At 35.0% G+C, this 144,179-nt stretch overlaps 1 protein-coding gene across 4 annotated transcripts; it reads left to right on the top strand.

Moving 5' to 3' along the window:
- The first annotated feature begins 8,480 nt into the window (after positions 1 to 8,480).
- Pcdh17 (protocadherin 17) lies at positions 8,481 to 100,499 on the top strand. Of its 4 annotated transcripts, none has more exons than XM_036199025.1 (5): positions 8,481 to 11,825; positions 41,666 to 41,724; positions 41,858 to 42,030; positions 81,301 to 81,384; positions 95,799 to 100,499. In XM_036199025.1, exons 1-5 carry the CDS (start codon positions 9,261 to 9,263, stop codon positions 96,479 to 96,481), a joined length of 3,564 nt encoding a protein of 1,187 aa, XP_036054918.1. In that variant the 5' UTR covers positions 8,481 to 9,260; the 3' UTR covers positions 96,482 to 100,499. The 4 variants fall into 4 exon arrangements, with proteins under 4 accessions (XP_036054918.1, XP_036054920.1, XP_036054922.1 ...); XM_036199027.1 differs by having other exon boundaries at positions 41,861 to 42,030; XM_036199029.1 differs by having other exon boundaries at positions 8,481 to 11,615.
- Positions 100,500 to 144,179: the final 43,680 nt, after the last annotated feature.

Raw genomic sequence — 144,179 nt, forward strand, 5'->3', positions numbered from 1 at the left:
AGCCAATATGCTTGTTTTAAAGTTAGTTTTATAATTTCCCAAAACTGTAGTAATATTTGCATATAATGAGTATATTAAATTGCATATTATGAGTGTGAGTATATGTAATAAGTATATGTGATTCTTACAGTATATGTGAAGACATTTATATAATGTAAATTACAGATCTCCACCAAATTTATTAGGGAAGGGTTCTGCAGCAGTCTGTGGATTCCTGGGGTCTTTGTCACAAAATTGTTCCATTACCACTGCCCTTATTGATATGCTTTCAAAAGATTGTTAATTCGTATTTGTACAAATGTCAGAGCTGTAATAAATGTTATTTTCATTATATCTTTCATTTTTTATGGCCTTCTCTGATTCCTGTACCTCTAGGAGAGGGAAAATAGATCACCCAGACTTGTTTAAATATAGTCAATATATTTCTAAATTTAATCTGTATTGCTTTGAGAAGAATTGCCAATATACCTTTCTTCAATATGTTTACACTTAAACATATACATCTTTTGATTAATACTGTATTTACAATTGTCATATATCAAGCTTTTAAACACCATTTTGTATGTCAAATAAAGGTATCTCACTCATTTTTCAATCAAAGTGGACGTAAACCCTTTAGTGCTTAATTAAAATTGAAGGTCATTCTGTTTCTATCAGTATAGGTGATTTGTAGATGGTTCATGGCCTTTTCCCTGGATACTATCCACTTTTCTCATTCAGAAAGGTATGGACAATCTTGAAGTTTCTGAGTTCAGAAGCTCCAAAAAAAAAAAAAAAATCAATTCAACCTCAGTGATTTTTAATGATGTTTTATTGCATTGATTTCTTTTATTTGACACAATTTCAAAATATCCCTCAGAAAAACTGAGGGAGTAATTTTCTGATGATGGCCTTGTTTTTGAACAGGGAGAAGGCTAAACAGAGGTGCTTTATGTAAAGCAAAAAAAAAAAAAAAAAATGTACTATGTCCAGAGTTACTGACAATAGCTGCTTGACAGCACTTGGTTTGCAACTGAAATATTTCTAGCCTTTTTAAGATGAAAAAATAATATGCATAGCTCACTAAAAGAGAATTTACATAAGGATGCCGTAATTACCCAAGTAGGACCTTGTCACAGAAACTTGGAAGGTTAATGATTATAAAGATAATTAAAATGCAGAGGATTTGTAGAACACTTATTTGTTTTCCTAAGAGCTCAGCTACTTCTAGCATATTCCTCTCATTGATCTCTGTATGATAGCTATATAACAAGCAGGTTAAATATCTTATAATAATGGAGAGAAATGTGTGAGCCGTTAGCACCATTACTGATCATAAGCATCTGGTGCCGGCCTCACCTGAAAGGCAGGACCTCCTGTGACACAGCGTTTTGAAACATCTTTTCAGGTCACCACTGTAAAATTGACTCTGAGGAAAGAGTGCCACCTACTGAATTGAATTTCCCGGGTACCCTCCAAGGGCTGATTTCCCAGCCTCAGTCAGCACTGTCCTAACACGTTTAACTCTAAAAAAAAAATGAAATTGCTGCACAATGCATGAAATCATAATATTATCTTTTCTCCCAGTGTCAACCAATTTAATGATCTAGCAGTCACATATATAAATAAACTATTTCACTCAAAAGCTCTGCATTTTAAAACATAATATGCCAATATTAAACATCTAATTTTCCTATGCAGCTAATTTCCCAAATACCCGAATGTCTCTCAAAGTGAACACAAGGGGGAGCTAGTATGTAACTTCTTATGGGGCAGGAGTATGGAGATTATGGAATTAATGTAACTTGTTCTTTTTGGCTGGCAAGACAGAAAGGGACATACATATGCTATTTGAAATTTGTTAAGATGAAGGTAATGTTATTTTTACGTTAATGTTAAATGTTAACATACACAATTTAACCTAATCCTCATCTTTATATGCATTAAAATGTTTAATATGGAGTAACGTTTTAGGGTTGCTCCACATCAGATGCATTAATTTATATTAATATATATTTTAAGTGTGGCTTAGTTTATCTACTTACACATACTTATATACACTCACACTCACCTGTACACACACACACACACACACACGAAGAAAAAAGACATTTCATATTAAATAACATTTAATCATAAATTTTAAGTAGAGAACTCTCACCTTTAAATTTTAAATTAGCCTCTGCAATTCAGAATATTTGTTCTAAGACATGTTAGAGTTCCTCACTTGATCATTGATTATAAATTTATCAATATTGTCTTCTGAGTTATAAATCTAATTTTATGGAAAATATACAGATGTCAGTTGTAAGTTTATTTCATTAATTGTATGAATTGTGAGTTAATTCCTCACAGGTTCAGCTGTTGGCTTTACTCTGTAGCTCCATTGTTAACATATTGCAGTAAGGAAGCTACATATATCTGAATATGCTTTCATACCATAAGATATAATAACAGAAATGGTATTTAGAAGAAATTTTAAATATAGGATTTTTACTTACCCATTTTTCTTAATTGCAGCATTTCATAACTTTTAACAAAAAGGAGGCAAAAATCTTACATTTAATTTACAATGCTTTTTTGATATAATTTTTTTACATTTTTAGAATTCATTTTACACAAGAGATTTCTATTTTTTATCTTAAAAGTTTCATTATTTATTTATTATTACTAGTGTGGAGGGTATTTGTGTGCCTCTACCCAAATGTGGAGGTCAGAAGACAACATGCAGGAGTTGTTTCTAGATTTCTACCATGTGGAGAGAGAATTCTTCTAAAATATAAAGCATTTCAACTAAAGTGTAAAATTTATAGCTAATTTGCATTGCTCATTCTAATTCATAGTCATCACCAAGGAGAAAGATTTTGAGGAGTGTCACTTCATCATTAGTTAAAAGGCAATGCTTTGATTAAAAGTCAGCAAAGAGTCAATAATAGTATAAGATGGGAGCCATACATATCTTTAAAATATCAGAGGCACTAGTTAAAAACACAATATTTCATTCTTTTGAGAATTTATATTTGATTGGGATTTGGTTTTCTAATACCATCTGCTATTAAATTTAATTTGTAATGTTTCATACATTAAAAAAAAAATAAACTGTGGAATCAGATAGTGAAATGATAGAGACAGAATCATAAGAAGGATTTTTTTTTTCATGAAAATAGTGGTTCATGGAAAGCAGTAGCTTTGTCTTTTCTTCTTAAGAGCTATATACTATCAAATTGAAAGTTATAGCAAAACAGATTGAGTTACAGGAAACTGCTACAATAGTAGTTCTGACTACAGGAATAAACTCTTGAAACTACGTCTTTAACACATAATTATGCATTTTTAAGCAATGTCTCTGAGCCAAAATTAAATAAATTGTACAAAACTCCATAAAGTCCTATTTTAAGATTTCCCTTTAACACTGTGAAGTCAATTATTTGAGTGGCATGGCAGCATTGCTATTCCTTGTTCGTCTATAAAATTAACATGCAGTACTTCTACTTGAAGTCAGTCCAACACATCAATCAATTTGCCTTAACACTTAACTTACCTACACAATTTTTATTAATTAATCAAATGTTAAGTCCTTTGCATGTTCTCACATAGATTCTAAATAAACATACAAGATCTTTAGATGGTCAGAATATGTTCGTTTAAAGAGGGAAGGATAAGACGTTGGCTTAGGATTCAATCTGGTTTGAAATTACAAATAGTGATTATGAACCGAGCTGTTCTTGAGAAATCTGAGATTGCTTTGCTATGCAGACATCGTTATAGTGTTCTAAATGCTTTAGCATGGTGGCATACATGACAGGCACAGCCTTCCATTGGTTAATATATTTACATCATCTCTTTTTTTCCTAATGGAGCTCAATATTTCAAGAACAGTTCATCATAGATCCTTAAGTAAGTGTATTAACAAAATATACATGAGGGGAGAAAAAGATAGGCTTTGAAAACCGTTAAAGGTTTTTTTGGTTTTTTTTTACATTGAATGTGATTATCAATCACCAAAGATGGAAAACAATCCAAACTGGAACTGAGATATCAGTCAGTCCCATTTCTGATTTAAAAATAAAGTATAGATAATAAAGATAAAATTAGTTACTTAGGATAACAGTCAGTATTCAGTAACCATGTTCAACTCTAGAGGTACATGAAAAATAATAGGCTTCCTGTGTTTCTTCAGTTCTTGGCAGATTTCCCTAAGGCATTCACCATATGCATATAATTCTTCCAGCAAACACTAGGGGGCAATGTGGCATAATTACCCCTGGGGGGGGGGCGATGCTCAGCAAACACATGCTTCTGAAGATATATTATTCTTCTCATAAAGCCCTTTCTTAGGCATTGTGTTTCTAGTCTTCCCTCAGCTGCATAGATTTACGTTGAATTAAGTCTAATCAATACACTATAATAACCTTCCTTGGAATTTTTTATTGTTTTGTTCTTGAATTACGACAGAATTCAAAGATATCTCATTACTATGCAATTAAAAATAACTTTAGAATGATCATTTTGAAAAGGTAATTCACAACGTTCCTGGGACATAGCTAAGAGTTACAGCTCTTGTTTAGCTTTGCAAGGCCCTGGTGTTTATCCTTAGAACTGGCCCAGGATGAGGCAAAAAATAAAGATTGATAGATGAATGTCTAAATGTGTGATCACTACTCTTTAAGCCAGTTCCTGCTTTTAAACATTTGAAGCCTTAACTTCCAAAGTACATGTTTTCAACCAACATCATTATTAACTCCGGAGACATAAAGCTCGGGCTGTACAACACTATGTGGTTAAAAGACCACTTAGCAAAACAGCCTAGATTTTGGAAAAGCTGATCCCTCTGTTCAGTAAAAACATAGATATAACAAACCATCTATTTAGAAAAGACAAGACAGGAGCATTTTAGAATTTGAAGGTCTCACTAAAAAAGAGCTTCTCTGAATTTTTGAGCTGTTGGTCTCCCAAGGGAGTGGTAAATTTGGAAAGAGACCAGACTGCAAAATCAGACTATAGGTTATCTCCTTGAAGCTCTGGGAAATTAATAGCTCCTCTACCTGAATCTTTAAGCAATTATCCTCAAAACAATCTCCAGAACTTTCTTGTAATTGGTCTGGATTTGATTTTCTTTGAAATCCTGAATGATTCATGTTACAGATTTGTACGTTAGTCATTCACAATTTATAAATGGCAACTTAACTTCAGTATTTATGAATTACAATCAATACTCTAGCAATCAAAACACTCACCTTCTCTACTTCAATGCATCACTTTCCTTTTTCCAGACTGCTAGAGCACACGCAAACCGGTCTTGACTGGTGGACGTTTGTGATAGTAGTTTAGGCAAAAGCAAGAAAGCAAGTTTTGAGACTGTTCAGTCGTAGAAGATGAGGAATTTAGAGCCAGGGTAGTGTGTGTGTGTGTGTGTGTGTGTGTGTGTGTGTGTGTGTGTGTGTGTGTAACAGGCATCTTTGAATCATTGATCTCCTACTGATGTAAATTCTTGACTAACAGTTCAGCTTTCATACACAAAAGATTTTATAAATATTATCAATGACTATTTGGTTTGGAAAAATATCATATTGCTATTTGGAAGTTTAGTAAGATGAACAGAGGTGAACCAGACAACAAAGCAATTGGGTGTCGAGGGGTGTTGGAGTGCATTCAGTGTGGGCTGTGATAGAAGATGGCTGAAGGGTAGAACCCTAATACCGTTCAGCAGATTTCAGTTTCATGAAGCTGCAAAACATGTCTTAAGAGAGGCTTTTTTCCTCCGAGGAGCCACTGCCTCTCCTCTGGCGTCTGCTTTTCTTCTGAAACACTTTCATAATCAAGTGACTTTCCTTGCATGGGTGCCTGGGGACAGCGGGGATTTCTCTGAGGATGAGGAAAGTTACATATTGATTACTGTTGCTCCCGGCGTGTTTGTTCCCCAGCCAGCTTGCACACTACTCTGCTTTCCAACGCTGGACTTCACAGGCACTCACTGAAACAAACAACGCACTGGGCGAAAACGCGTACACACACACACACACACACACACACACACACACACACACACACACACACACACTCCGCACCTCCTTCAGATGAGTGCACGAGGAGTCAGAAAATCTGCAACTCCCTTGGCCTGTGTGTGTGTCTCTGTGTGTGTGTGTGTGTGTGTGTGTGGTGTGTCAAGCTGACGACGTGTGTTCGAACGCGTGTGAACAGAAATGCATCAGGAAGACCGCAGCTTCCTCACTCTGCAAAGTAGGCGGTGTTTCTCAAGCCTGGCTGTGTATCCGGTCCCCAAATACAATCGAGTCACTGTCAAACTTTTTTTTTTCCTCTCTCTCTCTCTCTCTCTCTCTTTCTAGAGAAAGATAGCCGAGCTGCCTCGCCCTGGAGCTGAGGCCCGGGACGCTGGGTGGCTCGGGGCTGGGTGCCGCCGCCGCCGCCGCAGCCGCGGGGACTCAGCGCGGGCTCTGCTGGCCGCCGAGCTCTCGCCACCGACTCAGCTCGTCAATGACTCTCAAGCGCTGGGGCTGCTGGCCCCGCCCCCGCCCGCCGATTCCCCACCTCCCATTGGGCGTGGGCCGAGGAGGCAGGGCCTGGCTCCGCACGCCGATTGGCTGGCAGAGAATCAGTATCAATGTTTAAGCGGCGGCGTGAGGTGAATAGAGTCAGTCAGCAAGAGACGCTGGGGAGAGAATCCGGACTGCCAGCCCGGCGGCTGCCGCAGCGGCGGAAGGCAGCCCGGAGACGCTACTCCAACTGTTGAATTGAATTTTCCACCTTCCATTCCCTCCGCGCCGTGGCTGGCGGAGATGGATTTATTCGGTTTGAAATCTGCACGGCTTTCTCAGGCTTTGGGGTGATTCTGACAGGCACCAGACTGAAAGAGACCACCCGTGACAGAAAAAAAAAATAATAATTAGGAGGAATTCTTAAAAAAAAAAAAAAAGAAAAAAGAGAAAAAAAAACCCTCCACAACAGACTGCACAATTAGCTATGCACACCGATGCTGGACTTTGCGAATAGAGACCACTGGCAGGAAAAATCTTGAACTATGATCTTGGGCTAAGCTGTGAATCGTTACTGGAAACGTGCTTTCAAAACCCCCCTTAAGACTGCGAGATTTGGGGGCATCTCACGCCTAACCAAGTGGAAAGGTTTTTTTTTTTTTTTTTTTTTTTTTTAAAAATCAAAATTAATACTCGTAAGCAAAGCAGACGCCTTGTTTTGCAGAGCCTCGGACTCCGGCCGATAGAGGTAGAGTAAAAGTGCTGTTGGGTTCAGCTTTGCCTTCCTCCCCCCCCCCGCTCTCTTTTTCTCGTTTTCCGCCCCCACCCCCCCCCCACCCCTCAAGAATCCAGCTTTTTTTTTTTTTTTTTGATTATTTTTCCTATTGAGTGAGTCAGAGAAAGCGTGAGGAAGAAGCCGCAACTAATGTCTGTGAAGGGAGGCCCGTGAGGGGAGAGTGAATACGATTCGTTCCGCTGCTTCTGACTCATCCGGCAGATCAGAACACCTGCATTTTCTCAATGTGTCATTCCCCGATACCGAGGCGCCCGGAGATGCAGAAATAATGTGTGGATCCACCGGCGCCTAGCCTCCCCTCGGTGGTGGAGGCGGTTTCCCCGGGTGGGCGCCCTGGCAGAACCCCGGTGGCCGCGGCTCCTCACCCCCTGCCCTCCCCAACTCGACCGGAGACCGTGAGAGAGCCAGCCAGGCTGCAGAATGCAACACGCCAAACCTTGACGCGTTCCGTCCACCCCGACTCCTCCTGTTTAAAACAACAGTAATAATAACAGTAAAGACAACAAGGCGGTGAAAGCCTGCGCCTTATTTTCTTCAAATATTCCCCGCTCTTGTTCCTCGCCAAAGGCTGTCCTTTTTAGATGAAAAGGACTGGGAGGCTGGGCCACTGGAAGGAGATGCTGAATAGAAAGAAAAGAGCCACTTGACAGCCCCAGCCCTGTGAATGCAGAGACTGTTTCCCTTCTAGCGAGAGACAGGGAGAGTGTGTGTGTGTGCTGGGACTGAGAGGGCTGCCTCCCCCTCCTTTCTCGTCGGCCCTCCCCCTTCAGATCTGCACGTCTAACCATGAGTTGCCTGTTGATTTCCTTTCGCCTGGCAAGAGAAGCAAACTGGAATTAAACTGCGTGGAGTGAAGGAAGTCGTTGCTTGCAGGAAGAGGATGGGATGGTAGTGGCGGCTCCCGGCTTGGCGTACATACACCAGCCTGGTCGACAAACCGAGGCAGAGATAGATCTCTATATTTTCTCCTCCCAATAGGCTCTCAGTGCAAATGCTGATCAGGCTGTGGCTTTTTTGATTTTGGTGGGGGGAGAGCCTTCTCCGAGGAAGAGAGGGAGGAGCTTGGTAAGGGGAGGAAACTACAAATCGGGACACTAGGGTTTTTTTTTTTTTTTTTTTTCCTTTCTTTCTCCCCCCCCCCCCCCTACTGCATTTCCTCCCCTCCCTTTGGCTGCTCGGAAAGGAGAGAGAGAAAGGGGGGGAAAGGAAAAGCAAAGAAAAAGACTTGGCTCGGAGATGCAGTCCGCCGCCGCCGCCGCGGCTGCCTAAACCAGCAATGCGAGATTAGATCTTCAAATGCAGCAATACACCGCCTGAAAGCCGACCATCCTACACAACGAGCAGACATTGATTTCTCCGTGCTCCAGGGAAGCCTCAGATATACACATGTGTCTGTGACTCTTTGCTTCGTCCCTTCTCATTCCCATCCATTTCATCACCAAATACGAGTAACTAAGGATTCCACTTTCCGATCTGCCTGGAGACACACCTCCCAAAGCCCTCCCCCCACCCGAATCGAAGAGTATTCCGTAGGCTGCCGGAGGGAGTGGATTTTTGCAGCGCCTAGCGGGAGCGAGGAAAACCCACCAGTTCTTCAGCTCATTACCATCCCTCCCAGACTGTATTTCTTTCTTATCGCCAGCCTCATCACGCAAGTTTGAGCCTTCTGAAGTCCGGGCGGAAGAGACAAAGCCTGGGGCTCGCCCTCAGCCGCAGGGAGCCGCCGCCTTGCTCCGAGCTGCTGCAGCTTAGCTGAGCTGAGCCTCTGCCTGTCATCCAGTGCGAATGCTGTAGATCAACAGGTTCGGGCAACTTGAGCGGAATAAGGAGAGACTGCCTGGTGCCGCAGCCCGGGTGCGGAGGGAAGGAAGGACTCACAGACTTGTGGCTCGCTCTGAGCTCTGACGCTCCGCCCCGGTTCCAGACTGGCGCGCACCCACCAGCTCGCACCTCCAGTCCGCCTGCTCCTGCTCTCACCCCACCGGTCTGGGATGTACCTTTCCATCTGTTGCTGCTTTCTTCTGTGGGCCCCTGCCCTGACACTCAAAAACCTCAACTACTCAGTGCCAGAGGAGCAAGGGGCCGGCACGGTGATAGGCAACATAGGCAAGGATGCCCGACTGCAAGCCGGGCTTCCGCCGGCTGAGCGCGGTGGCGGCGGCGGGCGAAGCAAGTTGGGCAGCTACCGGGTGCTGGAGAACTCCGCACCGCACCTGCTGGACGTGGACGCCGACAGCGGGCTCCTCTACACTAAGCAGCGCATCGACCGGGAGTCCTTGTGCCGCCACAACGCCAAGTGCCAGCTGTCCCTAGAGGTGTTCGCTAACGACAAGGAGATCTGCATGATCAAGGTAGAGATCCAGGACATCAACGACAATGCTCCCTCTTTCCCCTCGGACCAGATCGAGATGGACATCTCAGAGAACGCGGCACCCGGCACCCGCTTCCCTCTTACTAGCGCACACGACCCTGACGCGGGCGAGAACGGGCTCCGCACCTATCTGCTCACCCGCGATGATCATGGCCTCTTTGCACTGGACGTCAAGTCCCGCGGCGACGGCACCAAGTTCCCTGAGCTGGTCATTCAAAAAGCACTGGACCGCGAGCTGCAGAACCACCACACTCTGGTGCTGACTGCCCTGGATGGCGGTGAGCCTCCCCGCTCTGCCACTGTGCAGATCAATGTGAAGGTGATCGATTCCAATGACAACAGTCCAGTCTTCGAGGCTCCGTCATACTTAGTGGAACTGCCCGAGAACGCACCCCTGGGCACCGTGGTCATTGATCTGAACGCTACCGACGCTGATGAAGGTCCCAACGGGGAAGTACTCTATTCCTTCAGTAGCTATGTACCCGACCGCGTGCGGGAGCTCTTCTCCATAGATCCCAAAACCGGCCTGATCCGTGTTAAGGGCAACTTGGACTATGAGGAGAATGGCATGTTGGAGATCGACGTGCAGGCCAGAGACCTAGGACCTAACCCAATTCCAGCCCACTGCAAGGTCACAGTCAAGCTTATCGACCGCAACGACAACGCGCCGTCCATTGGTTTCGTCTCCGTGCGCCAGGGGGCGCTGAGCGAAGCCGCCCCACCTGGCACAGTCATCGCCCTGGTTCGGGTCACCGACCGAGACTCAGGCAAGAATGGGCAGCTGCAGTGTAGGGTACTGGGTGGAGGAGGGACTGGCGGTGGAGGTGGCCTAGGGGGACCCGGTTCAGTCCCTTTCAAGCTTGAAGAGAACTATGACAACTTCTACACCGTGGTTACTGACCGTCCGCTGGACCGCGAGACACAGGACGAGTACAACGTGACAATCGTGGCCCGGGACGGGGGCTCCCCTCCACTCAACTCCACTAAGTCGTTCGCTGTCAAGATTCTGGATGAGAATGACAACCCGCCTCGGTTCACCAAAGGGCTGTACGTTCTCCAAGTACATGAGAACAACATTCCAGGAGAATACCTCGGTTCTGTGCTCGCCCAAGATCCCGACCTGGGCCAAAATGGGACAGTGTCCTATTCCATTCTTCCCTCGCACATTGGCGACGTGTCTATCTACACCTATGTGTCCGTGAACCCCACTAACGGGGCCATATATGCCCTGCGCTCCTTTAACTATGAACAAACGAAGGCTTTTGAATTCAAGGTGCTGGCTAAGGACTCGGGGGCGCCAGCGCACTTGGAGAGCAACGCCACGGTGAGGGTGACGGTGTTAGACGTGAATGACAACGCTCCAGTGATTGTGCTCCCCACTCTACAGAACGACACAGCTGAGTTGCAGGTTCCACGAAATGCAGGCCTGGGCTACCTGGTAAGCACCGTGCGCGCCCTGGACAGCGACTTTGGAGAGAGCGGGCGCCTCACCTACGAGATTGTGGATGGCAATGACGACCACCTGTTTGAGATCGATCCATCCAGCGGCGAGATCCGCACGCTGCACCCCTTCTGGGAGGATGTGACCCCCGTGGTGGAGCTAGTAGTGAAGGTGACTGATCATGGCAAGCCCACCCTGTCCGCGGTGGCCAAACTCATCATTCGTTCAGTGAGCGGCTCTCTGCCTGAGGGGGTACCGCGAGTGAATGGGGAGCAGCACCACTGGGACATGTCGCTGCCTCTCATAGTGACTCTGAGCACGATTTCGATCATCCTCCTAGCGGCCATGATTACCATAGCCGTCAAGTGCAAACGGGAAAACAAGGAGATTCGCACTTACAACTGCCGCATCGCCGAGTATAGCCACCCACAGCTAGGCGGGGGGAAGGGCAAGAAGAAGAAAATCAACAAAAACGATATCATGCTGGTGCAGAGCGAAGTGGAGGAGAGGAACGCCATGAACGTCATGAACGTGGTGAGCAGTCCCTCCCTGGCCACCTCCCCCATGTACTTCGACTACCAAACCCGCCTGCCCCTCAGCTCGCCCCGGTCAGAGGTGATGTATCTTAAGCCAGCCTCCAACAACCTGACTGTCCCGCAGGGGCACGCAGGCTGCCACACCAGCTTCACCGGACAAGGGACTAATTCGAGCGAGACCCCTGCCACTCGGATGTCCATAATTCAGGTAGGAGACTTTTAGGGTAAAAGGGACTTCACTTGAAAGTTGCTGGCAGTGCAAGACCTTTGGATAGCTGAAAGCCACATGGCCAGCAGCAATGTGCGTGGGGTGGGTAGTAGTTACTTAAAAATGGTCCACATCTTTGTCCCTGTGTGAACACCATTTCCTATTTAGAATCCCTCCTGTGTAAGTAGTTTAAAATGCATGCCTTACCTCTATTGCATTTTTTAAAGTTTATTTTTACAGATTTTTAAAAGGATAGCAGCAGTCAATATTTAAACTTTATTTTATCTGTAGGACTAGATTTCTTTCCATAGCAAGATCCATACAGTAGAACAACAACAACAACAACAAAGTAATTCTCTTTAATGAGTTGTATTCCACTAAAATCTTTTATGTTGATATAAAATTTATATCCCAAATAAGAGCTAACTTCTTGAGTATGGAATAGTCACCAAGTCAGTACAGTAAATCTATGTGAACAAAGTTTCACTCCCTGGGAAATCAGTTTTCTGCTTTGAAAGTGCTTCAGGGACATGAGCCCCATTTATTCATGAACTAAACTTCCAGCTGAAGTGTTGGAAATGTGGATCATATTCTTCAGTGCTTTGTAAAGGTTAGGCATAGTGATCAGGAAAAATCTTTGAAAATAATTTCTTTAGTCCAGGGGTTTCCCTGTGGGTTTCCTGTAGTAACCAGGGAACAAACAGTCTACTCCAAAGAGTCATAAGATCATTTTATGCCACTGATGATAGGGGAGGGAGTTGCACTGAATTCCACCTTATTTATTTTTTGAACCATGTATATTTTCAGGATATATATCAACATATATTGTTAACATAAAGTGAAAATAAAATCACTGCCAAAAGCATATGCGTTCTTAAAGAAAGATGACTATGCTGTAATGGTCTAAGTAACCATCTGATTTCCTTTATTCACTACTGACTTGTATCACCAAAATATTAATCCTTGGTTATTGTAATATTCATAAACATGTGTTGTTACAAATTACTCCAAATAAGCAATGCTTGAGGTTTGCAATTCAGCATAACCCAAAGAAACACTTGAGGTGGAAGTTTCATTTGAAGTAAATGAAAAGTCACCTGTCCATATTATTATGTTTTGAAAAGCTCGAGATAGTGAAGTGACCATTGTCCATATAGTGTTAAAGCTTCATAGCCCTGCTAATATAGACCATTAATACCCTAATACTTAACAGAAAATATTTCCTGTGACAGCGTAGTGAACCAGACTCATCAACTCTGATGCTGTTGACAACTGAAGTATTCTAATTCCACCTGTATAGTACATGAGTAATCATGTCATCATGGATTTAAAGTTAATGTAAAACATGAAATTTTCAACTATAAAAACTTGACTTCTAAGAATGTCTTCCTCTAATTGTGTGAAATTGATATTTATGATCACTAATATCTCTACAAAGGTAATTATGATAAAATGCTTATTTATAGATGTGCTGTAGTCATTTTGAAGTTGGAAATATTTTGTATAGCTTCCTATATTTATGCCAATGGCAAGATTGTCATTAAGGGCTAATATTAATCATCTACTTTAAACGCTAAGAGTTGAATTCTCAACTAGTTTCCAGCATTGAAAAAAATCATAAAATCAAGTTGGTACAGTAAAATTCTCAACAAGTCTGGCTTCCTAGTCAGACTAGTGAAGAGCACTCTTGAATAGAAATATCAAAAGCTTTGGAGGGATAAGGTGCTTGTACTCTGTTAACAATATTGCCTTTGAAGCTGGTCATTGGTTATGGAGGATAGTGGTGGCTCCTCCCTAACAGTAAAACTCATGCCAAGGAAATCACAAATACTATCCAACCCCTCACATAACTTAAGCAGAAAATAAAAGACTGTCTTGATGTTCTTTTGCTTCTAAAATCTTAATTTATTCCACCAAAATACAAAATGGACTTTAGTTTTGAGTTTGCAATTTTTCCCCAAAATGTCTCAATTTCCTATGCTATTTCTGTCTTAAAAAAAAAAAAAAAAAAAAAAAAACTTAACCTAAACTGCTAACAGTTATTTTCCCCATCATGTTTTTGCAATACTTTAAAGGATGAGTTATAATATCCTGATAATCTCCTTGGAAATGTACCTTATTGATATTTACTATGAAAACCATAATAAATTATCAAGTTGCTCTCCCTACCCCTTTTCTTTACCTCAATGATAGTGCTACACATTGTGATCAAGTGGAGTGATAAAAGTCTGCAGGAATTCCATAATCTTGCATCAAGCTCATTTGTTAGTGTGTGTGTGTAATTTACCCTGAAAAGTAAATATGCTACTAACTTCATGTCTCTTCCTAAAGGTAGACGCTTATTTCACAAAATCAAGTTGGATCAACAGCTAGTAGTTGTGTTTCATCCTTCTTTTCCAGTACCATGCTTTGAAACTGCTTAGTATGCATTTACAAACGGGCTAAACAAACTTTTATAACTGTGCTGCAATATCCTTGTACAATAAGGTGATATGAAATACAGAAACATTGGGACTGGAAGCTTCATATTCCAGCTAGAGTAAAAACTGGTTTCAGTCTGAAAGTATTTTTATCGCTGGACCTAAAGTCCATGCTCTCAGTTTTTGTTACATGACAGGTGTATGTGTATGTATATTTATTAACAAAGGCTTGTGAAAAGAGATTTTATTTTTATTAAATTTTGTGAATTTGTATAAACAAAATCAGGATATAAAGTATTTAGACTATAGATATGTGACTGAAATATCCATAACAGCACAGGAATCATTGTACTACACTAAAGTTTGTGTAAAATTGTATTTATTTTAATGTATAGAAGTTGTGTTTAATAATAGGAACACATTTTTAGTAGGTAAGGTAGACTACTGTATAAATATAACATCATTTCCATGGCAGATATTTTCATGTGTATTATTTTGTGTGGTGATGTAAAACATAACATTAATATAGAAATATTTAAAATTCTGAAGTATAACTGTTCATCTTGGCTTACTAGGGACAAGCCCATACTTCTAATTCCAGCTGTAGGGAGGTATGAAGTTAGGAGACCAGTCAGAATTTCTATGTCATTCTTGGTAACAGAGTTTGAGGACAGCTTGAGAAACATGAGCCCCCTCCTCAAGAAAACAAAACAAAAAAGTTAGTTAAGTCTGGAAGACTTCTCAACAGGTGTTCCGTGAAGTCCTCATTGAGAAGAAGGGGAAAGGCAGGGACACCTTTCTGATGACAGGATTTCCTGATTTTTGTCTTGCTTCATTTTGTTTTAAATATCTGTGTTCTCCCCTAGTTCCTACTGCAGTCAGTTTTAATATATTCCTACAGAAGAAAGTACATCAACCCAGCAAAAAGCTTTCCTAAGATTAAATTTTAGAAATACTTAGTTTTACAGATCAACCTAAAAAAAAAAAAAAATCATGTCCATTCACTTCAGAGTCCTTATGAAAAAACAATAAAATTCTTTTGAAATATGTACATGGTGCTTACAACAGAATTACAGCAAATATAAATTCAACACAATATATTGAATATAAATGAGGATATTGTAAGTGCCTTGAGCCAACTCAAATATGTAAAATTGAGATTGAATTGCAAAGGAGTAAGCTACCATGTGTAAAGAGTTAACTGTATTTTAGAAAAGATGAAAGTTGAAGTGTCTTTGATAATGATATCATCCAGAGTCTGTCTTTATTCCCACTAACACAGGAGAGTCTTGACTATACAATCCTGTTCACATGAATTCCCAAGACCACACATGATCTTAAATAGCTTGTATTCCTTTAAATTAATGATTCCAGCAACAGATGCACACTATAAATGTTTTTGTGTCACTTCAAATTTTTAAGATATTTTGCTACAATTTTTGTGGTAAGAAGCTAGCACTTGCTTAATCCCACGCACTCATCACTCTTCATAAAGTATATAATCCTTACTTATGAGGATTATGTTGGATTGATCAGGAAAAGGATGGCACTGTCATACTGAATGTCTCCTCAGATATTTGCACTTTTCTTCCCCCCCCCTCAAAGATTGTTCATAACATAGGAGGATTAATTTCTACTTTAGTTTAATGAGTATATACTATCAAACATTTTTGTTTCATTATGCATTGAAAATGCATGAAGTATTAAACCATCTAAAATTTAACCAAGCATTAGGTGTTTGAAATTTCTTTGTAGGAGGGTTTAAATTTTTTGTAAAGTTCTAAACTTATTACTAGTGTTCTTATCAAAAAGCTAATATTATTCTTAGCTATATGTGATTCTGTGGATATTTGACCTCTAATGTAAACTTGTATGCATTTCTCTATTTCATGATAAAGGAAAAAAAAAGTTACTACAAACTAGAAGCCACAGAATTTTATTTTTAATATCAGGTGACATAAATCTCTTCATGAATTAAGAAGTTTGTTACCTGCATGCCTCCAGATTTCAGCAAATTTTCCAAAATGATGGACAGGTGATCCTTGATCATCTTCACATTGAGATGAAAATTTTGTAGATTTTGATTGATTGTAGAACCAATTCAATTATTTTATTTTATTTTACTTGTATGGGTGAGTTGAGTTATTTTAATACATAGTATTACACATACATTTATATCAAGGATTTTAAAATTATATTTTAGCACCTTTTCTTATGTAAAATTATATGTGATCAGAGAAAAAATGCCCTAAAATTCTTATCTCAACTTTTCAAATTTAGTTAGAAAATAATTTATATTCCTTAAAACAAAAAATAACCACTGATTGTATTGTTCACTCACAAAAAGTTCTGTCTATTAAGTCGATGTTGCAATAGATGATATGTATTATTAACATACTTACAGTGCCTAGAAAAAATTTTAAATGTGAATTTAAAATAATTAGTCCTAAACAACCCCAACTATCATCTCAGTTAAAGAATTATGCATATTATAAGAGGGGAACATTCAGCTTTTGGGAGAGAAGGTTTAGTGTTGATTTTAAGTGCAGTTTCCTACTATATCATGAGACAGCACTATTGTCATGTCTGACATCTAAAATTCCTCATGGTGAGTACTATTTATGTGCAACAGAAAGGCACATAGAAACACAGTGTTTATGAGTTAAAATATCCTAAGATATTAAAGTTAATAAAAGTTTACTTGTATTTAGTAAGGTTGGATTTGCCTATGCTTATTAAAATATGAAGAAATAAACTTTTGGGGAAAGTAGTTATGTGTATACCTATGTATTTATTACCTATGTATCTGAATATTTTCAGTACCAAATATGTATGTACATATACAAGCCCAAATATCTTATTTTTATATTTTTTAATTCAAATGAGTTCACTCTATAAAGAACAACTCATACCTATATTTTCCTTTGAAAATATGTTCTATGTGAGAATTTAGAGCTCATAGGGGTTAAGGAAAGTAAACACAAAAGTCAGGCAAGTGTTTGTTACTTTGGGGACTGGTGGGGTGGCTAGAAATGTTAACAACATATGGTGTAAGGATGATGATGAAAGACCAAGAGGAAGAAGTCCCTACAGCTGGGCTCAGGCCAGTGAGGAAATGAAACTTAACTCCCTGATGCAGGGAAATCTTGCAATACACTCAATAGTGGCTACATTCTTACAAATGCACCTTCTAATTACGATATTAGTCATTGCTCTAGAATGTATTCCCCTAGGTAATATGTCTGTTTAATAAATCCCACAGGGCATTACCTTAAAGTCGTATTTTAGTAAAGCATTAGTGGAGTGATTTCTTTGGATTAAATTCCTTCAACCAATGATGTATAATTGGTGGAGAATAGCACACAGTTCATTTTTTTTTTTCTTATCATTTTGGAGATAGCGTGACTTCTGCCACCCATTTACAAGACACTTTCGAAGTTCATCAGACCTACACTAATCTATTGTCAACCTACTTTAGTAAAGGAGACTTTGACATGAATTCCCCTCAATGGCAGCATACTGTATTTTACAGCAAGTCATAGCTTTCACCGCTAGCTTTGACAGTGATGTATTGCTATCCTTTGGTCTCTGGAAATAAATCATCTATAATAAAGAAGTCCTTAATGGCATCAACATTCTCCCTGTGACTAAGCAGAAATATGCTCTTGCTTCCTTGCTACTGCAGAGGAATCAGTTCAGTGTTTTAAAGGTGTAGCATAAAAGAAAACCTCACAGCAAGATCTAAATGCAAGTTGTGGCTTTATGGGAGGCATATTTCACTTAACATGCCCTCTATTCCAATAGACTATGAAACTGTTTTCAGGCAGTGTTTGAGAGAATCTGTTGATATACATGTGACACAGTATTGTTTGTCTGTTCTGGTCATAGTGACATTCTGATTACTGGTATTTGTAGGCTTTGATGTGGATCTGTTCCAGGCAGTTTTATTGTAGTGAAATGGTTCTTATGGTTCATTGAGCATCTAACATAACTATGCCGAATATGATTGGCACGTTTGCATATATTTATTCAAAAAATAAGGCTGTTAAACAGCATAATTATGGAAAAATGAATCATGACAATAAAAGACTATTTAAGTTAACAAGCTTTGTGATCAAAGAATAAATACAGGTTGGAGAAATGAAAGTTTATATGTAACTAATCTACATAAATAGGCTTTGGTATGATTAGAGGAATGGAATATATTAAAATACTTTAATGATATTAGGAAATGCATTTTACTTGGGCATTTTAAAATATTTCATGACCAATGTTATCCTATTTTCTTTATATTTAAATTCTATGAAATAGTCTCATCAACCATATTAATGTTATGTAAAATTTGTATGATAATTTTAAAGATCCTGCTTTGTTAAAAAGAAAAACTCTGCCTAAGCAATATTTAATACTTTTTGAACTTGCAATGTCTTTATTGATTTTTAATTACTGAAACACATTAAAGGGACCATTTAAAGGACAATTTCTTGTTTAATTCCTTTATTAGCTAAAAGCAGTCTTTTGTAGAGTTTAAATGCCAAAGCTTTTAAAATTAATTTCAAGTTTCAAAGGTATACATTTAAAATTGTTTGTAGATATTTACTGCTCTTTGCAAACATTAGTTTTATGCTTATAAACTATGCTAATAAAAATGTAGGTGCTAGTTATATTTTTGAACAGTCCCAGCGTTGTTTCAATGGCATACACATTTTAAGGCAACAGAACTTGATAAGTGACTCATGTCCTCTACATAATTATGATGCTTTATACATAGATTTTTCATCTTTATTTCCATTTAACAACTTAAAACATAGTTAATATATAAGACCTAAATATATGTACTTACATTAGTTTTGAGTGAACTCTTAATAATCATATGGATATACACAATTTTAATATCTTCCAGTGAAATTCAACCCAAAATTCAAGTTTGATTCTACCCTAAATTTAATTTTTGTGTATTTGTACAAGATGGAAAAATATGATTATATTATTGCTTAAAAGAATTCAGGGATCAGAAAAAGCTTTCTTATTCTTATTATCAAAATCTAGACTATGTCTTTAACAAATTATTAAATGTATCCTTCCATTGTAAACATTTTTATCCATTTTGAAATCTTGACACTAGATTTTTCTCCCTTAATATATAACACTGTTTTTCAAACCATAGTTCTCAATATAGATACCATTACTAGAGTTGTTTACAAACACCTTATTGTTTCACACTACATTAAAATTATTAGATGACTGAATATTCAATGCTATTTTTTGCATCAGTAGATAAATTGGGTACAGAATTAAGCTACTTTTCACACAAAAAAACAATTAATTTAAACACATATACAAAGTGGCACTGTGTGCTTCTTACCAGTGCCTTTATTTCAATAGATGACATAACAATAAGAAATAAGATTATTTGAGAAGTCAGTTGCCTATAACAACTGTTTCACTTGCCTGATTTGGAACAGAAGGGAATTGGCTTTTATTAAAAGGAATTATATTCTAACCCAAGCCTGGAAATTCCTTAATGATACATATTTTCATAATTATTAGTCACACAAATATGCTGACAACTTTAAAATGAATTCTGTAATTAAATTGTGAAAAATAAGATAATACTTCATCTAAAATTTGGTGATCCCTTTCTTGGGACACACTGGCCTTGATTTCTAGCAAATTTGGCAGTCTTTCATATACTCTAGGAAAGTTCGTGCAAAATAAACTCATTTCACCAAGAAAAAACAGAAAAAGTAGACTTCAGTTTATTATCATTTTTATTTTGCCTAAATGAAGGATCACAGAAAAAAATTACCACATGCTTTCATGGTAAATTATTTGGTTGTTTGCTTTGTTTTATTTTCATTTGAATCTTTACATGGTCCTACATTGTCATAACAACCTCCCCCATTTTTGTCTCAGATTGTAATCTCATCTCATTACTTCCAAACTCTGTCATTTAAGAAGTATACTGGGCATGGGATATGTGAAGCGCCTCTGCAATCTCAGAAAACAGTTAAATTAGTCTATGGAATTAACTTATATTTAGAATATTGTGTAGAACTGTTGAGAGCAGATAGGTATGAAAATAGAAGACAGTTCAGTATCACTTCATAGACTGAAGTAAACACCTCTAACCTTGCACTTTTAATGATGGCGCATCATGGTTCGTAATTATTAGCTGTGTGTAGGTCCTGACCTTTGGAGGAAAACTGTTATTTATCCCTATATGATAACAAGTTTGAAAAGAAGTCATGATCCTTTTAAAGAAACCAACATTTAGCACAATTTTTAAGAGTTATTACCAGAAGCCTGTTCTGAGATGTCTTCCTGATATCAGATGTGCCTGATACCAAATGCCTGACTTGTGAAAAATGAAGAAAAGATGGGGAATACATTTAAGACTTTATTTCTGATTTTGAGCAATAGACTTTCCATTTTTTTTTTAAATAATCAAGACAATTACACAGTAATTTGGGTTAGAATGCATGCCCAGTTCCCCATCTCCAAACCCAATTTGTTACCACCTGTGGCTATTTCTATTAAAAAAAAGAAACATAATTACTATGAGTCTCAGCAGTCTTAGAGTAAATTTTTGCAATTACAATACCTCCCTTGGGCAGATGTGTGAAAATGGTAGATTAATTCCTGTTAGGATTTTTCTGTTCCTTGTACGTTCTTAGGTTTGGTGTCTACTTATTAGAGTGAGTGTTTGCTCTGGGTAAAGGTCATGCCAGTGTTTCTGTAGTAAATCTCCAGAAATAAAGATCCACAAATCATCCATTAAACTTTGCCCCAGGCAAAAAGCTGACATGTAACAACTCCGGGATGGAGTGGATAATATTTTCCATTACTGTCCTCTGTGGCCTAAGTTAAGTTTGAAGTAAAACCCTAAGAATATCCTGCTGTCCCAAGAAACAGAGTGAAAGTGTGTCTAAGTGAGTAGAGGCTGTGGTAGTAATTTTGTTTTATGCTTGCTCCCAAGGCTACCTGAAGCCTAAGAGTTTAAAAGATGATAATAAAGGTATTAGGACTCAAATATTAATTATTTCTTTCCCTTCATCCATCTCTTTCCTGTAGAAATGTGGTGCTGCATAAACCCTGTTCTTGATAAACAGCTAATTGATCTATCTACACACGGCTTAGGGAATTCTTTTAAATTTCAACAGTCTTAAATATCTGGATCAGTGTTTCAACAGTGTAATAATAATATTCAACTAATTTATCTTGTCTAGGTAGAAGAATATTTGAAGATATGTACCATATTTATATTTATAATACTGTATCTGATAGATACCTGTACGATATCTAATATACATTTAAAAATATGCATTCTTTGTAGTGAAATCAAAAGTTTTACTTAAGAAGTTTCCAATGAGCAGTAATTATATATATGTTGAAGCTTGAACAGTGTCTGATATTATATATATATACATATATATATGTGTATATATATGTATATATATACATAAAGACAAATAATATATAGGGATAGATATGAAAATAATGGTCTCTTGATGAATAATTTGAAAGCAATATATTTGGACAATTTTTATTTATATTGGTACCTTTTAAATAAGAGCAGTAAGAATTTCTATGTTTATGCAAATATATTGCAAGCTCACAGAAAAAATATATTAGTATTCAAAATTGTGCAGTTTTTATTAGCATCAAGCTTTCTCAGTATTTCTTCATTCTATATATAGTATACATGCATACACATGCATATGTATATGATATCCAAAGAGACAATAGTGTTGATTGCCACTTACTTAAATATTTCTTATTCTTTTCTATGGTTTACACAGCATTACAATTATACCAGTGTTATATAAATTTACTAAAGCTATATTATCCAGCTATAATAAATTAATCATCTGAAATAATCATTTTGTTTATATTTTGAGGTGCTTACACACAAATACTTTCCTAAATAATTTTTAAATGAGATGTAATAATAGTAAAATAGTTTTTAAGTTATTTGAAAATGTTTACTTTTATGCTATTTTAAAACTTAATTGTTATCCGAGTTCTATTTGCAAAGTTTATATCAAGTGATAAGGGGGCTTGAAAGAATAAAAGCTGCAAGAAAATTGAATTTTTAAATCATATTAAAAGTTCATTCAGAAATGAGGATATATTATAGTGATAGAATTAATCAGCATTCAAGATCTTTGGTGTAACCTCTAAGAATGAAAAAAAAAATTGTCATGTGTTCCTACTTAACCAGCGTATGTAGGATAGAAAGTAAAAGAAAATAATAGAAAGGAACATATAATTATAATTTTAATATTTATTATTTATTTTGAATTTTTAAAAAAATGGCAGACACTTCTTGAAATGTTAAAGTAATAGTTTGAAATATTGCATGAGGTGAACATGCAGATGATGAACTCTCATTGTTGACATTTATATCCACACTCATCTAAACAATATGATTCAAGTCTATCTATTAATTCATACTTTAACATTGGCCTTTTGGAAGAAAGGCACATTGACAATCATCCTACTGAATGCATACAATGCAGATGGGTGACTTCCAGGATGGCTGTTTTCTTTGTTGTTCCAAGAATATTGAAGCAGGTGGTCTACCAAACACTACTGACCAGAAACTGGGGTTTGTCATAATCTCTTCATGTTTTATCCATTTCTCTCCTATATGTCTTTTCCTTAAGACATTTTACATATATATGCAAGGTTTTTCTTTAAAGAATATTGCCAAAGCATATTCCATATCTACAAATTCTTTGTTGTTGTTTTTTATTTGTTTGTTTGTTTGTTTTTTGAGACAGGGTTTCTCTGTGTAGCTTTGCACATTTCCTGGAACTCGCTTGATAGCCAGGCTGGCCTAGAACTCACAGGGATCCGCCTGGCTCTGCCTCCCAAGTGCTCGGATTAAAGGCATGTGCCACCAATGCCTAGCTAAATGATTTAGGGAGTACTGAAAATTTTGCAAAAACACAGTTTTCAATTGTTTGTAAATTTTTTCACAAGATACAGATTTTTAAAATTGTCATCTGCTTAACAACTCCGAAATGTTCTTTAAATATTAAAAAAAAAATGAAACTGTCATTTAAAACACCTATGTGGATCATGCCTGTGATCTTACTATTTGGACAGTAGAGGCAAGAACAGCCAAAAGTGGGGTGGGCCAGGCTGAGCTACATAGTCAGACCCTGTCTCAGGCAGCCAATGTCTATAAACCTGCCTCAGTGGTACAGCACATTCCTACCCATGTCCAAAACCTTGAGGCCAATTCCTAACACCATGAAAAAAAAAGTACATAATAGTGAGGTATATGTAAGGAAGTATTACTTTTGCCTTATACCAAACTAACATTAATCTTTCTTCTCATCTTTGCCATGTTGACCTTCTTCCTATGACTTTCTAGTGGAAAGTATGTGTTTAATGTATGTATTAAATAAACTTCCCTTGTATATTTAAATCTATGAGAATGTTTTCTATTTGAAATTCAGGTGTATGTGGTGACAAAACATGATGGTGTTTATCACCCAAGCAACTGAATTATGTTTGTACCTAGGATTGTTGTAGTTGACTTTTCAGTATAGATTCATCTGTAGTGATTGAATAAAGTAGTTTCATGTATTTCATTTTGAAAATACACTTAAGTAGACAAGAATATTTGGAGTATTTATTAAAGTAAATCATTTTTTCATTTTTTTGACATCTAGAAATGGGTATACATTTTTAAAATAAAAATAATTTATTTTATAGAAGAGCAATAAAAGAAACTTCACAATGTGAGTCCCTCTTTTTAGCTTTCAGGCAGGAATGCATACTAACTGATACAGTGAAGACACCCTCATGCAACCTGCCATATCTAAAAAATTAGGAACTTACACTAAATTTTGCTTTTTCGTAAACTTTTCTGTTTACAGATAGGTCTGAGGTTCACACCAGCATATTCATTCATGGTAAAACAAAAGGAAATTCACTTTGAATTTAGTCAAACATACCTTACTTTTTAACTTGAAATTTTCCCATTGAGCTTCAGTATGTATAAATTTGGTATTTATATGAAATATTCATGATTTTAACATAGAAATTAAATTTTCAGGGAAGTGCTGGTTATTTAAGAATGCTATAGTCTGGGTTTGGAATTGCAGGATACATTATGACATACAGAAAGGGTAAAAGAAGGAAAGGACTGCTGGTCAATGTCCCCTGGAAATAATACTAATTTGAGAAGTGAAGTATCATTTCACTTGGTTAATTGCAATAACCCATCATCTTGTTAGGACATTAGGGTACACTCAGCGTGGTGCATGAAAGCCTTGAAAATCCAATCTTTAGCTTTCATTGCACCCATCTGCTCCCAGGAAATGTCATTAGAAATTTGAGCCCATGACCTTTAGCTTCTATTTTGGACTACAGATTCAAAACTGGTGTTTTCACACTGAACATTTTAAGACATTTTGGTGAGTGTTCTACCCTGCACATTTCTAACCTAATCATCCTTTTAAAAATTGCTAAACTAAAACCAAGCTAAATGGCCTGGTGTGTATTTGACAAAAAAAAAATCAACAAATTTGTTCATTCTTGGGTGTTATTGAAAGCAGCTGATGTTCTACATCGTTACAGTCTCTATTAACTAGGGGGACTGCTCAAATTGTGACTGCTATTTTACGACAGACCTCTACTTCTGATCAATTATTCTCTGGCTCCATGGCATCCTTAACATCTTATGCCTATAACATCTAACTACACTAAAATTGCCTGCTAAAGCCTTTGAAAAAAAAATCAGTATATCTATTTACTATTTCAGATGTTATCACAAATTTTTAAATTTTACTTGCCCTTGGCATTTTTTGTCAACCTAAGTATGATAATACAGAAACTTTCTAGATTACTTTTGTGTAGTCACTTAGAAGAGAGGAGTGGGATAAAATTATGTGCCTATCATAAGAAGTGAATTATGCAATTTGATGAAGATTTCTTGTCAACATTCATGTACTGCTTTGCTCAGTGAAATCCATGTAACTTGGAAAAGACTCATGATTAGACAGGTGTTTTTTTTTTCCAGCCCATGAGATCAAATTTCTGAAATATTTATATAGTGGCAAGCCAGATGTACAGAGTTTAACCTTATAATCCCATTTCACAGCTTTTCTAAATACTTAGAAACTTGTTAAGTTAGAGGCTGATTGTTTTGGCAGCCTATCCCCAATAATAGGATTCAGATATCCCTTATTTACAAGCCTGTGCTGTTAATATAATCCAGTATATTAAATCACAAGGAAACTAAACAGGAGATTCTATGCAAGGGCTAATTGACAGGGAAGCTTTTCTAAAGCTTTTTAATTTGTTTTTTATTGACTGCATAATATCAAGAAATCACATATCACAAGTGAAAGATATAACTGTTATGGATGCCATGCTACTGCCATTTGAGTGTGAAGTAGTTACTGTTCCGATCTCTTGTACTCCTATCATAATCTTGATATAAGCCACATAAGACCAGGCATCTGCTCTTTAAAATATTTCTTTCAACATACTCTCAATTGCAAAGCTTACTGTCATTTGATGTGTGGAAGTATTTTAAATGCACTCATCTGGGCTTTTTAAATGAATAGAGGCAATGCAGGGTAATGTAATAATGTGTCATGATTTTCATTATGCTTATTTATTGGTTCTGCAATAATGGAAAACAAGCTTATTGTTATGCTTTTAGCTTGAGCTATTATGCACTATGGTCTTCATGCTCCATGTTTGTGTTTCTGCAATTCTGTATCCTCAAAGAAATGTGCATCAGGATTCTTACACTTACTTAGATTAGGGAACACACTTCATTTTTTTTTATTTTCTATATTAAATATATATCATTTATAAACTGATTATACTTGAAACAACACATGCACTTGCAAAGATAGGCAAACCTTATTTTTCATCCTGTATATGACAACTCTAAGTTCTCTATTTTAAAGAAAAGTCGGGAGAAAGTAGGCTATTGAGAAACTATCTCCTGCTGTCTTATTTCTTTTTGGGAAAATTATGTAAATTGTATTATAGCTTTTTCAAAATAAAAGTCTGTGTACCACTAAGAAATTGACAAACTAAAATATGGAACATTAGTTTTTAAACCCATAGAGAATTTCAAGAAGTGAGGATGAGACATCCATTTATTAGACTTTAGGCTCCAGCTTTTGTAAGACAATACTTCTGCTCCACTAGAACTTTTGCTTTTAGATGTATGTGGCTCAGACTCAGGGACCAGCAGTCCTATGCGCCCGGATTTCAGCTACTCTGTCACTGCACCAGGATCTGTAAAAACCCTCAAGGATGAATGTTCTACATCTGAGACTAAGTCCTCCTTTCCTGCCTGGGCTTGACTGAGTTTTTAAAAGTTTGTCTAGCCAGAGAAACTTCTTTAGGGAACACTTACCTATCCCAAAGCCCTGATATGCCAACACCATGATTTCATAGTGAAGTAATTGTCTATTGTTGATAGCTTTCAGTGTCTCCAAGTTTCTTTGAACAAAACTAACTATACACCTCCCCCCAAATTTATGAGAAAATCTTTCTGTAAGAATTCTACTTAAAACAGCTTACCAATGTTGTTTCTGGGATGTAATGAGGTCTCATTACCTAAGTGATGACTAGAAGTATAAAAGGTTTTGTTTATATTTTTAATTATCTATAATTTGCTAATCTTTCCTAGCCATTGCTAACCTTTCATTATATAAATCTACAATTTCTTTTCAATTTCAAAAATCCACAGGAGTCAAATCTAAACAGACTTAAGATCATCTGTATTTTTTTTATTGATTCTTCTTATTGTGAGTTGACATTTCTCCTGCTGAGAGATTACTATGTTCACTATTGAGATGTTGTACCAGTCCTTGATGGGATGAAAAAATATATAACCATACCTCCAAACATTTAAAATGTGAAAGAGTTTTCGGGCTTAGATACCGCATAGTAAAAGGATTTAGGGAAGGGATTAATTTCTACCTTTATATATACTCACACATATGCACATGCAGTTTAGTTTTTTAATGTATGCTCTGAACATATACTGAACTGTGTTTCTCCTATAATTATATGAACATTGCACAGACTTTTTTTCAATGCTGATAATGCAGTTTTATGTTGTCTCTAAATGGGGAATTCTGGGTCCACCAATGGATATGATTCATTTCATCAGTTACTCTCCATAGACAGATTGTTTACAAATGAAGTTCTATTCCCACAATTCCTCCATTAAGAAAAAATGCAGCTTTTAAGTCCAGGCACAGGTGCTTCTTTGTTTATTATTTATTTTTGTTTTCTTATAGAATTTAACATTTTCTATTCTTATGGTGCATATAGCAACTAAATATGATCATTCATATTTATGAAGCACAAGTTCAATAGTAACTAGGTGTTAAAGAAACATTAACACATACAACTATGATTATTCTCAAAAATGATAAAACATTTTGCATCATCTAAACCTCCAGAAAGAATTATGTAGACATAATTAATAAAAAACTGATATTCGAGTTGACCTAAATCCTAGCAACCATATAACAGAAAATCAATCATTAATACCATATAAGAATTTTATTTCAGAACACTTATGACTATTGAATTAATTTTACTGAAATGATGTGTTGTACTGCAAATTGTCATTTTACATTCTCTAAGCTATGTTTTGTCCTCTTTGTTTTGTTTTATAAGTAGGCATTTTATGAAAGTAAATTTTTTTCACAATACATTGCTAAATTTGGGTTCCTGATATCTTAAATTTCTTAAGCTAACAAATTAAATTTTGAAGGGAAAGATGTAAGTTCCCTTAATAAACTGTGCTCTTTCTTTTAAACAGGGTGGCCTTGAGGGAATAGAAGGTTCACAACATGTTAAAACAGACATTTTTGCAAACGAATTATAAAGCAGTTAACATTAAAATATCAGTATAGGGGCTAGAAAATTGCTCAGCGGGTAAAGTGCTTGCTGCCCCCAGTACCCGGGTAGAATGCCATGTGTGACACTAAATGGAAACCTGTAATCCCAGTACTATTCAGACAGACACAGGGGAGTTGATGATGACTGCTGGCCACCTAAATCTAGCTGAATCGGGGATCTCCAGGTTCAATGAATGAACTTCTCTGGAAATATAATGTGGAGAGTTATTGAGGAAGACACTTAGCTTAGCATGCTGGCTTTAACACACAGACATACACACACCGCACAAATACACATACAAACATTCACTCAAAAATCAAATTTAAAAATAAATATAAATACTTATTATTTCATTTAAAGTCATCCATATTCCTTTTCTTATTCAAAAATTGAAGTTCAAAAGTTTTACCCACATGTATACAGGAAGTTCATCTGATGTAAAATTCAGAGTTCTTATGCTTTTTAGTATATTATATTGGAGAGCATAGTTGATCAGAATACCATACAGTGTAGATAACTGGTGCTATGAATTACTTCTCCTTAGTTCCTGAATCTGTGATCAATTTGGAGAAAAAATTCTTTACATCATATACACACCGTACATTGAACATTTCCAGAACTGCTGTAGAACATAGGGTCATGACTTCTTTCTCTAGCTTGCCCTGTATAGTAGAAATATTTCCAAATTGGAGACTCCAGAAACAGACTATGCTTCTCATATTTAACAACAGAATTGCAGATGGTTCTTTCATTCTTAACCAAACCGACTCATAGATTTGCATGTTTTTATTTCTGCATCTTCAAAGCATAACCGTTGTAGGGGCAAACCATTTGAATCTGTATAGCCTGGCATTGGAAAAGAAGAGATGCCTGATTAATAATTATTCCTTGGCTAACAATCATAAATCCATAAAATACAAATAACAATGATAAATATAAAAGACTGGAACAGAATAGTAAGTGTAATACACATAGAAGATGAGTCATGTGTGACCTGAGTAGATATTTTGAATCAAAAGAAGTTTGATTCACAGTACTTACTTTCTGTCAGATCCACAGATAGTATTTTCCCTTCAAAAAATAATGATAGTGTCCCTATTGTTGCTCTAGGTGAGGGTGATTGGAAATATTGGACTTGGAGAGGGTTGTTGTACGGTAGTATTATCACCGTGTCAGGGGGGAAGGAAGCACAGCATCAAAAGAACACAGCATGGATGTGAGACAGCACGTTCTTTGAAGTAACAGAGCCAAGAATACTGTCACTGGGGGAAAAAACCACAAAAACCCAGTTCCGTACTCTTCCCTTAAGAGCTCTCTAGAGGAATTTGTAATATACTTCAGGAAGCCTTGTGTGTCTAAGTGCATTTCATTTTCAGGTGCTCCCATGGTGGTACTGTTTGTATGGTTTTAAGTACTTTGGAATTGAACATAAACATACTAAAAATCACCCAGCACTTGGTTCCACTTTAAAAATAGGAGCAGTTTATTCAGTCAGCTGCTATTCAAATGTACACACTATGAGCAACATCTATGTCTTAGAGAAAAAAAGTGATTTATTTTTGTTTTTCTAGGCTATAACCTAATTAAAACAGTGCAAATATCAATATATCTTACCATTTTTTAAGTACAGAAATAAATGGTAAATGCTTGAATCATGTAATTAAAAATTGAGATATATCTAAGATAAATTTTTTTTCCTAAAGGCTAGATGATCAACACTTTGGGTATGTGATTAAAGCAATCTCTCATAATAACTCTGTTCTATTGCTGAAGCGTAAAGGTGGCCATGGACTGCTTGGGATTCCATGGACATGACAGGATTTGGATAGAATTTTGCTTTTAAAAATGCTAAGAGCCATGGCTGTTGTGAGGCATTAATGACTCAGCAATATTGAGGTTTTTATTTGTTTGTTCATTTTAAGTTATGTGTGTGTAAATAAATGTATGCCATATGAATTCTAAGCAGTTTTCAACAAAGTGAAACTAGCAGCTTCAAATGTCAAACTAGAGTTCAAGCAATCTGAGCTACTGTTTTATTAAGTAACTGTCATCATATCAGGGGAGTGCTTCCCCTAGAGGAAGAAATTTCTTGGAATTAAAATGACCAGGCAAAGTAAAACTTACAGTCACTTAGGTCTGGATATTTAAGTGACACTGAGAGAAAGAAAAGACAGGACTATTCACTTTTCCCTCAACAATATTAATATTTGTAAAGAACCTTGTTTGATCTTAATTTCACATGTGACCCCCTAACTCAAGGAGACTATTCTTTTTGAATCATACATACAGAATTTTATACTTCCTACTATATTTTATAGAAAAATGATATCCTATTAATTCAATAATATCTTGTGACTACTTAACAATGTATTCAAATCTGGAAATACTCCTTGTTTTGTCTGACTGCTTTCTGAACAAAAGTCCACCATTGTTTGAATATCTTATCCTTAGTTTCCACAATCGGGTCTTAAATTACTCTTGTTTTAAAACAGGAATTTGACCTAATGCATTAACTTTTTGGAAATTCAAAATTCTACTTTACTGTGGAACTTGTGTGTGCTTGACAGAAAAATTACCTTTGACGCCCGTAAGTGTAGCAAAAGTTTTCCTGGGTCCTAGACTGCTGTTGGTCAGGACAAATCTCTCTCCCTTGCCAGTCCCGAAGCCACTTGGACCCAAGTAAACATACAGAGGCTTATATTATTTACAAACTGTAAGGCCATTTGCTTAAACTTATTACTGACTAGCTCTTACACTTAAATTAACCCATAATTCTTCTTTATGTTTAGCCATGTGGCTTGGTACCTTTTCCCAGTTCTGCCTTCACATCTTGCTTCTCATGGCAGCTGGCAGTGGCTCCTGACTCAGCCCTCCTGTTCCCAGAATTCTCATCTCTGGTTGTCCTGCCTATACTTCCTGCCTGGTTACTGGCCAATCAGCATTTTATTCATTAACCAATCGGAGCAACAATTCACAGCATACAGAAAGACATCCCCAGCACATAAGGAAGTTTGAAGACTTTAGATTACTCCTAAGTATTTACTAGCCATGGTAAAATGCATTGGCTGATGGGTTGGCTAATTTGTTTATACTTACCAATAATTAATTCCCTATGTCTATGGAAAGTTAGAAGAAGGAACATAAACAGAAATCCATGTACCAATTTTACATTGGATTCCTGCAGTTTTAAAATTATTTTATTTAAGTAAGAATTGGAATTCACCTGTAGTAGTGATAAAATGAATTAATGATACAAAATCACAAGAACCACAGAATTCATCCTTTTATTTTTTGTTCTCAATTACAAAATGCACCCATATCAAAACAATAACTGATCTTATATTTTGACAAATTATTTAATATTTTGAGTCATAAGATTACTGAACCATATTTAATAAAAAATCATTACATTCTTAATGCTTTTAACCTCAGTATCTTGCAAAATAGGCAGATGAAATCAGCTCTTCTTTTTTATTACGTTTTTGCTTGGGATTTTTGTATAATTATTGGTTAAAAATAATGTATTAAATTTCCTTTGTATTTCTAAGGTTAATGCTTAGACTTTCCTGTGGTAACAATTTATTTCAGTATAATTTTGGTAGGTAATCATATGGTTAAGCCTAATGCATGCATTTGAGTTTTGATAATAAACGGTCAATATGATCCTTTTAAGTTACTAGTCAGAGAAAAACAATCCAGTTATTAAAATTATATATATATATATATATATATATATATATATATATATATATATATATATGTGTGTGTGTGTTGTGTGTGTTTGTGTGTGTGTGTGTGTGTGTGTATTCAACATATTAAAATCATTTAACATGAAAGTGCACAGTCACTTTTTCAGGATGAAAATAGTACTATTTTGTGTAGTATATAACAGGAATTTTTAAAAGACCTTTAAGTCAAGTTACATTAATTTCTCATTAACTTATTTCTAAAAATATTGAGATGGCGCATTATTTCCCATCCTTATCTGAGAGAGACAGCCTAGAATTGGAGAGTCATGGCAAGCCTCTGCCAAGTGTCACTGCTTGGAAATGAATTGGGTAGATGACAGGCGACTCCGTGGCAGTCCCTTAGCAGCAGTTTCTCCGTTTAAAATGAATGTGGACAATAACTGCAGTGTGTCTACTCTGGCAATTGAGATGAATGAATAATAAACACCCAATAATACTGTTTCATAGATGCTAACATAAGACAGAGCACTCCTAATCCACCACCGCCAAATGTACAAAAATACTCCAGAAACAGACACTCAAACTTAGTGCCACAGGCTTTCAAAGCACCACCTCGATTCCTAAGTGAATTAGACTAAAAACTAGTTTGAATCTATAATTTAGTTCATAAAAATGTTTCTTGCCAAATTCCTTAAAAGAAATGAATTCTGATTCTAAGGGAATGTTCATCTATCAAAAGGTTCAGCATTCATAGTGGTGATAAATAAAATACTGTTACTGATTGAGCTCCTTCACTTTTCTCTTCCTGTCTCTACAAGCCTTGATGCCACTGGAAGAAGCCATTTTAGAGTTGCAATCGCTTCCTGCTGGTCACAAGTAATGTAGGAGTTCTTAGTCCTGCAGGCTCAGTTGTAGAGAAACCACTTTAGGCGTCACTTCTAGAGGAAACACTCCTTCAGTCCTCTTTTGAGAGATGGAAAGAAAGCAGACAGGGAAGAAACCAGTCTCCAGAGACAAGGAGTCTGCCTGAGAAATAACACCAGGCAGAAAGGAAAGAACTCTGAACTTCCCCTGCCACCTGCACTGCAGAGGCAATGCAAGGCTTGAGCAAGGCTTGAGCAAGGCTTGAGAGTGCATTGAATGGAGGTGGGAGGGTGCTAGAAGAAAATCAACCAAATATGATTTCATTTCTTCTGTAAGATGTCCAGTAACAGCAAGTGCTATACCACTGCCAACGAAGAAGCACATCTAGCATTTAGTGCTGTATCAGTGTCCCTGGGTTTCAGTACTCAGCCAGCAAGCATATAAAGGGAATGAGCTGCATTCTCTGCATTGTATCTGTCTTTAGATAACAAAATAGCATTCATCTTACCTTTTCATTATCTCAACTTTACTCCTGTCTAGGATGATTTTCTTAGAAGTTTGTAAATTGCATAATTAAATTCTGGCACCTAAATTACTAAAGTTATCAGTGTCATTTATAGAACAGTTTGCATTTGCAGAGGATTTTAACATAGCACTGTATCTCCTTAAAATGTCTAAGTCATACTCATTGAGTGGTAGATGCAAAATTCTTTCACAAGGCATAACCGTTCCCATTTTCCTACTTTAAAGGACACAGACTTTTGCTTAGCATGGTGAGAATATCCTGTGTTTTATTATCCCTTTAGTAAGAAATCACAAATGGCTACCATACCATTCTTGTATAAAATGTATTATTCTGAAAACCACTGATAAATGCAGTTATTGCCATGCTTCATGCACTTTAGACATTCCAAAGCCATAGATGCTGTCAGATAACTTTATAAGTAGTGACTTAAAATGCTGTTGCCGACTTCAGCAATGTAGAAAGAGCCACACCATATATTCTGTGGAAGGAAAAGCTATCAGAAGGAAAGTCTGTATGAAAAGGCTGAAAATGAATTATTTTCCTCTTAACACTCCCTGGTGTTTAGTCTGCTGCAAAAAGAATGCTTGTTAGCAGTGTGGAAAGCAGTGCCTTTGAATTAAAGGAAGCATTCAACTTGTTTTGTTTTGAAACCCCTGGCATCAATGTGTACAATCAACCTCGTGTCCCCAATTCAAAGGGATTTTTCAAACTTTTTCTCCCTTGTGTCTGAATCCTGAGCATCTAGATTTAACTGTACCTCCAGCGAAATTGAGCGGTGTGCAGAGAGCCAGTGGCTTTTAGCAAACGTGTGTGTGTGTGTGTGTGTGTGTGTGTGTGTGTGTGTTACCTCAACCCCCAATTAGTTGATTTCTTTATCATGTTTACAAATAGTGAAAGACCTACTTTCATTTTCACTCACTATTTCATTTTCTTTATACCGAGGGCAAAATGGACAGTCAACTCGTGTGTATGTAACAGAAGACAGTAGGGACGTCAATCTTCCCCAAGCAATCAATAAATAAACCCTAATTGCATTCAATTTGTAGAAGGAGTCCCTGTAGATACAAACATGGTAATTCTTAAATTTATACAGAAACATACTTGAACTAGATGAGAAAAATCAGTTTCAAAAAAGAAGTCTTAAGATGGAGTCACACAGGTATATTGAAGCTATACTAACCAGGACACTGCAGCATTATCCCAAGAAGGAAAACTAAGATCAATGGAGCAAAAGACAGTGCTCAAAAGTCAGCCTGCACAAATATGGCAAATTGATTTTTGACAAAAGTGACGAGTCAATTCAATAGTACATCAGTGGAAATGAACTATGATCAACATTTCACAGTTTTACAAAGAGAGAGAGAGAGAGAGAGAGGGAATCACAGATCTAAATGTAAACCATTAAACTATAAAGTCCAGAAAAAAATAAAACAGCCAAAAATCTTTAATATTTTTAAGCAGAACTTTCAAACACAACCAAAATCCGAGATTCAGAGGAGATAGAACTTTGTCAAATTAGAATTGATAGTTTTGCTAATGACACTTGATGAGATTTAAAGACAGGTCACTGATTTGGGGAATAATTTTTAGTACAATGAACTCTCAAAATTAAATGACAAGATAATAAAAAATATTTGAACAATCCATTCATCATATTGTATTAGTGTCCTACATGCACATGAAAAGGTACACACATTAATAGCAATGAGAGGCTTCAACTTAAGTTCAATTTAAGCATTACTACATACCCCTTTATTAAACAAAATGGCTAACAGCAATTAAATATATTTTACACTCTTTTGAGAACATAAAAATATGTAGCTATTCTACAGGAAAATGGTAATTTCTTATGAAGTAAAACATTTTTTAATTTCTAAAATTTTTATTTGCAGATTCCCTTAAAAGATTAATGTTATAGTCACAAATACTTGCATGTGGATATTTATATAAAGCTTTTTTTCCCAAACTGGAGTCAAGCTAGATATCATTAGGTAAATAAACAGCTAGATGCATGTAAAATGAAATAATTTATATTTTTATTAGACTTATTTGTGTGTGTGTGCGTGTGTGTGTGTGTGTGTGTGTGCACATACATGGCCAAGTTTGTCTTTGTGTGGTGGGAAGCGGACAACTTGTCAGTCCTTTCTCTCCTTACCCAATTTTGTCCTAGAAACTCATGTTTTAGACAGCATTTTTTAGCTACTGAGCCATCGTGCTATCTTGAAACACTGTTTTTTGATGATAAATAAACTACTAATGCAATAAATTAGATTTAACTAAAAAAATAACTACTTCCCCCAAATTGCAAACTATTTGATTCCATGTGTAAGATGTTACAATTACATATAGTATATAATTATAATGGAGATGAGGTCATTAGTTGTCAGGTGGTAAAGAGAAGTGGCCAGAGATAACAAGAGAAAACTAGCATGATGCACAACTTGCTTGCTGTACTGCTTCTTGCTTGGAACTACAGATGCTTAGGAATTCATAGAACTATATGCCCACACAAATATTCATATTACAGTATACTAAGTAAAAAGCAAGTGATAATAGCTGAAGCATATCTAACATGATCATCTGAATCTATTGTCCGCTGAGGCCATTTCTCTCTCCATAGTGAATGATTATACAATTGCACATTATTTGAGTAAACATTCTCAGTGCAGAGTAATTCTGCTTTTGACTTTTAAAAAGATGCTGAGTCAAATGCTAAAATCTGTGAAGAGAGCCCATCTTCATTTGGACAGAAGACAAGTATGAGACATAAAGATCAACCTAATAACATCCACAAATCAAACAGCTCTAAGATACTCACCTTAAGGCCCAGTAAAGGGACAGCACCCATCATGGAAAATAGATAGGACTGAAACATGGAACACTAGGAGCCATCTTATGAAGGGACACATTGTCCAAGTGAATTATGCCTTGTAAAGTTGTATCTACTTTTGGAAATAATTTAGTAGCATATGCTTGTAAACATTTAAAGGACATTTAATGTAGATGTCTGAGGTATATTGTTTATGCAGAATATTGTCAAAATAATTTTGCAGCTTTGACAGTGGTATCAGGTTAATGCTCTCTAGAGTATATGACTGCATGTTTTCTACAAGAACATTTGTGCAGATTTCTTAGGTGAATAAGATTTCTTAGTTAAGTGATAAAAAATTATATATTTATAAAAATATAAATCCTATTTATAACATAGAAATGGAAGAAATAATAAAATGAAAATGGGATAAAATTATAAACTATTCTTGTATTCTGTAAAATATTTGTAGGATTAAAAAATAAAAAGCCTGCTGTTTGATTGGAATTTGTAATTAATATTTTAAAAATGGTAGAATACTGGTCTTGAGAAATGCCCCTTCAAAAAGAAGAGGAAAGAATCATGTGAGCTTTGGGAAGCTGGGTTCTATAGAATGCTTATCACTATCATCCACACCACTTAAGTAAATATTGCTGGGATGAAACCTGTGATTATTATAATCACACTTTGGTTACATTGCCCATGCTTCATTAGCCAGAATGATCGTATACTAACTACAGTGAGTTAGCCTTTCCTATGAAGAGGATGATTTGGACAGCCCAGGCAGCTCAGACATTTCTGAGGACCATCTGAGGGGACTTGATTGCCATGGATTGAAACTGTTAGTATTTTCTTGATGTCCCCAGACATTCCTTTCTTCTTTACCAGAAGGAAGGCCTGTGAACGTCAGTACATTCCTCAGATCAAAGGACAAGGTCCTGTCACTAGTGCACATTTAGCTCACATCATAGGTTGTATAAAAAATATCTAGCCTTAAATCACCTATAAATAACAATACCTGAAATTAGAGAAAGAATTTCACGGCTATAATGTAATTGGAAAATAAAGCTCATATTGAGCCCAAAATCAAATAATAAAAACTGTGCTAGAGGTGATATGATTTCTGGTATTTAGTAAGGATAATATAAAAATGTAAAGATTAAATGCCGGGCAATGGTGGCGCAAGCCTGTAATCCCAGCACTCGGGAGGGAGAGGGAGGTGGATCTCTGTGAGTTCAAGGCCAGCCTGGTCTACAGAGCTAGTCCAGGACAGGCTCCAAAGCTACAGAGAAACCATGTCTCGAAAAACAAAAAACAAACAAACAAACAAAAAAGTAAAGATTAAAAACTGTAAAGGCATAATAAAATTAAGTCCCAACTTAAATTTTGGAATTTATCTTCTGTTACTTGCCTTAATTTCAACTCTGAAGGAGAAAAAGAGATATAAGAAGAATCCATGGGGAAAATTATAAAATAGATTTTTTTTATTAAAAAATACACTAGTTGTTATCTTGAAAGATGTCTCAGTAGTTAAGTGAAAGTTAAGTGAATTATCGCTCTTGCAGAGGACCCATATTTGGTTCCCAACTCCTACATAATGGCTCATAACCATTTCACATAACTCCAGTGCTCTCCTCTGATTTGCAACAAGCATGTATGTGGCAAAACACTCATATACATAAAATAAAATAAATAAATAAGGAGGGTTCCTATTGCGGAAGTATGCTCATTTGTCCATTTAGATCTCAAATACATATTATCACTTTTTTAGTGTTCCCCATATATGTGCCAAACAAGTATTTTAAATATGTATTTCATTAATAACTATCACAGGGTGCTACAACAAGTACATTATTTAAAATTTTTGGTTGTGAACAATCCATCAAGAAATAGGATGAGTTTTTGTGATATTCTTGAATAAAGATATGTAGCACAATTCATTTACTAATTTAGGGAGTATGGTTTGTCTAATGATTTACTACTCTCTTTCATAGCATATAAATATAATATTACCTGAGGATGTTTTATCCATTTCCAATTTGTATGTCCTTTGTTAATCTCACCTTACAGAATTTGGTAGGACTTTCAGTTCAGTGATTACCAGGAGATGTAATTTTCTCTTTGCCTGTGAGAAAAGCTTTCAAGCTCTAGCTATTTTATATGTGTGTGTCTATAAAATATATAATATATTCATATATTCTATCCACACTAAGAATACAACATATATTTGTTATTTTATTACAATATATTGATAGTTGTATACATTTATATTAATTATGGCATAATTGTGTATTTGTTAATCCATATATTAATAAGATTAGTATTAATTTACTAATTAATATATTAATTAATATATTGTCATGATTTCTAAATTAATGTGCTTGAGGAATTTGTTTCACACTGACTGAGAATTTTTACAATTGATGTTGTTTGTTCGATGCTTTCAGAATTTCCATTTATTCTATTTTAGTAATATAAAATCTTTTCTCCTTGCTTTTATCATCTACTTTATGTTCACATCTAACTAAGGTGTATGAATATGACATAGCACATTTTCTTTCATAAAGAAAGTGTTACTCATTTCAGCCAACATGATTAAATCTTACTGTATACTTTTTAAGAATCGCCAAGTTACTTGTTTTAATTTAGGATTTGTGCTTCATAATTCAACAAGGATAAGCATATCTCAGAAGGTGGTATAACTTAGGAATAGCTTATTATTTATTGTTGCTGATACAAATACTTATGTGAACATGATTTCTTAATGCCATGTACTTTGATGAGTACTAGTGGAGAAATGAAGACAAATCATCAAGAAAGAATTTTATATTCTGCAAAACCTAATCAACTAAAGTGTTTGGTGCTTTGGAGTATTGATCTGTTCGTTTATCCCAAAAGGAAAGAATTTCCAAATGTTTATTGTCATAAAAAATAAGATAACCATACCAAGACAAAAATAGCAAGCCACATGTTGCTTTATCTTAGTTCAGAATTGTTTTGTTATGAGAAAATATGGACTAAGTCTCCAGAGAGCTAAAGAGTTGTAAAGGTCTGAGCTCATGTTTGTTCTCTTAGAAGATTTAAAACTTGAAGAGTCATCCCTGTACAAACCAGAACACAACTTTTAAAGTACAGTTCTGTGCATTAGCTGGAAGAGATTCTGTATCTAAATTTAAACTTCTGACTTTCTTTTACTTTTTTTCTTTTACAGGAAAATAGTGTTATTTAATAGTCAGATAATGTTAAAAGAATTTTCAGACACCCCTGAGTATAGATAATGAGAAGTTTACAGTCTATATTAAATTTGTGTGTTTTGTAGAGTGAATTAGTTGTATGTTTGTAAAAAGCCAATGGCTACTCTGCTAATTACACAAAAACTAATATAGTCTCTTGCTTCCAAGTTACCTTAATTAATAAGTAGACATTACTCCTAAACATTTGACACTTTGTTACTGATAAAATCGTAAGCTCTTATGTTTGCAGTTTTGAAAGCTCTGGGATGATAAGCCATGCATTCTCTTTCTGATGTTTCCTTCACTCCCTCTCTCCTTTGCGTCCTCCATAGATAGTTTTGTTTTTCTTCTCCTCTTCTCTGTAGTTTCCTTTAGCTTGTCCTTTCTGCTCTTTCCTTTTTTCTTGTTCTTTTGCTCACCAAATCACCATTTCTCTCCCTTCCTTCCATCCCTCTACCTTCCTCTAAACAATTGTAGGTAGCAGTACTGATGTTTTGTGTTCACATGTATTAATACATGCATTTATGGGCACACATTATAATCTTTTATTCAAAAGGAGAATGTACTTTACTAACATGCATGAATTTTCAGAAACTGTCCTTAGGGTGAGAGGAAAAAGTTTCCCCCATCTTTATCCTATGTATCACCAAATATAAATCATACTTAAGAAGTTTCACCTAATTAAAACCATTGGAGTCACAATATTATTTATAGTATAGTATACACCAATATTTTCTAACTAACTTCCAATTTCACTTTACTCTGTTACTTTGTTCTTAACATACTGAATTATACTCTGTTACTCTGAAGCCATATGAGATAATTATGTTTGGATTTTTTTCCTGGCAGTAATAATGAACTGGATACAGATTTTCACCATCTTAATTGACTAATTATATTTTATAAAATTTGTAGTATTCCCAAGTTTGTAGATACTATTAGAATTAGTCAAATACATTTGTAAACATTGTGCCATCTATTTAGTTTAGCCATATTCATTTAGACAAAGTTTTCCTTGAAGTTGTTAGTTTGTCATTATGGGAATAAAAAGAAGATGCCCCACTGAATCCAGATTCAGGTACATGATGACGAAAACAACAAGCCTCCAACTGTTCGTTAAATAGAGTTACAGTGAAACATAAATCCACAGAGTTCACCTAATTTTTCATGTAGCTTGAGAAAGGTCACCATGTCTACAAAATAAGATGATTACAGATTAAGAAATTTGTGAGTGTATTTTTATAATCTCAGACTTATAGGCACACAAATTTGTATAATATTTTCCTCAACACATTAGCACTTACCAAAGAAAATAAATTCAATTATTACATAGAAAGCAAAACAAAAACAAAAATAAACAAAAACTACCCTTCCCCTCATTTATAAAGAAAGCCCACATCTCACTGTACTAAGCCTTACCTTGCCCCTCTGGTTTCATGGGTTGCATGCTTCGCATGTCTGATACTTGTGTGCTGGATGGTCTTGTACTAACCCAGAGTTGCTCCAGCACATAATTGTGTGATATGAAGGAATGCAGAAAACAGGAGAAACATTGTCACCAAGTCAGCTGCACGAAGAAGTATCGTGTGTGAATGTACAGTATAGGGGAATCTATGAAAGATCCAGTCTATTTCCCCCAAAAGACTCTGTTCCAAGATACAAGGAGAATTCAGTTCTTGTTGGCAGACATCCATGCCAGTTTGAAAGCAGTAAAAACGACAAGACAGGCTTTTCAATGTCTTTACTCTTAATACTTAAATAACTTTAATTTTTTTAAATTTCGCTCTGTCTTAAAGACCCAGCAAATGATATCCATTTCCAATGGATTGTTTGCATAGAGTTTTTGTAGTTGGGATGTAGTTCAGAATGAAATAAAAATGAATTCAACCATTCATAACATGTTTGTATTTGTTTCTAGTAAACTTTTGAGGAAAGGCCATCTATCTTTTAATGGAGTAGATGACTTTACATATTACATCAGGAAGGGCATAGAATCCCAGCAGATGATGCAATTATGTATAAAAATGAGAGTTATTAAATAATGCACACTTTTAATATAGAGAAATTAGGTCATTTTCCCACTCCTCCCACAAATATTCAATCTTAATATCTACATAATAAAACAACATAGATAGTGTTATCCATCCTGGTACTAATGGATAATGCCAGTTATGACAGGTTCTTTGTTTACTTTAGCAGGTAATTTGTGGACCGGAATCATTTAATTGTTCTGAGAACATAATTACATGTCAGCAATTTCCAATTTAATTAAAATGTACAAATGTGAAGATTAAGGGAATTTTTGAATTATTAATCATTTTTCCACTAGGAAATCTTGTTGCTCTGCAGGAGATTTGTCCAGTGTACAACTATACGTATTTTTTTCCTTCTCGTTCACAGACAGACAATTTTCCCGCAGAGCCCAATTACATGGGCAGCAGGCAGCAGTTTGTTCAAAGGTAAGGCCTATTAAATAACTTTCTCGGCTTCCCCATTTGCATTTGTGGCAAAATTGCTTTGCAAGAGACTACACTCCAGGTTTAAACTGGTTGAGACCACACTTTCTCCTCTCTTTCTTTATATGTATTTCAGTAGCTCCACGTTTAAGGACCCAGAACGAGCCAGCCTGAGAGACAGTGGGCACGGGGACAGTGATCAGGCTGACAGTGACCAAGACACTAACAAAGGCTCCTGCTGTGACATGTCTGTTAGGGAGGCACTCAAGATGAAAACTACGTCAACTAAAAGTCAACCACTTGAACAAGGTGAGTGATGTCTTCCAGTGCTTACCAAGTGTAAAGCTTAAGTCATCTGCATCAGCTTATCAGGACTAGCAATGCTGTTTGTCACAGTGAACTAGCCTGTTGATAACATATCAGAGAAAGTGTGAAGCCCAGAGTAATTCTCAACAACAAAGCTTTTTCTTATCACAACCACAATGGATAGTGCCTTTGGAGGTTCTTAAAATGGGAACTTGACTCTACACACTAGGTTCTGATTTTATGGATGTTTCCTAACCGGGCCTAATTTGGGTTTGACTTAAGAAGGAAAATTTGGCATGTACTAGCTTAATATTTAGAAACACTGTGCTATCATTTATATTATTCAAATTGGAAAGCAATTTTAGAGGAAAAAACTTGATGCAGATTATATATTTCTTATCCATGTTGGCTTAATTTTAGCTTTGATTATAGTTTCAAACTAGATTTTTAAGGACTGCAATAATAGCTGAGAGATTCAGCTGCTCTGGGTTTACATCTATATGTTCTCATAGATATCAATTAATATAAACTTGTTTATACTGGCATAGATGAAAAAGAAATATAAGGTATTATGTATGGATTACCCTTATAAAAGATTATCTTAGGTATATTTGGTATATCTTCGTATTATTTTGATGGTTTAGTTATTTCTGTTACTATGAGACATTTATTTGTTAATGATTCCTTCAGTCAACTAAGATGCTATCCTATGTAAGACAATGAAGAGATTTTAATGTTGTTTTATATACCATGAAAATAATTGTCACATAAATCAAATTTTTACAAATGAAGATACCCTAATTAGATTACATGGATATTAGTCTTCAAGATATTAACAGTATTTATGTTTAAGACATACTATTGTAGATTCCTTCTACTGAGAGACAATATTAAACTAAGGGTATGTAGCTTCTAGGTCTATTGGTGATGATTCTTCCAAGATAAGTTTTTGTCTGCATTGCAGTATTATTTTAGGGATTTTCAAATCATAATGAAACTTCAGTATAAACATATACTTGCCTGCATGTCAAAATGTCAATGCCTACGTAGACAAAATAAATGTATATTCAGCATGGAACAATAAATATTTGTTCACTCCAAAAGTTTTATTAGATTTAAGGATGATCTCACATAAATATCTGTTTAAATAATAAGGTTTAGATGAATGGCTATTTCTATATATTTAGCATCCTTGGTGGTGAAACAACTCTGTTTTAAAACTTATTCTTAACAGAAACAAATGGAATACTTCCTTAGTATGCATAATTCCTTTAGCTTCGAATGACTACTTGAAGAGACTTAAATGGCCATGGTGGAGTGTGGCTTTATAATTTATATAAACATTTTAGGCACATTTTATTATTTGATCTCATTATATGAATACACAGTACAAAACTGGCCCATTTGGGTGTGTGATAAATAAGGAGAACAAGAGATAACACTGGAATATAGTTTATACTGCAATATACAGTAAATGAAGTTTGTATATGTTGTGACATCTTTGTAGGATATTTTTAAATAATAAGCATAACAAAAAACAATTAACCACTGCAAACATGAACTCTGATTCTTTTATATATAGTAAATAATTACAGTAATGTATTTGGGATATTTTCTCCTGTAGATAAAGAAATGTCTAGCTAATTATGCCTCAAAATACAAATTATAGTAACATACTATGTCTTCAAGTTCAATATTAAAAGATAATGTCTTAGGAAAGTATCATTCTTAAAAGAAGGTCCAAATAATCATATATTTCAATTAATATTACTTATGAAATAATTGCTAATACAAGAATGAGGTTGTCAATAGTAATGTCTCTTGCAAAGTAAATCATTTGCAAACATTGCTGTGAAATACACTGGAAGGTTCTTATAAAATTGAAAGACTTAGGAGATTTATGATTTATGAAAGAGACCTTCTATTTTTAAAAATAATAAGCTTAGATGTAATATTTTCTAAATTTGTGGATTTATTCAGTTCTTTTATCCATTACTTTAGTAAACATCTATTTTAATATGTAAGTAAGGAATGATGAATGTTTAGAAACTTCATAATAAATGGCCCTAAATGCTGCTTTAAAATAATCATATGTAACTAGTTTAGTTGAGATCTCTTTCCTTTTCTCTTCTCTCTCAGCTCAATCTACCTTACCTGTTTGTCTTTCTTTCTTATGTATATGTATGTTTGTTTTTCTTCCTGGCTATCTAGATTCAGAGAACAGTATTAGAGTTTATTAGGTTCTTACTACTATGTATAAACAATGGAAAATTTGTTACATTAACCAATTTAACCTGAAATATCTAAAAAATATTCTTTTATCTGACATGAGAAAGTAAAGGTTATTAGAATTTATTAACTTGTTTAAGAAGCCAAAGTTTAATAGTAGGAACATATATGAACAAAGCATGTGCATTTTCTATAAAACTGTCTCTAAATGGGAGGATTTGTTTCTGTAGCCATTTTGATTCATGTTGGTTGCTTTAATGAGATATCAGGACACCATTAATGAGTTAAGTTAATACCTGAGTTGATGTTGGCTGAGCTAGGGAAGGAAACCAAAGTCCCTGGTATACACTGATGGAGTATGAAATACTCACTTTACTTATCCATTTCATCTTATCCATTTATTTTCTTATCATTTACAAATAGATAAGTGTTATTGCTCTCACATTTAATGATGTATGTACTTTTAATGCATGCCAGTCTGAAGGCAGTCCCTGAAGGAGCACAGCATAGGATATCAAAAAATATGCTTTCAGAGCCTACCATTTCATCTGTATTTCACACAATTCACATGATGAACAGTTTACTCAGAAGAATTTGGAAATGTTGAGCAAGTATATTGCTGTTTTCTTGATCAATACATTCTGCTAATTTGTTTGAAAAGCATCATGCCAGGTGTGCCACAAATACTTGAGTGGACATGTATAGGAGACAACTTCCTTTACTGATGATGACAGCCATGTCCAAATAGTGATCTCATGTGGAGTTCAAATATTAAATCCTTTTTTTGTTTGTTTTTGTTTTTTGTTTTTGAGTTGAGGATCGAACCCAGGGCCTTGCGCTTGCTAGGCAAGCACTCACTCTACCACTGAGCTAAATCCCCAACTCAAAAACAAAAACAAAAACAAAAACAAAACAAATATTAAATCCTAACAGTTTCTAAAGAAAACCAGAATAGAAATTAAATAAAAAGAACTCATTTGCCTATTATCTTACAAAATTTATGACAATACTTTATGTGATTTGAGTTAAAAAAACAATACTATAACATATTTTATATTTTTGTGACATTTCCTGTGGATTATTTTCCTGTTTAAAAGATATCTCTTTACAAAAATAATGTTTTATTTCTTAATTATGATATTTCAAACTTGTAAATGAAAAGCAATTCCAAAACCGGTCTTCATACTGTCAATGATAAAAATGATTTTCTTTCTGAGGTGACTTAGACATCTTGAGATTTTGTTTTATTAATTTTAATACTAGGTTTTTTTGCCTCCATTTTGGTGGAGTTAATTTTTTCATCCATTTGTTCTGCTCCTGATAGTTCTGTATTTTTGCTGCCACCAGCTTAATAATACCAAATACAGAGCACTAGTCTGCATTGCCCATTATTTTAACAAAAAATACTTGAAAGGATTCAGCGGCTAATTGAAGGTATGATGTACTGTACTGTAGCTGACAATAGCTTTAAGGATTTTATGTTAATAAAACCTCCAGGAGAAGAAAGCTGTAAGGAATTTTCTTAAGTTCTTTTTAGTTTGACTGCATTTTGTACCCTCCTTCTGCATTTGTTAAGTATATTTTCCATGTGTTCTTTCAACATCTATCAAATAATAAAGGTACATAAGTGAGTGGACACATAAACAAATGATAGATAGATGAAAAATTAGATAGCCCTACAAAACAAGCAAGTACAAGTTTAATAGCACATCTACCTGGTAAGAAAAGTAAATATTTTTATAATTCTTAGTAAACCATTTTTTTATGAATAATGGCAAGAAATTGAGCAAAACACACAATTTTCCTTTCATTGATTAATAATTTAGAATAAAAATGACTTACATCAAGAGCCAATAAAATACATACAATACTGTTTTGTTTTTTATAAATGTGAACCACATATGGTTTTATTAATACTAAATCTCTTTCAAGAGCTTTTGAAGCAAATGTAGATTTATATTTCAGAATAGTTGTCACACTTTGACTTTTTTTTTTTTTTTTTTTTTTTTTGGAGCTGAGGATTGAACCCAGGGCCTTGAGCTTGCTAGGCTAGTGTTCTACCACTGAGCTAAATCCCCAACCCACACTTTGACTTCTTTAAGAAGTATTTTAACATTGGATTCCTATCCATTAGAAGTAATATAAATGACTTTAATGTTAACAATAATGTTTTCATCTCAAATAATTTCTAAACATTACCTAAAAGACAGTCATTTTGTTTAATTTCTAAATAGTAATTGGATGTCTTCATAAACACTTGCCAACCACTTGCCTGCCTGATGAAAGTTTTGAATTTTCCAATGACAAACAACAGTACTTGTGATCTTTTCATGTTTCACTGATGCCAAGTCCATAGAAGCTAGCAGAATAGAATTTTGTTTTGCAATTTTATTGGCATCCTGCATCAGAGGTGGTGGGTCCACATTACTGAATCTAAGGCATTGTTGGGAGGACTTTATTCATCTGTGCCAGGTTTCCAGTAACTCTTTGACTTCCTACATGCTGTTAGGTTAAAATTTGTTCTCATAGCTCATTTTAGAAGTCATTTCTATAGGTTTGTCCTAATATATGGGTATTCTGTCTTTTCTCTACTTATAGAGATCTTGTCTTCTTTAATTGCAGTCTATTAAGATAGACTTCACAATAGAATCCTTGATCAAACCCCAATTACTAAAAACTCACAGAAAACTGAGACTAGAAATGTCAAATGCCATCATTACTACAATTAATTCCATTGTCCAAGCTAAATTGTGTTAATAATTGACTTTCCTTTCTCTAAAGAATATTTTTAAAACTTCAGAAGCTAAAGTTGTTTTTTGTCTGTTTCAGTTAGTATTTGAATTTTTCATATGGGCTCTATAATCAAAGTACATATAGGCCATCTTCAGAATCTTGTCTTTTGTTTTATGATTTTCCATTCATGGAGACTGTTCCCCATCCTATCAAATCACTTACCCTAATTTCCCAGATATGAATGTATTTCCAATGCAGTTTTACTTATGCCTGAGAAGAAGACAATTGAGGAAGCCTTTAACAACTTGTCCTTTGCTGTAGAGGACCAGTGAGGGAAGCTATGGTGGAAATAAGAGATGGAGTTAAGGTTCTTGCTCACCTAGGTGAACACAGAATGCAAATTCAGACTTAGGTAGATTATTCACCCAGATGATTAGGAGTGCAAATGTATTTGACCTACTTTCAAAATTCTCTCTAACAAGGAACTTCAGTCAGGCCAACATTTCTTCATTCTCAAGTGTTCTGTGTTCTGGTTTCTGTAGTTCCAACTCGTAACAAAATCATTTCCTCTTCCTAAACCTTCCCATGAGTGCAGAAGCAGATCCTTTTCCACATAGCAAGAAGAAGTGACAGCCTAGTGCATCCTCTTAGAAGCAATTTGTCAATCTATGATGCCAGTTTTTACAACTGCTGCTGTAAACTCCTTAACAATAAAATTATCTTAGGAAGGAAATTGAAAATTATTTTCTTATAAGAAGAGTAAAAAGGGGCCATTGAATATATAATGCTAGGAAAAAGTAATGTACAAAGTTTCAAAGACATTACTTCCTCATAAGTGACATTTTAAAAATTGTATCATTTGCTAAGACTTGCAAGGACTTCCTACTCATCTAAGATTTTTCTGAAACCATTTCTATCCTCTAGCATGTCAGTATAAGTAGCCTCACACTTCTTGGTTGCCTTCTAAGGATTTCAGCATTCACTTGACCTTCTTTTGTGTAAGAAAAAAAACCCATTCAGTATACTGTGAACATTATGGTTTGGTTTTGCTTATAGACTACTACAGTTGTGCTGTGTGTAGTACAGTGAACGAAGTTTCAGTGGCCCCTTTCTTCAGTGAAGATATCTGCTTCTTCTATCCAGCAGCTGATATCACACAGACAGACTTTATTTTCTCATATTTTTTGCTTATTCCAAATACTCCTATGAATAGTAGAATAATTTATGATAGATTCAATGTCATTTTATGAATTCCTTCCTTTAATTCGTATAAAAATGACTTTCCTTAAAAAAAAAAAAATCCACTCACAAATGTTGATCCACCACTCCTCTGGTCCAAAAAAGCAACCTAACCTTAGAATGATTATACTTCTCAAAGAACCTGGCAAAAGCAAAGATCTACTTTTTTTTTTTAATAATTTTTTTTTGGTTTTTTGGTTTCTCTGTGTAGGTTTGCGCCTTTGCTGAATAATTTTTTTTTTACTAATATTCAGTATATTTTTTTTTAATTAGGACCATGTCCTTAAACTATGAACATTCAGAATAATGTTTACCTTATCTGTTAATCAAACAGCAATAAAATCATTTTGGTTATTTAATATATCTAAAACTTCCCTCTCCCAATGTTGCATTTTTTCACTTTGATAATATAACTCTGGTATAGAGGTTTTGATTTTTAATCAAAGTGATATTATCAGTCATTAAGGTTAGAAGAAACTTGACATGAAATCATGATTTTTACAAGAAGGCAGATTCTCTAGTAGTGACAGAAGTAAGCAGAGGGGATTAAAGTTTCAGTTCTGTAAATTTCCAGGCTACAGCTCCCTCTGTTTTACACTGTCACTCTATAACACACAACTGAAAATTCAGTTCCCAATAGGCACATCAGATTTCTGTAGGACCTTCTATTTCTTATGAATCTGAAGATTTAAGTAGTCATATTTTACAACTTGATTGTGGATCCTAGATCAGATATTGTATGAACCTTCCAAAGGATAATGAAATATATTGTTCTAGATGCAATTACATATAATGCTGTAACCATTTAATGCCAAACACTAGGACTGTGCACATTTCTTGCTGTGCACAATATACTTTTCCCATATTTTAGTTCCTGATACATCGGAGCACAGAAGAATGATGGATGCAGAGGAATTTTTATGCATTTGCTTGCTCACTCATTCGTTAATAAAGCATGACTCTGCTAATGGGTACCAACATGTGTTAAGGTCCAGACTGGATCCTCAAAATCTTTCATTGTGGAAGAGAATTCAGTGTATGAACTATGACATCAGAGAAATGTGATTTATTTCCATATGAGTCATGTAATTCTGGAAGAAAAAATTCAGCCCAGATTAAAGACCCCGAAGATTTCTGAAGTAGAAGACATCTGAGCAGATCCTTCTGTTAACATGGCAGAGTGAAGTTGGAGGAAGGGAGGTGACAGGACCCTCTCAGAAGCACAGATGAAGTGAAGCAATGTGTGAAAAGTTGCTTTTAGGAGCAGGTGGGTAGGGAAGTGTGAGGAGTGGCAGATGTGAGACTGGGGAGGTGGCTGGAAGCCCAGTGACATGAAACACGATGGAGATGGAGGATCACTGGATCCTCAGGAGTGAACGGTTCAAACGTTCATTTCAGAGAGATTTTATTTTTCTGGCAACGTATTGGGGGACAGGAATATAGCTAGGGTGTTTGGAAAAAGACATTTTGGGCAGTGAAGAGGTAGCAGGAGTGAACAAAGGGAGAGATGAAGATGTTTTGGTGCCTGCAGGAGAGCCATAATGAATCATTATTTAATTTTTGTGACTTAAAAGCTCTGTACAGCAAACATTTCTGTACTACTTTTCTCTAAATGATCAATTCGTATTTTAATAGAAATGAGTAAAGAATTAATTAGATGAGAACTTATCACTTGAGGTCTCAACAAAACTGCTAATAAATAGGTAGACAGATCAATAGATAGATAGATAGATAGATAGATAGATAGATAGATAGATAGATAAAACTTCCAGACATTGTAGATAGTATTTAAAAAAGCAGGAAGGTAGTTTAAACTTGGTAAGTTGTTTAAGCTTATGAATGTGACTTCTGAAACTCGGTAGCAAGGATTCAGGCTAAAGTGGCGAAGAAATGGTGAATTTACAGGAAAATACATTGGACATGTTGGTGTGGAAAAATTTGAGACACTGACATGTGAACCAGCTAAAAAGTTCATTTGGCAATCAGAGAGGTCAAGATATATAAACAGAACATCATTTGTGTAGCTTATACATAAATCCAATGAATTTGGTGAGAATTTTGCTGGAAAGGAAACATGGACCAGATTAGAATCTACAGAACTCAATATTTTAAAGTTCAGAAGACATAGAATCCAATAATCATTTTCCTAGGTAAGGCTACTCAAATTATTTAACTATAGCCTAGAGTTCTCAGAATTTGTCAGTTAAATACAATCAGTCAAGTTAACACAATACATTAGTCAAACAATGCTGTTTTTTCTACAATGGAATGATACTGATATTGTTGTATTTTATAGCTCACAAACTAAATCTGAACCTAATTTTAAATGTGTGATTTATCATCCCTGGCCTAATAGACACCAATTATGCTCTCTTTTGAAGAAATACTACACTCTGAATTGTTAGCATCTCTTTTTGTTTTGTGCACTATGCATCGAGAACTACTCTATTTGCAGAATTTACTAGTCTCTAGTATGTGCCAGTCACTGTTCTAAACAGTAATGACTGAGGAAATGCAGCAAATAATCCAGCTCATACAGAACTTTAATTCCTGGAAGATAATATTCTTTGTGGATTCTCCGGCATTGTAGCACTTGTAATCTAAGTGATAAGGTTAGACAATTCAACACTTAACAAAATGTGACAAATAAGGATTGTACGGCTTTCAAAATGGGCACACAACACTCACAATTGTTTAATATAATTCAAACAAGGTAAAATTTGGGCTAAAACTTAATAGATGAACATGACTTTTACTCTGAGAAGTAATATAAACTCCATAAGTAACATAAACAGTCATTGGATATGCAAAATATATCCAATCTTGAAGGACAATGAATAGTTTGATGTATTTAAAGGAGAATAGGCAGGAAGAAGGAATTATCAGTCACAACAGGAAATAAAATGTCACTAAGGAAAGAAGAATGGGTAGGAAGTCACATTGTCATAAAGACTAAAAATAGTAAAGAAGAAACAATGCGAGACACTAGGAAACTCCTGAAAAATAAAAGTAAAGGAGCAGCTTTCCACCGAAAACAAACAGGTCACATTTGATTTCCATAACAACAGCCATGACGTAGTTGTCACCCTAATAAATAAATAATTTTTTTTTTTAAAGATGCTTCAGAAGTGTGGAGCATGAAAGTGAGGCCATAAATCAGAGACAATGTCTGCCCCTTTGAGAAAAGAGCACATATTAGGCAAGGCAGCAGGGAGCAAGTACAGGGCCTATGGAAAGAAAGGCAACAAGGAAAGAGAATCCCGCAGTTGAAAATGCTTAGACTATTCAGAGTCAGTGAAACCATACAGAGTGCTGTAAGAAGTCTAATCAGAAGGACACGTATGAAGCACTGGACTAGAGAAAAATATCTGCTGATATGTAATAGGGTTCCAAAGAAACTCTCTGTCTTTAACAGACAGGAAGAAGAGACAAATTTGGCAAGATGGATGCAAAGGGGAAAAAATACTGTTCATAATAGGCGTCTCTAAATCTTCCTTTTAATGTCTAAGACGAAATTGATCTTATTTCTCTCTACTCTATAGAATATTTGTTATATAAATGACATGCAGATATTGTGGAAACCCAGAAATAATCAGAAAATTATAAAAAGAGTCTGTGATGAGACCCTCATCTGTCAAAACAGGGAGGGCTATTGTGTTATATTAAGTAAAACACAAAAAATTGAAAACCTTGATACATCAAATCAAGTACATAAATATCAACATACAAATTTCATTTGCCTTTCATTTTTCAAGCTCTTACGTTAAAAATAATTAAAAGCTGATTCCATGATATGTCATGTAATTCCCAGAATAAGATAGTTTTTGGAAATAAGAATTTTTCATAACCATGAGAAGTGATGTTTCCTCCACATATTATTAAAGATTGAGACTACAACTTGTGGCAGCATCCCAACTCAAATACACTGGTTTGTAGTGAAAAGTTCAAATATTCATACTAAATAAGGGGACTAAGTAACAGAAATACCAATTCCAGTCAGTTCAAGTCAATTTTATTCTCACCTGAGTATTTCTATTTTTAAATTATATATAAGGAATATATACACTTGGAGTGGATTTGTATGCTGTATCCTTTTCTTCCTTAAATTCTTGATAGTCTGTTATAATGGTAAGCACTCACGTGCTAGTATATTAAAAATCGTCTTCCCCAGGGAAATTATTATAGCCATTGTTCTGTGAAACCATAGAATACTATAGAGTTGAGATCAGCATTGGACTCAATAAAGGAAAAAAAAAATCTGTTACTTTGTAATAGTTTTAATATGATCATCATCTCTCTCTGGTAGGTATAAGACAATATTGACCACCAAAATAGTTTAGCTATAGGATCATTTAGAGTAAAGCAGCTTAGGAATTGCAGGTCAGTAACAATGGCACATCTACTGAAATTTTTTTAAACAAGATATATACTTTGTGGAATTTATTTGCCTTCTCTGGATTTTTTTTCTTTGAAGTTTTAAAATTTGTATAGGAGGAAGACATTTATGCTATTTTTTGGTTTGGGTCCTGAGTCATTTCCTTCCTAATTTTAATTGCTATGCTTGTTTATTACATACTACACAGGACTTTTTATATATACAGCTGAACTTTTAAGTCTATATGTCAGCAATATTTAAAGATTTAAGAGCTGATGGCAAGAAAAGACCTGGGAAACTTTAATGTATTATACAGAACAATTTCATGAGACATGCTAGTATTACTTCATACTTCTAAAAACAGCATAAAGTAGACTGAATCTTAAGGAAATTTCAATCACATTTTAAGGTAGTTTCATGAGGTTATATGTGAATTTTGCTCAGGGCTTATCTTATAAACTTTAAATAATGTATCTATAAATTAACAGTGCATAATACCATAAAATTCATATAGATGATATTCTGATATTTTATCGACAAGGTCCTTAGTCTTCAAATATACCAAGGATCTATTCCTTTATCTATGTTTTCATACATATACATATATATGTATATATATTATACTATGCAAATATAAAAAGTAACTACTGTAGAAATAAATAGAGTATATCTTTAGAAAAATAGATGGGCTTTTAGTAAGGTCTTGAATGTGGAGTAAGACTATGAGATTAAAAAGTTAGTTGACTATTTGTAAGTGGAATAAGCATACAATCAAAGAGCTGGAGATTTGGCAAGTGATAGTACAGCCTAGGAATGGCCAAAAAAAGCAGTTATGATTTCACTGAGCTGTGGAGTGTAGAGATAGATTAGAACAAAGGAGCTGTTTGTTGTCTGATTGCAGAGAAGTTTCATTGCCTTATTTTGAAGAATCAGCCAGATTTTATTAGTAGTTAAAAACTATTTTGAGTAGAAATATTTAAACCAGGTGTTAGTCTTAGAACTGCTCTGTTAAAGACAGACCAGAGCATGTTTGGAAAGGAAGAGTTCCATGGCCAAAGAGATCACATAATCAGGTATAAAAGTACAGAGATATTGTTAATTCTCTTTTAGTTTTAAGTATTATTTGTGAATTACAAGAGTTTCATTCTGAACAATCAGTATAATTCCTAAGAAATAACAAATAACCCAATATCATAGATAGGCTGATATCATCATATATTGTTGATGATACTCAAAGTTGATTTTTTTTTTCATTTCATTTTCTCTCACAACACAAATGATGTCCCCACCAGGCTATCCTAGAACTGTAAAAAGATCCACCTACTTCTGCTTCATGAGTGCTAGGATTAAAAGCTTATACCACCATGCCCACCCAGGCACTGAAATACAACTTTAATGAAACTTTTAAAGGATTATAAGTGCATAACATTGTAAACTTTATCAGACATCATAATCTGGTACTAACAGGTAATTGAGAAGGAAAATATCAAAACAGAACATATATTGAGCATCTGCTATGAAATTCTGCACAAATTACCTTTAAGCCAGTATGTCCTGCAGCAGTAGATGTGTATATTAAAACCCAGAGGACAAGAGAGGCTGGCCTGAGTCACTGACCTTAGCAGAGCCTCAGTTCTTGTAAGATAGGAGGCCTTCATCCTTTTCTTTTGTCCTAGTTACTTATTTACCAAATTCAATAACATGAAAGGCATGCTTAGAAGATTATGAGAATTCTAAGTTAAAAACGGGATTTGACACTTTACAAAGAATTACAATTGACTTCTTTCTATTAACACATATAGATTTTTGAAGGGCAGTTCCATATCATCTATAGTCTTCTAATTTAATGCTGCTCATGATATTAAGATCACCATTATTACTATTAGATTATTTTGTTATATACAAAGTACAAGGTTTCAAATCTCCAGTTTTTACAGTTCCTCTGTATGCACTGTCTTCTCATGCAGAACCTCTCAGATTTGCATGGATAGTCCTTCTACTAATTTGAGGGCAATAAATAAAATCCATGTAAAATACCATTTTATTATGTTTCAGCAATAAATTAGTGTATGATTAAGACTAATAAACTACTCACAAATCTATTGTATAAATAAATTTTACTGTCCTTGTTAGAAAATAGAATGCATGATATTGTATTCTACATTCATTGAGAAAATTCAGCCCTGAAAACATACATAAAGTAACATAGTGCATGAGACAATTTATGTTTAGGAAGATGTATGTTTGCATAATATACATGTGTGCATATTAACAACAATTAGTGAATAAAGAGAGTTTGGAGGCAGGACAGTGAAGGGAGAAAAATTATATCATAATCTTAAAACTAAAAGAAAGAAGTCAGAAAAAAGAAGAAAAGAACGTTCAAGATATTCAAGTCCCTGTTCAGTGGCATAGCATAAAGAAAATGCAGCGAAAAGAACAAAATGGAACTCTGCTCAACTCTTCGTTTTGTCTTCTCCAACTTTGGCAGTGCCACAGCTCCATTTCCAATGGGAACTGTCTCCAGCCAGCCCTTTATAATCCTAATATCTACCTTGTCACTCCAATCTGTTGCACACACAGGTCTTTTTATTTTTCTCTTTTTCCTTTATCTCAACATCCATCTTTCATAGGTGCTCAGCACTGCTCAATCTGTAGGGAGTGTTGACAATTTCTGACCCTGAAGTGCCTCACAGCCTAGACTGTCAGCTTTATCTACTAGTATTTCCTCAGGTGGGTTCAGTTTTTTTTCCAGTCTAATTAGCAACCATTAGCAAAATGAACATCTATTTCCTTGGGATGTAAATTACACTGTTTCTCTTCTCCAGTTAACTACAGAAAACTTTGAAACACCAAGCCAGAACAAATCCAAACTTTGAAACATATCACCAACATACTTGTGTCACACCCTGGACCTCACTTTAAAACAGGTCTAGAGATTTTTCTTTATCTCCCCAGCTTTGGCTCTTGACCTCTTCTTTCTCCTCTCACCTCCTCCTCTCTCTCCTCCTCCTCTCTCCCCTCCTCCTCTCTCCCCTCCTCCTCTCTCCTCTCTTCTCTTTTCCTCTCCTCCTCTTCTCTCTCTCTCTCTCTCTCTCTCTCTCTCTCTCTCTCTCTCTCTCTCTCTCTCTCATTCTCTCCCTCTCTCTCTTTCTTTTTGTTTTCTTCATGGAGACTTCTAATGATGAGATATTTTTGCACTGATTTATTTTCTCCAGTAGTCTGGATGCAGTATATGGTTTGGGGTGATTCCTCTTATCCTCCAGTGCATTCTTAATGTCTACTAAAATAACAGGAGAAGAATAACAAGAAACAAGAATAAAGCGTGGGGCCAGTAACAGATTTTAGAAAATTGAAGTCAATAGGTGAATAGGAGAGGATCTTGATTAAAATAAAGAGGTCATACTTATTAATCCTTAAGCTTCAGGGAAGCCAGTTCTCTTAGATCTAATATGTAAGTGGGTTTTCAAAAAACTTAATTATGTACATTTCCCCATTTTTCCGATTTAGTACATATAATTCCATGAGATAGGCATTGCTGTGTCCATTTGGAAGATAAAAACTAGAGGAAAGCTAGTCACTGAGATTTTAAGGACACAAATACAAAATTTTGTCAGGATATCTAATTGTAATTTCATGGGTTTTCTGTACTTCAGAGTGCCCATAACTCATATGAGAAATAGGGAAGTTCTAAGCCAAGATAAGCACACTGTAATAACAAAACTCCGGAAAAGAGAAATTGAAGCTGTAGGGTTTAGATGTCAAGTCCAACATGGGCTACATCTACAGAAATGGTCTCAAAATAATATGAAACAAAAGAAGCAACCATGTTAAAACTGTAAACAGAAAAGAAAGAAAAATAGGAAGCAAAGAAACGATGTCCTCATCATTTCCCAAAGAATCAGAGGTGGTCATATTTTGAGACTGTGTTAAGGATTTTATCAGACAAGTGAATAGTGTTGTTTGGCAAAAATAACATACAGAGAACATCAGTGTTAAAATAGGAATGGGTAAGAGAAATGACAATGTAAAAATGTGCATACTCTACTTCCCTGAAGCATATGCCTGTCTTTAACTAATGTGACTGGACATCCTCAGAATATAAGGAGTTTTTTACACTTGAATGTTTGTTAAATAATTTATATAAAGTGTATAAAACATATATACAATATATACTACAAAGTATATACCAAAAAGCAAGTAGAACAGTTGATCAAATTGATACTGAAAAGAGAAGACAAATCAGCAAAGAAAACTCATCTTAGTTAACACAATATAAAATCCTCAGTAAGAGTCTGGTAAATGTGTCACAGGACTCAGAAGTAGGACTTCATATTACTAGACCCAGAAGACATATTTGCAATGAAATAACCAGATTTTTGAGTAGCCAGATGAAAGTGTTCATTTATTGTCATAAATACTACTGGTGAGGTGTAGCATACATATATCCTGATTTTAAAATCAATGGGTTTTATGTACATCCATTTAGAGCAATAAGGATTCAATGAAAATAGTGGCAGAAAAGTAAAGGATTTGTCAAAAGGGTAAACATCACTAAGAAACAGAATAGTCAGGAATTCTTCACTTAGCAAATAGTTCCTAAAGAGAAGGTTAAGTGTACCTCTTCAGGGCATGATATGAGATCCCCCTGAGTTTAAGGAGAATATGTACTTTAAATAAAAAGGTTAAAGACCATCTCTCCAGAGGCTAGAGTTTTTCTGTCTTCTTCTGGAAATTTATTGAGAATAGCAGCACTATCTGTGAAAAAGCCCTTTTGGTAGTATATTGAAATTTTTAAAAATTAGGCATTCCAAATTAGGCACTCCAGTGGTTGAAAATATCTTCTCTTACATTTCTTTGAGTTGTGATTTTAGTTTTTTATGTTTGATTACTGAACATATTCCATGTCTATGCTCTCACATATATTGGTCAAATATGCATAATATATTTGAGACATTTATATTTGTCATTAAACTTCAAATGTCAAAATCTTTATCACTTATAAGTTTATAATTAGCAAAGATTTTCAGAGTAGAATTTTGTCAAATATATCGTGATGTGCATGGACTGTGTTTCAGATCACAGGAAACTTGTCCTTGAAACTATAAAATGTATATAAACAAAAATATAATACTGGATTTTCACATAAACCTCATGGCATGAGACTATTCAAATATATTGTTTATCATTTTAATTATTTTTCATTCACATTCTAATATTTTACTAAACACCATTTTATAAATAAAGTTTGAAAAATAAGTAAAACACCCCTTGGAAAGCTATAGGCAAGTAGCTCATTTTATGCCATGAGTACTTGTTGTGCTTTTTACAAAGAGATTTAAGTACTTTCCTTAATTAGTTCACAAATGTTGAGTTGTAAATATAAACATATGCTTTCATTTCAGTACGTTTGTTACTTCTCTTTCCCCAATTCATTTGAGAACTCAGTATATTTGTTAGTGTTTTCGCCCTTTGAGCAGATAGTTCTTATTTCCTTCAGAGGAAACAAAGATTTGTCTAATGTCAGTTCAATGATGTCAAACCACTCAAATTCACTTTAATAATACAACAATGTCATTAATGCTACCTGGGGGTATTTATATGCATCGTGAATAATTTTAACAAGAAATCAAATTATGACATGCTTTGATTCAGTGTCACAATGAAAGTCAACTTGAGTCAGTATTGTGTCACTTTATAAACCTTTATGATTATAAAGATTAATAGACAGAGGTTAATACACTTTCTTAGGTAGGTAGCTGATTCTTTAATGCTACTAGTATTTCATATAATTTTGTTTGTGCTTTTGAATACATTGTCTATTTAAATATAGAACAAGAGAAAAATATGTAGAAATAATTATATGTTTGAAGGGAAACTTTTCTGATTTTTCAATGTATTAGGATCAGTTCTTTCCTACTTTTTCAAGAGTAGTTTTCATTGACGATTCCACAGCCCCCTTTTTTTGACAAATGGGTTACAAGGTATTAATAATAAAAATACCACAAATAAGAATAATCTCTGCCTCTTTTGCTCATTTTTCCCAGTTGGTATTTTTGATATTCAGAACTTTTAGAACATGGTGCTTGGTTTCACACTGAGCTAGTGTTACACACAAACCTTTAAAATATAAAACATACAAAAAGAAAACACTTAAACCTATTATGTGAATGTCAATGAATGATGAGAGTTAATGGTAGACATTGAGTAGAATGATGAATGAATGGGAGCACACTTACAGTGAGTAGGTGGATGTGTATTTGCAGTTTTCTATCTTATCTTCTCAAATTTTCTGCAAATATAAAATGATTCCACATCAAAGGCAATTTGAAAACTTTATCAGAACAAAATACATTGAAATCAAACTGCCTAGTCTTGTGTTCTTAACTTAAGAATCTAAACATTTTAATAACCAGTAGACTATTACTGAAAATCTTCTGCCAACATAACTCAATTAAAGAAGTTATCATGTATGAAGATACTTTTTATGACCACACAAATGAATTTAGGAAGCATATGTGTTATAAGGGCATCATTTTAAGCCAAAAAGTTTCATATAAACTAAAGAAAGACAAGAAGCTATGTAGTAGTGATTATGTACAGGAAGATATACACTAGAAACTCTGTAAACAGCTAACAATGCAGGTGTGCAGAGGGCATGGTGGGAGTTCTTGAAAGTGACTGAGATGTCATTGAAGGTGTGGGCTAGTGTCTCTGAAAATCAACCATCACTAAAACCAGAAAGCCAGTGATGTCAAGGTCCTTTTATCTTGAACTTGAGGAATGAACTTGACAGGAATAGTGAAGTTTTGGGAATCTATTATTGGTTCACAGGTGAGAGTTCCTAGTAAAGCAAGCAGAGCCCCTGCATAGCAGGAATGAGTCCCAAGAAAAGACTGCTGTCAAAGTCTCCATCCAGAGGTTAATGAGGCTTTAATGGCTTGGGCAAAGGGTAGGAGGAGCTTGTCAGTCCAGCAGTCCCATCCAGAAGCAGGTGTCATATGCTTTAGTTTTATTCACACCATCGTGATAGTTTCCAGACAACTGTGCTCTTTGTCGTCTCACAGAAGACTGATAGCAAGACACAAGACCTGGAGCCAGAGCAACTAAACACATCAAGAATTTCTGGCTTCCATCCAGGACAAAACCAAGGACATATCCAGATTTTGGCTTATGACAAGAATCATAACTGCTCATTCTGGGAGGTCACTGTCACTAAAACTGCCTCTCCAGTTTTTATCTCCGGTTCTCATCAACAATATTTGACAAGCCTTTAGTTATGAAGTTAAAGGAGAAAAATGTCAGAGTAATTGAGAGAGGAAATTTGGGACATGATGAACTGGATTTGGAATTGGGAAATAGCACATTATCTTCAGCTTAGAATATACAGCCCCTGATTGGTTCAAACAAGATTGGCTAAAAGAAGATGCATTTGGATTTGCAAGGCTAAAGGAAAGCTTAACTTACTCCAAGAATGTTTTTTGATTAAACAATTTAAAGCTTTTTCAGAAATGATCGAGGAATGCCTGGAATTTTGGACCTGGCTGTCAGTGTTTTACAGTCTATGCATGACAGAAGGACTATTATTTAAAACACTATTTTATTATGAAATCATAATGAGCCATATCACTCAACACTAGGCTATCATTCCAACAGAAATCTCTATCATATCTCTCAAATACTAATTGTTAGAATAATCTAAATTAGGATATGTTTAAAGTTTGAGTTGATGGGAGAGAATGAAGTTTTAGGGAATCAACTTATTTTACTTTCATTTGCAGTTTTACTTTTACTATTAAAAGCAATTTTGGGTTTTACATTTTATAAGTGGTAAATGAATTGCCTCTGAAACTTTCACAGGAGGTTGAATGGTTGTAATGTTGAAATTAGGAATTGTCCCATAAAGTACCAGTACTAACTTCAGAGAGGCAGTGGACACTATTCGCATGTATGGAACAATCCACTAAATGGGGATTTGAAATATTCTATTTAGAAGTTCCTAATAAATGAAATAGTCCCAGGTAGTACAGTTAGTCTTCCATTTTATAATCTAGAGTGGATCCTTAAAATTATCCCTTTTCACTTTTATTTCTTTAACTGATAAATAAAAAGTGTTCATGCACAGGAAGTACCATACAATGATTTGGTACATGCCACATGGTATAATATTCAAGAATAAGCATGTCTATTATCTTACCTCCTGAAACAGTTACTGGTCTTTGTGTGTGTGTGGTTATTTCATGGCTCTTGTTACAGGTTTTATGAAACGTACTGTGGATTTTCATCATGAGTATCCATGTGGGTTGATACAATCTCCTTGCAGATATCTTCTATCTAAGCTACTACTACCCACTCATCAACCCATACCCTAAGCTCACCAACTTCCAGTAACTGTTTTTTTTTCTACCTTCTTGGTTCAAAAGAAACTGGACACTTAAAAAATCTAGTAGCAGTATCAGAAGATTCCATGTGAAGAATATCTTTGGAAAACAAAGCATTAAAAATAGACTTTCATTTGAATAGTATAGGACTCTAGCATATCTTTCATTCAAACTCAGTGAAGTACAACTTATAATGTCATTACTATAATGGATAAAAGAGTCAGCACACAAGCATTCCTCTCTAAGGATGAGGTGTCCTCTAGTTCACTATATAACACAATCACTCAAGACAGGACAGTGGAAAGGCTGCAAAGCTGGGGCTAGGTCCTCATACCTGTCGGGTATTTGCTCTTCTAGTAGTTGCAGGAGTTTCATGATGGCTGGAATCCTGTGACAGTATCTATAAACTCAGTTGCAGAGACTGGATGAATTTATATCATTAATGCTAAAGTGAGATACAGACACTTTTTTGAAACTTGTTTTTAATCTGTTTAAAAAATTTAATAGCATCATTCCTCTCCACTCAGCTCAGTTTCTGTAAGAGTTAGAGACCGGGGGATTCACTTACACAGGTATAGTATGTAAATTTGGGGGAGATCACATTTCATATAAATATAAGAAAAATTTCCCTCTTGATATTTATAAATACAAGCTAATGAAATTAGTTGTTTCAAACAGGTATCAGTAACGTTAGTGACTGTTTTCACTAACGTCCATTTCCCCTTAATTTAAATGGTTGCATCTTTTTTTTTAATTCCTCCTAATCATTAAGTGTCTGAGTCTCACAGGTAAATGGTAATGCTATATTGATGTATTTTTAATATAACAAATTAATACACAGCAGGAGACTTCAAATGTTCTACATGATTGTATTGAGTACAAGATCAGGTTAGTACAAATAACTCTATTGTTAATTTAGTAACAATACCAATTGTATAACTGTGTTGGCTAAGAGCTTTCCTTATTTGGCTGTATCTTAATTGACACACATAGGAGGAACACACAGAATTTGATTTTTCCTCATATTGTGGAAACTGAAAACTTTTGCCACTGCATGACTGATTTGGCAAACTCTATTCAAATTCCACCAGCTATTTTCTTGGTATAGAAAAAGCAATGATGAATTTCATGAAATTAATCCCTAAAATTTCTTTAGGAAGGAAACACACTTGTGTTCTTTAAAAGTGTCAGCTGTCCTATTGATGCTGTGGGAAATAGCATGACAAACAGGATTATAGAATGTTAATCATTATAAATATTTTCCAACCCAAGTAATTCATTACTTTAACAAGCTTACTGAATATTGACAATAAGGCAGATATGGATTTTGGAGAGTAGGTCTTTCCCATCATTGTATGAAAGCTAAAGTGCGAAAGGAAGGGAGTGAGTGAGGGGGAGTTGCAAGTAGAGAGCAGGACCAGTGTGCTTCCCAATTGTCAGACATGAGGACAACAACCCAAAAAGTCCTGCCCAACTTAGACAGCATGAGATTAAAGTGGAAGACTTGTAGAAAGGAGAATGGGGTGTATGTCACAGTGGGGAAAGAGAGGGAGGCAGGATTCCTGCTTATCACCATAAGTGACAGTGCTGTCAGTTTGTCTAATATGCTTGTTCCCCAGAAGGAGTAATCTAGATGAGGTATTTTTCCTCAATAGATATTTTTAATGCATACTTTGAATGCAATTATACATATCATATTTCTGTGTGTAAAATACATGTTTACATACATCTATAATAAATATAATGAATTTTATATATACATATAGGGAGTAATTTCTAGTATATAATCTGTGCCTTTTTCTTTACAACTAGTATTATATTCTGAGTATATCCTTGATCCATAAGTACCTTCAATCCTAAGTATTACTCAATTTAATATTTAAAGCTGTCATTGAACAAATCTTTGTTGAACCATTCTTCAATTTTTTAAAATGATGTATGTATATTTTATAATTATTATTAATAAATACTGAGCTGGTCTAGTTACATTTGCAAATAATATGCTTCTAAAGATTTCTTTTACAATAATATCTATTTTTATTTTCACAAAGTTAGATACTTTGAACGAAATTGCTGTTTGAAAGAATATGAATACTTTTAAAATTCTTGACAGATACTAAAACTATACAGGAATCTAAAAGAAATTAAATTTCCCATTTAACACTAGGGCATAATATAATTAATAAATAATATAATAAAGAAATAAATATAATTAGAATTCAAAAATCATGCATTAAAGTAATTACTTTAGTTTGAGACGATTATCTTAACCATCCTCAAGCTATATATTTTATGTTATCTTCGTTATTTGAGAAAAAAAATGTTTCTTACAAATTATTTTCTGAAATTCTTATATACTGCAGTGCAACGGAAAGTATAGAGGATTCTGACAAGAGCTCTTTCTTTTAACTTTTTTTTATTATATTTGTGTTTTAATTTTACACATCAGCCATGGGTTCCCTGTCCTCCCCCCTCCCGCCCTCGCCCCCACCTTCCCCCAGCCCCTCCCCTCCATTCCCATCTCCTCTAGGGCCAAGACTCCCCTGGGGATTCAGCTCAACCTGGTAGATTCAGTCCAGGCAGGTCCAATCCCCTCTTTCCAGGTTGAGCAAAGTGGCCCTGTGTTTGGAACCTTGGGCTTAGACAAGAAGAGGTCTTTTATGCAACAAGAATATGAACTCATTTAATAAGTTCAAGATTCATACCCAGCAGTTTAAAAAAAAAAAACCTTAAAACTACTATAAGAATATTCAGAAGCAAATACACCTCATTTCATCAAATTATGGAACTGAAACTAAACCGGACAGACAAAATTTAACACAATCATGAATTGCTAACATGTTAAAATTGTTTAGTGTGTATCTGAGATCCTAGACTATGACATTTGAAAAAGACCTGAAAATTCTCATAGTAAGAATGGTATAACAATGACCTATAAACACAAATCCTTTATTGTAGCATTTATATTTGTGATATTAATCATGTCCCCTTTAGCTATGCCTTGGACAGTTTTCACGGTGACCCAAACACAATGTGTGTACTAATTGCATTACGCCAGTTTTGCTGCATGCCCTTCATTTGACATAACCTTTGAAAATTCTGTCCCTTGTGGCTTTTAAATGCAGCATCAACATTTTGGCAGAAGCATTTTGCAGACATTTAACTTACATTCATTCGAGTTAAAAATTATGTCCTCAGAAAAATGTCTGCAGTATATGTTTTCATCTACTATCTCACTGGAAGTCTCATTATCTCACAACTCTTGGCTTATTACTTCTTGATCTACTAGTCAGTTGACCTCCAAAAATCAAATATGAAAGAATGAAAACCAGATTTCTAACTATTTTAACAAAAGTAATAATCCTCAATGAGATAAAAGACAAGGGAAATGTAGAAAACTACTTTTTCATTTGAATGAACTTCACGATTTAATCTGTAGCTTTGTAATATTGGAAGAAGGATGATCATGTGTAATTCATTATCCTAATCAGTACATTTTTTTGATGGTGAAAAGAATGTTTTTAATATTGTACTACATTTCATATTTCAGGACCAGCCTGAACTATTGTCAGCCAAATATATAAATATTTTTAAGACAATGCTCTTAATATTTTTTAAGACACAATAACACAAAGTTATTAGTGACTTCATAGTTCTACAGAAGAAAAATAAAAACACAAGCTGAAAAACCAAACATTGTTCTTTTTTGTTTTCTAGTGTTTATTTTTAATACAAAATTTTTTAGTATTTTTATTTAATTATTAAAAATAATGCAAGCTATATGCACTATACATATATTTAATATGTTACTACCCAGCATTTAAAATTCATAGCTGTATTGTTAGCTTTATGTATTTTCCTTGTTTATTTAGTAAAAGTGATGAAGTTCGAACAAACTCTATATGAAAGAAGATCATTTAATTTTGAACTCAGGTTATAAAGCCTATTTAGGCTAAATAATTGCTACATATAGGAAGTATATTGTATATATGTTTAGCATTTTCTAAATACTAATATTATTATGATGTGAGCTGATAAAGCAATTTGATTTTTTAATTCAAGGCAAACCTATGTTTGAGTGTAGATAAAACAGTGTCTTTCTATTTTGAAAGTGCAGTTGAGCTTATTAAATTTTAATTCCAGTAAACCAATTTAAGAAGACTTATGGTTTAATAAATGCCAATGAGAACAGGAAGTTAAAAGGCTTATAAAACTCAGGAAGATAATTTTAACTTGATAATGTTTCATCGTGCAGGCTGACAACATTTTCTCCTTATCATCTGTTCTCTGGTATCCAGGCATTGATAGTTAGCATTGTCATGTATTGAATAACAATTTCATGCCTATTACCAAATTGTTTGCTATGTAATAGAGAAGGAAATGAGGGATATTCAATTTTTTTCAGCCATCCCCAGAAAGCACAGTGATAATTTTAAATGATCTCTGTAGAAGTTGATACCTTTTCAGATAACGAGGCTTACCAAGAGTTAATTTCCTTTACATTCTTTCTACAGTGTAATATGTTCTCAGGTTAGGAAGGGTGACAGTAGCGATATAGTCACACTGAAATAAGACATTTAACCTTTGCTATTAAAATGAGTTCAGATACACTAGAAACCAGTTTGGTTACTTCTGTAGTAATTTAAGAGTTTTAATATCTAAAATCTACACCTACATTGTGAAATTTTAAAATGTGTTTCACATCTTTTGTCAAGATATATCTCTAAATACAAAATGAAAAGGTATAATGTTAAGTGCAGAACATAAGAAGAAAGACAAGTTAACTTGTATTTTCATAATCTTTCATTCATTTTTAGATCAAATACTTTTCTTCCTTTCTCATCCCTTTTCAGTATCCTCTCAAGCTTTCCTTTATAAAAAGGAGTAAGATATTGCTCATTTTATTAACCATGCCTAGGTTATAAAACCAAGTCTCACATTCAAAGTCACTATTTCCACTAAAAACAAATTATATTAACACATATAAACAGTCATTTAATAATGAAACTATATAGTATATTTTGAATTTAGATTTATTTGAGCTTGTGTTAAGATCAAATAATTTTATGTTCATTTCTCTTATATACAAAAACACGAAAGGAGGTTTAATGATTTCTTGAGTTGAAAAAAGTCACAAATCTTGGAGCTTCCCATATGCCAAAGGAACCTATCTGTAGGCAGTTGGACTGTGGGGATGATTCTAGACTACTGACCTCAAGAGTGGCGAATTCACGAGCATTTCTGCTTCCACATCTCCAGTTTTCAAAGACTAAGAACATTAGTGTTAAGGGAAGGTAAATACTCCAAAACACAGCAACATTTTTCATAATCAATATTATATACTCTTATAAGATGAAATAGTATGTGAGGTAGAAAAATTAATAAAGAAAACATGATCTATTCACTGAAGTTTAATAGACATGTCAAGAATTAAGACCCCACATAATTTTTCTAATGTAATTGTTGAGTTTGGAAATAGATACATTATGAAGCCATATATTTTCATGTATTATTTTTAAGGTTCAATATGTTATTAAGGGGATTACACATGGGCCAGAGTGAGAATAAATTGCATATACAATATTTGCAAAGGTGAGGAAAATAAAATGACTTGGGATCTTATTATTCCAAATATTATGATAGGAAAACACAGCTATTCTACAATGATGACAGTTTATTTTTTAAATTTTTTCATCTATTTCAGAACATTTTTTGATGAGAGGAGTTTTAAACAACTGTACAGCATTTTTTCAGCCAAATAATCATTTTCTTAGATTGAATAAGGATTTTTCTCTTGATCTATCTATCATCTATCATATACCTATCTATCATCTAAATCTATCTATTCATCTAAGAACAGACATATCTGTGTTTTTGAAGTATTTATATTACTAGAAAAATACTTTAATTTATAATACTAGAAAAATATTTAAATATTTTTTTCTTTTGAACTTTAAGTTTTTAGAATGTCATTCTCCATATATAACAATGCAAGTTGTATCTTCAGAGACTATAAGCAAAATATTTGTAAGGATACTTCCAGTTCATAAATTGTGTCTACATAACAATGAGCAACAGTACCGCAGCATTGAATAAGTTATAATTTAGACAAATAACTTGAAGAATGATGGAAGAAACTTTGAGAAATACATGCTGGGTATTTTGTAGCCAAGTTTATATATTTTTCATAATAATATGTGATACAATATAATATATTACTAGTATGGACTACATATAGAGATACAGGATATATCAGGCATGATGAGATGTTGCCCAGATTAGACCAAGACTCTGGGCTTATGCCATCTTCCAGCCTAAACTTCCCAAGTAGTTGAGTCTATAGGCATCTGCTACTGTGCCTAGCCTTGATATTTATGTTTCTATCTGGACCCAATTACATAAAAAAACTAAATTATTTCTGCCTTGATGTTGTTAAAGTCATGTAATTGTCAAGATGTGAACACTGGAAACAAGCAAATTACTTTACACATAAGAATCTTAAGCTATTCTCTTAGCCAAAGATAGTGTTTGTTTTGTTTTACGCTAAAATGCCCAGTAGAGAGGCTTTATCTTTGAAATATTTCTCAGATATAATATGATTGCTGCTGCAACTGTCTTATCTGTAACCATTATATCAGCAATATCTCCCATGGTTACCATGAACAGACTGGTTTAAATCCCACGAGTATTGAATTTGCAGAGATATTTTGATAATGCACACTTTCTTCCCCTTATTCCATATAGAAGTTTCTTCTATAAGTTAAATGTTCAGATACTGTAAGAAAAATGGGAAGTTAAGGCTAATGTGAGTTTTCAAAATATAACCTGAGTAAATTCATTCAACATTCTTCTCAGTCTTCAAAATACAGACTACAATGGTAAGTTATGTATACATATGTAAATTGTATACATGCACACACACACACACACACACACACACATATACATACATTATATATATACATATATAACCATCACATTCTCTGCAAGTAAAATCTTTTCTCATGAATCCATCATTTGATTTTTTTTAAATTTCAAACTTTTTTCTATTTTCATGCAAACTGTAAAAGCATTTATGGTATGCCATAACGTGACTGTTCCATTTTGATGGTCTATTTTTTTCCCCCAAGTCCTCAGAGAAGTCCTATGTAGGCCACTGCCTGGTGTACAGATGTATCCTTCTGGAGTTTATTAATCAAAGGTCTGAATCCTGTAGCAACTCCTGTGTGCCAGTGAAGCTGGGTCAGGATGTTTTCATAATTCCCTGGCGAGGAGTAGAAAGATAGTGAGCTTTTGTGCTACATAGACTGTAATGTTTTGTATGTTACAAACCTCGTCATTGCTGCAGTTTACCTTCTTAGCCAGACTCTCTTCTGTGATAGTAATTGAAGGCTTCAGTCATCCAAGTACTGAAATATTTGGAGTCTTCTGCTTCCTGGAAAAGAAAAGGAATGAATGGCATTTCTCTTTGTAAATAATTTAAAAATCAACATTATGGAAAAGGGAAGTCTGGTTACCTCCTTCCTATTTTGGAGAACATGCTATCAAGTAGTGAAATCAGGTAGATTGATAAACATTGCATGAATAATTGCCAAAAAGGAAAGACACTGTCATTTATAGTATGTAAATTGTCACCTCTCATATAGCAATTTGAGCTGAACTCATTGGCTTTGACGTGCTACCAAAACCAGGACTCCATAGAAATCCAGCCAGGGTAAAAGTGAGACTAAAGATAAGTGCCTGGAAGAAAACAGAACACAAGGAGAAAATGGATTAATTAGCAGGAGAGAGCAAGGAGAGGAAAAGGAAGAAGGAATTTTTTCTAATGGTAACCTGAGTCTTCATTAGAAATTTTTAAAAAGCACTTTAGTTACTTGAGAGGGAATCAAATTTTTATTGTCTAGCGATAATCAATCTTTTCCTTAACAAGTAAAGCTCTTTTGAATAAACTCGTTTTGAGTTAGGAAGTTGTGGTGAGTTTTAGACCTGTGGACCATGGGGCACAAACAACCCAAAGTTTCCCAAGTGTCTGACTCCTCTCACTTCTGTAACATATTGGGTGTTTCCTCCCAGATAAAATCTACTATAATAGAGGCTAGCACCCTGCTAGAAAAGCCATTGTAGTCACTGGGCATTCTATGTAACCCAGCCTCCATTGCGCTTTCCTTTTTAATAGAGCAGTAGATAATGGAGCAGAAAATACAAATTCTCATGAAAACTACAAAGTGTTGATACATAGCAAGGTTCTTTACCTATTTAAACTTAGGATCCTGTTTTGGAATCCAGGCCTATTAATGTCCACCTCCCTCAAGATGAAGTTCAAGTCTATATCTATAGGAAAGCAATGAGTAAACTCTGTAACTGCTAAGTTGATGCTGATATAAAAGTTGTTGCTGGTAAGAAGGAATACAAGCTGATAATTTGTGTTTTGTCTATAACCACTACCTTGGCTTTCCAATCAATTACTTTTAACTTTCAATAGACAATATTTAGATAATTGCCAATATAAAACAAATAGAAATACAGGGTGTTTTGGTTGTCAAAAACAGAAAGAAAAAAAAACATTTGCAAATATTATATAAATATTTATTTTTAGGTAGCCAAAATATCCTGCTTTTATGTGTTTGAAAAGGACTTAAAATTCCATATAAATGTACCATATTTTAGATATGACATTTAAAGAAAATTAATGAATACAGAAACATACAAAATAAAGGATTTTTTAAAACAGAAAATGGTAGTTATTTTTGATGGAAATACAGGTTTATACATTTTGCAAACAACAGTTTAAAGAAAATAACTATACTAATTTTAAATGTCTTTTAGTTAATATTTTACAGTCTCTCTGAAGCTATATCCTGTAAATATATATATATATATATATATATATATATATATATATATATATCAGTGTTAACAGTTAATGAAGCATACTTTTATCATTAACACCACATAAAGATGTTAATGATTTTCTTTTTTGAGCAAGACTCATGATTTTACACATCTTGGATATTGACAATAGAAATGATAAAATAATTATGTATTGAAACATCACAATGAATAGTAAAGCTATTTACCATCTCTCTAAATGGTGGAGAAGCTCCTGAAGTATTTGTCTGTTAAAAGGAGAGACTCAAAAATGAAGACCAGCAGCAAGAATGTGGACTCCTGTTCTTCCCACAACCTCTTCATTGGCACCCAGCAAACTGATCGTTGTCCACTTTCTTTGTTTTAAGTTATTTTGGATTTTTAAATAGGCTTGAGGAAATTGGGAAACTATTTCTTCAAATGTGGTCATATGCTTTCTTAATGCAAATGCATAATGACAATCTTTGCATTGCTATACCTGCTTACATTTTTTATGCCTCTCTCTTCACTGAATTGCACTGCTCAGTAAGGAAGAGCTCATGAATTCAGGCTAAGTTTCAACTATTTCTTGTCCATGATTATAGGGAATGTCCCCTACTTACTGATAAAATTAGTGATTTTTCTGCAGTTAACAATGTAAGAGGTTGAAATGAAAATTTTCACATGATTGCTTCACGCTAGTAACTTAAAATGTGTTTTTCTTCTCACTGATATAAGTTGTTACCTAAGAGTTATGTTAATATGTTTTACATCTGATGGCATAATGCACATATAAAGCAATGTGTTAATTTTGCACAAAAAAGCAAAATATGCTAAATATTAAGAAGGTAACCGATTACATATACAGCATGAACAGCTGGTTCCCCACACTCTCTGCTAGTTCAACCTTATTGTCATGTTTCTACCAAAAGTTAAGTGTAATGCCCTGTTTCCAGATCGTACTCCCTGGATAAGAATAGATCTATTTACATCATTTATTTAGACTATATGAGTAAGAATATGATTGCCTTTTTGCCAAAGTCATTTATTCTTGAAAAAAAATGGTGGGGCACGAATATTAAAATTCAGTACAACACTTTAAGATCTTGCAGCTTCAAGCAAAAATGACTATGCTGAGGGTTACAAAGGAAGTTGAAATAGGGTCGAAAGAATGCACAGAACATGAACACCTATTCTGGTGACAGGGTGTTACATAAATCTAAATTGACTCTTTTGTCAAATAGGCCAGAATTCTCATTCTTGTTTTCATTATTTTTTTTCAAATATGTTAAGACTTATTTCAGCATCCTAGCTGTCCTTCAGAGGCTACTGTAGGAGACCATGCCACACAGAGGGGTACAGACGCCTCTGGAGCTGTGACAAAGTAGTAGAATATTTGGCTGTGATATTGGGCAAAGATATTTTATCAAGTATATATTTTTTTCTAAATTTTTCACACTTTATATTGTCCTAAATAAAAACATTCTGCACTGACTGCATTGGCTGCCTTTGCGCGCGCACGTGCACACACACACACACACACACACACACACACACACACACGCGCGCGCGCGCCTACTAAGAGGTTGTTTAGAAGGAACTAGAGTATGTAATCTGTTTTATTAACTGAAGATTTATTCTGATTTTAAATACCATTCCTGGAAAATATTCTGGGGATAAAACTGTCCTCTTATGGGGAAAGTGATGCCAAGCAGTCTATCATGGTATTTTCAGCTTAAGAAAAATCAGAGTTCAAATACTTGTCCTAAGAAGTTTACAGAATCATATTGCTTTTCTTTCATAAAACCAATATTATGAACTTTTGACAGCTTCCCATGTTTGTGTTACTGAAAAACACACAAAAAAGCACATTATGGTTATTGTAATTTCAATTACATATTTTGATTCCCATGTAGTAAAGTGAATTTACCTATTCCACAGAAATGCACTCAGAATGCCCCTACACACTCTCTCCCACTCTGAGGTGGGTTTATTAAAGCCATAGAGATATGAAAATCAGGAATGGTGTTACATACATAGATAAAGCTGTTGGAGCTTAAAACTCAAATGAGCAGGCACAAGTATTCACGAGGAAAAAAGAAAAAGAACTTTAGTGTCCTATAGACCATCAGAATAACACACCTGTGAACTATTACAGACAAAAAGTTAAAAGAAAAAAAATAGCTAATTATACTAGCCTTGACATCTCTCTGCCCAAATCAGATTCAGTTACATGTAAACAAAGCTCCATCCTGACAACTGTTTCGCTCCAGGCAAAGATCTGAAGTATTAGCGATAATGGCAGAATTATTAGATTAGCTGTTGCTAGGATCTTTGGTGTCCTAGATAATTACTAGCTGTGGTAAATCTGAATGACTTCTGTCTCTGTTACAGTTATGTGTGTGCATTCCCTTGCAGGCATTGATGCTGTGTCAAAGAGACATTTGGAAGCTTATATAAACTTCCATTATGTTCCATTGATTTGTTTTTTTAAAGTTTGTGCATGTAAAACAATCCACACCTCTGTTCTCTCTTTTCTAAATTAGGGGTGGGGGAGCTGGAAGAATTTAGTAATTTCTTGCCTTTAGGAGCCTCTTCTCTCAGCTCTTCCTATAATTTTGATTATTGATTTGTGTTTCTCTGATTATTCAGTGTGTGTCATAGAAATTCTTTCCCCATTTGCACATTGTATTTCCCTTTTTATTTCAAGTGTTTAATTTCAGTCTCCTTGCATACTGAATGTTTTCATTCTGATTCTAATGCCTTTTTCTCAGTTTTATATGTACTGGGCTTTAGTTTCTTATGTACTAATTAGATTCTTTAAGTCGTGGTTATATTGCTACATTTTATAATTTTTCAATTTATCTTAACATATAGGATTAGCCTAATATTTTATATTGTTCTTTCTACCATTTCATTGATTTTGTTTATGTGGGTTGTCTTTGTTACCCATAAAATCAATAAAGGTTTTCTTTCTTACGTTTTCTATGTACTAAGATGAAAACATTAGTCATTGCACTTGTAATAGTTTACAGTTATAAAAAATTAATATTTCACTTTGTTATCTACAGTATTGAGATTATTTGTCTCAAATGAAACTTGTTTTCTTATATTTTGGTTGTGAGCCTAGCCTTTAATGGCTGAGCCATTTCTCCAGCCCGAAACTTGTTTTCTAAATGACATTTGCATAGCAATGTTGTTAATAAACTTTATCTTTCTTGCCTTATATTTTACAAGTCGCCATGTATTACAGTAACCATAGAAAAGCTCTGTACCTTTTATCTAGGCATGCCTTTCAATAATAATCCCTAACTTCTGAAATTTTACTGGTTAGACAAAACCTTATGTACTCAACTTGTTCTAGATAATGGCATCAAAGTGAAACAATAGGGAACATATAAATGTTTTGCCATGAACTGATCTGAACTTCAATATTTTTATCTGAAAAATGGAATTCTATTATATGACATAAAGGATCCCCTCTTTGATAAACCACAAGCAATCTTACATTCCATTTGAGATTCAAATAAACAGAAGCTTCAAGGGAAGGGGCTTAGATGTCTATATGTGTTTTAAAGCACTGGAAAAGCTAGATTGTAGAAATTAATATATGCTCTCTTTTGTTTAGAGAGCTATGTCAATACTAACCAATGGTGCGTGGAAAATATATATAAAATAAATCCATGACTTCAGACATCACTCTTTGTGTGGAAAATCCATTGTGTTCATGGAAACTTGAAGTCAGTAGAATAGAACAGCTCAGTGCAAACAGTTATGAAGACAGGAGCTGATCCAAAAAGTTCAATTAAAAAGTAAATAAGTTGTCATTTTTTATTTACCATTTTATTAAGTTGTAATAAATGATATGTAGATGGTGAATATTAAGTTAAGCCAAAATACACCTTCATTATTCTCCTTCACTACTGAGGTCTGGTGGAATATATATATATTTAAATCCAAATATAGCCTACTGGAAAAAGTTGTTAGAAAGACAACGTGTATTATCATCTTTTATACTTTACCAAATTTCACTTTCATAGTATGATTCTGTTTTTCTCCTTCTTATTTTCTGTTCCATGTATTATAGAGGGAGAGTGGAAAAATCATTTTGTAGTAGAAACTGACATACATTCTAGACTGCCTTAACTTCTAAAGTTTGGGTGGCCTTTGTCAAATACATTTCCCTTCACTTTATTTTTCAGATTTGCTTTCCTTTCAAAAATTTTGACAATTAAGAGAAATTGATTCATTCTGTCTTTTAATAATTTTGCAAAAGAAAATGTGCAAGCAATGTATCTCTGTAAACAGTCCCCTGTCAGAAAGTCATGAACACTGGAGACATGACTCAATTGTTAAAAGAATTTGCTGCTCTTGCAGAGGACCCAGCTCAATTCCTAGCACCTATGTGGTGGCTCACAAGCACCTGTAACTTCATTCTTTGGGGAAACTAATGACCTTCTCAGGATTCCAAATACACCAGCACCTCCGTGGTGTGTACCAACATACATACAGGTGAACATTCATACATATAAAATTTAAGAAAGAAAATAGAAAATCATGATGACAGATTACCAATGACATTCCATATCCAAGTCCATTCATTACGGATATGAAACAGAGACAATGAAGGTCACATATGTATTCTCATTTCCTTTAGTTATAAATGAACCACCACCCCAAAACTATATGTATTTAACATTTATGCTTACATTAAATGAGCAATACAATACTAAGCATTTTAAAACAATAAAAACTAATGCTAGAGTCTCAAAACAAATGGCATCCCAAATGCCCTCCAGTCAGCTAGAGTTTGTCTGAATTATACTGCACTGCATTGACATGCCAAACTTGCTGTAGCATGGTAACTTCATACTAGATTTTACCAAGTTCTGACCTAAGGCCTTTGCATACACGGGTGCACTTTGTCTTCAAAACAAGCAAATGAGAATGAATTCCCCATTTTATAGATAAGAAAATGAAGCAATGAGAGCTTTAGGGATTCCATCAAGTACATATCCCATCAAGTAAAATTTTGAACCTAGTTAAATTGAACTTGCCTTTCTCTAATGCTGCTGCTAAATTTTATTTATTCAGAATTTTTAAAATCGAAGTCGCAGGGTCGAACATTTGAGATGAAACACAGAAAGTGGCTAAGGTCTCAAGAGTTCCCTTTACATAATGTAAGAAGTCAATGGCATTAAATGCACCCACATGTGAGAGTACATGAACCTTTGGCCTTCAGGTCACACACGTACACAAAATAGAAAGCCCTGTGTAGTCCAAATATGAATGACCCACATGCATTGAATGTGCATGACCATGGAGCAGATATATAAATGATCCATGTGTGCTAAATATAAATGACCTATCTCCTTCAAATTTAAATAACTTACATGAACCAAATATAAAGACTCATTTGTACCAAATATAAGTGACACATCTACATTAAATACAAATGAGGCACATGAACTCATAAAAGGATGTTCTTCTGCTCTATGTGTCCTTTTCAAATCCCAAACACTTGGTGCTGGCAGCCAGTTCACAATGTGGGAAGAAGGCAAGTCCACTGGAAATGGCTCAGGTAGAGATAGTACAGGCTTCACATGACACTGGCCCTTTTGCCTCTTTCCCTACAGAAGTGTGTATGAGATCATGTGCATGGATCGATGTGTGTTCTGCCTCGTCTCCATTTTTCTATCGCTACTTTACTTTTACCACAGTTTCATAAACTGAAGAGTCAACCCACTTTTGAAGTGCTTGCCCTTCTGAAAGACACATATTTATTGGCCAAGAAGTTATTCTGAAAGGTCAAGAAAGGTGGCTTATTTCTTTTATATTGAAGGTACAATTTAATCAGTGTGCTTTTAGGCACAGCATTATAGTAACTATGTGTTAGTTGACTGAAAATAAGGTTATAATGAAGGATAATGCCTTTGGTTTGAGTGGATACAAAAGTTCTAAGGTCCGGCTAATAAAACCCAAATGATGGTTCCTAATTGTGAAAGAAAAGAAAATTAAGTTTAGGGTACAATAAAGAGTGTTAAGTAGAAATAAGAAGTGGGAAAGAAATGAATTTCAGAGTTGATTAAAGTGTTTCACATACCTTCAGAGAGTCACATGCATGTCTGAGAATTGAGAGTCTAATAGTTTTCGACCTGATCTCCTATTGTATTTTATTCTTCTCTGTTGTCAGGACTTAATTATCTTGAGATTGTTAGTATTGTAATTTAACCACTGCCTGAATTTATCATGCTTTTTTAAAATTGTTTCATTTGTTTGTGCTTTTGTTTTTTGATACAGAGTTTCTCTGTGTAACATACCCTGTATGTCCAGGAACTCATTTTGTAGACCAGGCTACCCTTGAACTCACAAAGATCCCATTGCCTCTGCCTCTTAGTGCTGGAATTAAAGGCATGCACCAACATGCTTTACCATGTTTTTGTTAACTAATCTATAAGCTAATTTAAAATTCACATTTTACATAGTAAAATATTTTATTATGGAATAAGATACATTTAAATTAGAAAAGGTGAAATAATGAAAAACCTCCAACGTGAATAAGAAAACAATACTTCTGTAACTGTGGAATACCTATAAAAATCTACGTGCTTGACTGTACAGTTCAGCACTGTTTGCTTTCTGTCTTATGAATGCTGATGCATCTCTTTTCTATTTACAGTTACTCTTATTGCTGTGCAGTTAAAGAAATTCACATAGAGAACTTCAGATAAGATTTGTTTCTGACCTTGTTGGATATATTTATACCCATAGGTACCTGTTCAAGACTAAATGAATGAGAATTTAGTTATAGACATCCCTAGTCCCTGAAATTTTATCAAAACACAGTGTGAACTTACCAATATGATATTTTGTTTTGACATAAAAGTGAAAGGATTTCAGTCATTCTTCCTATTTTGTAGCCATTGTCAAGAATAGTAATTATTGCATGGCTTTTATGTCTTCCTTACTTTCTAGAAAACATTACAGATAATGAAATCTTATCACTAAAGCAGCTTAGTGGGCAAGAAAAATTCTGTATAAAATCAAAAACTTACCAAACATTTTCCTTTTGATTATGGTTATTACAATGCAAAATGATTTTTTAAATCAGACTTTCTATTTTATTTCTGGGTCATTACAGTGACTAACAGACAAATATTAATAATACTATTAATCACTACTCTCTATTGTAAAACCTGGCTCAAGTGACTCAATCCATATTAACAAGCTACTGAAACAAAGATGTGGACTGATTCCTCAGAAAACATTATTTGAAATGAAGTTGAAGGGGTAACTTACTATACTATAATAAAATGGGCTTTGAGTTGTTACATTGTACAGTGAGCAGTATCACTAAACAGAAAGTCACATTTTATTGCATCCATGTATTAAATACTATTGTTGGGACACTAGAGATTGACCAGCAGTTAATAGAGCTTACCGCTCTTGCAGAGGAGCATGGTTCAATTCCCAGCAACCAAATGGTGCTTCAGAACTGCCTGTAACTACAATATCAGAAGTGTCAGGGATATCCTATTCTAGCCTCTGCAGGCTCCTGTATCCTAATAGTACACACAAACTTACCTAAGCATATACACATACACTTAAAATAATAAATGAATAAATAAACAAACATTTAAAAACAGTTGTTACATTTAAAACACCATTGATTCAAATCACTTTGATGATGAGTATTATATAACGTGATAGACTGATGATTCTCACTCTGTTTTTGCACTTCGTAGGGCAGGTGAGCCCTATCTAAATTACTTATAAAATAATATGATTTAGTCTAGTTGGCAACAGACTGGAAAGATTTTACTCAATTTTTAAACTGCAAATGTGTTCCTTGACAATCTCATATGTGTATGTAATATATTGTGGTTGCAGCCAGCCACATCCTTTCTTATCCACCCCCCCCCCACACACACACACACATTTAGCATCACCATCCTTACAAATGCACAGCTCCCATGAAAGATGGTTTTGTTTAAAAACTTTCATTATTCCATCTCATCTTCCTTTCCACAGCATCTATTCAAGTACAGTGTACTTGAGAAAAATCTATAGTAATATACTTAGAAATAAACTCAAAAAGAAATAGTCTAGGTAATAAATTAGCTTACCCGGGATTATTGGATCATTTTAAGGAAACAGCATTTTCCATTAATAAAAAGACACACCCACATAAGAACTCACTGAGACTGTGACAGAACTCACAAGACCTCATGCCAGACAAAACCCCAGCATGGAAAAGGATACACACACACACACACACACACACACACACACACACACACACACACACACACACTACAGGCTAGGAGTAGTATACAAAATAGACTCCATGATTGTTTAGTAGCTTTTGTCCTTTTGTTTTTGTTTTTTTGTTTCATTTTTAAGAGAGAACAAGATCATAAAGGTGGGTGGGTAGGAGGGCAGACTCTGGGAGGAGGTGAGGGATAGAAAGAATAACATAAAAATATACTGTAGCAATCCACAGAGGATAAGTGCTCCACTGTTGTTGCTGTTGTTATTGATCATACAAACACTCATACAGAGATGTGAAAATGCCTTCAGTTGTAAATTTTGTTTAATAATCAAGGACAAGAAAACACCTTAAGTAAAGTTGCCCCTTCTTGTGGAACTACCAATGTGCTGTAAAGTCCATAAAATTCAAACCCAATTGCAGGTGAAAAGAAAAGCCTCAGCCATTTTAGAAAACAGCAAAAGCGGCTGATTGTAGACATTTTGAGAAAGAATTCTACATTACCTCTTTGCCTTTTGCTGGGCTTGCACCTCCTCAGTCTATCCTGAAATTAACAAAAGCTGTGAACATTAACTTTATTCACCTGACCAAAGGTGCATCCATGCTAAGCAGCACTGTGTTACTTGTTACCAAGGATTTCCCCTATTATCAGCTGGCTGACAGGGAGCTGAGAGTCCTCAGGAGAGCATCAGACCCCATATCATTATCTGAAAGACAATGAAAATATATAAAAAGTATTTTCTACTGCATTCATGCCAATTTTTCCATTCTCATAAGGTCAAAGAATCCTAAGTCAAATGATCATAAGTTTAAGATTATGATTATCTGTAATTCAAGGAGTTTTTAGATTTCAGAAAAAAAGATGTTAATTCTCTGGATGCTCTGTCAAGTCTTGTAGTCAGTGGTACCAAATGTCAGCAGCATGTATTCTTAACTCTTCAGCCAAAGGATTTAGGCCTCAATGCATCGAAAACAACATCAACGACAACAAAAACAACTTACTTTTAACTTGTCATGTTTTTACTTAGAAGTGGCTAATTTTTCATTTGTACCTATTTGTTCCATCCCCCTCTCCACAGATACTTTTTTCTCTTTGTTTATTTAATGACTTGATACTTCTTTTTGAATAGGCAGTGTTAAGTTTGCAAGGGCTTCTGTAGGAAGTTACTGGAGACTGCATAGCTTTAAACAACAGTTGTTATGATCTCACAGGAACAGAGACTACACATACAAAATTAAGGATCTAGTTGGGCCATGCTCTTGCAGGTAGTCTTCCTTGTTTTTTCCTAGTTTCTGGTGGTTATCAGTAATACCAAACCCACTTCTAATGGCTACCACCAGGGTCCCACTGAGATCTCCCTGCCTATCTTTATGTCCCTGCTTTGTCTTCATACAACAATCTTTGTATTAGTCCTACTGTAATCCAGTATGACTTCATCTTAGGAAATTTCATGCTCAAAGACCCTATTTATAAATAAGTTCTTATTTGCTAGTAATAGAGGGAAATACATTTTGAAGTCTTAGTTTCTACTCACTGTACAGCCATAAACTTACTGAATTTTCCTAGTTAAAGTTGGTCTATATTTTATATGGCTCTGCCCATACTATTGTAAAAAATACAGTAGTTTGGCTATATTAAAAATACATTAGATACTGACTGGTGAGCCATTAGTTGGAAAAGCAGGTTTATTTATTGGTTAATAAGATTAAAAATATAAGAAAAATGAATCATATGCAGAAATGACACTATGTCTACTAACAATATCAATGAATGCCACCGGATATACACATTTTTTTCTACGCTTATGATAAGAACTGATGTTCTTTCAAAATTTTTAAGTGACCACTGTAATGAGGATACCTTGAGACAGTTTGTATTATGCAGATTCTGTGTTTCATTTTCTGTGATGAATATTACATTTACACATGTCATGAGGCAGACCTTTCAGGTATTCCAACTGTTGTTGGAGTTGTGCTTTAAGAGTGGGAGAAAAATACACAAAATAAAAAGGAAGCTGGCAGGAGGTAGAGAAGGAAAAATATGTGTAGAGCAATAGTGAAAAAAATATTTTAGCTCTTAATAACTACTCAACCTACTTTACCTCTGAGTCTGCATATTCCCATTCCAGAGGAGGGGAAGCACAAGATGTGGAATTTGTCATGAAGCTAAGAAAACAAGATTGTTTTAAAAAGATGAAGTTACCTTTGCTCACCAGTAATTTATTTTTACTTTTTTGTTTGTTTGTTTGTTTCTGGCAGGACTTTTAGGCAACAATTGATTCCGCATATTCATTGCACATTTCAGTAACACAAAGGCAAAATGAAATGTTCTTTCTGTTTTCTTTATTCTAGGAAGTAGACCATACATGCCCATGATATACCTAAGTCAGAGACTCATAAAATGAAATGCAAAAATATCAAAAGGAAAAATGTGTTGTATTTTTCTAAATTTATATTGTTACTCCTTTCACGTTTAACTAAAAATTGCACTCAAAATTTATACATATGCAATTTTAAAAGAAGGATTACATAGTATTAGGATATATATTTTGGATGAAAGAGATACTCATTGCTATATATGTACCTTAGAAACTATACATAAATATTTTTATATATTTTAGAATATATTAATAGATAATATATAATTAGATAATATATTAATAGATAACCATTACTAAATTAAATCCATTCTTAAATATTAATTGATCCTTACAAAGCTAATTTATGCATAGTATATTGTTTGGACTTCAGGCAACCTACATGGTGTAACTAAAAGTAAAATGAAGTGAACATTTTGAACAAGCCTTGATCTGTGGGTGTGTAAGAAAATAGTTTTGGACTTTAATTTTAGTTATTTGCTGGTTTACATCTTTGATTCACTCAGGTAGAAGCCTACTTAGTTGAATACATGAATGTATCATCATACTGATAAGGGTTCCACTGACAGAGCGTCTGGCAGTTATTCTGTACTGTTTCCACCTCAGTTAAATGGAAATCTCTTTTAAAGTATTTTTTTCTATGGGAAAAGCTCATCTTATGTAACAGGAATTGTCAGTGACCATAGCGTTTTGGAATTGATTATTCTCTGGAATTTAATTTTAAAATAATCAAATTGATAAGGAAGGATTCGTGATTCAGTTGGCCCTTTTTGTCCCACTTGGTCTTTCTATTTGTTAACTAAAAATATTTTATTTTTCAAGCATTCCCGACTTTGCTTTCCTTTGCTATCCTCACCCTACACACCATCACTACTAGACTTCAGTCTGTTGACCCGCTTCCTCCAGGTGAGCAATTTCTTCATCTGCTAGCTTTCTTCTCTGTGGTCCGAATTTTACTTGTTAGATGATGGCATTCCTCTGACTGTGCATTTGCCGTGCAAAAATATAGATCTTAGTTCTTTAAAGGAAAAATAGTAGTGATTTGCTGCTACTTCTGCATCGGCCTTACTAGAATTTCAGGAAGAGTTGTGTGTGTGGAGTCGAAGTGAGAATACAAATAATGTGCGAGATCAGGGTTTCTGTTGCTTATCATACTTCAGTGAGTTTAGTGGGCCGTTGACAATTATTTCATATGTAAAATCTATCAGTTGTACCAGTTTAACATTGTAGACAGTATAGGTTTTGCCAAGTGAAAAAATGAGGCACTGCAGTGACCTGTACAGTAAAGAGGGATTTGACTATCACACATGTTGTGGGTCTAGAGCAATGTACTTCACAGCCACAGTCCGAAGAACTCTGTTTTGTCAGAGAACGTAGGTCCCCAAAATTCTTGCGTCTTTTTGGATAACCAGTTGCTGGTCATCTTAGATAAGACTTCTTTTGTGGGAACTTATTAGAAGCTTTTTATGCACTACTTTAAAAAGATCTTTACACATCATTCTAATGTGAATTCCTAGAGGCAAGGCAGAATCCAATTCACATGAATTTGAATAGCTGGTGGAGCACAACATCACAACACTCTGAAGTGGAGGCAATTTGTCAATATATTCTAATCTCTAAGCATGCTCTGGATGTGATATAGATAATCTGAGCACAATGAGGTTTGTCATAGCTGGTCCAGCTGAGTGGAAAGAAGAAGGAGCATGGGGAGAAGACTTAGTTCAACATATTATGTATATATTTCTATGTCTGGATTTGTATAGTCTCAGTACTGAACCATTTGAATGTATTAAAGAGATTTGATTGCTATCTGAGTAGTTTAATCTCTGCATATGGGAAGGCCTAGTCACTGGAGAAAATGGTCATGTCAGGCTGTTGCTGTGCTGAAAAAATATATAAAGGTATATTCTGTCAATGTATAAATCACTGTTAGTTTACGTGTGTTGCTTGACTTGTGCCAGGAATAGAGAAAAGATTGCCTTATTTCCTGTATGGAAATGAATGGAAATTGGAGATAAGACATAAATAAAATAAAGCCTTAAATGGATAACATTTGGTGTGAAAAATTATTCCTGTCTCCAATTTGGAGATTTTTAAGTTGAAAACTCGGGTTTGTGTTTATATCTACACATACAAACATAGCCATATAAAATCTCCATTTTTTCTTTAAATAATTTATCATAAATAATTCCCTTAAAGAATTGATTCATTTTAACCAGTAGAAAAGGAGAGTTTTATTTTATAATTTAGTACAAATTAATTTTAAGGGTAATGTATATGCCAAAAAATATTCTTAGCTTTCAGAATGCAAATTTCCATACCTTGTTCCCTATGTTTCGATGTACATTTTTCTCTTGATCTGACGTCCACTTTCTGCACAAGTACATACCATATGTATTATAAGGTACATAGTCACATATTCAAAGACATATGTGTATTTTGCATGATCATTGATGAATTTGAATTTCTGAGCTGACTGTGAGCTGTGACAGAGCACTAAGAAACCCCAAACTGTAGTTTGGCAGAAATGCTTTACTTCCATATCCACTGGGTAGTGCTAGCCTTTTTCCTTAAGGAAAGATCCTTTCCATTCATTTCCATGTGGTATAGGAATTTTGTCATGTTTACAGAGAGTATACATATATGCGTGTGTGCTGTACATTTAGTATTTTTTGGTGATAATTACGTGGCAAATTTAAAGTTATCTCTTATCATTTCAAATATTTGCAGTTTGTTGTTGAAAGTATCAAGATCATCAACATAGTGAAGCTTGAAAAATCATCCATTAACATATATTATGTAATAAAGCTTCAATTTAGAAAACAGTTGTGGAGGTCAACTGAATTTAACACTTTCCTGACATCTATGTGTTTATTTGTGTCTCTTATAACAAAACTACCATACATGATATAACCATTTACCTAACATTATAAAAATAATGTTAGGTAAAGTAGAAGCACTTTATAAATGAAAATATGTTCTATCTTATAAATAAATCATTTATATAGGTCCAATTGTCCATCTGTATTCAAGGGTTACAGAGTTATATACTCAACCAGCCAGGTATAATAAATTCTGAAGAAAATTGTATCTGAATTTAAAATGCACATGTTTTATTGTCATTATTAACTTACAAATTAAAATCACTATTTAGAAAGTATTTACAGTCCTAGATGTCTGAAGTAACCTAGAGATGATTAAAGTATGCAGGTGGATATGTATAAGTTTTATCAGAAGTGATCCCATTTTATTAGAGATTGAGAAATGGCTTTCTACAGGGCATATCAGATGTTCCCATGGATACCAAGCAGGAAGTCTACCACTCTTTCTGTTGTATAGGCAATAAGGAAATAAGTCATGTACATAAAAAATTAAAGTAAATAATACATCATTTCTTTTTATAAGGCGTATGCAAATATATTTAATTTTTAATAATAAAATATGCTTATTTAGTAAATAAAGAAAAATGAGCAGGAAGTTTCTATCTACCAACTACTGCTAGCCTAATATAATTTTCCAGTTTTCAGTAATTCTACAAATACCTATATTTGTGTCTTTTGTGCTCATATACATTTTTATAAATTCAATAAATGAACACTAAAGTTTACTAGAAAGCTACCAAATACAATAGTTCAAATTATATTCCATTTCCAGGTGAGCCTAGGGATTTTATTTGGGACAATTATAGGCTAAGGAATATACTTACCTGAAGCTTATAAAGTAAGGCATGGATGAATTTTAGGTGAGAATGAACTGCTGTACAAATTTACATTGTTTTCTCCTTTGAGCAGAAATTTTGTGATTCCATCTCTGTGCGCAGTAGTTTTCCATATTCTAACACTTAAAATGTTATTTCTAAAATAATTTTAGGCTTTAGTTGAGAGATTGCTGCAGTTTTATGACATTGCAAGGCGATGTGCTTAAGGCTGCAGGCAGTTCACTTGTTACTTCCCAGTCCGCTGCCCTTTGTAATATACTGAACAGATAGCTTTCTAATAGAGGATGGAGATGGGGAAGGAGGGAGGGAGAAAGATTAACAACATTAACATACAGGAATTTTTCTGGTGCCTAAAGCTTTATGTCAGCCTGATTATGGAGAACTTTCAATACTGAGTAGTTAAAATGACTTGCCCTTTTGGTGAGTACCAGGGATATAAAGCAACAACAACAACAGCAGCAGCAAAACCAGATCACTCTTTCTTAAGATGGAGCATACAGCTTTAGAGGAGGAAAAAATTAAAGTCCAAGATGCCTGAATTAGCAAAGAACATCCTAATGAATTCTCCCTGTGAGGTCAATATGAATTTGTTTTTTAAAATTAGATTTAGATTACAAGGCTGAAACTTAAATATGTTCTCATGTCGTTTTGAATTTGTTTTCCTGGTACTACTGCTCAGGGGAAATATGTTTCCCTTTAATCATCTCTTCTTTGTTCTGGATGTGGTTGACTATCAATTAAACCAGAAGTGCTCTCTAAGATAAGGATGTGTTTAAAATCCCATTGCAGATAACTTCTGATGTGTGTGGGCTGCATTACATGCAAAATTGTCAGGAGCTTTTGGCCCTTGGTTGGTTGCACAGCACCCCAGCCTACTGGGCCACATATCTTTGTTCTCTGAGTTTCCTGACCTTTCCTTTTTGGCCTCTTCATCTCTTCAGTGTGTCTTAATGATTATAGAATATTAAATCTGTTACTAGAAAGATGGCTTGTCCTTGCCAGTAAAATCCATTACAAGAAACATTTCAGTATATTTACTCTAGAACATGGAAATTGAATCTATTGATTTTGCTTAAATTTTCGTTCTTGGGATGACCCAACCATGCATGATAAAAAACATTTGCTTTCAATAAAACTACAGCATGTACAGGTACTAACGGCAGATGATTTCAGGAAAATATTCCAAGATACAGGACAGTTTTCTGTATCTCCTTTTTTAAAAAAGTTCTTTCACTTTTCATATTTTTGATTTTAGTGGCATGATGGTTTCAGCTGGCTAGTGATAGATTAATAGTTTTAGTGAAATTAAGATGAAATTGTTGAGATTTCCAATATTCTACTCTGAATTAACCTTTTGAGACTATCTAACACTCTATTAGAAAATTTTCCTTTAATACAATGCAATTTAGTGAAAGTACGTTTCTCATGATTTATGTATGTTGTGGGAGTGAACATGCACGTGAAAGCACACCCATGGCAGGGTAGTGGTTGGTGGTGTAAGCCTTTAATCCCAGCATTGGGGAGTCAGAGGCAGGTGGATCTCTGTGAGTTTGAGGAAGTTCCAGAGTGAGTTCCAGAGTGAGTTCCAGGAAGGGCTCCAAAGCTAAACAGAGAAACCCTGTCTCAAAAACAAAAACAAAAACAAACAAACAAACAAAAACAAAAAACACAAAAGAAAACACACCCATGGAGGATGCTTCATTTTGTTTTTTATCCTTAGTAGAGATGAATTATTATTATAGGAACTGTTTCATACACACACACACACACACACACACACACACACACACACACACTTTGAAAATACTGATGTGATGTAAACAGGGCACCTATCTGCTCATTTGGAATTATATCCATCTCATTCAGCAACTGAAACCTTACCTGTCTCTGTCTCTTTTAGGATGTCATTGGAAGATAATCTAAGCAATTAAAATCTTTTTTAAAAATCCATCCTTTACAACAGCTATCTTCTTTTGAAAAATGTTGATTAGTCCATAAGTAATAAGCAGACGATTAGCTACTTAACTTTTTTCTAAGGAAGCTAAGAGTAGCATTGATTCTGTTGACTTGTTTCTAGAAATTGAAAACAAAGACATGCTAGAAATGAGCTGAACAACAGGATTTAATTTGGTAAACAGATGTACTTCCCCCAAAAAATCAGATAGCAGGAGAGAGACAGAGAGAGAGAGAGAGAGAGAGAGAGAGAGAGAGAGAGAGAGAGAGAGAGAAATAAGACTGTCTTGCTTGCTGCTTACAGAATTTGGCTTAATGGGCATGTTTTTATTGACCTTCCTTACAGGATTACCACTTTGCTAGGAAGATGACTTGAATCTTAAATGTATTCATCCATGTCATCAGAAATGATGCCATTATCAGAGATAGGGTTAGCTTACAGAGGCAATAAAAGCATAAGGAAAGCATCCTCCGGGAAGACAAAGAATATTTACATAGTCTGTGGTCTGAAGTTCACACAATTATTTAAGTTGCTAGAATTTAAATTTGTCCTTGTAAACGAAACAGCTTTTGCTAACTATTGCATACCAGAGCCTAGGTTTCACACTGAATATAAATTAGGTTCTTCTGGAGACATCTTAACTCTTTCAAGACCCCACAATTATGAAGACATTAATTTATATGTAGATGGCAGCTTTCTAACAGAGTCTGAAATACAAAGGTAGCTAAGTTCAAACAAAGGAGAAGCTGACTCAATTTACACAACACTGCCACAGAAGACAGAAGAATAAAAGGACCTTAAGAGAAACCTGTATGTGATGAAGTGTGGGCCTCTCAGATACTCACTAATTCCATAATTTAAAAGGATTATTTAAATACAGGTTTTGATTTCAATAGCAATCTCACTGTTACTATTTTTTTTCTCATAGGGAAAGTAGTCAGACCTACAAATTTGAGTGAATAATATTGCCAAAGTTTCTTTTTTTATCATGTAAAATTGATATATTTAGACCTTGGGATTTTTATACAGATATGGTATTTAACAAATGGATCTGATTTTACGCTAAGCATTGCATATATCATAGGAATAGAGAGCTACTATGTAAAACTCGTAGCTTCTGGATCAGTCTGAAAACTGACATTACAAGCACCGAAACAAATGGTTTTAAATTATATAAAGTAATTGTTCCTATTGCAGATCACTAATTGGCTTTGGAAACTTTGAAATTTAACATTCCTTCCTACCACAGTCTCTTGTTCTCCTTTGTAAATATATATTGGATTGTATTCTTTCACAATATGGTGAACTGAAAAGTATGTATACTCTTGTTTTCCTCAAGGGTCATAACTCTCTCTCTCTCTCTCTCTCTCTCTCTATCTTTATTTTTACTCAGAATCATCCCTTTTCTTTTCTTTTTTAATTAAGAAAATGTTTTCATTCATTTTACACACCAATCAAAGATCCCCCTCTTCCCTCCTCCCACCCCCAGCCTCTCTCCCTGCAACCTATCCCCCACTCCCTCTCACAAGAAGACAAGGCCTCCCATGGGGATGCACATCCAGTAGACATATTTGTTTCTTAAGGCAAACGGATTAACCAAAATAAATATTTGGGCACAATGATGGTCCATGCAGATTATAGGGAAAGTCATTACATTTTCATTATCTGAAACTGAAATGCTTATTTTGAAGAAATTTTTAGAGGCTTCATGTAATTATTTATCCCTGGTGATTTCAATTATCTGCATTATTGAATAGAGCTCTGAGATTCATACTGTTGCCTTATTTGAGATTATTCTTCCTCTTATTGATACTTTATTTTCTAAAAGGTTTTACTTCTTCATATATGTAACCACATATATGAAAGGGGGTTGGTGATAAAGGAATATTAGAGAATAGGAATAGGAACAGGAAAAGGAAACATTTATCTGATGCATGATTGCAATCTATATTGGATCTATACTGAAAAATGAAAAAAAAAAGTTATTTGAACCTATTTTAAGACTTTAAGATTGTCTTTAAAATAGGAGAGGTAGCATAGTAAAATAGAATCTGAATAGCAAATATTTGGGAACAGAAGACCATGCCTGAGAACAGTTCTGGGAACGGTGTATCATGGTTCTGTTAAAGATAGAAAGATTTGAGATGCAAGCCTTTTGAAAACTATGCTGATTGGGATAATATTGTTTTTAGTGCATGTAGGTATTGTAGTGTCATAAATGGTGTTCATTATCTTCCATTAAAGAGTCAGATAATTCAGAAATCTTACAAGACATGTGGTCAACTGCTCAACCACCTTCGTGCTGAATTGCCTGCTGACCTGAGTCTATAATCTCATTCATAACTTTTCTATTCTATTTCCAGGTGCTAGCCAACTTTACCACCATGGTTATTTAATTTTATTTTTTGTTATTGTTTGGTGATGCAGCATACTTTCTTAAACTTGATAAAGCTAATCTCTCATAGTTCCATGAAATGTACATTTCTATGAGGTTATTGTTTCTGTTTCCACTTCTTTACCTGGAACACATTCTTCCTAAACTCCATATCAGTGCTATTCATCCTTTGAATTGAAGATCAAATAGCATCTTTTGTATAAATTCCTTCATGATATTATTATCTGCACCATTCTCCAGATTTCTGTACCCTGACATTACTATGACACAGTTCAAAATGTAATTGTTCATGAATCATTTCCTTTATGTGTAATTCAAATCTATTGCATACTTTCTTGAAATTTAAGCTCCTTGGGGATGAGTTAAAATGTCACAAACTTGTGAATTTAAAAGTGGTTCATTTGCCATAAACCACTACCTGTTATAACACCTAGACATAAAGTAGTTACTTAATACATTGATACATAATGAGTCATCAAGCACAATGATCTTTAAAGAAATTGAAGAAGCATGCAGAGCTCATGCACCCACAGAATCTCTGTATTGGAACACTGGGATTGCATTGTTTTGCTTTTGGTGGTTCTGCAAAAGTCCTTTTCTCAAAGCATATGCAAACTCGTATCTGTGTACTATACTAAGTCTGAGAGCCAGTTCTCCTAAGGGTGCCTGTTAGGAAAGAGATGGCTCCATTTAGCTGTGCCTTCACATCCAAGCATCTGCTGGTGCCCCAGGTGATAGACGGGTCTACATAAAAGGACTAAAGGAGGAGGGTAATTAAATTTTAAATGATAATCTCAGAGAAGTGTGCCATGGCACACACTTACATTTGTGCCATAAATTTAAACCATGTGGTTTAGAATCTCATTGTTTTATGTATCGAGTGCTTCGATATCAAATTTCCTTATATTGTTTTGTACTTGTTCTGTAACATAAATTTAATTTCAATTTATCTCAGCTTTTCTTCATCTCTGGGCATTTGCAATGCATTATCTATCTATCTATCTATCTATCTATCTATCTATCTATCTATCTATATCTATTAAAAAAAAGACACTCTGATAGGCATTTTATTATGTCCAAGAGGTCACAGGCACTTAAAACAATCCCTGAAGGTGAGCAGGTGTTTTAAATAGTGAGGGGTACTGCTCCAAGCAGCTCCAAATACTCAGCTGTGATTGGATTCACTTGAATAATATAGGCCAGTGGTTTCTGGTGTCTGAATGCATCTGTGGCAATACATTTAGAACCATTGTGCAATGCAGGTGCATGCTAGAGGATTGGTGCTTCAGTGCTGCCACGGTTTGACTATTTGATGGTATTATAATAACCTCCTCTTCAAAATGTGCTCTCTGCCTATCTAAAGCAGACAGAATGGCATCTCACAACTAAAATAAAGTCTGGAAGCTGAGTTAGCTGTGCATTCAACTAAAGTACGAGTGTTTCTTTCATTGTATTTTTGTCATGTGAATTATGTTTCTAAATTCTTATCATTTATGGATAATTTTTATAAAATAATTACACTTATTGTTTCTAATAGTAAGGGTTTCTCCCCTCCACCATTAAATCACTGCAGTGTGAACAAGTACCTTTTGTAATGAGTAGATTGTAATATGATATTTCATTTCTTTCATTGAAACTAAAATGCAAGATAACACCTTACCTCCACCTATAAACAATATAGCCCCTTGTGCTCAAATGAGAAATACAAGAAATACAAAGCAGTGGATGGAAGATTGTCTAGCTAAGTAAGTGATTGGTTTTCCCACATCACAATGTTCCATCCCCATTTTTCTCTTCTCTTGCATAATACACACGCCACGCTTATTAAAAGTTGGTTAAAACAAAGCAAGTGAGTTGCATGAGTACTTGTTAAGAAAAACTGTACATCTAATACAGCTATATTATCATAATTTAGTATACTAAAAGGGAAAAGAACAGTATTTGAGGCAATATATCTTTACTTCACATTCTTCACAATAATATTGAAAGTGAAATCTGTATTCCATTCATAGGCAGGAAGAGTGAAACAAGGTTTATTTTTATCAAATGTTCTAGTAAATGGGGTCACGTAACTTATAACTGGAATTAATTTGTATATAAGATCCTAGTTGTTTATAATGACTCACATCTTCACCACAGACTCTAGGGATTTATAGAATGGCAAAGGGAAGTGAATTAATAATAATATAGCCAAAAAAGGGAAAAAAACACTGTTTATGTTAGAGAAGTGTCATTTCACAGGATGTTACAAGTCATGCCAACTTAGTGAAAGAAAACCTGCTTTATTAGGCTTATTCAACTGTGTTGTAACAAGATTCCCAAGTTGGCAGTGATACTTTTTTTCCGAAATGTAAGAATATATTTGAAGAAATTGCAATGTGTTTTGTCCATAGAAAAGCATGTACTCCCTTATATGTGCATTTATGCATATACACTGAAGAGAGAAAAGAGAAACAGCAGGCTGATGTATGAAGCTCTATGCCCTGATTTGCATTCAAACGCCTTGTTTTGTCAAGGTTTGCAGGTAGATGAGAATTTGAGATGGATACTGTGTTTAGATTTTGTAGAATTAGTTTAAACAGAACTATGCCAGCTAGAAATATAGATTAATGCTTAGTCTACTTTCGAGACAGCTAATAGGTGTTATGGAAGCTTACATTGGTCAAATAAGGTAAATTAGAAATAAAAAATTAAAATGAGAATTAAAGTGGACTTCCATTTATAGAGTGATCTACTTGGAAACAACTCTAATTTTAAGATGTTCTAAGAAACACTACCTAAAACTGCTGTAATAGAAGAGCACTGTGTCTATTTAAAGCTGTTTACAAAACAGAAATAAAAGCATCTTAGTAGTCACAAAACACAGAAACATTCTAAATACCAATCCCCACAGACACAGCACTGTGAAACTTCCTCACTGACACTCTGATTTATAGACAGGTTTTCAAACATCTGTATCGCAGATATTACTACATTATTATATATACATATATGTGTGTATTTTAAGTAGATCAGAGTAGGATACTGAATTCATATGCTCACTCTGATGCTAGAAACACTGTGTGTGTGTTTTCTCAGATATAAGAACTTGCAAACTTGAAGGTAGCAAGTAAATCTGAAACCAAGAGCAGGGAATGTTTTGATGTCCTCTACTACTTCCCTAAATGGTAACAAGTTAATTGCTAAGTATTTTTTCTTAGGTGTTCTGTCTAGCACTTTGAAGATAAGGGAATAAGTTTAAACCTATGATTCATGATGTTTCCAACTGAGAGCAAGACAGAAAAGAATAATAAAAGTTTCACTATGAATTAAGATTTCTTTGGCTGATTACTCAACAGGTTTCCTCTATAGTAGACAAAACACACACACACACACACACACACACACACACACACACACACACACACGGCATAACAGAGAATCATCTGAGTTTTGCAAAATACTTACGTTTAACAAAAGTTCACTTTTCTTTGCTAACCCTTGCTGGCTCCAATGTCTTGACTTTTAGTTTTACTGTTCATTGTAGTTGCCAACATCTTTCACTGAGCATTGGAATAGTTAACTATATCTAATGATGTAGTGACATTCCAAGATTAAATTCTGAGTGTAAAAGGTAAATCCTGTCCTTTTCACTAAGCATGGTAAAAGTCCAATTATTTAAGTGTATTGTGTTTAATTATGAAAATATAAAGTTAAATATCATTAAGTTATTGATCTACTCACTGATTTCACACTCTTAACTATACAACAAAAGTGATAATTAAAATGTCATGTATTGATTTTTCTTATCTATCTATCATCTTTCTTTCTTTGTTTTTTGTTTTGTTTTGTTTTGTTTCTTTCTCTTTTCTTTTTTTCAGATAAGCTCTTACTATGTGGCCCAGACTAAAATACTGAACTGGCTGTCTGCCTACCTTAGCTTCCTGAGTGGTGGTTATATGGCATCCATCCATCCATACATACATACATACATACATACATATCTCCACATTTGGAGGGTATGGAGTCCAGAGTCCCAGTCCAGACTTCCCTGAAATTCAGAATTTTTCTACCTTACTATTCCAAGTCATAAAATTACAGGCATCTACCACCTCATTTAGCTGAAAATGAATCTTAACACCAAGTAAATGATTGAAGCTACTTGTTTGTCATGAGGTGTTTTCTTGAATGAGATATGTAAGATATCAGATTCTGTAACTTCTATTTGTTATTTGTCCATATTCAGAATTTGGACTGGTTTTTTTTTTGTTTTTGTTTTTGTTTTTGTTTTTAATAACACCTCAGTTTCTGTCATGTGGATTCTTTTAGGTTTCTGCAGTTTTTCCTAGAATGACCACATTCTTTGAAAGGGTGAACACATGGTTTTGAAGCAAGGATGGCAATAAACGTGAATCATTTCTAGGTAATCTCAGATTAGAAAGTAAATTGGATCAGATCAACTTTGTTGTGAGATCTTCTTCCCATGGCCTCTCTATTTGTATAACACAAATACCAAATCTATGTAAATACAGATGATGTGCTTGTACACAGTCTCCAAAATTGAAGTTTTATTATCCCATGTGTCTTTTCTTGGATCATTCCTTCCAAGACACGGAGAACAAATTAATTATCTTCTTTTATAACTATAATGTCTGACAGAATACTTTGTATGCTTTTCTTTATTTTACACACACACACACACACACACACACACACACTTAGTTTATTGGTGGCCCCTATCCTCCTAGTGGATGGAGCTGTGTTTTAAATGTACACCTTCCTAACAGCCTTCTTTCTCTTCATATCCCTCTATCATTCCTCTACCTTTACCTCTCTTTTTGTCGAAATCCTTTGCATTCTCTTGCACTCCATCTTTTTCTACTCCCTTTATCCTTCCTTTTACTATTCCCTCTTTCCTTACTTTCAACTGTTTCAATTGGCCTGATACTCTTCTTTCTAGCTAATTATTCCCTGAGTATAAATATGTCTTTTTCATACCTACCCTTTTGACTGTTTATTTATGTTCATTCAGGAAGGTTCCACTCATGAATTCTTTCTTGAACTTTGGCAGTTATAGTTTACTTTATGCTCATAGTTTCTGCTGTTTGTATAAAAATGCCATTCGATTTTCCTCACTGTCTGTGAACTGCTGGCGTCAAAATTGCAGTCTAAGTACAAGGTGAATAGCTTGTAATGTATCATAATCAATACTCAAAATTTGCTCCCCTGAATGTGACATAAAGGAGTCAAGCATAACGCTGGGGTGCGCAGCAGTGAGGCACAAACAGCCGTTTCATGTTGGCGGTTTCAAATTCAGGGTCGATTCACATTTTCTTAAATCTCCATTAGTCTATCTCTTGAAATCCATGTTGAGTCCATTCAGTGCTGGTTATTTAAGTAACTGAAATGGAAGTCCAGTCAATATTGAAATATAAAACCATGTCGGCAAATTTCAAAGAGTGTCTTAGTTGTAAATCATTTTAAGATAAAATGCCTGGCTCTAAAGGATACAAAAGATTAACAAAGTCATATGATAGCCATTCAGGTTAGGTAACAAAAATACCTGATGCTGAACCTTTGAGACATGAAAAACACATTTTAATCTGAGCTCTTATTTAAATACATGTCTTTCCACAGTGTTCTGGGTGTCTAGGTTCTTTTCAAATAGTTCATGTTCCTCTTAGCAGGTGTCCAATCAGAGACTGACTTACTCTGTTGGAACATAATTAAGACTGTTCCTCAAGATTCTTGCCTGCTTTACATAATAAATTTAAAAGGAAATACTGCATTTATTCCAAGGAAATTATTTCTTTTAAAATGACAAGTTAAAACAGATGCAAACAAATTAAATACATCTAAAAAGTCCACAAGTGTAAATTATGCATACTATGAAATATCACAATATTTTCTTTTGTCCAGGTGTCACTCTGATTCTTGGTAAAATAATAATCATTTCATACCTCAAACTTCTTGTGGTAAAATAGTTTGTAGGTGTGTTTGGTTGATTGATAAGTTCTTTATGTGCTTTAAATATAAAAATCAAATATTTTGCATGACTTTGAAACATTACCACATAAATCATTTTAAATTTGCTGTTTCCTATATCATATATTGTTTGTAGACTTCTCTTTCCTTGCAGAACACACATTTATTTGTAGGGATCATCTAGCATCAATTAAAAGACAATCCCTAGAGATCCTAAATGTGTAGGGAATTCTACTCCCATCACATAGAAGTAAATTGTAAATATCCTCTTCTCCTGGTAGAAGTCCCTGATCTAAAATGCATCATTAAACAAAAGGAAAGCAACCATTCACAGAGGAAGGAACAATTGAAAAGATGTAATTCAAAGATGTGGTTGAAAATATTGGAGTCAATGGGAAGTTCATAGCTCCCATCAGAACAAAGGCATCGTACTTCATGTTTCCTCATCAGCATCTTTAAAATAGTAATCATTAAATAATGGTTTATATAGATTCTCCATACCTCTACTGGCAAAAGAGAGAAGTACAAGTTCTCACAGAAAACATTAGTATTTAGGATAGGAAATCATGAAGTGTCATAATTCTGAACTATACCTGTTGAGTAAATCCATTTTCACCTACTTACACCAAAAACAAAAACCGAAAGTGAAGGAGATGCATAACAAGATCTGCATGCACATATAATAAGGCAGGAAAGCACCCTTTTGACAAGCTTATTCATAAAACAGTCCGATAGGGAAAATATCCATTTGCCACACTCAGTAGGGAATTATCAGCTTAGGACACAAGCCTTTTATGTCATGACTGCCACCAAAATAACAATTACAAGTAAAATAAGGATGAAATATTTTAAAAGAAACTCAGCACTTATTATGGAAAGTTGTGATCCACTCTTTACCTGTTATTTGATTTAACAAAATGAATCCTGATCGATCTTTTTGAAGTTCACTGTTTCTAGGATGGGCTATATAGAACAAAGACTAGATTCTCAGGGGATTAGGTTATAGTGATGCTGTATTCCACTGAGAATCATTCTCCAGTGACCACTTTTTACTTCTTCCCAGGTTATGGGAATTCGTTAATATCTGGAGACTAGACCTAAATAAAACCATTGTCTCAACCAGCAGGTTTATGCAACCATCCTGAAATGTTTTAATTATTGTTTTCTTTTCCTTTTTAATTAAGAGACCAGAGGTCAAGCAAGCCCACTGAGAGCTGATCACAGCCTCAAGTAGAAATGCCAGAGAAACTCTAATGATCGGATTTGCCGTTTTCTCTTTTGTTTTGCAGAACCGGAAGAGTGCATTAATTGCACAGATGAATGCCGAGTGCTTGGTCATTCTGATAGGTGTTGGATGCCACAGTTCCCTGCAGCCAACCAGGCTGAAAACGCAGATTACCGCACAAATCTCTTTGTACCCACAGTTGAAGCTAATGTTGAGACTGAGACTTATGAAACTGTGAACCCCACTGGGAAAAAGACTTTTTGTACATTTGGAAAAGACAAGCGAGAGCACACGATTCTCATTGCCAATGTGAAACCTTATTTAAAAGCCAAACGTGCCCTGAGCCCTCTCCTCCAAGAGGTCCCCTCAGCATCTAGCAGCCCCACCAAGGCATGCATCGAGCCTTGCGCCTCCACAAAAGGCTCCCTGGATGGCTGTGAAGCAAAATCAGGGGCTCTAGCTGAAGCAAGCAGTTCCTATCTGCCCACTGACAGTCAGTATCTGTCACCCAGTAAGCAACCAAGAGACCCTTCCTTCATGGCTTCTGATCAGATGGCAAGAGTCTTTGCGGATGTGCATTCCAGAGGCAGCCGGGAGTCCAACGAGATGGGAGCTGTGCTGGAGCAGCTTGATCACCCCAACAGAGATCTGGGCAGAGAATCTGTGGATGCGGAAGAAGTTGTGAGAGAGATTGATAAGCTCTTGCAGGACTGCCGGGGAAATGATCCTGTAGCTGTGAGAAAGTGAGGGGGGAAAGGCATTGGCGTTTTCTTGTCTCTTCTGTTGATTTAAAAAAAAAATGATTACTCCCGGTGACAACTCATTTTACAGGGATGGAAAAGGACCAATGCTGCTTTCAGGCTTTTAGTGAACATCTAAAGTGCCCACAAGTATGTTCTTTTCACTGCTGTTTCTTTTACAGAAATAACAATGGTTTTGACCAAACTTATATTAGGACAGAATTAATGACGCATAAGGAGAAACAAGAAAAAAGAGAGAAGAAACTGGAGAGAAGAAAAAGGAGGATGAGGAGACAAGTTACCTTTTGACAATCTGTTAGGAAGGTATCTACAACGTGGGACTTCAAATGTTTCTGATCACTCTAAGACTGTCCTCTGAGATCGATGCTGACTTAACTGTTTACCTATAAACCCCATACAAAGCAGGGTCATATTTGTTATCTGTGGTGGATTTCTAGCTGACATCACAGGCTTCTACTGAAAGTCCTGCAAAGACCTTGCAGTAGTCCAAGCTCCACCAAACATTAACACATATTTGTGGTAAACATTTCTGTATAAAGTACCTGCCAAGCATAGAAACACAAAGACCATTCCATATCATTAGTCAGAAAGCAAAAAAACATATATATATATAATAATAACAAAACAGAAAAAAAAAATACAACAACAAAAACCCTTGGTCATTTGTAAGACACTTCATGTCGTATAAAAGTTCAATGTAAAAAGATATAGTCCGTGTTGTCCTGAACACATGTAGACCTATTCACTTCATTAAAGAAGACAATTTGAAGACTTTAAAATGTCTATTTAGCATTTTAGTGTCCAACAAAGATAGAAATGATGGTGAGTTTGTTTTACACTTGAGCAATTCTGAATTATGGGTTATCATTGAATTGTAATACTGAGAGAAAATTGACATGATTGAAATATTTTATTCATTTTTGGACACTAAAATAGCTCAGGAAAGTGAAAAAAGTCTTAGACATAACAAATCACATGACCATTTAAATGTGCAGATGTAAGAAGATTCAATGTGTTTACATCAAATGACATATTTTTATTGATTTATTGCAGATTCTGTGCATATGAGCCAAATTGTTGAGTGTATAAGAGCTATATTGTGTATTTTATTAAATTAATATATAGTTGTGTTGCAAAAATATTTGGGCTTATATTGTAAATGGCAAGTGTTGCCTCGGTAGCTGTCGAACTCTATGAGTTTTGTTTTTTCCTGCTTCCTTTTCCCCATGGAGCGTGGGAAGCAGTGCCTCAGAGCAAAGTCTCTTGTTTAATGTATAGTCTACCAAGTACTACAGTACATGATTCTGTTCAAAATGTGTTTGAGTGAGCTGATGGAACTAACTGAAAGGTCAAAAAAAAAAAATACATCTGTCAGTCATAGTTCTGTGCAAGTCCTTGTAGAAGCTTTGATTCAAGTCATGCTAAATCATGAGAGCTACATTTGTACCAATACCTGAAACTCATTTACCATGTTTTCAGTAACATAAAGCTCTGCCTATGTAGATATCATAACATGGATTGGTTCTCAAAAGTATCTTCAGTGGTTCAGGTGTGTGTACACATCGTATTACTAAACATGGCAAATGTTTTAATGCATGTGTGGTACCAGTGCTGGTTATATGCATTGTGTACTGTGTTTCAAGAGGTCTTGGTCTTAACAAAATTTGTTTTCCTTTATCTCAGTGCTCTTCTGCCTCCTTTTATTGGTGTCCTTTGAGAACAATACCCTTTATTCCATCACTTGGTTGCACCTTTTCTTGTGACATTTAGCAAGTTTCCAACCTACTTCCTTCTTAAGCTATGACAACTCTAATTTCAGGAATTGGGAAAAATAAAATTAGCACTCACAGAAGTAGTAGCAGATGGAGAAAAGCCTTGATTGACATTTTCCTTCAGCATTAAAATTTTGTTTTTGGCATTTAACAGCTTCATGGCAAACAGTTTGAGCCCATACCTTGGAAAATGTGGTGCTGAGTTAAATAAAGGCTGTTTGTGCACTGGAACAGAAAAAAAAAAAAAAAAGATTATTTACAAACTGGGAGAGAATTTTGTGCCTTCTTTTCTGGCCACCAAACCAGTGTAGAAACAGCATAAATGTCATAAAATCCTTATACTAAAAACAGAAGGAAAAGCAAAACAAACATTGAACTAAATTAAGTTTTGTAATTAAAAAAAAAATCTGCTGGAAATATTTCCACCATTTCACGAAAGTTTTAGATTGCACCTCACTCGCAAAATTGCTCTAGGGGTGAGAATGGGTGACTCCCCTCAGCCTTATTCTCTTGAGAACTGCATTTGGTTCTTGGTAAGAGCCTTTACACAGCTCTTCTCTTGCTTTTTGTTATCCGTAAATGTTGAAATTAGAAAAGAAGGGAACTTGTACATGTGAAACCCAATTGACACTGTATTTTGGCCAACTTATGTATCTCCAGTGTGTTGTTTCTGTTCTATGATGTTACTTTTTCCAGGAGACTACAAAATGACTTAGCTTGAGAGATAGTTGAAAGTTGATGGAAAACTGTTTCCTTTTTGTCTTTCCAAGCTCTGCCTCTCTCACACTCTTCAGATAACCATGTAGTAAAATCTAAAGCCGTGTGCAAATGAGTTCAACACAAAGAATAGGTTTATTTTTTAAAACTTGCTAATTCTAAGTAACTAGCTGTTCAATGTATTGTCAGTGTCTGATGACACAGCACCACCATGCAAGTCTCGAAATTGATCGTGCCAATATGTGAGGGATTGACTTGAAGCTGCCACCAGTAATTTCCTAGTGCTAGCTGTTTAATACATTATCTGGATTTAGTAGTGATTATTGATTTACAAGTTGGTGGTAGTTCAAGTCAGGACTCTGAGCTTTTATAGTTAAGGGAACCTTGCTTTTATTCATCTCCCTGGGACCTGCCTTTACCACAGAACTCTGGTGCTTGGCTTCCAAGGAAACCTTTGTGATGCCAAAATCATACCTTTAGGGAGCAATGTCTCTAATGGGTGGTATATCATCAATAGAGTGGAAGAAGTTTCTGGAATTTAGAGTGCTTTACACACACACACACAAAAATAAATAAATAAATAAATAAATAAATAATAGTGTCTTTTAAGTTTATAGCTATTCAATTAGGGAAAAATTACATTTTGGAAATTTTAGTAAAAGACTCAACAAAACTAAAAAAATGCTTAATGGTTAACTGCAAATAAAACTTCAGTAATGAAATCGTTTCATCATCTGTTAATAACGAAAATGTTTTTTTAAAGTTCAAAATAGTAAGAATCAGTGTTAGACTATATCATAGTAAACACTGACGAGAAATATCTTATGTAATCTCAAAGAAGGTTTTCACATTGTTTCTTTATCGAACAAATTTATCCCTATTGCAAACAATATACAAAAATCGGACCCTGTTTCTTATATTCATTGAATCATTGGGTGAGAAGTTGATTGCTTCTTTCTCTAAATTAACTGAGCACTTGTAAAACATAACTTTCCTTTTAAGGATGTAGGCACTGTTCAAATTTAAAAAAAGAAGCACCGTAAAAAATAGTTATGTAGTAATGAGCAGTATGCTTTATGAGAACCAGGTTAAAAGCTGTTTGTTGCCTAATAGAGTGGAAGTTGCTGGGGTCAACAAATAGACTAAGGACCAGCATAATATATACCTACTCATTATTGTCTAATTATATTCTTTTGACAGAGAGACAACATTTATCAGAGCATTAATTCCATGAGAGTTTTGGCTATCAAGATGTGTTGATTTGAAACATAATTGAATGAGGCCTGATTAAAGTCTGACTCTCCTGTCCCCAGTGTTTTGCAGGTTAGCTATTTCCATTTCTCAGTCCCATCACATCATAAGGCTCTTCCTGCACCAAGTGATTGGTGAACAAGGACAACAACAACAAAAGCAGCATACATTGTATGGATTTATCTCAACGCTATTGTTTAATGGCTGTGTTTCATGTGACCTGTCTGGAAAATGAGGACTCCGAATAAAAAGCTATTACTAATAGTGGTGTTGCCTTCCCTTGAATTCATTAACACAGAAGTGATGCTTTCCACACTGCACACCACAAAGGACCCTAGGCATAATTGTTTTTAGAAAAACAAATATGGTATTACAATTGTCTTTGCTAATTATCTGCTTTCCTGTAAAATGAGATTTAAAAATTACTTAATAATATCTGTCATTTGTTTCTAACAGGAGTGAATTAACTTTCTTTCACACATCTTGGATAAATGGGTTAGTCAAATAATTACCATGAAACCATGACCCATAGATTCTTACACCTTTCATTATTTACATGTGGTGTAACAATAATTTGATACAAGATCTCAAAATGATTCAGAGAAGTCACTCAATAAAACTCCCCAATATCTCATATGAATGATGAAGGCATCTGTGTGTAAGAACATTTACAGTAAGTATATGTTGATTTAAACATTTTAAAATTACAAGCCGTTTCAGCAAGCATTTGTTGAATTCATATTGACTAGTTAATATGCCCCAATATTACACTGTGGCTACAGGAGGGTGCCAGGGTTGCCCTCAGGTGGTTATAAACAACTGGGCAAGTTAATCCATCCAGTTCTTCAGAAGTGCATTAGATTACTCCTGGATTTCCTGAGTTACCTCAGACACCCTATGTTCTTGCTAATTCACAGTAGATGAGAACTTCCACAAGTCACATCTAAATAATATTTTGCCTCATAAGCAGTTTTAGTTTTATGACATCATCAACAATTATTGTTGTATTAATTAGACTTATTATCACAGAGTAAAGAGTTACCTGTCCACATTTTGGTTCATTTATATGTTGAACTTTTTGTTTCAATGAACATTAAGCTAGATGCCAGTGGCGACAGAAGGGTCCTAAGGTACAGAGAAGCACCAAGACAGCCATGTTTTGTATGCAGAATCCTTACAGTTTATACCTTAGTGATACCTATGAACATGGGAATTGTCCTGCTCTTTTCTAAGAGTAAATAGCTAACACCATTAGCCTATTCTTCTGTTCACTGCTTTAAAGTGTAAGGGCAGATCAAGGCACTGCTTATTCAGTCATGTAAATCATGTGATCAAGGTTGAGGGAGAATGGGATCATTCAGGTGAAGAGCCCTCTCTGCCTATGCCACAATTAGGAGGAGGAGATCATGAGCACAGCTTATAAGAATGTTTCAGTGTGTCAATGAAATGCTAGTCTCAGAAATTACACCTACTTTGGAAGATGGAAGCACAAAACTGTGGATCACCCAATAACTTCAAAAACAAATTACTTGTTATTTTTTGAGTTTTGTAACCTATTTTTGTTATGAGATATTTAAAGTTTGTAGCTTCTTAAAGTCACATACCTTGTTCAAAATTTTTCAACATTTTTTAAAAGAGGTAAAATACAAATTTTGAACTTTGTTCCATTTTTCATAGCTTCTATTTTGTTAAAGTAATTGGCATTTGGGAGAGTTTATATAAAAAGTATTCTTATTTTTTTCATGGTTTACTGTGGCTCTCTGAACAACAAGCAAAACAATTACACAAACTTATTTGATACAAGTGAATTCTAGCTCTAAAAGACTTTTTATCTTGCAAAGTTTTATACAATAAACAGAGTCACATGGTTCTCTGAAGCAACAGAACACATCTAAGGACATCTAGCTAAGATACCTGCACTTAGAAGAAGATATGTAATTTGAGTGCTCAGTCCAGATATTCTTAATTTCTAAAATCTTGCAGTACTTTATATCTTCTCCAGAATGTTCAATTTATCATCTGAAAATTTTTCTTCATGTTATGTTGCTAATTTGCATTTCCTTTTAGTTCTCCTATATCTTTACTATCCTGGTGGTTCCTATCTTTTTTTGTGAATAATTTGAAAAGCAAAAAGTGCTTTCAGTCTCCAAGAAAATAAAACAAACAAACAAACAACCAGAAAAGTGAACTGACATTGTGAGAATCATAAACATCAGGCTTCTCTTACACTAAGTGTGATGGTGTGTGTCTATCACTTGAATAATTAGGAGTCTGAGGAAGTAGGCTCATGAGTTGCAGGAAGTCCTAGAAAGGGTGTGTGTGCATGTGTGTGTGTGTGTGTGTGTGTGTGTGTGTGTGTGTTGTGGCAGTGTGAGATGGTAGAATAATGAATTATGTCTGTCTTGATATCACCCTCTTCATACTGTTGTCATATTAATTTTTTCCAGTCCTTTAATGAAGCTGCAAAATGGAACTTGAAGAACAAAAGAACATCTTTTTTCTGGATTTAGACTTAGAACACAATTGTGGAAGACAACAGAACAATATTATTGATATTTGGTTAATTGTCATCTTTAAAGTGTTATAAAATTTTATGATAGAAATCAGTTTTCTGGTGAATTTAGTATGCATTCACTTGGAAACAATCATGCAGATGTTCATTTAATTATGTTAACTCATGAAATTTGTATATGCTTAACCAATAACATTATTAATTGATTTATTAGAAATGATTCTATGAACTCTACTAATATTAAAATACATATGGATATATATATATATATATATATATATATATATATATATATATGGATGAGAAGAATCTGGTAATTTTAAAAGCTACTAACATAAAGAAGGATAAGTCAAGCAATTCTGATATGGCTAAAAAATGCCTAACACATTTGAACTTGACTCTTCCTTCACTCTGGCTGTGCTGTACACTATGTGTCTCTTCAGAGGTCAGAAGGAAAGACAGCCATACCATCACAATGAAATTCATTGTCGTTCATCAAAAGTGAAGCTGGTTTGTTCTAATTAATCAATTAAAATAATTTTAATTTACTATCTCCAACACAACTCACAGAAACCCCATCTTATTCTCAAGAAGACCAATTATACTAATGTCCCTTTATTGCTGATTTATTACTATGTATTTTTGAAATCTAAATTAAAATGAATCAGATGCGATATTAATCAATTTCATTAGTCAGTTAAACAGCTCAGTCCTAATTATCTAACAATTCTTAAATTATGTTTTGAAAGTATTTTCCCTTTCCCCACATTTTAAAGTCTATTAAATCTAAAAGTTTGCTAAGAGAGGTTGGAGATTTTAATTTTTTCATTAAAAATATGATTCATACCAGTTGCATTTTGTGATAAATTAAATGAACATCCTGTAACATTTGTAAACTCTCTCTTAAGGGATTATCTTATTTTCATCTTAATTTCATAGCTTTCTCTATTACTTAAATGCTATGTTACCTTTGTCATCTATTAAAATAACTTTTATAAGTCCATATGTTGCAAATTAATTGGTGAGCTCCCAAAAACTTACATTATGATTATATTAAGTGGAAATTTTTCATTCCAATTTTCGAGGCCTATATGAAAACTTGCAATCCTTTTTGAAACTCCCACATGGAGTGCTAAGATTGACAAATGCATAATGATTTTTAACAGGAAGTTTACAAAGTGAAAGTAGGTCAGGAACAGGGATTTTTTAGAAAAAAAATTTGTAGGGATGCTGAGTACTTTATTGGAAGTCTGAATAAGGGATTATAAAATTAATGATCTTACCATTTTATCATCAAATCCTACATATTAAGAAATCCTCTTGTTAATATCTCATGATTAACATGTTTGACATTGATGGAAAATAAGTAAAGATCCTCTGAGACTATTGTGATTGCTCATCCTACACATCTTCCTTAAACATCTTCATACTTTAAATATTATATATATATATATATATATATATATATATATATATATATATATATATAATCTCTTTCCTTTCCATTAAGTGTAAAAACTACTCTCTGCTCATAAACCAGAGGAAGAAAGGAAGTAAGTGAGAGGGCAAAAAATGGCTTCTTCTTTTGGAGATGTGGCATTCCCAATTAGCTCAACACTTATCTGTGGATTATGCTTTGCATATTTTGCCAAAATGGGAGAGATACACATTAACTAAATGCCATTTCTGCCTCTATGATATTACAATGGACTGAGAAATTAAGAAATTTGTAAACATCAGAGGGTTGGTTGTGCTGTGTGACATGTGAGTCGTGGGTACTTAGAAAAGAGTGAGATTAGAACAGAAACATTTGCAGGTAAGGCATCTGAAGTGGCGGAGGGGTCAGCAGCAGCTTCCTGGAGAAAGGGGCATTTGAACTAAGCACTGGAGAAAGAGTGGAGATTTGGGCAGCAAAGCTAGAGAGGAAATACATTTTGGACAAAGAGATGGTGTGCACTGAGGCATAAAAATAAAGTCAGGATGTTTTCTGATATGGAAGGTAGAAGGGGTTGGAGAGGTATGTTAGATCAAGTTAGGATGATCCAAATAGGAGATGCCATGAGAATGCCTATTGTAAAGGTGAAGAGATGTAAGGACACCTGAATTAGCATTACTGGCTAGGAGAGTTCTGCTGAACTCCTGCCAAGCTGAATATGGTTTCGGGAAACAACACTAGGACAGCTTGCTGCTGCCTGGTGATCCATTCTTTATAAGATGCTGCCCAATAGCACCTTGTACTTGGGTCTGGTCCAGCTATTGAGAGCCAGCACCAGCTCTGCTGAATCTTGAAATTCTCAGCTTTAAGCCATCAGCAGAGTATTTATGTGTGTTTCCAACTTCCCAGAAATAATTCTTCCTTTCAAATCTGTAATCATTTTTTGATGCTTTGGAAAGCAAGACGAAGGTGAAAATCAAGGGTATGGATGTCTTCCATCCCTGGAATGGTGACTTTTTAATATTCCTGGATTCTCTGAGTACCTCCTGGAATGTACTGTATGAATTCAGCTAGGTAGAATAATTTCAGTAATTGTTCCTGTTGCTATCCTAGCCTCTTCAGGCATACAGAAGTGGCCTGTCATAGTACTTCCATAATATTCTAGGAATATACTAACATACACATTTCCAGCCCTAAAAATAGAGAACATAAATGAGCTTAAAGCGGTAATTTAAAACAGGGCAATTTCCCCCTTAAGGATATTTGACAGTGTCCACTGATAATGTTTTGTTATTAAACCATAGTGGTATTAGGTTTTGGCTGTGGGCATCTATGTGGTAGAAGCTGAAAGAGTTGTACATTTTGCAATGTGCATGGTGGTTATCTACACACACACACACACACAAATCACAAATCCCCATGATTCCCTGTCTGAGAAATTCTATGTATGATATAAAATGATGTAGTTTGAAAAAGAAGAGCAAGAAACTTTAGGGTGTAAATGTTTGATCTTGAATGTTGATTCGATTATGTGTCTTCTTCCTGAGTTTACATAGGAGTCTGGGAGTTTCTAAACTCCTGAGCACTAAGGACTTCTCTGCACTGTCTTCTTTGACAATTGGCAGGGCCAGTGTCTTTTTCTAACTGACAATCTTATCTCTTACTCTAATCAGCACCAATGATCCATGGAATGAAAAAGCTGTTGCTTTTCTGTTTCTAATCCCTATAAAGGGGCTTAGAGTGCTCATACCCTAAGGCAGAAGAGAATTCCCCAACTCCCAAAGGTGAAGAAAGGAAACTGCCTTGGGGACTGTCTCAAAGGTATAACCTTATAGGTCAGTTGCTATGACCCACTTCTATCCTCAGAACCAAAGTCATTTCGTGTGTGTGTGTGTGTGTGTGTGTGTGTGTGTGTGTGTGTGTGTGTGTGTGTATCTGTCTGCCTGACTGTCTCTGCCATGGGGACATACAAAAAAAGGTGATGATATAAAATGGAGATCAGACAAAGACATTGCTCAAGCAGGAGTTAGTGACCATATGTTAGCATGATGCCACAGAACGGATGAATTTATTGATCTTCTGGGCATCTTCCAACTATAAGTACTGATTTTAGTTCTTTCAAAGTAATACATGAAATGCCAAAAAAATGTCAGATTGACATTCTAAACGAGGTTAGGGGAAGGTGAGTGCAAACAGTTTCTTAAAAGTCTTATTTCTCTTGACACATACTCTGTTTTACCCATCTGTAATGCAGGGTAGGCGGTTCCAATGCACATTTTATGAATTTGAACTTGGAATGACTCTAGTTTTAAAATAATGATGGTAATGTGTTAAAAGGGTGACAAGAACTCTGGTGGCAAAGTTGAAAGTCTGTGCATTGACAGGCAAATTAATATAAATAGTAATTACCATAGCCAATGCACATTTGGGATTCCATTTTACTTGGATAAATATGAACTAAGTATATTAAAAGGTAAATGTGTATCATCCACTCTGGTGAATTCTGGGGTTTCAAACAGACGAGGACGACTCTCACAATCATGTTCTTAAGAAGAGGCTGAAGAAAGAAGCAAAGCCCCAGCTCTCAAGTTGGACTTTCCAGTGGACACCCAGGAACCTACTGCCACAGGAAAACAGCCGTGATTGCATTTTCTCCGATTAAACATTGCTGTATTACAAAGCAATGCAATTGTGATACACTACTACTGTTCAAGCTAATTTACTTCCTAATGGTCTATTTGCATAGTGGAATTTGCATTTTATTTCACAGTGAATGTTATGACACCACCTGCCCCATTTGAGCTAGAACACCAAAACTAACAAACTAGAAGTGCTTGGAGCTGAGAATGAATCTTGGAAGCCTTGTGCCCACTCTCCCTCACTTGGCAGCACTGAACCGAGCAGCAAGGACTCAGCCTCAGACAAACAAAACGAAAACTGATCATTCTTGCTCTCACTTGCAAGTTCACAGTTTTTGTCTCAACCCCTAGTTCCCTCTCTCTCCATCCTATTTATTCATTCAGTTCAATGAAGGAAATTTTCCTAAACCATACTAAGTTCATTCTGAGGGCAAATTTATTTTGGGAAATGTTAAAGACAGGTGAGACATGCCAAAATGCAATAACCTAACAACCTTACAACCTTTAATATCATTGCTCTTATTTGACTTTTTTTTTTTTTTTTTTTTTTGGCCACAGACACCTATCCACACTGCAGATGATATATATACATACAGTAATAATACAAATTATTACTACCTGACCTCCTTCTGTTAGCAAGAGCATAAAATATGTGAATGTGTTTTCCCTTCTACTGAACTGCTGCCCATCTACCAGCATACCATCGATTTAACTCCATTTTTTTTTTTTTTTTTTTTTTTTTTTTTTGCTACTTCCAGGTTCAAATCTTAGGGTGACAGCTGCCATTTTAAGATGACTCATTACAGTCGTTCAGAGTCCCCTAGCACATGGGTAGAGCTTTGCTTCCCAGAGAACACTGACAGGTTACAGATCTCAACAGCGTTTCTTCATTTCTTCAAACGTACACACATCTGTCAATTGCTTTACTCAGGAAAATGATAAGATGGCTGTCTGAGAGGATTTTTTAAGTAATAAATGGAAAAATCCACAAAATGTTTTCATGAAGCAAGTAAGCGTATTTATAAGTCCTTGAAAGAGCATCTTAAAGTTTATATTTCAATAATATACCTAATATCTATATAACTACTAAAATATATTCTTACTGATTTCATAGATTAAAATGTATTAGGGACAAAACTAGGAAAATATAAAACTTCCACAAAAGTATTTAAAGCTATTAATTAACTAGATTCACTTTGTCTTTATTAAGTCTGTCATTGTGTTACACTAATTCTCAAATGAACAGAACTGGGAGTTTTTAGGTTATCTTTAGGGAGGGGAAGTAGAGGATACTTGAGCTCTGCCATGAAGTCTGCAACTGGCCTGCCTGGGGGAATACAAACTCTAGCTTGCCACCTCCAGTCTTGCAGTCTTTTACTGGGGTGAGCCAAATGCAGTCTTTGGGCCAAATCTAGTCTTAGGCCTTTATTAAAGATGTACTGAAAACAGGTTATTTCTAGTTACCTACATATAGTTTGGGTCTTTTTTCTAACTAAAAAGTTGAAAAGTTAGGAAAAGTCTACAGGTTTTATAAAACCATGAATAATATTTAATCTTATGCTGAAGAAATTAGCTGAGCCTTTCCTAAATAATGCACCTGCTATCTATTTATGTTTTCTTAGTTATAGAATATGAATAAGATCAATTCGTATGGTAAACGTATGGAGCAAATGAGAGTCCATGGGAAGCTTAAACACATGTGGACACATAGCAAGCCCTCAATGACTGATATTGATTATCACAAATGGATGCATGTCAACAACATGAGTCTATCATCACATGACCACAGGATTTAATATTCTTGAAGATCTACGAGTGACTATTCTAACACAGTGGTTTTCAAAATCCCTAATGCTGTGACACTTTAATATAGTACCATTCTGTGATAAACCCCAACCATAAAATTATTTTTGTTGCTACTTTATAGCTATACTTTTACTACTGTTGTTGTGATTCATAATGTAAATATTTGTTTGTTTGTTTTCCTCTGATGGTCTTAGGTGGTCCCGTGAATGGGTAGTTAGATTCCAAAGGGGTTGCAACCACCAGGTTGAGGATATCTGTTCTAAAACAATACACAACCAAAAAAGCAACAATAGAAAACTAATTTTCAAAACACTCTTTTAAGTTAATGCTCCGTTTCCTGTTTCTTAGCTCTTTGGAGCAACTGTATCTGTTAAAAATTAATAGCCGATGATAACTCAGTTCAGCACTGTCACCATTTCACCAGAACCCTGTAGGCCTTTGCCTTGTTTGCCAGTAGCCTGTGGAAGTATGTAGTCTATGGTCAAATGCTTCTCAGTAAAGTTAAACAAGTGGCAGCTGGCACCACACAGCTCTGTTATAATGAAAACACAGGGAGACTGCCATTACACAGTCCTGCACTAATGAGAACAGTAGGAGACTGGCATCACAATGGTCTAATGAAAACAGGAAATGGCTGGCATTAAATTGGTATAATAAAAACAGGAGGGTGGCTAGCCTTACACTGGAGGAATAAATAAATTAAGAGATGTCAGACCTCCTCAATCTCATCTCCATTATATATGAGCACATAATATTCACCACTTAGATCTGACCCATTCAGACTCAAATGAGTATAGAAAGATTCAGGAAAACACATGTTTTTCTTGTGACTCCAGAGTTTCTTCTGTTCTGATATCTATATCATCAGAGGATGTTATAAAACAATAGTATAGCTTGTTCTAAATTATTTTAGCCCTTAATTAAAAAAAAAAAAAGCAACAGCATGTTTAGTCAGAAGATTGTCTAGAATAAAAGCCATCAATTCAAAACGTTTCTAATACAGGTCTGTGCATTGACTCTAATTTCTCTTTTAAATTTCCAGTGGTGACGAAATACTCCATTGCATAAAATACAAAAGAGGAACACAGAAAGAAGAATGCTACACAGAGAAAAAGTTTACACAAAAATCAATCACTTAAGTAATGGAATTTTCCCCTAAGAGAAAGCCAGAATTTCTCCTGTGTAGAGGTTCCCCTTAATTGTTAGAGTATCTAGAGAATTCTTCTGTATATCTCCCAGAGAACAGATTCACAAGACTCTTTTGCTTCATTGCAGCTCATACAGACGTAGGCATCTGATTAATCCACTCATTCTTTTCTTTTTAATCTGGGCTGCAAGTTGAACAAGCTGGTACAGTGTTAGGCAAACACATTAGGCCAGCCCATTAGTCCTTTGCTGTGCAGTACCTCTAACTCTTACTTAAAAATTCTGGATTAGCCACCTGATTTTGCTTTAATTTAAAACGAATGTATGTGTATTTACAATAGACATCCAAAAGAGAATATTGACAAAAGGAATAGCCTTGTTTTGGAAGCTGCTAGAATAATATCCAGGATGAAAAGAAAAGGAAAACATTCTGGTAAGGTACCCAGGTTAGAAAACAGAGGTATGATTAACATTACATAAAGAATAATATACTGATGTTTAATTTATTTTCATTGTTCCCTAATTTTTATTAGTCTCCTTGAAGACTTCTGACTTACTTAGTGAGTATATATTTCTAATATGTACTATAATAGCAAACTGATAGGAGAAATAATATTATATTATTTTACCTTATTTATAAACTCAAGTAAGACTGTATTTCTGAGACCTTATAATAATAACTTATCAGAATTAAAATATGAAAGTCAAGAAAAACAGGAACAGAAAATCAACTAAATCTGGGTTATTTGTTTAATTTCAAAGATGTAGAACCTATGACATACAAGAAGTAATTTTGGTTATATACTTAAAGAGATTTAAATCAAGGATACACTGAACATTAATCCATGTGTCTCATGAGATCCAGTGCTGTGCTTGCATGGGGCTCATAGACATGGCTTAATCGAGACACAAAGTGATGTGTGCCATGCATTCAAAATTAGCATCTGGCCGAGGGCCACTGAATTTGGCACCGAAGAACTGATTCTATCCTCTGCCAAGTTTCTGCAAGGACTAGACTCACTGAATTCTGAATCACAGACTCATTTTCCCTTCAACAGAATCCCTTTGAATTGTGGATCCCTTAGAAACTTGCAAGTGAACATAAAAATCAGATGTGAAATACAGAACTTGCCAAAAAGGAAAATATTATATGAAAGATATATATATATATATATATATAGAGAGAGAGAGAGAGAGAGAGATTAAATATTTCCAGTTAATTAATTGTAATGTGGACTGCTTACAAGCCAGCACAGCTACCCAATCAGTTCATTTCTTGCAGGCCACAATCTCTAAGTTGTTCATGCTACCTAACATCGAAGAAATTCTTAAACACTTATGGAATGTTAATGCTTTAAGTTCACTTGGTAGTCCTCATGACATTTTATTAGTTAATTTTGAGCAAGAAATAGAATTTTGTCTAGTTTTCCCACCTGATCATTTTTGTCATTGTTTTTTATCTTTCTTATATTATTAAATGCAACAATCAATACCATCCACTATAACTAAATATTGCTATGTAATGTGGTTGTTAAAACTATCAATTCAAAGTGTAGAAAAGCATATCTCTTCAATGAAATTACAACAAAAAGTCTCCACTTCAAAAACTCCTTATTTAGAAACACAAATTGACCTTCACTCATTGTTCTCAAAATCTTTGAGAATTGTGCTCCACTGCATGTGTGTGTGCTAAGCATTTGACAAAATACGTAGTTTCCAGTGTGGGTGGATATGTAATCTGTGAACCCAAAGTGTGTGATCCCAATAAGATGAGAGACAAAATCCCAGAATAACTTGCATACTTGCAATTGAGAAGGAGGGAAATGAGAAAGACTTGAGAGAGAGGGAGGGAGGGAGGGAGAGAGAGAGAGAGAGAGAGAGAGAGAGAGAGAGAGAGAGAGAGAGAGAGAAACAAAAAAAAGTAGTCCTTTTTTGGATTATTTTTTAAAAACCAGAAGGAAAGAGTGTTGCACAGAGGTCAATGCACACCTGTGTAAAAACAAGGAGAAAAGTTGCTAGGAAGAGAGAAACTCAAAGAAGAAAATTGTAAGTGCTCAGTTTTCTTTTCTCTGCATTCTTCTATTAAAACATTTTTAAATGCTTGTATAAAATAGGAACATTGGATTTAATTACATTTCTACAGGCAGAGTCAGTACTACTGAAAATGTCAGCCTCTACTCTGGAAAATGTAGTTTTGTCTCTGATTTCCCTTGAACCCTAAAATTGAACTCACTTGTGTTTTCAAATGAAAGCAAAACCTTCTTGATTTTTCTTCCGACAGAACAAAATTCCTATGAAAATATTACTTAATTTTTATCAGATCTGACTTTTAGAATTTCTTTACAGAAATATTGCTAATAATTTACATTGTAGCCATTTATGATTTACTTAATTTTTAGAATTTTATAATTTTAAATATAGTTCTTTATTGATTCTTTGGAAATTTCATATCATGAACCCAAATTCTGCTCACCTCGCAATCCCTCCACATCCACCCCTCACCCATGCAGTATAAACTACCTTCCACATCTACAAATTAATTAAAAAAACAAACAAACAAACTAATAAAAACCCACCTGATCCTCCTTCTTTCCAACCCCTCTTCATTCATCCTAGTAGCACCTGGAATTGTTGTGTGTTACACAGTATACCCCTTTTGTCCAACCAGCCCCACCCCCAATATGTCCATTACAATGAGTCATTGTTCTAGTTCAAGGCTTCTGATTTCTGGTACATCATTATCACTGGGATGGGTCCTCATGAAATTCCTCTCGGATATCCTGTTATTGTGATGGAGATTCTGAGGTTCTCATTCTGCAGGACCAGTCCTTTTGCTCACTCCAGCAAGTCAAAGTTGAGGCAGTTGTTAGGGCAGGCCAACCCAGAGCCCAGAATATGGATCTGGTTGGTAGTTCAATCTCGGCCTTTGGGGCCACCAACTCAGATGAGGGACCAAGACAGCTCTCCTAGGCCCATGTCATCTGTGTAAGCTCTCCCATACCTATGGGGTCATCTCTTCCAAGTGCTGGGGTCAGCTCACCCATGGGAGTGGAGCAGCACCAGCTCTCCCACTACAGTGTTCACTGAGGGGCAGGACCAGTTATCCTGGGATCACTAAGGGAAAGGGCTAGCCTAACACAGCCCTTGGACTTCAACGTGCATGGTTCCTAAGATCCCCTGTGGCAACATGAGCCATGGACATCAGCCCTGCCCCTGCATGCTGATTTACTTTAAATAAGAGTAAACTGAAGTGAAAATTTGGGTAACCCAAATACATAAAGTGATATATAACCATGTACTTCAGTCTAATCATCATTCTATTGCCCTGAAGAGACACCATGACCACAGCAACTCTTATAAAATATGGGGATTGCTTAGTTTCAGAAGTTTAGTCTACTATAACTATAATAATGGTAGGAACATGGAAGCATATAGGCAGACACTGGAGAAGTAGGTGATAGTTCCATAGGCAGAGAGAGAGAGAGAGAGAGAGAGAGAGAGAGAGAGAGAGAGAGAGATTGAGATTGAGGTGGGAAGGGAGACTGACTGTAGGCTAGGCATGGGATTTTGAAACCTAAAAGCCCACCCCCAGTAGAATACTTCTTCCAACAATGCCAAACCCCCTAATCCTTTCAAATAGAGCCAATCCCTGGTAACCAAGAATTTAAAAATATGAGCCTGTTGGGGGAGCTATCTTATTCAAACCCCCACAACTTGATAACTACTATTAATTACTTTTCCTTTAAAATATGTGTTATGCATTTCTGGCATATATGATGGTGTTTAGAAATATGTACACACAGTGCAGTGCCTATTCAAGTTGATTATGTGGCCCTCCCTGAGTATACACGTACTTTTATGGGTACTCTATTAAGAATATTGCATTCAAGGTAATACAGAAATATTTACCACAATTTTGATTTAGGAGATTCAAATCCTTCTAAAATGATTTTACTCAATAAGTACAATCCATTACATGTGTTCTGCCTAAAACTAGTTTTCCACTGGAAATGCGAATAGAAATAAAGATGGCCTATTTAGGACTGTTTAGGACTCACTGCAGGTGGTTCAAGCATGGCTAAACTGGCATGCACTTTGCAATGTTGTAAATCTCCCATCACTTATTTCTTTTTGGCCTTTTGTAAGGCATTCATTTTTTAGTACACATACACCAGTGTCTTTTGTCTGAATGCATCATTTACATAATTTTTTTCTTCTTGCACTATTACACAAAATATAGCCTTTCCTATGTTTGAAGTAAGCAACTAACTGTTTTGTTATTTTAAAATGAATGCTATACAATTGAAAAAAAAAAAGGATAGAAATATCTTAACACCCAATGTTAAAAGCTGCTCAGCCAAGAAGAATAGTGGAATCAAACTGAGGGAAAATATTTAAAATGAACTTGATTTGTGATGGTTTGATCAAAACAAAATGGTTAAGTCTGAATGGCTTTTGTTTATCATTTTCCTCACAGAATTTTCTATAAAATATATGAAAAAAATATCAGGTTCAGGAGAACGAACAACTGAAACAAAAGATGTGGTATAACCATAGCGACTGTGCTTGATTTTATAAATTTAATAGACCCGTGACCTGCTTGCCATTTGGTTGATGGCAACAAATCAGTGTCACTCGTGGAGACTTCATAACAAGACATGTGTGGAGTGATTATCTTCAGAATATAGAAAGACCATGGACATAAGGCCCTTCTTATGAATCTATTCATCAATCCAGCTTCGCCAAATTTCTTAGCAATGTAGTAAGCAGGGCATTGTCATGTATCCTTGCTTCATGAGATTTGAGTTGTATTTCTCTGCTCTTTCACATAAAACACATTGGAAACACGTTGATTATTTTTATTTTTGGTATAGTTAAATGATAAAGAATCAACTTAGTGATCTGGTCTAGTGTGAATAGAAATGTAGTGTTGAAGCAGATAATATATTTAGACTGAACTGTACAACTCCCACTTGAAGTTTAAAAGGGGACAGAACAATGTGCTATACTCGAGGGAAGGGTTACTCTAAGAAGTCTGTCTTTTTTCTTACATAAACTGTTTCCTCCAAAAGGAAGTGATAGCTTGGCATATTTTCAAACTATATTATTTGAGATTCATTCATGTATTATCTGGAGTCTAGAAGTATGGCCTTGTCTCACTTTACCAAATAAGTAGAATTCAGTGCACTAAAATATGGCAAGCAGCTTCCATTTACACCTTAATTGAAAGTTTGTACTATGTACCATAATATCTTGTGATATATGTGTGTGAATATCTACTGGCTGATTAAGGTCTGCATAGTGGCCAAAAGCAAAACAACAAAACAAAAAGCGAACTAAAAAACATTGGCAGGAAAGCTGATACATATGGATGTGGGTGGTAGTGTTTGAACAACAGATCTGGTCGTCCCTAAGGGAATGTTGCAGGAAAAAAAATATTTATACCAAACTAGCACATTGTATTATATTAAGTGAAGGTTTCCACCATGCACTTGCATGCTGTCAAAATTATAACCTTTGGCTTGATGCCTTTAGGTCTTGCATCTAAGAATGAATTTAGTACTTGGCCTTGCTCTCCTTTTAAGAATTTACCTTAATTTTTTTCTCATATATGGCATGTACAAATCCTGAGATATCTTTACATATATTTCACAACATAGATATCCATGTGCATTCATTCTGAGTCTCCCCATATGAATACAGATGAATGAATACCCCTGTCTGTTCCTTTGTTCCATCATAAAATATGAGTTACATATTGAAATCATGAATTAAAAACAAAGACTTTGAAATCAGAGACATTTTATAGACGAGCCCTATATTATTACAAAATGGAGGATCTTGGGCAATAATTTAAATTATCAGCATCATGCTTTATAATTATAAGATTATGTTTTCTTCAATAGACTCTCTTAAAGATAAAAAAGGATGGTGTTTGTATGCAATTTATAAACAGCACCTAGAAGATGTTAATTTCTTTTCATAAGTATTGCTGATAATTAAGAAATGTCCTTATTTGTGTCAATTTTGAAACATAAACATAATTTAAAAACAAAACATTTGCTGAGATATGCAAGATCATTTACAAGAGAAAGTATTATTAATATTTGATGTATAAAAGTAAATACAAAAGTACTTAGTAAAGTGAAAAGACTTAAATATTTTTCCAAATAGAGTAACATATATTGGAATGGAGAAATGGCTCAAAGGTTAAAGAATACTTGCAATAGAACCATAAGGACCCGAGATCACAGATCTTAGCCCCATGATGCTTCAGTGGTCCCTATTCTCCTGGCTTCAATCTATTTGTCAATGCTTCTTACTTTTCTATCTTGAACCTGTACTTCTTTTGCTAAATCCCCATTCCATGTACCAAATGCTCTCTTTAGTGTGCACACTTTCTATGTCTAATAAATATCTTAAACCCAACATATCCCAGAACTGACCTTTGAGCTATCAATCACACAAAATGATAATCTGCAGCTTTCTAAACATTACCAAATGCCAACTTTCTACTTTCATTTGCTCAAAACTTTAATAGTTAATCTTCCTTGAACCCTTAACATAGAGTCTCCCTTAGAAGTGGAGCTGGTGTCTACCTAGATCCTTAAACCTACAGACCAGAGTTCATGGTACTGGAAGGTACTCAGCACACTAACCAGAGAAGAAGAGTAAACACCAACCCACACACAAACCTTGTGATCTATAATGGTGACCTGACAGCAAGAAACACTGGTTAAATGGTGGCATAAAAGATGTGGAAGTAACCACATTGGGAATAAGGTCCACTCCATGAGATGGAACCCATGCCTGACACTGCTCTGGTGGCCAAGAACATGACACTAGATGCATGCACCTAGGAGAAACCAAATATTACTGTTCCACTAAAGAGACTTAGAAATAAAATGACTCCTCACAGTGTTCTCTACTCAGTTTGATGGGTTGAATAATAATGCCCTTCTGCACTGCTCACAGGCTCATATACTTGAAGGCATCATCACCAGGGAGTGGCACTATTTGTAAGTATTAAAAGGATAAGGAGTTGTGTCCTTGTTGGAAGAAGCATGTCACTGGGGGTGGGCTTTGAGGTTTCAAAACCACAAGCCAACTATAGTCACTCTCTTTCTCTCTCTTCCTACACATGAAGAAGTAGCTTTCAGCTTCTCTCCAGCCTGCCTGCATGCCCTCATGCTCCAGACTGCTGGGGATGTCTTTCTGTATACTGTGAGTGTGTTGCTCTGATTGGTTGACAAGTAAAATGCTGATTGGCCAGTAGCCAGGCAGGAAGTATATTATAGGCAGGACAAGAGAGAGGAGAATTCTGGGAAGAGGAAGGCTGTGTCAGAAGTCACCAGGCAGACACAGAGGAAGCAAGATGTAAAAGTACTGGTAAGCCACAAGCCACATGGCAACTTATAGATTAATAGAAATGGGTTAATTAACTGGATAGCAAGAAGCTGGCCATGGCAATACAGTTTATAAGTCATATAAGTCTCTGTGTGTTTACTTGGGTCTGAGCCACAGCAGGAGCTGTGTAGATACAGGAAAACTCCAGCTACACCAGACCATAACAACAAACTAAATCACTGAAACTGTAAGTAAGCCTCCAATTAAATACTTTCTTTTCTAAGAGTTGCCTTAGTCATGGTTTCCCTTCAGAGCAATAGAGCAATTACTAAGACAGAAGCTGGTTCCAGGGAGCTGGATATTGTATTAGGAACTTTGGGACATTGTATTAGGAAAGCAGTCAGATACTTTAAATGGGGCTTAATGGGTCATACTATTACAACAGAAGATCATGATGCTGAGAGCAATGTAGATTATAATGGCCTGGCTCAAGAGGTTTCAGCAGGGAAGACTGTGAGTAAGTAGCCTAGAGACCATTCTTGTGATATTTTGGCAAAGAATGTGGATAATTTTTGCCCTTGTACTAAGAATCTGCCTAAGGCAAAATTGAAGAATTTTGGATTCATGGTTTTAGTAGAGGAGATTTCAACACAGTCTAGTATAGATTATGCTACATAGTTATTAGTAATCACTTTTATCAAGACCTATAATGAAAAGGAGCCAGCTGAAGAAAGAGAAACATAAAATGTACAGTTTAAGAAAAAAAGGAAAACCAGAAGGTATAATGTAGCTAAGTCCAATGCTCAAAGAGATAAAAAAAAAAAAAGTTTAAAGAAAAGCCTGATGCTCAGTGTAATAAAGGGAGTGGTGACCTAAGGGCAAGACCTAACCAGCCAAGTTTCCAACTTCTGCAAAGGAATTAAAGAAAGGCCTCAGCAGTGAAGGAAACTGACAACAAAAGATGAGGCAAATGGAGTTGAAGCCAAGTTTCAGCCCCATAAAGCAGCAGAACTTGGCAGCTTCTGCCACATGTTTATGGTTTTAGAGTCAAAGATACAAGAAAGTGGCTGTGGAATATCCCAACTCAGTTAAGGAAAGCCACTTAGTACAGGCATGTTTCAGGGGTGTCCCTGCATGGATGCTCACAGAGGCCATTGCTTGAAGCTGTGAAGGTAATGCCTGGACTTCATAAAAACCCAAAGATTTTGGAAATGCCAGAGTGATGCCAAGGAAAGGTACAGACCAGGTGTGCAACCCACTCAAGAAAGATTAAATATGTTGCAGTCAACAAAGCTGATAGGACTTGGAGAATTGAAGTGCAGTTTAGCATCAGCCATGGAGATGGAGACAGAGAATTTAGTTTGTCCTTCTGGTTCAGTATTTTACCACTATGATTCTTTTCCTCATTTTTGGAATGGTAATGCATATTCTGTGCCATAGTGTGTTGAAAGCATGTGATCTGCTTTTTGATTTTTTCATTTTAGAGAATTTCACAATTTAAACACTGCCATGAGTCTCAGAAGAGATTTTGAACTTCTGAATTTTAAGTTTTTGAGACTGAAAAGCTATGGGGACTTTTGAAGTTATAACTAAATGCATTTTGTAGTATGATATGGCTACAAGCCTGTGGAGGCCAGGGATTGGATTGTGGTTGTTTAAATAAGAAATCATCCATTGACTTATATATGTGAATGCTTAGTCACCAGGGAATGGCAGTATTTGGAAAGTTTAGAGGCATTAAGAGATGTGGTCTTGTTGAGGAAGTATGTCACTGCAGGTGGGTTTTGAGGTTTTAAAAGCCCATGCCAATCCCAGAGAGTGTCTGTCTGTCTGTCTGTCTGTCTGTCTGTCTGTCTCTACTTTGGAGCAGGATGTAGTTCTCATCTACTGCTCCAGGGTACCACTTGCCTGTGTGTCACAATGCTCCATGATAGTGGACAAAACCTCTGAAAAAATAAGCAAGCCCCTAATTAAATTTTCTCATCTAATTTTCTGTTGTCTTGGTCGTGATGTCATTTCCCAGCAATAGAACAGGGACAAAGACAGAGACCCACAACTGGACAATGTGCAGAAAGTGAGAGACCTTGCAATATTCAACCCTAAATGGGATGTCTTCATGAAATCCCTCCTCTCTGGACTCAGGGAACTATGAGAAAGAGGTATAAAGATGGTAAGAGCCAGTGGGGATATTAAGGACATAAGGCCTTCTAGACACAAGAAGACGAGTACACCTATGAAGTCCCAGAGACTAAGGCAGTACTCGAAGGGCGTGCACAGGTCTAAGTCAAAGGGGTCCCAATGCTGAGAGAAGTAGACACAAGCTTCCATCCCTGTTCAAGATGCTATCTCTAGTTGCTAACCTCTCATAAATGAGGGATTGGTTTTCTCCAACAGAGTCTCACTGGGTATACAAACAAGACTTAAGGGCAAGTTCCATATCCAGAAGTAGACAGAAAATGCAAAACAAACTCATTGGTATTTTGGGAGGAATTTTGTCTCAGGATACTTTATCTGGGTATTTCTTTTTCTTCTTTTTCTTTTGCTTCTTTCTTTTTCTTGTTCTTTTTCTCCTCCTCCTCCTCCTCCTCCTCCTCCTCCTCCTCCTTCTTCTTCTTCTTCTTATTATTATTAATTCTTATTCTTATATTGAGTGAAAAAATGTGGTAATTAGTATGGTTATAACACACAGAATTATACCATGTGTCATGGTATCACGAAAATCTTTATTTGATTATAAATCAAGTTCATATAATACTCAATGCAATGTGCTCAAAGAAGTCATATAAACAAATGGACAAATATAGTGATAGTATACTTACAAGTTACTGGAATGTCATGGTTAAAATTCAATAATCAGGAACAGCCAGATGGATTAGCAGGTAGGGCAATTATGACCAAGCATTATGATGTGAATTTGATCCCTAGAACACACATGGTAGGTGGGAACTCACTTCACAAAGTTGTCCTCTCACTTCTGCGTGTGTATCATCCATCTCATTCCTCTCACACACTACATAAACATAAAGAAATGTTTTGAAATGTCAATATTCACATCTTGTGGGATGGCTCAGTATGTAGAAGTGCATGTCACCCAATTTTACAAACTTGGTTCAATTTCTAACTTCTGAAAGTCAGTATCTAACCTCCATAAGCCTGAGGTGACATGTATAAAGCTAGACATACATAGACATGCAAACAAAATTAAATATTTAAAAAGTAATAATACATTTAAGAAATAAACGTTCAGTTTTAAAATACAACTCTAATTATACCATTCCTACAAATGGAATATACTCTTTTGGTTTGATGTGCATTTAGTATTAAGTGTTAAGATATCTGCAATTTACTATAGTGGTTCAATATGGACACATAAAGAATTGACAGGCAATAGATGGACTGATAAATGGATATTTTGAATATAAAACATGAAGTACTGAATATAAGGATGTGGACAAGTCCTACATGAAGTCTTCACTGTGTTTCAAGTAACATTAATTGTGGGAAGAGAAAGAATAGACAGGAAGAAAGCTGGAGGCAAGTAACTCAGGTAATCAAGCAATGTAAGACAGAACTTGGGTTATCACAAATGAATGTTCCTATTGTATTTGTCTCATGGTGTTTAAAAAAAAAAATCCCTTCCCTAACAGAAGCCTGCAACCTTAGAAACTCTCATGCAAAGACAAGAAAAGCTATAATTTTGTTTCACAAATGGATGTTAGAGATACAGAGAGCTGAGTAGTAAAATAAGTTAGTAAGTAAAAACATCTAATTATTTAACAAAATACCTTTATTGCTTTCTCCAAAAGTAAATTTTTGGAGGATTTAGAGTACTATGAAGGAGGTACGTTTATGCCATAAAGTGGTGATTTCAAATTAATATTAGCAATTTGGTATTGAGGATAATTGGTGTTTTTTTAAAAACATTGCAACTCATGAAATATTTCTAAACACACATTTTACACTTGTGTTGATAGAAAGTGCATACATGGTAATTTATATGCTTAAAAATCAATAATCTCATAATATGTAAATTTTTTTCACAAATCCTCCAACTCTCTGCACATCTCTATCCCAGATTTACTACTTTTCTCATACTATGACATAAAATATAAAGCACCAAACAAAGACTGACTATATGTGTGGTTAGGTTATGTCAACCTGACACAAGCTAGTGTCATCTGAGAGGAGGGAATACCAACAGAAAATTCCTCCATAAGATTGCACTCTAGACAGGAATTTAGGACATTTTCTTAATTAATAATAGAAGAGGAGGGCCTAGCCCATTGTAGATGGTTCCACCCCTGGGTGGGTGATTCTGGGTGCTATAAAAAAGCAGGCTGAGAAACCCATAAGAAGTAAGCCAGTAAATAGCAGTTCTCCATAGTCTCTGCATCAGCTCAGGCTTCTATTTTCATGTGCAGTTCTCCTCTTAGTTTTTCTCAGTGGACAGTGACTTGAGATGTATAAGACAAATAAATCCTTTCCTCCCCAAGTTGCTTTTTGTCATGGTATTTCATCAAGAAATAGTAGCCTTAATTAAGGTGTCATCATAAGCATAATGTAAATCACTTCTTTATTTATTTGTCATTTAAGTATGTGTACACGGCTACTCCTTCAATAATACATATTGGAAAAATGAAAGTCAGAACTTCACCAATTTGCTCAAGGATACATATATAGTAAGAATAGATCCCACCATTAAAAGAAATTGAAATTGACTATTAACACTGTGGACATCATCTAATTAACTACTTTACATTTGCTATTTCTATGGAAGCAGAAGCATAAACTTTGCTTTGTCTTTGTAGTGTGTGTGTGTGTGTGTGTGTGTGTGTGTGTGTGTGTGTGTGTAGTATGCATGGTGTATGCCCATATGTGTGTGAGCATGTATACACTTTCATCCATGTGGATGTTTGATGTCCTATCACTCTCTGACTTACTGTTTTGAGGCAATATCTCTCATTGATTTTGAATCTAAGCTGTTAGCTTGCACGCCCTCTAGTCTTTCCATTCGCCTTCATCTCTCTCAAAGTATTAGAAATACCAGTGTCTTGCAAACGTGTTAAGCTTTTAAATATTAGTTCCACTGATTTGAACCCAGATCCTCATCTAAAGGGGGTCACCTTCTGAGCCATCCACCCAACACTTCACCACTGTTTCAAATTAATAGGAAAATAAGAAGGGAAATGATGTGCTATGTGGACTGCAGAATAGGTCTCTGTCCAATTACCTTAGTAAAGAGACAAAGCTGGAGAATAAGGATAAAATCAAAAGACTCAGTGTTGTTGAATATTATTTTAAGAGATGTTGTGTTTGTTTATGCTGTGGAATATTTGTTTAATGATATATACATATATATGTATACACACACACACATACACACACACACACACACACACACACACACATATATATATATATATATATATATATATATATATATATATATATATGTATGTTGCATTCTTTTATGTTGCATTTGTTTAACTCTGTGAAGCTGAGTTATTTTGCCTGTCTGAAACACCAGACTGGTTTATAGAAGAGCTGGACAGCCAATAGCATGGCAGGAGAAAGGATAGGATGGGTTAGCAGGCAGAGAGAATAAAAAAAAAGGAGTAAAAGAGGGTTAGAAAAGCAAGAGAGATGAAGGAGTGAGAAGAGAAGGGGCCAGCCAACCAGCCTTGCAGCCAGCCATGAAGCAAGAGTAAGAGTAAGATGATAGAAATAAGATAAGGAAAAAACCCAGAGGCAAAAGGTAGAGAGGATAATTTATTTAAGAAAAGCTTTCTAGAAATAATCTAAGCTGAGGCTAGGTAGTCATAAGAAATAGTAAGCCTCCATGTATTTATTTGGGAGCTGGGTAGTAGGCCCCCCAAAGAGCCTAACTATAAAAACAACCAAATACAACTCAGAAAAATGCAGAATTAGACAATCTCATCAGAGCTGGGAAACAAAATTTGGAGAGTCATGATGCTCAGTACTCTTTTGCTACCCTGCCTAGGCATGTGCTATGTACTTTTAAACAAACTAGTTAACTTCTAAGCTCTAGTGATGTAGTTGTTATTGGAGAGTCTACAGTTGTTATTTTACCAAAGCAGTTAAATGCCTAACAACAGTCTATAAACATTTGTCCTTAATCTACAGATAAGTGTAGTCTTTACTCCTCATCAAAAAAATTCTTTGCAACAGTTGGCAACCATTATAGAAAATGACAGCCAATCAAAAGGCAGGGGTGTGGAGCCCAACACCAATGGGTATATCTACAAAACACTCCCAGAATCTAAAGCTCAGGAAACAGTGCATAAGAATGATCAGGAAGATTGTAATGCTGATTATGGATTTTGCTGTGAGAGTGTTTCTTCTACTAATATCAGAAGCTAATCCCTTAAAGTCTCACCAACATAAATGCCCAAATGTGAGCTGAACAAAGATGATACCAATAAACATTGGTGTGTGGATGGAGAAGAACCCAACCCTACACATGGAGCCTCAGCAACTGGGGAAATTTGGAAATTGGAGAGGTGGTCTTCCCCAAGAAAGAGCAAACCATCTGGACAAATGATTGGCTCTGAAAACATACATACATACATACATATATGGACTGAACAGATTATATTTAGAAATATATATGTATAAATATACACTTATAGGCAATAAATAACAATTAGTGAAATATAAGAGATTATGAATTTAAAGTAAAGCAGGGAGTGGTTTATGGGAGGTTTTGGAGGGAAGAAAGGGAATGGAGGAATATCATAATCAAAGTATAGTCTCAAATAAAATGAAATAAAATGTCATATGACCACTCCAGATCTGCTTTCTCTGAAGGTCAAGGAAGCTATAAGGCAATATTTGAATAATTTGGCAACGCAGCAGCATTTTTTTTAATACTGCAGAGGAAGCATATCAAGATGCGCAGTTTGGAAATCAGTATGGCAGTTTCTCAGAAAACTGGGAATCAATCTTCATTGAGACTGAGCTATATTATTCTTGGGAATATACTCAAGGAATGTTCAGTCATACCACAAGAACACATGCTCAACTATATTCATAGCAGCATTATTTGTAATGGCCAGAATCTAGAAACAGCTTAGATGCCCCTCAACCAAAGAATGGATAATGAAAATGTGGTACACATTCACACTCAGCAGTAAAAAAAAAAAAAAAAAACAACGACATCATGAAATTTTCAAACAAATGGATGGAACTAGAAAATATCATCCTGAGTGAGATAATCAAGACTCAGAAGGACAAACATGGTATGTACTCACTCATAAGTGAATACTAGATGTAAAGCAAAGGATAACCAGAGTACAACCAACAGCTCCAGAGAAGCTAGCTAACAAAAAGAACACTAAGAGGGATGCATGAATTTCTCTGGGAAGAGAAAACAGATGAGATCTCCATAAGTAAATGGGGGTGAGGGGAATGTAGAGTAGGGGATGGAGGACAAGAACATAAGGGAATGGGATGATCAAGCTTGAATAGGGACAGAGTGAAAGAGCAATGAAGAGATACCATGACAGAGAGAGTCATCATGGGGATAGTGAGAAACATGGTGCTAAGGAAGTTCCTAGGAATCCACAATGATGACCCCAGATTAGACTACTAGCAATAGTAGAGAGGATTTCTCAACTGGCCTACCCCAGTAATCAGATCAGTGAATACCCTAACTGTCATCATAGAGCCTTCATCCAGTAACTGATGGAAGCAGATGCAGAGATCCACAGCTAAACACCAGGCCAACTTCATGAGTCCAGTAAAAGAGAGAGAAGAAGGATTCTATGAGCAAGGGGCATCAAGATCATAATGGGGAAACCTACAGAGACAACAAAACCAAACTAATGGGAACTTATGAACTTTAGACCAATAGCTTTGGACTGGACAAGGCCCTCTGCATAAGCGAGACAGTTGTGTAGCTTGGTCTGCTTAAGGGACCCCCTGGTAGTAGGATCAGGATCAGGATCCATCCCTGGTGCATGAGCAGGTTTTTTGGAGCCCATTAGCTATGGTGGGACATGTTGCATAGTCTTGAGGCAGGGTAGATGGGCTTGGACCTGCCTCTACTGAATGTACCAGGCTCTGCTCCCTCCCCATGGAAGGCCATATCTTGTTAGAAGAGGGAATGGGGGTAGGTTAGGGAAAGGAGGGGGAAGAGGGAAGAGAGATGGATCTGTAGTTGGTATGTAAAAATGAATTAAAAAATCCTTAATAAAAAAAGAATTATGGGCAACTAAAGAATTTGGGGAGTGGGAGAAATATACTTCCCCAAGGAAGAGCACACCATTTGGCTATCCAATACCAAATGGTCAACTGAAAATATGAGTTGCATTATGTAGACAGAGCAGGTTATGTTTAGTAATATACATGTAAATACTTGTATGTATGTAACAAAAGTAAATGAAAAAGAAGCCATGAATTTGCAAGAGAGAAAGGAGTGGTATATGGGAGGACTTGGAAGGAGGAAAGGGAATGGATAAATGATGCAATATATCATAAACTCAAGAGTAACAGAAAAAAGGAAAATAAAACATGCACAGTTCAGAGAATTCCAGAGTCAGTTATCCCATCTTCATTTGACTATGAAATTGATATGTAGACTTGTGATATTTTATTTTCTCCATTGAGATAATATATCATCTGCTAACATTCAGTAAAGAGTAATTAAAATTTTCTGTGCTTTAAGGTTATATGCTCAAATTAAAATGGGGACACACTATTTGAAACACTGAAATGAAGAAAGTAGATTAGTTGAGGTTTATCAGGACCCCTAGTATTCAACAGCAGAATATGCATTTGCCATTTTTCCTTTTGCAATAATCACTTCATCTCTACTTTGTCTATGTAGACACAGTCACATTAACTTTTATGGACTGTGAAATCAAGCAAACTGGAACTAATTGATGTATCAGTCAACAGAGTACTCAAATTGAATAAAGTAAGATTAATATGGTTCAGGTAATAAGTGACATACATGTGCCAATTTAGAGAATCTATTTTTCAAGGTGATCACTGTATTCTACAAAATAAGATATGAAGCAACTTTGCTAATTTAAGTATCTATAACTAAAATTCTCTATAATGCATTACTCTGCAGATATGCATGAAAATGTGAGAATATGTTAATCTTGTTATACCATCAGCACTCTGGAAAAAAATAACCTAATATAATATTGAATTAGCTGTAGAGTAAAGAAGATTTAAGTACAAATTTTATTTTGTACTTCTAGTAAAACTGTTTAATAATTATTTGACTAGCAAGTAATGGCAATAACTATTTTATAACTTAAATAATTACTTTAAAACAATTATTTACCATATGACAGGATTTGACTGGGACTCAGTCTATAGCACCATAATGAGGAAATTTGGTTAACCTATTTGTAAGTTCAGTATGAAACCCTTTACCTACAAAAGTTATCTGCAGTAAATACTGGTTGTATCTCATTTCTTCAGTCCCTTCTATTCTAGTTGAACTAATCGAGGCTTCATCAGTAGGGCAGATTTTTCCCTAGAGGACATTTAGCAGCCTTATTTGGGTTGCCATGACTCCAGAGAGTGGAGCTGCTTCTTCTGTGAACTGGAAGTTGTCAGACGTTCTAGAAGTTCTCTAAAATACACAACAAAAGCAAATTTAGTCCAAAATGAAAATACTACAGAGTTTGAAGAATTCCTCATGATCATATTTTGGTGTCAATCAATAAGTCAGTATATATTTAACCTTGACATGTATCAGACTGATCACTGAGGTCACTGTGGGTAGTAGAAGGAAGGTAGTATTTTTCTTTGTGGTTGTAATCTACTTTCTCCAGTGTCTTTCTTGTGTTTCTCTTCCAGTTCCAATACTCTTACTCTATGAGTTACTGTCATCTTTTTGAGCTTTCAACAGCCCATTGGTAATTTCTCCAATTTTCTCTCATTTTTTTATTCTGCAAATATACTAATGTTCTCTGTTATGACCTTCGTTATTTATTAATATACCACTACAGAAGGCTTGCACTAATTTTCTCTCATACACCAGTGTGACGCCCATGCCTAACTCATAAAGGTAACCATGACTATTTTCAGAAATGCTTATTTACTGTCTAATTTGTGAAGAAAGTATAATTTCTATAAACATTTCCTAAGATATATAACTGTAATGTGTGGTTTGTTTTTTTTTTTAATCTGACTCAAGTAATTTCTTATCTGGATAAATTCAGTTGCTTGAAGCTCTTTTCAGTGCTTTCAGGAAAATTTGATCAGTGTAGTCTCCACCATCTGGATTCTGGAATAGTTACGTGGTCTAGTATTAGTTTTCAAATGCCTAATGGTTTCCTTACCTTAGCTTGAAGAACATTTAGACGTTCTGGTTGAGAGTAAGTTCATACCTGGCAGGGGGAAGGACTTCTTAGCTCCTGTTGAGTAGCAGACCCCAGGGACCACACACACTTATCTCACTCTGTCCTGTCATAAATGCACATCACCAGTAGTAGAAAGATAGCTAAACTTTTCCCGGGTTGTGGGGGGAGGGCGCACACGTCACCATCTAGCTACATTATTTTACTTTCCTCTTCTGTTCTTTCAGCATGAGAAATGGGCTTCCATAGTGTGTGTAGGTCTGATATGTGTATACAATACAGAAAAAGGAGAGAGGTAGGCAAAAGAAGGTTGATAGACTATGTTTGTTCTGTCTGGTTATTTCCATGTCTCTCCTGCAGTTGAAATGCTGCTTTTGAAATCTATAACTCAAACATGTATAAATACACATTTTGAGTCTGGTTTGACATCCCGGATCTCAGAAAGAGAAAGAACTGTGACTGATCAAAAATACAGGAGAACTAATATATTATAATGTTTCACAAAGTTCCCTTAGTATATTGGATGCTATACACATTCCTTGATGTAAAGAATTATGTAGTAGGAATCTTAACAGGAGTCTTCTTAATAAGATCAAATCTGAGGCCAGTTATTGAGGTGAATGCTGGAAGATCAGAGAAGCAGAACAAGCCACAGCTACCTCACCTCGCCAGTTCCTCAGCTGGTCTTGTTTTCTCAAACTGGATCCTCTGAGTCCTCATCCAGAATGGATCTCAGCTGAACTGTGCTGCTCCAATGCCTAAAAGCTTAACCAGCCAAATGCTGACTGAACCAGGCAAATGCTTCTAGTTTCTGGTCTTCATGCCTTATATATCTTTTTACTTTCTGCCGTCACTCCCTGGGATTAAAGGCTGGATTTCTGGGATTAAAGGCTTGTGTCACCATGCCTGGCTGTTTTTAATGTGGCCTTAAACTCAGAGATCCAGAGGTATTTCTGTCTCTGAAATGCTAGGATTAAAGGCGTGTGCTACCACTGCCTGTTCTCATGTTTAATATTGTGGCCGTCCTGTTCTCTGACCCCAGATAAGTTTATTTCAAGGAACACACAATATTTTGGGGAACACAATACCACAACATTTCCCCTGTTTTTTTCTAAAATTTTAAAAAGCTTATGACTAATACAAGAAGAATTATATCCAATAAGTATATATAATATACACAGTCAAGATTATGTTAATGATGTCTAGTCCATGAACATTTGACAGAATCAGGCAAAAAACTCCATTATATATAACAATGTCCAAATTTATTCTACTAACGAAAACAATGGATAATATGCATGGAAAGTGCAAGAATTATTTAGCTTTTTTTTTTCTTATATTGTAAATTTCTGAAATCGGAGCTTTTTATCTCATTGTTCTGTAGTGGTTAATACACTTCAGGGACACAATTATCAATTGCATTTATGGTTATATATGTAATATATACAAGCATTATACCTCTAACGTAGCCTGTTCTGTGAAAAGAGAATTAATTTAGCATGCAATTTTAATACAACTTGGGCACTATCATGGTTCCTATGTAAATATACAGAACAAAAACTTAGCTCAATGTGGAAGGCGTATTACAACAGCATTTCTCTTTTTTGAGCACATACTTTATGGGCATTCCAGATTCTGCATCCTCACTACACCCATATAATGGTGTCATAAATATTTCAGCACCAATCTGAATCTGTTCATCCCTTTGTACAAGCAATTTCATTTTCCTTTGCTTCCTGGGACAGACCAATTGCCCATCATTGAACCTCCAAACTAAAGAAATACCATCTTCCACAATTTGTCACCTTGTGCTAGTAATAAGCATGCAGAAAAAAAATGGACATCCTGTTAATGTCATCATTTGCATAAGTATTAGTATCCCTGCACACAAGTACACCCAACTATGGAAGAAGGAGTGGCTTTGTATTTTATTCCATTAAGAAACAATTAAAATCAAAAGGCTAAATGCCTAAAACTAACCTTTTAATTATAGTTTCTTTTCATGCATTTTAAGATAGGTTTATTCTTCAACAAAATCAAGAAAAGTTTTCAGTATTGAAACAAAATCCACTAAAGATTACTCTTGAATATGAGAATGAAAAAAAAAAATACTGGCTTGTTTCTCCAGGGAAACTTCGGTCCTGCACATTCCTGAAATCAAATATTTCTATGAGTGCTCACTGCGGATGTGATGGCCTGTTTTACTGCTAGATTAGGTCAATGCTGCTACTGCAATCTGGCATCATTCTACCAGCAAAGCAATTTCACACAATTAATTTCCTTCTTTAAAGGAAGCAATAAAGGACAGGCAATTGGAAACCTCAAGAGCTGCACTAACTAGTGCACACATCTGCAAATATAAATATCTCCCTTTCACATGCATTTAAACACACAGGTACATTCACCTTTTAAATAGCAATGGGACTCTAAAAGACTATTTATTCCCTTGCTGTAGGTCAGGGGAGAATGAATACACACACACACACACACACACACACACGCAAACACGGGGGAGGGAGAGAGGAATGGAGAAAAAGAAGAGAGGGTGAGGGAATCACTGAATTCAATCAATGAAAAATCAGGCAGCGCAGACTGAGACACAAACTTCAAACTCCTCTCATGGTGCTTTGGTACACATTCGACATTTCAGTGTCCTCCTGACTTGTGAAGGTGGCCAAAGAGGTAGTTTCCAGAAAGTAATGTAGCAGGAAGATAGAATCTCATATCTAATTTAGAAGGCTTGGCAAGCAGTGCATGGATCGATTTCATAATCATTTTGTTATTTTTTAAGTTAAAAGGCCATGTAAAATATAACATAAGCTCTCCTTTCTTTTATGTGGACGTACTTTGCTTTTTGGACATCCTTTTACTGTCAATACTTACATCTGTTGTTTAAAAAGCTATTCGTGGTGCAATTGCTTTTTAAATGCAAACCCATATGTGTGATCTCTAGAGGAACTGGTAAATTCCACCAAATGGGCATTCCTAAATTACTTGCCATCTGTAGCTAGTGAGGAGAGGACTGAACCTGCTCATCTGTGATTTTGCACCAATGTTTCCATCATTTTGATTGGCTCTAGGGAAATCATCAGCTTCTGGCATCCACTCTTCTAACCCCAACAGGTTATTATGGTCTGCTTGAGTTGTATTGGCTCAAGGAATATTACAATTTTTTGGCATGTGTTAGAGCAATTTGGCATTTTGAATATGTTTCTTTACCACATTCTACCATGATGGCTTAAATCTTTTTCAAGCTTTCAAAGTAGTCAAGAGATCAGAAAGGCATTTGTGTTGCCTAGCTGGAGTTGTTTAAACCATTTAAAGAAAAGTAAGTAAACTCCTAAATTGGCCATTCAAACAGTGAAAATATTTTTGTAAAAATTATATTGTACAAGTTGAGGCTGAAGTTTATGATGTAAAAAATATGAGAAAGCTTTTTTTTTTTTTCTTAAATTGGTTCTTTGACAATTTGGGCATATACACAATGCATGCTGATTGCTCAGTCTCACCTTTTCCCTTCTCCTCACCCTCCTCAGCCCCCAAACATCTCTGCAAATCCAATTTCTATACTCTTGTCTTTTATTTTGCTTTGTGACTCAGTGAGATTAAGCAGGGACCTCTGTGTGACCATGGCTTGGAACTACACAAAGCATCCCAAATGGTCCACATGTGGGAACATAACTGCAGACAATGACTTCCCTACCCCACTCTCCATCAGTCGTCTGTCTTTCAGTAGGGCCTCATGGGTCCCTCACCAAGATTGTGCCTGACTGTTGACAGGTGTAGTATTGTGCATGACCATTGCAGGCAGTTGCAGCTACTGTGAATTCACAATTGTAACATCTATTTCACGCCCAGAGAAAGCACATCCAGGGGAAAGGGAACATTTTAAAAATACTGTACTACATTTAAATAAAATCTATTTCAATTCTTTGAATTTATATGTGCAATTTATCACATTTAATTTCTTTTCTACTCAGAAGTCTTGGTAAGTTCATATTCTTGAGCTCCAGCTAATGTTCTAAAGCTTTTATGCACGAAAACCACCAAAGAAGGTATTCAAACTGTTCATTTGATGATTATTTTCATTTTTGTCTATAACACAAATCAAAGTTAAGGACATTGTCATAGAGTATTTGATACTCTTGCTTTTAATAAATTAATATTCAAAACAGATTAAAATCCTTAACATAACAAATATTTAAGTATGCGTTTCCACTTTAGGTTTCTTATACTACTTCCCTCCTCCTCTTTAGACCACATGTCTGATGGTGTATTATTATGTATTCTTCAACTTTTCTTCATTGGAAAAGATGACTGGTACAAGCCTATGGCAGAAGAGAAGTTCTGTTGTAGACCCAAGTGATGAGAAGTCAAATTTGAAACATAGGAGCTGGAGAAATGGCTTCCTGATTAAGAGAATTTGCTTCTCCTGCACAAAACCCAGAATTCAGTTTCCAGCATCCTTATCAGGCTGTTGACAACCACCTGTAACTCCAGCTCCAGGGTGTCCAAAACCCTCTTTTGGCCTTCATGGGTGCTACACACACACACACATACACACACACAAAAACAAAAACAAAAACAAAAACAAAAAAACCCTCTACACACACACATATATGTACATACATTAAAAAAAATAAGTTGGAACACAGTAAGAAATATGAACATTAACTTTATACAAAGCAAACTGATTGGGCCTTATGCTTATAATCAATATGATGAACAGGATTAACCATAGAGATAGAGAATGTAGAAATATAATTTTTTTCTATCAAAATGAAATAATAAAAAGTAACCTAAAGGGCCAGGCCTATATGCAAGCATGAGATTGAGCACAACTCACAGCTTATCATGTCAAAGTCTTTTGGGATCTCTGGTTTCTAACCAGGATCATCTCGGAGAACTATCTTGTGAGAACATTACTAGAAAATATACAATAAAAATCAAAATTAAAAATCTGACCACTCAAAAGCTGAGCCATGTGATTATCAGAGATGTTTGCTAAGGTTAGCTCCACTCTTCCCTCTGCACTCATATCTTTATGTAGAATGGCTTTACTACATTGTTGTCATTTTGTGTAGTAGTTAACCCATGTTATAATTTGCTAAGGCTGAAATTATTCAGCGAAAAAATTCTTGCTGAAAACGGGCAGCAATAGCAGGCTAAACTTCCCAGGATATATGTGACACATAGTAAAGTTTTGATCTATGACCTCTTTCTTTTTGGTACAAGCAATGGATCAATGATATGGGGTTATTTATCATCACAGAAATCCGAGATTTATGATATAGTAAAACTATAAGGTCTTTTACCAATGTTTTGGCATACTCACAATTTGGATTTCACACTATGTAGTAGTTTAGCTAATGAATAATTACACTTAATATTACCCACATATTAAGAGGAAACTTCATGGAAAGAGGAGGAAATTTCCAATTGTTATATTAAGAGATTAATCTTCCATGTAAAATTATTAAGGAAAATCTTGTCACCATTTTTCCTTATATATACCCACAACCACACATACAAATAATAGAGCAACTTGTCCTAGGCTTTGCAGAGACAGACAAATAATTTGTGTAAGAATGCTTTATATTGTTTTCTAAATCATCCATAGTTACCCAAAATGTCCTCACATGTAAAATGGAAGGGATTAATATCTCAGTAGAAAAATGTGGAGAACTGTGTTAGAGATAAATTTAAAAAAATCAAAAAAAAAAAACCAGGAGGATGGAGCTGGGCAGTTGTGGCGCACACCTTTAATCCCAGCACTCTGGAGGCAGAGGCCGGCAAATCTCTGTGAGTTCAAGGCTAGCCTGGTCTACAAAGCGAGTTCCAGGAAAGGCTCAAAGCTACACAGAGAAAGCCTGTCTCAAAACAAACAAACAAACAAACAAACAAAAAACCCCAAAAAACGGAGGAGGAAAATGTGAGAAAAAATACGAAGAACTAGTTCCTAAACTACAAGCCAGGTATCTTGCTTGTCTGGAGTATCAGTAGCAGAGGGAAAAAAAAAAAGCAATCTTGGACAGTGATGTCCTGTGAACTTTTTTTTTTTTTTGGTTTTTCGAGACAGGGTTTCTCTGTACCTTTTGGACTACCTCTGTAGACCAGGATGGCCTTGAACTCACAGAGAGCCACCTGCCTCTGCTTCCCGAGTGCTGGGATTATAGGTGTGTGCCACCACTGCCCAGCTAATCCTGTGAACTTTTGAAGTATGGTATATTAATTAACACAAGGATCTAGAAAAATATTTGTGTAGGATTATTTTATAATATTTCCTAAATCACACATAGTCATCCAAAATGCTCTCACATGTAAGCTAGAAAGGATGCATTTATTAGGATAGAAGATGTGAAGTCATCAATCAGTCTTTTTCATATGAAAGTAAATTGTGGGTGTTCAGAGAGTTTGTGGAAGATTCATATTTGATATGGTATTATTCACAATCAGATTTATAAGAAAAGCCTGAAACATTCACGTCGCTAGAAAGTTCTAGTTGTAAAGGGGAGAGAAGGAATGAGTGCTTCCTTGTAGACACATCATGTATCTGTCAGTTACTATTTGGTGGATTTTTTTTAAAAGATTTATTTATTTATTTTGTATACAGCATGTATGACTACAGGTCAGAAGAGGGTACCAGATCTCATTATAGATGGTTGTGAGCCACCATGTGGTTGCTGGGAATTGAACTCAGGACCTCTGGAAGAGCAATCAGTGCTCTTAACCTCTGAGCCATCTCTCCAGCCCTATTTGGTGGATCTTTATGTATGCATTTGAATGTATCCATTTGTGATATGTGGAATTAATATTCTCTTTCCTGACCTTAATTTTCTTGATATTCTTCCCAACCTGTATAAATTGTCCATATAGGTATGTCATTTTTAACATGTTTTTGTGGACTCATGTAGGGAAAATGATGTTGAATTCTCAATAAAATCTGTTAAATATTATAAAAATTGAAAATTGTTCAGAAGTGTGTTTGTGTGTGCACATGTGTGTGAGTTCTACTGCACACTCAAGGACATGCATTTGTTGCCTGAAATCAGTTGCTATGGAAGCACTTACATCATTGATATTGACAAGTTCTATAAACCATGGCTTCTTCTGAAAATATGGTTATTAAACACTTATTGAACATACTCTGCTAAGAGGTACTCAAATTATGATATGACACACACTTATGTTTCTCTATATATATATCTGTGTGTGTCTATTTGTGAGTAAAGTACAAGTAAAATGTTTTAATATTTTAATTATAGGTCGACTTGATATTAACATATTATATATTTTTAAATTGAGCAGTTATGTAACTTAGGTATGTTGTTTTAGGAAAGTCTTTAATGATTTTATTGTTTATCATTTGGCTTATACTCATGTTATAACTGGTATTGAAGTTTGTGTCATATTTAAGATTAAGGGAGGGGATGGGGGGGAAGGTGGGGGCAGGGGCCAGAGAGGAGAGGACAGGGGAACCCATGGCTGATGTGTAAAATTAAAACACAAATACAATTTTAAAAAATGGGTATAGGTATATGTTTCTGTTACGCAATTGGTAAAACTGTTCTTTGGACCAGATTCTAACTGATTGTTTTCTTGCATGATTGGAATTTCCTGTAGCTGTGAGATTTACTAATAAACTTTATTTTGGGTATGGCAAACAAACAAACAAAAAAAAAAATAAGAACATCAGTAAAATAAGGAATAATTTGTCCTGGTGCCACACTGAAGAAGAGAAAGGCCATATGTCTTCAGTAATTTTCTAATAAGAGATTTAAAAAGGTAATAGGGCTCTCTGCCCTTTGCTCTAATAGCTAAGCCAATCTGAAATCTGGAACATTGGTTTGCATTAACCACAGAAAAGTTTCTGTGAACAGGTAAGAAGTAGACATACTCCTTAGTACTTTTTTGAACTCTATGAAGTCCAGAAACTATTTACTGGACTTGATTGGAAGGTAGTGTCCTAAAGCAGTAAGTGAAGGTGAACCAATTAAACAAGGGTTATAATGTCACAATAACACATAATGACAACACAATAAACATTATTGAAATTGTTGGGATTTGTTTAACAGTTCCAGTCTATCAGTTAAATTCTATGTAACCTTCACTATGTGAGCCACTACATTCATGTTTATTTGATTGTACTGTAACATCAGAGAATTGGTCAGAAGAGAAAAATATTTTCAATAAATGTAAGTGAAACAAATTTACAGATTTAAAAAATATTAGCTAGTAGCATAGCAACGACAAATGCTGAAGATAGCAGCAAATTAGCGAAAGCATAACTGCTCTCTCTTCAGTCAATCAAATGTAGACAAAACACATTGGGGTAAAGAGTTATAAGCACTGTGGCTGAAGCAACCAATCAATAGTTGTATGTATGGTATTACATTCACTCCAACTGTCCTCTATGCATGTTAAAGAAGTACTCTACTTCCAAATTCCATCTCTACTCATTGACCACATAACTTTTGTATTTGCTCAATTTTTCATGTTTTACAAATATGACTAGTATTCTAATAACACTTAAATATATATGTTCTTTATACATATAAATAGACATATTATATAAGCACCTTAAATATTAACAAATATGATATATTTAGAAGCAGACACAGGGAGACAATTCTTTGTTTAGAAGTAAAGAAAAGTCTTACTCTGGATTTTTGTTTGTATTTTCCACAGGAGAAAGAAAGAGTCAAAGATGAAAACCTTATATTTCCCTCCCTCTTGTTTTTCTTTGAGATATAAGAAAAAAGAAGCAATTGAAACATAACATTTATACTCTACAATAGAAGTATTTAAAAGCCTTATTTTGTTATCTCTAAAATTTAAAAGACACCAGGGTATAAGTGAAAACAAAAAAGTATCAAGAAAAAACATAATATGGAATATTTCAAGCTTTTTATTTTTCATCACTTTTCTATTATTTTTAAGAGTTCTCGTGTATGTGTAGGTGTGTGTGTGTACATATTTGCTTTATTTTTCAACATAGGTCAAATCAGATAGAACTGTATCATGAAACAGTGAATATAAGCACAAAGACATGTATATACTATATTTTTTCCTTCATGTCACATATTGTTCCTCAGAGACATTCTGTACCTTGGCCCCTCAGCCTTATGATGATAGAAGTAATTGCTAGAACATGGCTGAATGAAAAATCTACTGCTCTTTGGAGTCTTTGTTCTTACAAGACCTTGGTCTGTATTATACTTCCAAAGGACCTTCCACTGAAAGCCTACTGTGGTCCATCATCATTAATTACACAACTGATTAAAATAGACTCCCCGACATTTTAACCCTTTTTATTCCAAGCCCAGAATATTAAATCACTTTCTATGAAGAATGACCTAAATTATATTCAAGCTCAAATTAAATTAAAAAGAAAATAGTGCTTTAAATAATGCTTTATTTTTAAGAAGGATTTCATTTCTACTAATAGCATGTAAATACGTTAAAAATAATCCAGGAAAATTCCTTAAACATGAAAGTTAAATTTTAGTATTGAAATAATCAGCCAAGTAGTTTGGCTTCGTTATCACAAGCAATGAATTTGAGTTACTTGAAAAGTCTCTATAAATGTAAACATTTCTAGTTCCATTTATTGGTGTGTGTTCAAGGAAAGCGAAATGAAAGCTTAAAATGTCTGTATAAACTCCATAGATTTATCAAATACTTTTTAAATAACATGAAGATTTGATATTACTATTTGATGGAATGGAATAAAGAGTAAATAGCTATTAATTTATTTATTTATTAAATAGACATTTAATTAAATAAATAAAATATCTACTTTTATTCATGTCTCCCTACTCAATGTGTGCATGTAATTTTACATATCAATTTAACAAAGAGTAGAAAAGCATGACAAATACTCTAACACTGTGGACATTGGTCAAGCAGAAGAATTATCTTAGTTAACAGATTATAACTTTTCAGTGAATGTTGAAAGCCATTGGCTCATACATGTACTGTAATGTAACTAATTGCAAGTATAATAAAAATGACTTATTTTTCAACCAGTACTTGTTTGCTTTTGGGAAGGAAGTGCTTCTGGGCAAAACTGAAAGTTATTGATAGATTTATTTTGTCCTGATTATAGGCAAATACATATGTATTTTTTAAATGTCCCAAGGTATAAGAATATTTAGTTGTAGCCGGGCGGTGGTAGCACATGCCTTTAATCCCAGTATTCAGGAGGCAGAGCCAGGCAGATCTCTGTGAGTTTGAGGCCAGCTTGGGCTACCAATGAGTTCCAGGAAAGGCACAAAGCTACACAGAGAAACCCTATCTCAAAAACAACAACAACAACAACAAAAAAAACAAAAAGAGAATATTTAGTTGCATTTATAATAACTGTAAGTTATGTTTTTTTTAATTTTTATTTTTTTATTTTTTTTCTCCACTGTACTCTCTTGATTTCTATTCTTAATATGCTTTTTCCTCATTTCTTTTTTAGTGCTTTCCCACATTTCGATCTGGACAAAGCAGGAGTCTCAGTCTTCTTTCCAATAGGTTGATACCATTTACTGTTATTTCAGTACATATTCGAAAGCATCATCTTAATGAAAGACATTAAACTGAAATGTTACTTCCCAGAAAGGCCTGGAACCCAAAAATGCCAGCTTCTGTCTCCTACCACACTTTCTCTAGTGTTGACAGGTTGTGTAAGTTTTCTTCTTTCTCTCCTTCCTTTCCTTCCTTCCTTTCCTTTTCCTTCCTTCCTTCCTTTCCTTTTCCTTCCTTCCTTCCTTTCTTTCTTTCTTTCTTTCTTTCTTTCTTTCTTTCTTTCTTTATTCCTTTCTCTTTCTTTCTTTCTTTCTTTCTTTCTTTCTCTATTCCTTTCTCTTTCTTTCTTTCTTTCTTTCTTTCTTTCTTTCTCTTTCACCTTTCTTCTTTTTAAAGGATAAAGTTTCTCAAAGCACGTCATGATAAACATTATTTCCCACACACAGTCCTACACTGGTTCTTGTGAACTCACTTCCCTGAATTTCCATTAAATACACTTTTGTTTGGGCTTATGGATTTCCAGGGAATGGTGGCTTCCCATGCTGCCCCATACTACTATTTTTGAAAGTTTTAAAATTTCATTTATTTAATAAAGAGGGGAGGCTACATGAGCACGCCTCTTGTATGTCCTCTATATTTCAAGTTATTTGTCACCAAGGAAAATCTTGATATTCTGCAGTGAATTTACATCACATATAGATGAAATTAATAAAAAGAACACAATGTTCTTGAAGTGTTTCCCATTTTGCTAAAATTGACAAAAATTTAAGACAATTTTCCTCAATTTACTTCTTTCAAATCTCTACTACAGAATTTCTAATTATTATATAATAAATTAATTAGTAGTCATTTTTCTCTAAAGAAGTAATCATTTTACTTATTCTAGTACTATAACAAGAGGCAAAGTAATGAATGTGTGAGAGGAGAAAGAACAGAGGTAGAAAACAAGATATTAATTTTTGAATCATTTAGTTAGTGAATTTGGCTTGACTTGTTGAGCAATTAGATATCCAGAAAAGAGAATGAAATCTAGTGCGGGGTGGTGGGGTGGGGTGGGGTGGGGGGATTCAACTTTTTTTTTGAAGCCTGATGACTTACAATGAAAAGAGAATTTTAGGGAGATAACTGTATTTTCAGTAATAAATAATCAATTCAAATGGAATGATGGTTTTAAAATACCTGTGAGATAGTTGAGTTTGAAATTCAATGAAGAAATATAGAATGGGATTAAATATTAATCCAAAGTACAGCTGAGAGTTGAAGCCATAAAATTAAGAAAGGTCACCTAGGGAGCAGGTAGTGTGAGATTATAGTTAAATGAATTCCAAAGACTATCACTGTTTACAAGATAGGTACAAGGACTCAAGGAAGGAAGCTATGTTAGAACTCATTATTATGTATAAGAATTAACAAAATTCTCAAACCAGATATTTTATGGGGATTGATTTCATCTTTGTATAAGGTTAGTCAAACCAACTGTAATTTTAATCCTGCCATGAGGTTGGAAAAAGAATATAGGTTATCTGTGTGTTGTATTAATCACCTTCAGAATCTCATTTTCTGATCACCAAATGTTCAGTATATTCTCCTTTTGACGCTATCATTTTCTCACCCTTGTTCAAGCAAGTCCAGAAATTCCAACCAGTCATAGTTTTCGGCTCGAGATCTCTCTTAATTTCCCTTTATCAAGGACAATTAAAGGTAACATTGATGCTACTCCTTTATGTGGACTTTCTTGATAATGAACAAAGTATAAGATCCCCATCCCACACTATCAGTTTGTGGTTGACAGTTAAGTCAGAATAGTCACAATATGCATTTTTCACACAGAAAGGAGACACAAAAGCAATACCAATTCAGATACCTCATGTAGCTGATGGCAGTGAAATCCTACTGTCTCAGGAAATAGAATGCTTTAGACCATTATTTCCATCTCTGCTCTCTGGGGAATGTTCCTCCTACTTCCAAGTTGTCAGGTACATTTTCCCTTTCTATTGTCCTCTCTGAACTTTGCTAAATTAAGTAATTTAGCTTTACTCCTCCTTAAGAACCAAACCTCTTCCTGCTGGTAGACTGTTAGAGAACCAGTAATAGTGCACTCCAAGAAGACTCCAGTTATTACCTTGGAATATTTATTGCTTTTGTAGAAGGATAGCTGTCTGAAATTCTTCATTGACTTCCTATCTGTGTAGTACCACTTTAGATCCAGGTACCAAGAAGTATATTCTGGTTTTTGTCAATGAGATTCTTAAGATTGTTCTATTTCCTTGTTACAAACTGGACCTAACCATCATTCAAAATCTCACAATTAAATGGTCAAGATAATTTTGTGTATTTTTCAGTTGTTAAACTTTGATGAGAGAGATAGCTATTGTTTCTTTCCTTAGAACTGTTTAGTCTCTATGAACAGAGTTGTCATTTGCTTAATACCTTAGCTGTGCAGATATTTTTAATAAGAAAAAAGAGTAAACACTGTATTTTTTTCTAATTTAAATACCTTTACCATTTTTAAAGCTGCATATTCTACTTTTTGGCATTAAGGCACAATTACATTTTTTACTCTTTCCAGTTCTTGTATTATCTATTTCCCTCTTTCAAAATACTCAATGATTCTTGGAATCATATTTCTTACAATGATATCCACCACAGGTTACTAAAACTCTATTTTCTATCTTCTTTTCCTGGTTCAACAAAATCTTTCCCTGAAGATCTGATGAGGACTGTGTTAATAATCATTTCACTGCATCAATTTCTGTCAAGAATTCATGTTAGTTTCCTTGTCAGTCACCACAATGCTTCAAGCAATTAAACAAATTTTAAATTTGACGATTCTCTATATTTGCATAATGATTTCGGTATTAATCCTATTATATTGACTTATGCAGTGAAAATAGAGGTTTAAAACAATGATTTAAGTTCTAGGTGGCCAATCCTCTGTGCAGGTCAAATGGTTTTGCACTTATCTTGCTCTAAACAAAATTGAAGAGAGAACGCATTAAGTTCCCATCTCATAAATGATTTAGTGTGATGCCTAATGACAAGTCACTACATATTTCATAGAATAAATTCAAGAGTAGTTCAGAGAAGTGCTAATTTGAAGAGGCAAACATTCGTTTTTGATGGGGACCTGACTGCAGAGACTTGAAAGAAAATCAACCCAGATCCACAGTGCAACAGAGAGAAGCTGTCACCTTAGTGGTGCGCCAAGTCACATACCAGTTGTTGTTGATGAATAACATCATCAAATAGTAGTAGTAGTAAAATTCTTCCTTGAATGAGTGTCCACAAATCAAAATTTGAAGACATCTAAAACTGTCTCATTTAGTCCTTACATTTAGCACCTTCTATTGACATTCTAAAATAGGTTAAAAGTATCTAACAGTTATGAATACATACATTACCAGTCTGCCTCCTATTGTATTTGCAGCTGGGCACTGATCTTTAATAAAGAGAAATGGTATCTGAAGATCAACACTGCCATTACAAGAGGCATTGTAAGTCTGGTTCCTTAATGAGCTAATTCAATGAAAAGTGAAGTTTCCTTGGTAGAGGTCAGCTCAAATTAATCTCACAAAATGATTGTGTTAATTATTATTTGTTTCTAATCCATGCCATATTGGACATATTCAAATGGCATTTATGAGGCACGTCTGCAAATCCCTTAATGAAGACATGCCACCTTCTCACTGTTGTTTAATGCTTCATGGTTGCTTCTCGGCATTGATCTCTTTTATACTCAGTGTAGTCTCTTGAGATATAAGCAGTTTGACATATTGCCCACCTGAGTGATGACAGAGTTGAAGCCCAGTGGAATTCCTACATTATCCAAGGATGTGTAGTACTTGAAAGAAAATGTCCTTACCATTTTGTTCTTTGTGATTAGTCATATATTGCTTTTAAGTATATGATTTCTTACAAGCTAAAATATAATTATTAAAAAGAATAAAACAATGTGTAATATACATGTGTTTTTGTTAGATAAAATTCACAATAATGATTAATAATTTCCACTTTTAGCTTAAATTGTGGTATCCTTGAAGGCATCTTTGGTTTTGGGTAAAGCTGTTTCTCTTCCCTATTTAGAATAGAATCAAGGGATTAAATGACATGCTTAAAAAATTAGAATAATACTTAGTAGTGTTTAAGTATTTTAGATGCATTTATTTTATTATTTTAGGTGTATTAGGGTTTTGCTTGTATGTATGTATGTGCATCACATGCATGTCTATAGCCCTTGGAGGTCAAAAGAGGACACCTATTTCCCTGAGACTGGAATTACAGGTATTTGTGAGCTGCCATGTGGATACAATGTATCAAAACTGAGTCCTCACAAGGGGAACAATTGCTCTTAAACATTGAACTAACTCCCCAGCCTCAATACTTTTCAACCTTGTTGCCTTGATGACATCCAACTGTGATGTTCACTTTCTAGTATTCATAGTATTTTTACTTGGTAGATCATTTACATTGAGAGTAGCTAATTGCCATATGGGAAGATCACTCAGGTGTCACTATGGGAGATTGCTGGTATCCAGAAATTTAAGCCTCTAAATCTGGAAAATTATAAGCTATTTTTAAAGATATTTTGTGAGGCTTCATGCAAAGGAATCTACATGATCAGATTATGACTACTCATAATGGTTGCTCTGAAGTATTTTCTTGTAGCCTTATTAGTGATGTTGAATCTGAATCATCCATTAAACCTGCATCCAAATTTCAGATACATAGGAACAGTGAGATATAAGTAGTTTAGCAATTTTATGATTTTTGTTTCTGATTAGTATCTTATACACCAGCAGTAAATTTTGATCATTTTAATATGACTAAAAACACCCACATTTCACTAAGTAGACACTAACACAGTGTGATATTTGCAGATGGCCGGATGTTTGGAAAAGAGGCATTCAACTACAACTAGAAATAGTTGAGCTTAGGAGTTCTCTGGGAGCCATGGAGGAGCTGGCATTGAAGATTATAGACTAATGAGGTAAAGGAAGGCAAGCACAATTACAAGCCCAGGCAACAGACTATGTGCAGGCAATAAAAATGAAGTAGTGTTTTTCTTATAATAAAACAAACAAACAAACAAACTGGCAAAGATGGTGCCACTGCTGTGAGCAAGAGAATGATACATAAGCGGCCTTTTTGCTATTTTATTTTTAGTTGAAATTTAAATTAAAAAGACCTGATGTCAGTAATGTTTCTAACTAAGAGAATAAATAGTATTTTTAAGTAACCACTTAAAATAAAATTTGAAATGTACCATACTTTTGTAATTTAGAGGCAAATAATAATTTTATAATCAGGTATACATTATTTCTGTTACTGCACATATACATAAATTTCAATATCATTTTTTGTGGTTTTATGGAATACACATTATTTTGTGCAGTATTGAGGAATCAAAAACAATAGTGATATTGTATAATGGCTGGACACAAGGGTGCTCATAAGGTCAACTTGTTACTTTTGGCTGGATTCTTATCAGGAAATTCCAGGAAATAGTGGGAAGATCCACTCCCAATATCAGTAATGTAGATCTCTACTCAGGACTCTAAAAAATTTATAATAGGCTTTCTATTGGGAAAGTGATCAAAGAGAATGAGACCGAATATCCATGTGGTGAGATTCTTCAGAAATAAACTTAGAGGCTTCTGAGCAAAAATGGTACCATTATTATACAAAAATTCATACAAATAAGCATACAGAACATTTATGGTTATACTCAAATCACATGCATACACACATATACATATATACTCACACATACATTTACATATACATATAGAGACATGTATACATATTCACACATACATATAGATACATGCACATACATACAAATAAAACAGACATAATGTCCTATTTTTGTTTTCATTGCTGTGATGAAACATTCCATCAAAAGCTATTTAGGAAAGAAAGAGTTTATTTAAACCTGGGGATGTCTTTCTGTATGATGTGAATGTGTTGCTCTGATTGGTTGATAAATAAAATGCTGGTTGGCCAGTAGCCAGGCAGGAAGTATAGGCGGGATAAACAGACAAAGAAAATTCTGGAAACAGGAACACTGAGTCAGGAGTCACCAGCCAGACACAGAGGAAGCAAGGTGTAAAAGTACCAGCAAGCCATAAGCCACATGGCAACTTATAGATTAATAGAAATGGATTCATTTAAGGTATATAACTAGATACCAAGAAGCCCACAGCC

This window comes from Onychomys torridus, chromosome 9 (genome assembly GCF_903995425.1).
Source record: "Onychomys torridus chromosome 9, mOncTor1.1, whole genome shotgun sequence".
Lineage (NCBI taxonomy): Eukaryota > Metazoa > Chordata > Mammalia > Rodentia > Cricetidae > Onychomys > Onychomys torridus.

What these genes read in the sequence shown, in the direction of transcription:
- Pcdh17 (XM_036199025.1), top strand. Translation starts at nt 9,261, where the DNA reads ATGTACCTTTCCATCTGTTGCTGCTTTCTTCTGTGGGCCCCTGCCCTG. An exon ending in AAGTCAACCACTTGAACAAG is followed by an intron (nt 42,031 to 81,300) that starts GTGAGTGATGTC and finishes TTATTTTTCAAG; the next exon opens with CATTCCCGACTTTGCTTTCC. An exon ending in TGTTGACCCGCTTCCTCCAG is followed by an intron (nt 81,385 to 95,798) that starts GTGAGCAATTTC and finishes TTTGTTTTGCAG; the next exon opens with AACCGGAAGAGTGCATTAAT.